Source organism: Medicago sativa, chromosome 3, assembly GCF_051527215.1.
Source record: "Medicago sativa cultivar Bolivia chromosome 3, Bolivia_mono, whole genome shotgun sequence".
NCBI classification, from domain to species: Eukaryota; Viridiplantae; Streptophyta; class Magnoliopsida; order Fabales; family Fabaceae; genus Medicago; species Medicago sativa.
Window position 1 is genome coordinate 10,353,043 of NC_140751.1, and position 144,179 is coordinate 10,497,221.

At 35.4% G+C, this 144,179-nt stretch overlaps 4 protein-coding genes, 6 long non-coding RNA genes and 1 other non-coding gene across 11 annotated transcripts; 4 read left to right on the forward strand and 7 right to left on the reverse strand.

Annotated features, from left to right (window-relative positions):
- Positions 1 to 8,618: 8,618 nt before the first annotated feature.
- LOC146935613 (uncharacterized) lies at positions 8,619 to 9,409 on the reverse strand. The gene is made up of 2 exons (XR_015030284.1): positions 9,281 to 9,409; positions 8,619 to 8,975 (listed from the first exon to the last, which is right to left on the reverse strand). It is a non-coding gene; the product is annotated as an uncharacterized LOC146935613 (long non-coding RNA).
- Positions 9,410 to 35,152: 25,743 nt separating this feature from the next.
- LOC146935614 (sequence-specific DNA binding transcription factor) lies at positions 35,153 to 37,678 on the forward strand. Its single transcript, XM_085750767.1, has 2 exons — positions 35,153 to 35,834; positions 37,183 to 37,678. Exons 1-2 carry the CDS (start codon positions 35,253 to 35,255, stop codon positions 37,588 to 37,590), a joined length of 990 nt encoding a protein of 329 aa, XP_085606893.1. The 5' UTR covers positions 35,153 to 35,252; the 3' UTR covers positions 37,591 to 37,678.
- A 2,838-nt stretch (positions 37,679 to 40,516) lies between these two features.
- TRNAN-GUU (transfer RNA asparagine (anticodon GUU)) lies at positions 40,517 to 40,590 on the reverse strand. The gene has a single exon. It is a non-coding gene; the product is annotated as a tRNA-Asn (tRNA).
- Positions 40,591 to 42,605: 2,015 nt separating this feature from the next.
- LOC146935616 (aspartyl protease AED3-like) lies at positions 42,606 to 46,430 on the reverse strand. Its single transcript, XM_085750768.1, has 3 exons — positions 45,951 to 46,430; positions 43,532 to 44,006; positions 42,606 to 43,325 (listed from the first exon to the last, which is right to left on the reverse strand). Exons 1-3 carry the CDS (start codon positions 46,404 to 46,406, stop codon positions 42,967 to 42,969), a joined length of 1,290 nt encoding a protein of 429 aa, XP_085606894.1. The 5' UTR covers positions 46,407 to 46,430; the 3' UTR covers positions 42,606 to 42,966.
- On the forward strand, positions 43,238 to 44,106 carry LOC146935617 (uncharacterized). Its single transcript, XR_015030286.1, has 2 exons — positions 43,238 to 43,371; positions 43,517 to 44,106. It is a non-coding gene; the product is annotated as an uncharacterized LOC146935617 (long non-coding RNA).
- Positions 46,431 to 59,587: 13,157 nt separating the features above from the next.
- On the reverse strand, positions 59,588 to 65,652 carry LOC146935618 (putative disease resistance RPP13-like protein 1). The gene is made up of 3 exons (XM_085750769.1): positions 61,390 to 65,652; positions 61,058 to 61,286; positions 59,588 to 60,194 (listed from the first exon to the last, which is right to left on the reverse strand). Exon 1 carries the CDS (start codon positions 65,438 to 65,440, stop codon positions 61,403 to 61,405), a length of 4,038 nt encoding a protein of 1,345 aa, XP_085606895.1. The 5' UTR covers positions 65,441 to 65,652; the 3' UTR covers positions 59,588 to 60,194; positions 61,058 to 61,286; positions 61,390 to 61,402.
- Positions 65,653 to 69,381: 3,729 nt separating this feature from the next.
- On the forward strand, positions 69,382 to 71,290 carry LOC146935619 (uncharacterized). The gene is made up of 2 exons (XR_015033090.1): positions 69,382 to 69,617; positions 71,039 to 71,290. It is a non-coding gene; the product is annotated as an uncharacterized LOC146935619 (long non-coding RNA).
- Positions 71,291 to 77,391: 6,101 nt separating this feature from the next.
- On the reverse strand, positions 77,392 to 91,901 carry LOC146935620 (uncharacterized). Its single transcript, XR_015030287.1, has 2 exons — positions 79,604 to 91,901; positions 77,392 to 77,701 (listed from the first exon to the last, which is right to left on the reverse strand). It is a non-coding gene; the product is annotated as an uncharacterized LOC146935620 (long non-coding RNA).
- Positions 91,902 to 98,043: 6,142 nt separating this feature from the next.
- Positions 98,044 to 98,729, reverse strand: LOC146935621 (uncharacterized). Its single transcript, XR_015030288.1, has 3 exons — positions 98,568 to 98,729; positions 98,200 to 98,257; positions 98,044 to 98,106 (listed from the first exon to the last, which is right to left on the reverse strand). It is a non-coding gene; the product is annotated as an uncharacterized LOC146935621 (long non-coding RNA).
- A 110-nt stretch (positions 98,730 to 98,839) lies between these two features.
- LOC146935622 (putative disease resistance RPP13-like protein 1) lies at positions 98,840 to 102,813 on the reverse strand. The gene has a single exon (XM_085750770.1). It carries the CDS (start codon positions 102,811 to 102,813, stop codon positions 98,851 to 98,853), a length of 3,963 nt encoding a protein of 1,320 aa, XP_085606896.1. The 3' UTR covers positions 98,840 to 98,850.
- Positions 102,814 to 112,071: 9,258 nt separating this feature from the next.
- Positions 112,072 to 115,603, forward strand: LOC146935623 (uncharacterized). Its single transcript, XR_015030289.1, has 2 exons — positions 112,072 to 112,424; positions 115,327 to 115,603. It is a non-coding gene; the product is annotated as an uncharacterized LOC146935623 (long non-coding RNA).
- The last annotated feature ends 28,576 nt before the right edge of the window (positions 115,604 to 144,179 follow it).

Genomic DNA, 144,179 nt, shown 5'->3' on the forward strand with positions numbered 1-144,179 from the left:
ACTTCAAGACACTAACAGTCAAAAGCAGGGAACAGCAGCAAGATACAACACTTAATAACATTTGAATGCGTTAACATCATCTAAGGTATGAATTACATCAACATAAATACCATAAAGCATCATTATAACATTCATGCAACCACACTTCTAATCTCAGTCACCTGAACAAACTGCAGGGTCTATAAAAACATCCTAAACAGCTCTCTTACTTAATTCTAAGGTCAACTCAAGACTACGCGTGCGAAGGGATCGCATCGGGACAATTTTGGGCAACTAACAGCCTAACTCGCAGTGGCGAGTAACTCTGCTCGCAATGGCGAGCAAAGCGTGCATTCTGGGTTCCTAAGTCCTTACTCGCAGTGGCGAGTTATTCTGCTCGCAGTTGCGAGCTTACGGGTCACTCGCAGTTGCGAGTTGCATTGCTCGCAGATGCGAGCTCTGGGTTCTAGCTCGCCGTTGCGAGTGTTCTTTCTCGCAGATGCGAGCGATGAATGTCAGTACGGCCAGAAACCTAAAAATCCCAACTTTTCACCTATATTCATGATTCCTTCATCCAAATAGCATCTAATTATCATCTTAAGTCATATATAAGGTCTGTATACTAATTTTGCATCAATCTAACATCTTTTCTTGATTCATTCATCAAAATTGATCCTAAACCTCATTCTCAATTCTCACCAAAACTTAACCCAATCATGCTAAATTCATCCTATAGAATTATACCCTTAATAATATTGAGAATTAGTCTCACCCTTACCTGATAATAGCAGAATCGCATCCCTCCTTTGGTTCTTCTCTCTTTCTGACTTTTCTCCCTTTTTCTCCAAAAACGTACGTACTACTTTTCCTAACTTATGTCTGTCTATTTATCTCTCCTTTTTACTCTTCTCACTACTAATTGCTCATCTCACCTCGCAGCCCAATCTTTAATATTTTTATTTTATTTCTCATATCTTATTTTATTTAATAATAAAATAAGTCACACCAACATAACAACTTCACAACATCAATATACTTCACGTCATTCTAGAAAATCACATAATTTATCTATAAATCATGCAAACTATTTAAATTCTTAAATCATATAAATATATATATAAATAAATATATAAATCCTCATTAAATTAAGTAAATAATTAAGACGGGCGTTACAACTCTCCCCAACTTATAGAATTTTCGTCCTCGAAAATTTACCTCAAGCAAATAACTCTGGATAAGACTCCAGCATCTTACTCTCTAGCTTCCACGTTAAGCTTTCGCCAGTCGCTCCATCCCAAACGACTTTCACAAGAGGTATCTCCTTGCCTCTCAACTTCTTTAAGTCATGATACATCTTTGTAGCTCCCGGATGAATACTTAAGCTACTCATATGACTCTCTTCAAGAATCATCTTCTTTATCTCATCATTGTCTGGAATACAAATCCTACCTCGAAACCTCAACACACCTTGATCATCGACCTTGAAGTCACCATCTTCCGTTTGATTACTAGCAACCAACAAGTCTACAAACTTGACATCAACCTTCTGCGCATCTTTAATACTTTTCAAGAAATCATTATCAATCTTCAGCATTCCTAGCTTAACACTCCGAGACGACATTTCACAAACTAAGCTCAAATCTCTAAATTGTTCAAGCAATTCAAACTCTTTAACCATCATAGCAGACATATGTAAAGTTTTCCTACTTAAGGCATCTGCCACAACATTAGCTTTACCCGGATGGTAATTCAAACCAAAATCATAATCGTTCAACAATTCGAGCCATCTTCGTTGTCTCATATTCAATTCCTTCTGATCAAACAAATACTCCAAGCTCTTGTGATCACTAAACACCTCAAATCTCGAACCATACAAGTAATGTCTCCAAATCTTAAGCACAAATACAACTGCAGCTAATTCAAGATCATGAGTAGGATAGTTTCGTTCATGAATTCTCAACTGTCTTGATGCATAAGCAACCACTTTACCATCTTGCATAAGTACACCGCCTAAGCCCAACTTGGACGCATCACAATACACCACAAAAGGTTCGTCAGGTTTCGACAAAATCAAAACTGGAGCCGTCGTCAAACGCTTCTTCAATTCATTAAAACTGTTCTCACAATGAACATCCCACACAAAGGTTTTACCTTTACACGTCAACTGCATTAACGGAAGTGCTAACTTAGAAAATCCTTCTATAAATCTTCGGTAATAACCTGCTAAACTCAAGAAGCTTCTAATCTCTGTAACTGACTTAGGAGTTTCCCATTGTGATACCGCTTCAACTTTAGACGGATCGACTGCAATACCACTACCAGAAATAACATGGCCAAGAAAACTTACTTCACTCAACCAGAATTCACACTTAGACAATTTAGCATACAACTTCTTTTCTTTCAGCACTTGTAAGACAATCTTCAAATGCTCAGCATGTTCTTCTTCTGTTTTAGAGTAAATCAAAATATCATCGATGAACACAACTACGAAGCGATCCAAAAATGCATAAAAATGTGATTCATATACTCCTTGAACACGCCAGGCGCATTACTAACACCAAAAGGCATCACCTTATATTCATAGTGTCCATATCGCGTCCTAAAAGTCGTCTTCTGCATATCTTCATCTTTTACTTTAATCTGGTGATAACCCGACCTCAAGTCAATCTTGCTGAACACACGTGCACCCACTAACTGATCCATTAAATCATCAATTGTTGGAAGTGGATACCTATTCTTTATGGTTACTTTATTCAGCTATGGATAATCAATGCACAACCTCATACTACCATCTTTCTTCTTAACCAACAATACCGGCGCTCCCCAAGGTGAAACACTCGGTCTAATGAACTTCTTATCTAGCAATTCCTCCAACTGTTTCTTCAACTCAGCCAACTCAGAAGCTGACATACGATAAGGTGTCATAGACACAGGCTTCGTTCCCGGAACAAGGTCAATAGAAAATTCAACTTCTCTCTCCGGTGGTACATCAGGGATTTCATCAGGGAAAACTTCAGGAAAATCACACACCACCTGCAACTTATCAATCACTGCTTGATTCTCCAAAGATAAGGATGCCATCAAGGAAAACATCAAGATCCCACCGCGTTCTAATTGCTTCAGCTGCTTAGTAGACAAAAATTCTGCTCCACTTTCCTCTTCAGCAGAAGAGAAACGCACCGACTTACTAAAACAATTAATGAGAACATGGTTGTACTCTAACCAGTTCATACCAAGAATTACATCCATTCCACTCAAAGGCAGACAAACTAAATCAATCTCAAAATCACGATCAAACATAGACAAAGGACATCGTAAACAAACAAGAGAAGTAGTCACCGAACCCTTAGCTGGAGTTTCGACGACCATTTCTCTACTCATATCAGACACAGCAAGACCCAACTTAGAAGCACAATCAAAGGCAACAAAACAATGTGTAGCACCAGTATCAATAATAGCAACTAAAGGAGTATTGTTAATATAACAAGTACCTCTGATCAAACGATCCTCATTTTCAGTCTGAGTACCAGTCAAAGCAAACACTTTCCCTCTAGTCCGAGTCTTCTTCGGATTCGTACACTGAGACCCAATATGACCCTCTTCTTTGCAGTTAAAACACACAATGTCCGCATGCTTACACTCTGCAAGTGTATGTCCTTTACTGCCACAACGAAAGCACCGTTTAATATCCTTAGTACAAGCATTACTCTTATGGCCTTTCTCGCCACAAGTGTAACAAACAACCTCAGCACCAGCATCCTTCTTATTTGACCTCCTCTCATCATTAGCTCTTCCTTTTCCTTTGTCAGCAGGAGCACTGTAAGGCTTTGGGCGACTTTGTTGGCCCTTACCCCTCTTCTCACTCATAATCTTATAATGAGCTTTGTTGTCATCTTCATAGATTCTGCATCTGCTCACCAAAGCAGAAAAGTCACGGATCTGTTGGTAACCAATGGCTCGCTTAATATCAGCACGCAAACCATTCTCGAACTTGATACACTTAGAGAACTCAGCATTGTCCCCAGTGTAGTGTGGATAGAACTGAGCCAGCTCCATAAACTTTGCTGCATACTCTGTCACCGACATGTTTCCTTGCTTCAGCTCAAGGAACTCGATCTCTTTTCTTCCGCGAACATCCTCAGGAAAATATCTGTTTAGGAACTCTCTCTTAAACACAGCCCAAGTAATAACTGCATCATCCTGCTCTAGGGTAGGTTGGAGGCTCACCCACCAGTCATCAGCTTCCTCAGCCAGCATATGCTTTCCAAAATGCACCTTCTGATCATCAGTACATTGCATAACTCTGAAAATTCTCTCAACCTCCTTGAGCCACGTCTGTGCTCCATCAGGGTCGTACCTTCCTTTGAAGGTAGGAGGATGATTTCTCAGAAAGGTCTCCAACATTCTCACATCAGCATTCGCACCAGCACCAGCATTTGGATGTTGTCCCACAGCTTGGGCTACAGCTTCCAAAGCAGCAGCAATCGCAGCATCATTTCTTCCAGCCATTCTAGTCCTCTTATAGCAAATAAGATTCGCAGCCTCCAGGTCTCTTCTCTGCACAACACACAACATTTAGAATATCATAATAGTGGTATTCCAACTCCTAAAGACACAACTCGACTCACTACTTGGCCGGACGGACCGACCTGCTCTGATACCAATTGTAACACCCCGTTTTCCCAACATAAAAATTTCATTTAAAATCAGAGTATTTTGATCACAACGGAATGTCACATACTTCATTTAAATCATAAAATGGATAATAATAATTATCCTTCAAATTCAACATCATGAAAAATCTTAAACTGTTGCAGCGGAAAATAGTTCAACATTTTAAAGTCTTGGCACGCAGGCCTTATTGGAAAATCTCATAAATTAGTTCATAAAAGAGACACGTAAGGAATAGAAGTAAAAGCAAGCCCCCATCCCGTTACGTATCAGAGCACCTAGACACCAAGTGAGGAGTCCACTCACGAACGCCTCTAATCTTTATTACCTGCACATTACCCACGGTCGAGGCAACATATACGCAGAAGGGGTGAGATTTCATAATCAATACATTAAGCATATAATCCAATAAAATGCATTTAACAACTTAAACATTAATAACATATCATCAATTAACAATTAGCATATTTTTCATTTCATAACAAACACAATCATCAAATACCGTTACTAATTTTCATCGCAAATCATAATCAACTTAACACTCAACTTGACGACATAACTCATCTTTGACCATGCAACTCTATCAACTCAACAACAACTGGACAACACAACTCATCTTTGACCATGCAACTCTATCAACACAACAACAACTTAACAACTTAGACAACATGAAACTTCTTGATATGCAAATGCATGTGGTACCATTCAACAACAAAATGAGCATAATAAGCTCTTCAACGTGTGAGCACAAAGGCTGCCGGGCCTAAAGCCCCCAACTTTAATGAGCACAAAGGCTGCCGGGCCTAAAGCCCCCAACTTTAATGAGCACAAAGGCTGCCGGGCCTAAAGCCCCCAACTTTAATGAGTATGCAATGAACTCAACTTCCAACAACTTAGACAACAACATAAACAACTCATACGACTCATGATCATGGACCACTCCTTGAATTCTACAACATAGACCGACTCATGCAACTTCAAGACACTAACAGTCAAAAGCAGGGAACAGCAGCAAGATACAACACTTAATAACATTTGAATGCGTTAACATCATCTAAGGTATGAATTACATCAACATAAATACCATAAAGCATCATTATAACATTCATGCAACCACACTTCTAATCTCAGTCACCTGAACAAACTGCAGGGTCTATAAAAACATCCTAAACAGCTCTCTTACTTAATTCTAAGGTCAACTCAAGACTACGCGTGCGAAGGGATCGCATCGGGACAATTTTGGGCAACTAACAGCCTAACTCGCAGTGGCGAGTAACTCTGCTCGCAATGGCGAGCAAAGCGTGCATTCTGGGTTCCTAAGTCCTTACTCGCAGTGGCGAGTTATTCTGCTCGCAGTTGCGAGCTTACGGGTCACTCGCAGTTGCGAGTTGCATTGCTCGCAGATGCGAGCTCTGGGTTCTAGCTCGCCGTTGCGAGTGTTCTTTCTCGCAGATGCGAGCGATGAATGTCAGTACAGCCAGAAACCTAAAAATCCCAACTTTTCACCTATATTCATGATTCCTTCATCCAAATAGCATCTAATTATCATCTTAAGTCATATCTAAGGTCTGTACACTATTTTTGCATCAATCTAACATCTGTTCTTGATTCATTCATCAAAATTGATCCTAAACCTAATTCTCAATTCTCACCAAAACTTAACCCAATCATGCTAAATTCATCCTATAGAATTATACCCTTAATAATATTGAAAATTAGTCTCACCCTTACCTGATAATAGCAGAATCGCAACCCTCCTTTGGTTCTTCTCTCTTTCTGACTTTTCTCCCTTTTTCTCCAAAAACGTACGTACTACTTTTCCTAACTTATGTCTGTCTATTTATCTCTCCTTTTTACTCTTCTCACTACTAATTGCTCATCTCACCACGCAGCCCAATCTTTAATATTTTTATTTTATTTCTCATATCTTATTTTATTTAATAATAAAATAAGTCACACCAACATAACAACTTCACAACATCAATATACTTCACGTCATTCTAGAAAATCACATAATTTATCTATAAATCATGCAAACTATTTAAATTCTTAAATCATATAAATATATATATAAATCCTCATTAAATTAAGTAAATAATTAAGACGGGCGTTACAGGTAGAACCCTGTTTCAATTTGATGCGAGGAGTTGTGAATTGGTGGATGCGAACAAGTCAAACTAGCTCATCTTTAGCTAGAAGGAGAATGAACTTTTGGGTACTATCGTTTTGTCAGGTAACTGTTATTTTACTGTCGTTTGTCACTGTTGCAAGCAAATTCCTTGAGGACAAGGAATGGTTTAAGTTTGGGGTTGTGATGACATCCTGTCATTACGTAATATTAGGGACTTATTGTGACATTTTGATAGAGTTCTCATGCAATTTATACTGTTCTGGAGTGCAAAAAGCTTAAATATTGAAGTCTGTTCGAAGGAAATCGCGCCACGCCAATTTCAAGCCGTGCTGCGATTTTTGAAGCAAAATTACACACTTCCTGTAAAGAGGAAATCGCGGCACGCCATTATACAAGGCGCGACGCGATTTTGATGGGTCAGGCCCATGACTTCTATAAATACTGCACTCAATCTGAAGAACAAGGGTTACGATTTTGGAGAGCAAAGTGCGATTTTGAGACATCGGAGACGGCTAGAAGGGCGATTTCTTCATCCTTTTACCAATTCATGTATGTTTTAATTATTTCATTGATTATGCTATTTGTAAACTCGATTATGAGTAGCTAAATCTCTTAGAGATTAGATCCGAGATGAATCTTTGTAACCCTAATTGACACATGTTGCTGTGAAACTCTATTTTGTTTATGAATTCAATTATAGTTTATTCAATTCAATTGTTCTTAATGCTTTTTATATATTGATCACATATAACTTGATTTCGTGAGAATGAATGACCACTGACCATGGCTTTCAACTTAGACCTAATTGAATTGTTCTAATAAACAGGGTTAGTCTAGGAATAGATAATCGTTTGTTAGTTATAATAGGTTAACGTTCGGTAAAACCTTCAAGAATTATTAGACCACCTAAGGAATTAGGGGCTGTAGTTTAAGAAGAGGGTCCTAACTCAAGGGATTGATTAGGGCTAATTTGTTAATCATCGTAAATTAGAAAAGGATTCATAACAAATAGGTGCAGTAGACCAATTAGGGGAACTTAGAGGATTCGACGGATCTGATCTCATCTTTCTCTCATATTTTCTTAATCAAATCTAATTTCTTTTATTTGATTTCATAAAATCAAACCAAATCTTCTGCCTAGTGGCAAACTAAAAATTAACTTTACACATCCTAATTATATAACGAAATTGAATTATTGAAGTTAAAAACAGTCCTCGTGGGATCGGTATTTTTACTACTTCGATAGTATTTGGTGCACTTGCCAAACGCCTATCAATATTATATATTTTTTGAGACAGATCAATATTGGATTATGATGTTGGATGAAATGGTTGATGTAGATAAAGAAAAGTTGATAGCCTTAGAAGTTCTTTTGAGACGGAAAGAACGTGTTGCGAAGGCCTACAATAAAAAGGTAAAGTCGAAACTTTTAACATTGGAGATTTTGTTTGGAAAGTACTTTTGCCCATGGATAAAAAAGATAGTGTCTTAGGCAAATGGTCACCAAATTGGGAGGGACCATTTAAAATTTTACAAGTATTTTCAAACGGTGCTTATGAGATTGAAGAATTAGCTTATGATAGCAGGATATTAAGAATAAATGACAAATATTTGAAAAAATATAAGCCTATCTTGCAGGAAGTTAAAATAGCAAAAGAGTAATTTCGACAGAAAACGAAAAAAGCATGGCATTTTTAATTAAACCAAAATTAATGCTAGGGGGCAATTGTCGAAGAAAAAGACATTGTCGAAATAATACTGTAAATGGATATTGTTATGTTACACCGTATCATGACAACACCAAAATGAAAAGAAAGTAGAAAATAATCAAGACTAATTTGCATAAGAAGTTGAAATGGCATTTGATTAAGTTAAAAAGCAAAAGCCAACTAATGGGCCAAGATACATTATAGTTCATTCGACATGCATATTACAAAAAACGGCTTCTTAGCTTTAAAATATAAATAAAACCTAAAAAAAATTAGTCTTCTAAGAAACAATAACTAAAAATGAACTAAGGACTCATTTTAAGAACTCATTCTTCCATGAACGGCGTAAGTTTACTCTCTTGGGATTCACACTCATTGAATCGGTTTCAACACTTTAGGATATCTACATTTGTTGTTGATACACTTATATGTGCGACCTCTGGTACCTTGTGGACAATCAGCAGCAGTTTGACAATCAGGTAATGCTATAATGGAAAAGGATAAAAGAATAGATTATCATCAATCTTCTTTGCAACAAGGAAAAGGGAAAGAAATAAAAACCATCGCATACAAAAACTTGAGAGTTTTAACCATTTTTTTTTCTCTCTATACATGTAACATATAAAATGATATGATCACTTTATAATGTATAAATCTCATTATGTGCTAAAATAAGTAGTTGTATGATACCCTAGAATAAAACAATGTTACTAAAATATGAAAAAAAAATAGTGTGTACGAACTACAAATTAAATAAGGAAGTTTGAAAAAGGATGAAAATATAGATTACCGTTTAAGTTCTTTGCAAAGAGGAAAAAGGAAAGAAATAAAATCATAGCATACACAAACTTGAGAGTTTTAGCCATTTTTTTCTCTCTATACATATATCAAAAAGAATATGATTTCATCACTTTATAATGTATAAAGCACATAATGTGCTAAAAGCAATTACCTCTTAAGGAGTTGTAAGAAAGCCTAAAATAAAATAAGAATGCCAATATGAAATAAAATATTGTGTATGAACTAAAAACTAAATAAGGAAATTTTAAAAAGGTTGAAAAATTAGATTCCCGTAAAAGTTCTTTGCATCAAAGAAAATGGAATTCAATAAAATCATATCATACACAAACGTGAGAGCTTTAGCTAAATTTTTCTTTCTATACATGTAACAAATATAATATGATTTGATCATTTTATAATGTATAAAGCGCATAATGCACATATTTACTAACTGATTCCGAGAGGCTAGAACATGATTACTTCCCGGCTATTGTGACACAGGATGTGGGTCCAGATGCAGATGGTAACATGGTTTTAGTTGTGCATGAGAACACACACATCAGTCTGAGAATACAACATGATATGGAGTTATGGCGTCGTATTTGTGAATATGATGAAAAAGCAGCCGAGATGTCGTTCACACTGGTTTTATCTAAGAAGCAGAAACAACAGATTAAGAAACAATTTTAGGTTGGGAAGCCGCCGTACCAAACCCGTTCTAGGGGGAATCCTTCTCCAACTGCTCAATGAATGTCTTCTATTGAAATGCCTGCGGTTTGCAGGTTGAGTTCTTTAAGGATCGTTGTAGTATGCCTGATTACAGGTTTCCTTAGGCGGCTGTTGTTGACTGTTTCTGTTTTTCGCTTTCTGTTTTGAGGGTTTTGTCCTAGTCCCCCCTCTTGTATATTTTTCACCCATTTTTTAATAAAGTTTTATTTGAGCTTGGCGGCAGAAGATGGGGGCTCTTCGAGGTGCCAACTTAGTTGGGATGTCGTTGCTTCCCCTTAATGCTTGTCCTTGCTCCTGACTTAGCAAAAAAAAGCGCATAATGCACTAAAAAAATTTACCTTTTAAGGAGTTGTAAGAAATCCTCCCTAGAAAACAGAATAAAAAAATGTTACTAAAATAAGATAAAATATTGTATAGAAACTACAAACTAAATAAGGAAAATTGAAAAAGGATGAATAAATATACCACCGTCAATGTTCTTTGCAGCAAGGAAAAGGGATAGAAATAAAACAATAACATACACAAACTTAAGAGTTTTAGCCATATTTTTTTTTTTTTTGGTACAAAGTTTTAGCCATATTTTTCTCTCTATACATGTAAAAAATTAAATATGACATGTCCACTTTATAATGTACAAAGGGAACGATGTGCTAAAAAATTACCTCTTAAGGAGTTTTAAAAAAACCCTACTTAGATTTGGAATCATTATTAAGTGTATTCTAAGTATATTGATGTGTTTCCTTTGTCCCTTTGACATACTTATTAAACAGGTAACAAAGAAAAAATTAATCATTAGAATTAATTTATGTTTAACTAATTTCTCAACCTTTGATAATAGTAATGATAAATTTTAGAATTTAATAATGCACAATAGATGTAGCAACATAGCTATGCACAATTTAAACATATTATATATTTTTTGAGTTTAATTGTGGTGGGTTGACGGTCCAAAACAGCTTTACTCACAAATCGCCACATCAATTAATGATTTTAATTTATGTGGTTCAAACATGACAATTCGGAATATTTTGATTGGTTGTGATGAGAGAGATGTTGTCGTTCATATCTAGCATTTACAACCTTAAGCTTTTTATGTTCATATATCATGTTCATGTTATTGTACTTTGGGCAACAATTGGGAGGACAATTAATGGTGATTTTTGTGCTTATCACAGAGGAGAACCTGCCAGAATTGTGTTTCAGCCGCCAATTTCTTTGATAAAAGAGAACGTGAAGAGACAGAGTTTGTGGGAGGTTGAGCACCAAATAAGGAAAGTTAAAATTTAATTTAACAAAAAAAAAAAAAGGGTTAAATATGTTTTTGATCCCTATAAATATGTCAACTTTTCATTTTAGTCCATAAAAAAATTTCCATCTACACTTTTTGTCCCTCTTTTAAAGTAAAGTCATATGTAGAATTCATATTTTTGAATAAAATTTTACATAAAAATTCATAATATTATAAGAATCTCTCCCAAAAAAAAATTATAATTTTTTAACAAAACATGAATTTTTATATTTTTAACGGTTAAAAATTCATATTTAATTTATGTTTTGTTAAAAAATTCTAATTTTTTTTTACAATATTCCACACATTTATACACAATTTCATTAAAATAATCCAAAAATTAACTTAAAAATAGGGACCAAAAGTAGTGATTGAAAATTTATAGGGACTAAAAGTTGAAGGAAAATTTTTATAGGGACTAAAATGAAAAGGTGATATATTTATAGGGACCAAAAACATATTTAACCCATAAAAAAATGATAATACTGCAAAGATGAAAAACGGCTGTAGGTAAAATGAATGAAAAAAATGGATGACATGACTTATTATTATTGAGTGTATTAAAAGAGTGTGTTAGTGGGTGTGACCCTAACATTTCTCTAAAAACATCTTCAAATAAAGATATATTAAGAGTAGTTTTTAAAAAATATATGTTCTTCTTTGAAAAAAAATGTTATGAGAGGGGTGAGAAAATAAGTATAAAAACATGAAGGTAATATACTAAGAATATATCTATTAACAATATATGAAAGTTGAAGTACATAAAAAATTTCATAATGGTCTCCTTAATTTTAATTGCATAATGGTCATTTTGCAAATTTCAATTTAATTGTTTTAAAAAAATTAAAAATTAATTATGGGATAATGATCATCACAACCGTAACAAATTTCCATGGATAACTATGAAATTAATTAATTTGTTAAAAAATTATGGATAATGGTCATCATAACTCTGTCAAATTTTCACGGATAGCTATGAAATCAATTTATTTGTTTTATAAAAAATGACTTAAAAACAAATATTATGGAAATGGAAAAATTTCTTGTTTGGAAGGTTTCACTGAGAAAAGCATCCAAACCAGGCTCTCTCTCTCTAAAGCGTCGCTCTACCTTCTCTCTTAACCAAACCACCGCTGACCTTCTTCCTTTGCCTCCCTTCATCCAAACCCTTCTTTAAAAATGTAGATCTGAACTCAAGTGGTGTGATCGACCACTCCAGTGTCGCGTCACCACCACCCTCGTACCCTAAAAGGGGCGGTTGCAGCAATCGTCAACGGTCCTTCAATGCCTCGACTTTCGGTTCTGTTGTCCTTAGAATCACAACTGTTCATGGTTGTGTTTTTTTGAAATATCCGTTCGGTTGTTGTTTTGCTTGTTTCCAGTGGTGGTTTCTTGGATTACGACTGTTCTTTGGCAGATCTCTGACGAACTAGGTGACACGGTCGTAGTCACGATGCATTCTATTTGTTTAGAAGTGTTGTTCTGGTTTAGTTTCTCTTCACCACTGTTATATCTATTGGTTAACTTTTGGGTGGTTCCTGTAACACCCTACTTCCCGACGATAAATATTAAATAATAAGAATTTATTTAATAATAAGGATGTTACATAACTCAACATTATATCACAAAATAATAATTAAAATATTTTCTTTTAAAATAAATTCATAGTAGAAGAAGAAAATCATTCATTGATCTCTTAATAAATTCATACTTGCATTCCAACAATCATAAATAGGTAATAATAAAGTTTCCAAGATTCAACTCAAAATCTAATTGAATTTAAATCGTCAATCTCAATCTTAGTGTTACAATATTAGAGCTCGTAGAGACTACATGCTTATTCAGCTACCAAATAACAGAACTAAACAGAGGGCATCCCCTCATCTCCACCTTCTAAAACGTTCCACAACTACTCCTCGTCAACCTGGGTATCTGTACTTAAAGTACAGTCGCCATACGGAAAACAACAAAACAAAATAAGGGGTGAGAAATTCTAATAATAAGGGAAAGCACACACATTAAATAAATATCAAGAATAGTATAATCTTCATTATCTCATCGTCTCAACAATCATTATGTATACTCTCTTCCTTTCACATGTCACAACAACACATCATTTTCACACATAAACAATTAGCATAAACATCAAGAATTACACATCATTCATGACGTCACCAAATTACTAAATATCACTGTGTATATGCGAAGATGCAACTCTTTCCTAACACCTATATGCATGCCGGTACCGGTCTCTACTCACCAAAATTGTATGTCAGAGTTTTATTACTGAACATACACGTCACCAGAATCGTCACCAAAATCCTAATCATGATATGATGCATGAAGAAATTTACCAAATACAACACCATAAAAATTATATATTTACTCACCAATAACGTCACCAAAATTTATATAGTTACTCACCAACAATGTCAACAGAATTTATACAATTACTCACCAACTGTCACTAGAATTTATATAATTACCCACCAATAACGTCACCAGAATTTATATAATTACTCACCAACAACGTCACCCGAATTTATATAATTACTCACCAATAACGTCACCATAACTTATATAATTACTCACCAATAGCATCACCAGAATTTATATGTTTACTCACCAATATCATCATCATTAATCATATAGTGTCTCCTCTCTATACAACTAGGTTCTTCCTCACCATCGTCACTAACTCTTTGCACTTATTCTTCCCATTAAAGCGACTTTATATCTTATTACCTCGTTCTCACATTCGTCGTCATTTATACATCGATCATTCTCTTAACCTTAACTTTGTTCTATTTTAAAGTTATTATCTCATCATATAGTTACATTCTCCTCACTAAGACTTCATTTTAATTTAAGGAGTTATTCTCTCGATACCGGTCGTTATTATTATCGTCAAACATTATAACTATTACCTCATTCACTCTTATCATCCCTCATTCATTCTACCTTGGGTCATTATCCCTTTAGTGATTCGTTATCTTGCATCATCGCTAATATTACCCCTACATGATTATTTAATTAACACACAACTTTCTATTTTCATTTTATTTCATCTTATCAATTCTCTCAATATCATCTATCCTCTTAAATCGACCACACTCATTTCATTTTATCCTAAGGTTGTTACTTCACCAATGTCATTCTTCCTAACATTATCTCCTATGTTAACTTACGCCCTTATTTTTCCAATTACCTTTGTCTTATCTCTTCACCTAACATCTTCATATATTGACTCATCTTCTTCACCGTCTATTGCCTTAGGCCACTAACATCATATGCTTGTTTTACTTAGTTTTGTACTCTTTAATTTTAACTTATATTATTAGAATTAACCTTTATTCCTAGATTCTTTTATTACCTCCGTCTCCTGTCTATGAACTATTCCTAATACAATCCGATTTTCTTCATTAATTCTCTAATTCGACCTTGCTATTTACACCGTTGATCTTATCAAATTATTCATGAGTAACTCGGTATTCATCCTTACCGCGACGGACATCTCTCACCATATCCTTTTATTCAACCTACTCCCCTCTATCATCGGTCACCTACACCTCATCGTATCTTTATCATTACCATTTTACCTTGACTCTTCTTCTCTTCAACCTAACAACTTTCTTACATTCTCACTCTTCATATATACTCGTCGCTACATTTATCCTTTACTATAATATACTATTATTTTCATCTTTATTAGTTCATGAATTAACCTCTTACAACTCTTTGTACTTTACATTCAAGTCTTTCATAAGCATCATTTATTACGTCGTTCATCATCGTCATATAAAATTTATACTATCATTATACCTCATTGTTTTATCTTGGTTTTCGGGTGTCAAACATTGATTACGTTTGAACCTTTTAAACCGGTGATATCTTATTTTTTCTTGGGAAGGGAAAAAGTAAGCAAAACCCTTGAGAATCGAGGTCCGGGAGTTGTTTTCGCTACGGGAAGGTGTTAGGCACCCATAACGACTATAGTATCCTATAGGAACCGTCTTTACTTTCTACGCGCGCGCTTTATTTTTAAATGCTATTTTGAAAGAAAATATGAGGCCTAAAAGTATTCTAAGTGAAGAATTGGAGGGATTTTTTATTTTAGTTGAATTGAAGGAATTTTGTTCCTTGCCTACGTACCCGTTTAAGGGATCAAATCCACCGTAGTTCTCTTCCAAAAAATGTTTTTTGTTTTTGTTGGTTGATTTTAAGTTTGAAAATTGGAATTTGAAGAATAAGAGAGAGGCCTCAAGGGCATAAGATTGGAAACATGTGAGGTGAGATTAGTTATTTAGCAAAATGTGGTCTAAGTATGGTTAAGGTTCATTAAAATTTGATTAAGAAAAGAAAAGGAAAATTCAATGGGATTTTGATCCCAAGGTTTCTTTGGAAAATTATTTGAATGATGTTGTTCATATTTTTTGGAAACTTAATTTTTCTAAGGGTAAATCCTAAGCATTCATCTAAACATACGATCCTAAACATACATCTAAACATGCATATTCTAGCTATATACCTAAAGTGATGTGTGTGCATGTGTCGGTGCTTGTGTCGGTGTACATCATTAGAGTCCATTGTCCTTATTACATCATGCCCTAGTTACATTCTATGGTCTTGCAAGAACTAAAATGACATGAAAGTAAAATATTACAAGAACTCCTAAATCCTTACATTCTAATTTTTGCATGAAATTGAAACTTGAAGTGCAAGAAATTAAAGTGGATGAAGAGATGAGATATGGAATGAAATGGGAATGCTTATGGAGAATATGAGACATGAAATGAAAATGGTTAGTAACACATGATAATATCACAAGAAATAAAGCAAGAAAGACACTATAGCACGAAGCATAGAAAATAACCCAAAATAAAGGCAAAATGAGTGCAAACATGACTAAAATTTGCTCATAAAGTGCAAGACTCATATGACTTATAATCCTCACATTCCAACACATTTTAAAGGTTTAGAATCTGATTTTGGAATGGGAATTAAGGCAACATGACTAACTTGACATTTTAGAAGCAAACTTAGGCACATTTACATTACTTATTTACACAAGTAACTTGTAAACTAAGTAACCTACCAAGATTCACAATTATGCAATAATATCAAGCACAAACAGTGGCTAAAACTCCATAAAAGCAAGTGGCATAGGTCACAAATGTTCATCAAGGAATTGGAATTGGAATCAAGCAAATTTCTATCAATTTTTAGCACAAAATATCACAAAATAGCGAGAAAATTAACACTTTATTTTTTAACTAATTTTTAATATGTAAAAATTATCACAACATGCTACAAAATTATCAAGAAGCCTATATGAATTTTTAGGTATTTTTTAAAGTTTTTTTTGGACTAAAAAGTACAAGAAAATTACTAGTTAACAAGAATGGTAAAAAAAGCTACACATATTTTTTATCAAGTTTTATTATGCAACAAGGTTATAAAACATCAAGAAAGTTATCAAGAATTGGTGAAAATTTATTTGGAATTTCTTAACAAGAATTTGACACGCAAGAGGTGCAAAGAGCATGCAACGTGGTGCAGACAGCAAGAAAATGAAGAAACAGACGAAATCCAGCAAAAGAGACCCAGGCCCAAGGCTAAGCATGGCTTCGGATCATCAGGACGTCTGAGGATCGTTGGATTGATCCACATGGATCAGATCCAAGATCCAGAGGCTACAGCATGCGACGGAACACCAGACCACCGTAGGCGAGCGCACATAGGATTAGGAGCAGGTATAAAAGCAAAATGTATGAAGGAACCAACACAAATCATGCTCGTTTCTCTCTCTAGGGTAAGTTAGAGAGAGAAGCTCTCTCCTCTTTCAACAAAACAACGGCCGGATTCTGGATTTGTTCGCCGGAAAGTTCAAATTCTCGCCGGAATCTTCATCTTCTCCGGCGAGAAGCGTAGATTCCGACGAGTTTTACAACCGTCCAATCTCAAAGATTTTTACATCTTTTTAAAGCTTTTATCGTTCTAAAGACGAATCCGGCCTCTGTTTTGTGAAAAAGAAAGGCATCGAAACCTAGATCTACATTCCTTTTGATTTCGAAACCAAAAACAAACGGAGAAAAAAGGAGAGGAAGGTGCGGTACCTCGGTGATGGACAGAGAAACGATGGACTGAGAGGAAAGAGCTTCACGCGTCTTCGAAATCGAACAAGAAGGCTGAGGGAATCCTTTGCTTTCACCTTCGTTTTCTTCTTGTGCTGCGATCTATCTTCCTTTTCACTCCTTCTGTAATTGTTGTCACGTTGCAGTTTGAACCGTTTTTGATTCGGAATCCGAGATGAATCGGTTTCACCTTCTTCTTCTCTTTCGTATCTTGCTCTTTGTGAATTTGCTGGATTCGTCACTTTTTAGCTTCGATCCTTGTTCTTCTCAGTCACAGCTTCGTGATCGTGTTGAGTTCGTCACGATTTGTGGCGGACCTGCGCTTGAATTGCGAAGTGGTGGATTCGATGATGAAGGTTCTATGACGAATCTCTGAGAATCGCCATGTATCAATTGGAACGGTTTGTATTGTGTTGTCGATTCTTCTGGAGAATTGTTTGGTTTATGGATGAAGATGAAGATGAATCTTCATCTTGTTCTTGAGAGTTTGTTACTGATTTTCGTTCTTTGATCTGGTGAATGGAGGAGAGAGAATGGGAAAGTTGTTTGTGATGAGTTGGAATGTAATGATTGCCTCTGCAGAATTTTGGTGAGTTGGCCTGCTTTATAGCTGACACTTGTATGGACTGGACCAATAGACTGTTGACATGTGGCATAACTAACTCTTGGACCAATTGGAACCTGACACGTGGCACTGGACTATGACTTGGACAAAAATGGACTAAAATGCAATTAACTAAACTAAAGGGATTAAACTGCAATTTTTAACAAAAATGACTTAAAATGAAAATTAAAAATAAAATGAATTAAAATTGGTAACCGGAAAATAACGTAAAGTGAAACGATTAAAATTGACAAAACGGACTAAAACGAACCAATGGCCTAAATGAGGTACTTTAAAGTAACCTCTCTCTGCCGAAATTTCGTGTGAAATGACCAAAATGCCCCTGGGGCTAAAACGACTGAAAATGACTCAGATGCAATTTCAAAAAAGGATTTTTAACAAGACATTAAAGCAAGAACTTATACACACAAAATTAACAGACTCAGAGACAATTTTAAGGGTTTAAACAGAGCTTTGACACTTAAAAAGACTAAAATGCCCCTAGGGGCAAAACTGACTCAAAATGACTTCAAATGCAATTTTTAAAATGGACTTTGACATAGAATTGAAATAAGGACTTATTCAAACCAATTGAAGAGACTCAAACAATTTTTCAAAGATTGAAAGAAATTTTAACATGGGAAATGACTAAAATGCCCCTAGGGGCAAAACTGACTCAGAATGACTTCAAATGCAAATTTTGAACTGGATTTTTGACATAGAATGGAACAGAGACTTATTCAAATTCCTTGAAAGGACTCAAACAAATTTTAAAAAAAAACTGAAGGGAATTTTGACATAGGAAATGACTAAAATACCCTTACATGTGAATTTTGCAAATAACATTGAAATAAAATGCAGAGAAAAATGCAATTGATCAGAGTCATATCAAATGGCTTGAAATGCAAGAAAAGAAGAATTGAGTTGGCATTTTTAGGTCCAAAATGAGGGTATAACACTCATCATATTACAACTTTAATATCTCATACATCGATTGTCATACCCCAATTTTTGACCTAAGGATCCTGCATTCATACACTGACACGTGCCCTTCGATCCTGACCAGTCTCTGACTTTTCAGTGAAAATTCGACAGAGAGGTATTTTAAAATACCTCATGTTTGAATTCGAGTCGGGCCCTCTTCGCTCTCTATTTTATTTATTCAATTCCATCTTTTATTTAAGTTTTTTTAATCAACTAACTTTAATTAAAAATATTTCTTTTAATTTAATTTTAGTCTCATCCTTTCTAGTCTTTATCCTTTTCATTTTATTATAGTTCTTATTTCATTTTATTATTATTTTCATAATTGTCCAATAATGTCCAAAAATAAGTCCAAATTCATAATATAGCCTGTCGCAGGTTCATCAGTTCCAATCCAGTTTTTCACACGCCTATCTCCAGCATTCTTCATGGAACAGAATTCACATTCAGCCCATTCCAATCCAAAGCTACAACTTTTTTCTGCTTCTTTGAAACAAACCCTAGCCTAAAACCCTCCACTATAAATTAAACATGCAGCTGCACAACCAAGGGAGCCAATTTTAAACGCACAATCAGAGGCCGATTTCACAACACAAATTCATCAACCAATTTCACAGAACCAACATTTACCATAAACCATTTTCACACAAACACAATCCCAAACCAATCAAAATCCCAATCGTACAAACCTAATAACTCAAAGCCCAATTCCATCGACACAACATCAAATCCTCAGCAGCCAATTTCAGATCGTCGACGACAACAACATCATTCCAACCGTCACTCACACAACTGAATACCAACCCCACACCCCCTCTCCAAGCCGATTCATCGGAGTCAAACAATCACGCACAAAACATACAGGCACAACGGAAGCAGACACGGTAACAACACCTAACACAGTAGCAGAACCGAATTCAACAACAACGAAGACGGCACAAAATCGGACGACACAACTGAACCGGCTCCCATCCAGGCAGAAGCTGATCGACAAGACACACCAATCCTAAGCCGAAATCAAAAAGGAGACTTTCAAAAGGTAGTATTTATTCTTTCTTTTAGATTTAGGGTTGTGATAGTTGACTTTAGAAATTTTAGGTGTGAAAATAGAGAGCAGGAGAAGAAACAGCGAAAAAAAAGGCTTGACAGTGACCGACGGCGGCGCCGCCACCCTTGGCCGGCCAACCGCCGCCGGAAAACTCATGGGGAGGGGAAGAACACTTAAGAGAGAAGACGGGAGAGTGATAAGAGAGGAGAGAGAAACAGACTTCAAAAATGAATGATATGGGTCTCACAACCCTTATATATCCTTTTGAACCGGTTCGACCGACACACCCACAAACCGACCTGCACCCATAAAGGTAACACCTTCCCTTTATGTAACTAACCCCCGAACCCTAAATCTTTTTCAAAATGTGGGGTGTTTGAACTTTTTTCCCCTTTTCTTAAAAATTAAATGTTCGGTCGTGAAATAAATTTAGTGACTCAAAAAGCTAATCGAATAGCCTTGATCTCCGAAAAATGACACGACAGAAATGGCGACTTCACTGGGGATGCCTAAGAGGGTTAAGCCTAACTTGGATTTGTTTAAAATTTTGTGCTATTACTTGCTAAAAAAATAAGAATAAAAGATGGAAATACGTGTATGTATATTCTCTCCTTCTTTCTTCTTTCTTTTAACGTGAGTGGTGAGATAAGTCCTACACTCGGACTTGAGGGAAATTAAGACAGGATCGGGTATAATCATAGTTTCCATGCCAAGAGTACTCTTCGGTATTGGTACATGTGATAACCCACTCAATGGAGGGATCTTGGAGGTATACTTTTGTCGACGTGAGTACTCGCGTATGGCATGTTACTTTCAAGTAACCGTCGAAGTTGAGAACCTTTAGTCACCTTTAACCCATCTTGGCCTTTTAGGACGTAGTGTGGTGGCTAGTCGAGAGTACTCTCGTATTGGTTGACACGCGATACTACACCCAAACGAGACTAACCTACAAATATTGTTGGAACGAGAGTACTCTCGTCACCTAACAAATATTCGGAAGTGGTTGAGAACTTTGGGAACTTGGTAGAACCCTTGTTACAAGTGCAAATGGAAACCTTAGTCCTTACCAAATGGCGTTGTTACCCTTGACTCCATTATCATGGACCTTAAACCGCACCATGTTTTCACCGTTTGTATTAGCATAATCATGCATACATGCATTCATAAACAAACTCTTTTTTCTCGTTAAAAAAAATACTGAAGGACCTAGATAAGCCCTTGTAAACATCAGAGGTGTAGACCTTATAAGGAAGGACACCAAGGGAACTGTTTGTCTTTGGCTTTGCTTTTGAGGGAACTGTTTTCAACATTTCAAATTATTAAATGAAACAATATTCCTTATGATGTTTACAATTACTTTGACAAGTCCTTCGAAAAAATGTGTCTATTTTTGCATAAGCATCTTGCATTCCATAGTCTCAATTCCGAGTCTCACAAATCTTCCTTCTCCATGAAGGGTCAACCTATCTCAAAAGTGTCATGGCGTCCTCGTCCGAAACCAACTCGCATGTACAACACTCGAGCAATCATAAAGAGAAGATGGATTTTCTCGAGCAAGAAAATCAATTGCTCCGGGAGGAAATGGCAGCCATGCAGACCAAGATGGACGAAATGACTGAATTAATGAAGCACTGACGGTTGCTCAAGCACGTCCTCCTCCTCCTCCTATCAGGACTCTAGCCGAAATTGTTTCTACTGGCCCCAAATGGACGTTTTGTGCCGATACTCCGGAGTACTCTACACCGCAACGTTCCGTACCTTGGTTCCCACCTCTTACTGCTGGCAAAATACTCCGTCCCATTGCTTGTGAGGCTCAGATGCCTACTTTTCAACGTGCAACTCATGTTCCTTAGCAAGTTACGACGATTCCTCCAGCTGTCGTGACCTACTCAGCACCCGCCGTTCATATTATCCCACAACAAGAGGAATCCATCTTCCATTCTGGGAGTGTGGGGGCCTATGACAGAGTTAATGACTTGCAGCAAAAATATGATGAAATTCAGCGAGATGTGAGAGCCCTCCATGGAAAGAAAGGGTTTGAGAAATCTGCTTACGATCTCTGTTTGGTGCCGAACGTACAGATACCACACAAGTTCAAGGTACCGGATTTCGAGAAGTATAAAGGGAACTCCTGTCCTGAAGAACATCTAACAATGTATGTGAGAAGAATGTCTGCCTATGCCAAGGATGATCCAATCCTTATCTATTACTTTCAAGAGAGTTTGGCCAGTCCTGCTTCAAAGTGGTACATGAATCTAGACAAAACAAGGATTCAAACTTTCCGTGATCTGTGTGATGCATTTGTAGAACAATACAGTTACAATTTGGATATGGCCCTAGACCGAAGCGATCTTCAGGCTATGACTCAGGGAGACAAAGAAACGTTCAAGGAATATGCTCAGCGGTGGAGAAATTTCACTGCCCAGGTCAGCCCGCGTATAGAAGAGAAGGAGATGACCAAACTTTTCTTGAAGACTCTCAATCAGTTCTACTACAAGAAGATGGTCGGAAGTGCGCCCAAAAACTTTGCAGAGATGGTCGGTATGGGTGTACAGCTGGAAGAAGGAGTCCGAGAAGGACGACTGGTCAATGAAAGTGTCCCTGCTGGCAGTTCAAAAGAGAAAGACCAGGGAGTGAATATGGTGAAAGGTCAGCAAGTCAATCCACATCACCAGGCTCAAAAAACACCGCAGCATGATCCGATTCCTATAAAATATACGGCTTTGCTTCCACAGTTGCTCGAAAGGAATCTAGTCCAGACCAAGGCGCCTCCTTCGGTACCAACAAGATTGCCAGCATGGTATAGACCTGACCTTTTCTGTACCTTCCATCAAGGGGCACCTGGCCATGATATTGAACATTGTAATGCAATGAAGAAGGCAGTTCAAAATTTGATCCGGACCAACCGCCTGACCTTCTAAGACTTAACACAGGGAATGGTTAGCTGTAATTGGGTCGCTGTTGACGTTACTTCCGCTGTTTTTGTTCAGATAATGTTTGTTTGTTGCTTTTCGCTTTTCAAAAAAATCCTTTCGTCCCGCCCGAGATGAAAGTGAACTTGTGTAGGGCTTTTTGCTTTAAGTATTTTCATCGTTAATAAAAAGGTCGTTTTGATCCCGACTTTGTTTTTTATTTTGTGCTTGTTTTGGAAAAATGGTAATACAAAAAAACAAAAAAAATAATCATTCTCAAATATCTGCATAATCATAATTTATACTTATTTGTCAAAATCAATAATCAAATCATGCATTAATAAACCCGTTGAACGCATTAACCATGTCCTCTCTTCCAACTTTGAGTTCCCTGTGTCTGAAGCTGAAGAAGGGAAGGAAGAGACTCCCGATGAAATCTCTCACATACTGGGGCATCTTAGCCCTCGAGGCTGCAAACAAATATTAAGAAGATTGTCCAGAAGATGACATTCACTCACAAAGACTGGCATGAGATGTTACCGTTGACTCGCATGGATATCGTACTTCAGTACACATTTCAACAAGGGCAACCCCCCTCCTTCCCCAATATGCAACTTGGAGGTCATGCTTCCTGTGGAGGTCGAAGTTCCGTCAATAGGAGTTCTGCTAAAATCCAAGCTTGATCGATTTGAAACGCATGACGACCTTGTACAAATATATCAAGAGAAGTTTGAAACAAGCTTCTAACAAAAAGGTTCGTCCCTATGAATTTCAAGAAGGGAACTTTGCACTGTTTTCTAACCAGACTCCAGGGGCAAGTGGATGCCTAACTATGAAGGCTCGTGTGCAATGACTTTTACTACTATGGATGATGACGAACTCACAAATCTTGTGAGTGTCGGTGCAGTCAAGAAATACTTTGTAAAAATAAAAGCTCGATAAGTCCAAACCTGAAAAGGCGGCTTAGGCAAAAATGAGCGTCTCGGTGGACTGAAAACCCGAAAGGGCGGTCCAGGCAAAAATTAGAGACATGAACAAAAATGATGATTATCCTGATAGATTGAAAACCCGAAAAGGGCGATCTATGCAAAAGTTAAGGATCATGACAAAGTAACTGCATCAGTCAGGCACAATCCACTGGGGGCATCCAGCTATCAGAAGACCTCTGATTTGAAGCATCTGCAGGTCAAACACTCGGAACTGGGGCATTCAAAGTTGTTAGGGAGTATAACGGTTATTGTGATCAATGTACCTTTCATTATATTTACCATTTTCCAATTTTTTTTAAAGATCCGTGGGGCCACGCCATTGGTAGGCCACCACTCAATTAATCAAATTTGAGCATGTGCCCATTTATTTGGAGCTCTTATTTATTCTATTTGCAAAGTTTCTTCTATTTTTGATGGCAATACTTGAAGCAAAAAAAAAATATTCAAAATACAAAACTTTTTTTTACATCTTTTGAAAAGTGTGAACAACAAACACACTCTCTTTGAACTCGTGAGTAGGTGAAGCGTACATCAACATCCGCCTCGAGAACGGTTACGTAGAGAAACATGGCTAAGCACTATATGGAGGACCTCTGCTTTGAGCAAGATGCTGTCACAGTCCAAAAATAAAAAAAAATACAAAAAAATAAAAGCTCGCTAAGTTGAAAACCCGAAAGGGCGGCTTAGGCAATAGAGAGCGTCCCGGTGGACTGAAAACCCGAAAGGGCGGTCCAGGCAAAAATTAGGGGCATAAAAAAGGAATATACTCCCGGTGGACTGAAAACCTGAAAGGGCGGTCCAGACAAAAGTTAGGGATTTTCAAAACAAAAAAGTATACAAAAACATGACTGTTGAAGCATGCCAAGGGAAAAGCACTCCGCGCTGATTTACAAATGGCGACTTCTTCCAGACTTTTGGTTAAACAACGGGCTTTCTCCCCAGTAGGAATCAGTTGCTACCTTGTGCCGGGTTTTACACCATCAACGGCTCGACTTGTTCACATAATATCATCCCCAATAAAGTTTGCCGAGTGTTTGTACTGCGATGTCAGTCTGTCTCCCATCTTACCTGTCTTGTTCGTTTCATCGAATCTCACTTGTCTTATTCACTTATACAGTTATACAAAGTTGTACATACAATCATACATTCATACATTAATACTTTCACACATGCATACATAACATATACACAATACCAATTCGTACATGGTTGCATCAGTCACCCAGAGTCATGTTCGATCGTGTCTTTTCAGTTTGGTCTCTACTTATCATTGTGTCAAGCCGCAAATTTCTACAAATGAACATCTTGCATTTATCTTCTTATCATCAAAAGTGTCATCCTCAGTGTGTCTGGTCCAGAGATGTCACTCATTACCAAGCCCGGTGGATTCCGGCAAACTTTTTATGAAGTCGAGTGGATTCTCGCAAACCTTATCAAAAGCCGAGTGGATTCTCGCAAAAGTCGAGTGGATTCTCGCAGACCCTCTATCAAAAGCCGAGTGGATTCTCGCAATCCATTTATCAAAAGCCGAGTGGATTCTCGCAAAAGCCGATTGGATTCTCGCATATATTTACCAAGCCGAGTGGATTCTCGCAAACCTTACCAAGCCGAGTGGATTCTCGCAAAAGCCGGGTGGATTCTCGCAAAAGCCGAGTGGATTCTCGTAAAAGCCGGGTGAATTCTCGCAAAGGCCGAGTGGATTCTCGCAAAAGCCGGGTGGATTCTCGCAAAGGCCGAGTGGATTCTTGCAAAAGCCGAGTGGATTCTCGCAAACGCCGAGTGGATTCTCGCAAAAGCCGAGTGGATTCTCGCAACCGTTTATCTTGTTTCAAGCTGCCAGTCCCAAACAACGGACCTCTTGAGTTTATCTTGTTTTAAGCTGCCAGTCCCAAACAACGGACCGTTTGAGTTTAGTTTTGTCTTATTTCAAGCTGCCAGTCCTAAACAATGGACCGTTTGTGTTTACCTTTCATCACATTTCAAACGATCAGTTCCAACCAATGAACAGTTTGAAATCACATTTAATCTTCTCGAAAGCGTCATCCCCAGTTTATCTGTTCCGGTGATGTCACTAATCAATTACCATTTCAATTTCAATTTCAATGGCGTCGTCCCCAGCTTAGCTGTTCAAGTGATGTCACTAACCAAATTTCAATGGTGTCGTCCCCAGCTTAGCTGTTCAAGTGATGTCACTAACCAATTTCAATTTCAATGGTGTCTTCCCCAACTTAGCTGTTCAAGTGATGTCACTAATCAAGTCAATTTCAATGGTGTCGTCCCCAGTTTATCTGTTCTAGAGACGTCGCCAATCAATTTTAAATTCAAAGAGTGTCATCCCCAGCGTCAGCTGTTCCAGAGATGTCGCTAAAAGTTTTGTCTTCATTATGCTATCGTCCCAAACCAATACGGTAGTAGACAATCATTTTCCCCAGTAAAACTACATTCCCCAGCGGAGTCGGATCCCTTTTTCTTCAACGAACTTAGGTATCCCGTTGTTGTTTGTCGTCCAGTCATATTTGTCGTCCTATATACAAGCATTTCACTGGCATTCATAGCATCTTAGGTCCAAAATTGGTGTACTTTGTATTTAAGTCTCTTCGGTCCGATCGAATCAAAGATTTCATCTTCAAATCTCCGGACGAAGAAACTTAAATAGGGGCATCTGTCATACCCCAATTTTTGACTTAAGGATCCTGCATTCATACACTGACACGTGCCCTTCGATCCTGACCAGTCTCTGACTTTTCAATGAAAATTCGACAGAGAGGTATTTTAAAATACCTCATGTTTGAATTCGAGTCAGGCCCTCTTCGCTCTCTATTTTATTTATTCAATTCCATCTTTTATTTAAGTTTTTTTAATCAACTAACTTTAATTAAAAATATTTCTTTTAATTTAATTTTAGTCTCATCCTTTCTAGTCTTTATCCTTTTCATTTTATTATAGTACTTATTTCATTTTATTATTATTTTCATAATTGTCCAATAATGTCCAAAAATAAGTCCAAATTCATAACACAGCCTGTCGCACGTTCATCAGTTCCAATCCAGTTTTTCACACGCCTATCTCCAGCATTCTTCATGGAACAGAATTCACATTCAGCCCATTCCAATCCAAAGCTACAACTTTTTTCTGCTTCTTTGAAATAAACCCTAGCCTAAAACCCCCCACTATAAATTAAACATGCAGCTGCACAACCAGGGGAGCCAATTTTAAACGCACAATCAGAGGCCGATTTTCACAACACAAATTCATCAACCAATTTCACAGAACCAACATTTACCATAAACCATTTTCACACAAACACAATCCCAAACCAATCAAAATCCCAATCGTACAAACCTAATAACTCAAAACCCAATTCCATCGACACAACATCAAATCCTCAGCAGCCAATTTCAGATCGTCGACGACAACAACATCATTCCAACCGTCACTCACACAACCGAGTACCAAACCCACACCCTCTCTCCAAGCCGATTCATCAGAGTCAAACAATCACGCACAAAACAGACAGGCACAACGGAAGCAGACACGGTAACAACACCCAACACAGTAGCAGAACCGAATTCAACAACAACGAAGACGACACCAAATCGGACGACACAACTGAACCGGCTCCCATCCAGGCAGAAGCTGATCGACAAGACACACCAATCCTAAGCCAAAATCAAAAAGGAGACTTTCAAAAGGTAGTATTTATTCTTTCTTTTAGATTTAGGGTTGTGATAGTTGACTTTAGAAATTTTAGGTGTGAAAATAGAGAGCAGGAGAAGAAACAGCGAAAAAAAGGCTTGACAGTGACCGGCGGCGGCGCCGCCACCCTTGGCCGGCCAACCGCCGTCGGAAAACTCATGGGGAGGGGAAGAACACTTAAGAGAGAAGACGGGAGAGTGATAAGAGAGGAGAGAGAAACAGAATTCAAAAATGAATGATATGGGTCTCACAACCCTTATATATCCCTTTGAACCGGTTCGACCCACACACCCACAAACTAACCCGGTTCGGCTCCTTTTGCACTAGGCCCAGCTTCAATTTCATTTTACTCACTGCATACCCCTGCTTGCTGCTGCACCCTCCTGCTGTAATTTTATTTCTTTCGCTTTTTCTTTTTATTTCTTTCGTTAGCATTGATTTTCTTTATTATTCTCATGCATTTTCATTCGTTTAGGTTTATCATTATGCTATTATCATTCATTGCATATTTATTTCTTTATTTTAGTCATTTAGAAAGTGTAAATAGGCTTTAATGTAAATAATTATGTTTTTTTTCTTGTCATTTATTTTTCCGCAGACTTTAGAATGTAAATTAGGTTAAAATGTAATTTATTTATTTATTTTCTTGCAGACCATAGCATGTATAATAGGTTTTATGTAATAGTTTTAGGTGCATGAGTGCGTGCGTGTGTGTATGCCTTTATCCTGCTTGGTAGTTTAGGTAAAAGGTCCTTGTGGTGGTCCAACGCCACCATAAGGTTCCTATGCTTTTATTTTTTATGCTCCGTTAGTTTATTACTCAAAAACAACAAAAACAACACAAATATATATATATATATATATATATATATATATATATATATATATATATATTTTAAATAAACCTTGATCTTAAATCAAGTGACGTCTTTTTTTTGTTTTTATTTTCTTAAATCAAACATTAATCAACTTAATTTCATTTTGAGTCTCTTTTCTTTAATATAAAAAATATAAACAAACTTATTTTGCCACTTGGCTTTTCACTTTAAAACCTTTTCAAAATATTATAAAACACTCAACCAATCAAACGTCAATTTTTACCACGAACTACGTGATTTTGATCCCTCACGGGTACGCAGGCAAAGGACTTGTCCTTCCAAATCAATAAAATGTAGATAAACTAGGTCTCCTTTCTTTTATCATCTCAAACTCCAACAAGCAAGTTATAGCACATTAATTAAATAAGACCAAGAGGTTCCCTTAGAGTACTACGGACATAAAGGGTGCTAACACCTTCCCTTTATGTAACTAACCCCCGAACCCTAAATCTTTTTCAAAATGTGGGGTGTTTGAACTTTTTTCCCCTTTTCTTAAAAATTAAATGTTCGGTCGTGAAATAAATTTAGTGAGTCAAAAAGCTAATCGAATAGCCTTGATCTTCGAAAAAGGACGCGACATCGATTAACATCATACTCTGACAGTTAGCTTCTGATGGTCTTCAAAATCTGATGTCTTCAGACTCTGACTTGCAACTAAGCTTCTCTTGTAAATTCTTTTACTTTAATTTGTTCTTCTTGAACCAATACTATGTTTTAAGACTTATAAATTTTAGTCTATGGTCCTGTACGTTTGAACAAATATTAGCATATCCAATTGAACTTTTAATACCTTGTTATCATCAAAACTCAAAGAGGCATTGTCAAACACATTTTGTTCCAACAAACACTAATAAGAAGAGTGATTGGGCAGAAAGAATTCATCAGAGTCTCCATGCACTAAGACAGTCTGATAAAACTATTGATATGAAAGATGATCAAAGAGTACTGCACAAGTTGATTATGCAGTGCTTCATGCCTAGGGAAGGAGACACTGACTATAGGTTATGGGATCACAACCATTTCCTTCACTTCCTGATCAACAAGTTCAGAATCAACCTCCCTGCATACATCTTCAATTATCTCTGCATATCAATCAAGGAGGGTATCAAGGAAAAGAGGCAAGTACCTTATACCAGACTCATATATGAGATTTTCCATCAAGGGAAACTCCTTCAGAAGCTGCAAAAATTTGATTTGGCTTCTGATGAAGAATTGGGAACATGCACAAGAAGAGTGATCTCTGGAGCTATTCTAGGCAATATAAAGATTATTGAAAAGAAGAAAGTAATCACATCAGAACAAGATCTTCAGACCTCATCCAGACTCTCAGCCTTGATGGAAGACTTCCCTCCAATCTCTAAAGAAGATTCTCTTGATGTGCTTGCCTACTTCATTACTCAATATTATGAAGAAACATGTATTGCTATCACTTGGGACATGATTCCGGATGGTTCTGAGTAAACCTACAAGGCACCGAAAAAGAGGATGATTGAAGCATCTGACAAGCCTAAACCTACTCAGAAGTCTGCTAAGAAGCATCAAGTATCCAAGGTTGCATCTTTTGAAGTTCAGAAGGAGGTTGCAGAGCTTGCACCTGCTGAGATCCTACCAACCATAACAAGAAGTGGAGCTTCTGAGAAAGCATCATCTGCACAAGCTAGAAAGAAGGTGCAGAATCAGAAAAAATCTGCCATCAGGAAGTTGGTGCTTTACCAGATCCTGAAGTAGAGGAAGAAGGGTTAAGCTTGGTAACTAGGGAAGTGAAAGCAAAGAAAGCCAAGGCTGCAGAGCATGTGCTTAATATGACTAAGGAGCTGAAAGATTCAACAGTTTAACAAGCTAAGGAGGTTTTGCAGAGTCACATGCTAGTAAAATCTAAACCTGGAGCTTATGATATTTCAAGACCAGAAGCTGGGAATTCAGGTAATCTTTCACACTCCTCCCCTTCCAAAGTCATAGATTTAGTATCATCAAAACACAGACCTTCACCTTTTAATGAACTAATCCTTAGTCAAACATATACAAATTTACAAAAGGCTAAGACCCCCTCACCATCTACCCTACATCAACCTGACCTTGTATCAAAACCTAAGAAAACATGGATTGGGCCTCTAAATGAGATTCCTCTTCAAACCTGTTTTCCAGGTGAAGAGCCTCAAATCTCTTCTGAGATACCCAATCCAACCTTAGAAGTTGAATTAGAGCAACTAGAAAGGCGCATAACTAAATAAATTTATGAAACTCATGTTCTATCCCAAGCATATGCTGTTAAGATAGCTTCTTATACATCATCCTCAACCCTACCTAAAAACATTTCTTCATCCGCAATAGATGTACTCTCTCAGCATCTGGGTGGTGAACTACCCAAACAATTGTCAACCTAACTTTACAAACAACCTCTGAAACAACAACTGGTCCAATTGTTTCAGAAATTCAACAACCTTTATATCCACATAAAGCCACTGATACAACATCTGATCAAGTTGTGTCAGAACCCCACACAACAACAACAACAACTACCACAAAATCTAAACCACCCTCAAACACCTCAACCCATACTATCTCTGATACATCATCTGTATCAGAAGACAAGCCCATACTTATTTTACCCATACATTTTGCTAAACCAGAAAACAACCCTACATATTATGATGTTCTCATGCTTGAGGCATTAGAAAATATAATCCAACCCGAAATCCAACCTATTAACTCCACTAAAATAGTCTTGACCTTTTATGATAACACTATAGTTATGGATCTATCATCTTCCGATATTCCAGAAGCTGCTATCACAAAAATCCAAACCACATAATCTAGCATTCATCCAACCATTAACCCGCCCACAACCTTAACCTCTAACCTGGTGCTTCAGGGGGTGTGCAAATAGTCTTCAGGAGCTAGTGGAAGCAAGACATCGGGCTATTCACTTGGTGAATTATGAGCCCGATCATATTGTGATCAAGAGTCAAGAGCCTGTATTGGTCCAATTCCAATATAAGATGGAGGCTGACATGCAAGAACAGAAGATGACAACAGAAGCAAGGAAAGCTCAGCTTATGGAAGTGATGCTTGAACAGAGGCGCCAAAGTGAGATTTAAGCTGAGTTAATCAGGAAGCAAGAAGAGCTAGACAGGAAAATGCAGAAGCATCATGAGGAATCCTTGAGAAAGCAAGCAGAATTGTCCAAAGAGCAAGCAATGATGGCAAAGAAGCAAGATCAAGCAAATGCTGGAATTGCTGTCCTCTTAGATATGATGAAGAAGCAACATTAGTCTTAGAAACCTTAGAACATTTAGTTACACACATGTTTATTGTTTCTGTTAAGTATTGCTTTTGATAATTTACTGCCCTTAACACTTTATCTGCTTCTGATATATTTTATGCATCTGAAAGTTTTTGCTTCTGATATATTATGCTATGATTATTTTCATGTTTTATCCACTATTTCTTTACTCTTTTCAATTATTTTTGGTGATGACAAAAGGGGGAGTAAGACATAATAGTGTTTAAGCTATGAGTCCACTAGGTAAATTTTAAAAATTAACTTAAGAACCATCTTCTTATCTCTTAACCTCTGGATTTAATGTGAATTATTTCTGAGTGATGCGTTATTCTATATTTTGGACTTTAAAAGGAATCTAATTAACCTGGATAGAACTTAGGGGGAATTTACAAAACTCACCTTCTGGACTATTAGACTTAGGGGGAGCTTACAAACCTCAAATCCAAAAATCAACTAATTAATTAGATTAACAACAATTGATTCTAAACACTTGTGTTTGTCATGATCAAAAATGGGGAGATTGTTGGAACAAAATGAGTTTAAACAATGCCTCTTGAGGTTTGATGATAACAATGTATTAAAAGTTCAATTGGATATGCTAATATTTGTTCAAGTGTCCAGGACCAAAGACAAAAATTTATTATGTCTTAATAAAAAAATGGCTATGGAAAGGATTCAAATTCATTCCTTCATAGGACATTAACTAAATCAAGCAACAAATCAATGTTGAATGATCAAGCTTCTCAAATGAATCTTTGATGCGCTGACACTCCTCAACGTCTCTTTTCTACCTCTATATAAAGGATTGAAGACTTGAAGATATAACAAGACTCTGCAATATTTTACAAGTGCTAAAACTTTGTGAAAATTCATTAAGCATCAAACACATAGAATTTCTTATTAACTTTCATATCTTAAAAATTCTTAAGTCTAGAGTCTGAACTGTTTTGTATTTGTGAACACCTATGATTGTATATCAAGTGTTCAACCAAACAATTATTTCTTTGTAATCTTTGTTTGTTAGAAGTTTCTTGCTTGTGTGCTTGAGCATAGGAAGTCTCTTGTTTGTGTGCTTGAGCAATTGTATTCTTGTGTGATTATAGTGAAAATCTCTTTAAGTGACAAGATGACTGTACTACTTCCGGATTGTAGAAGAAACCGGGATAATTACCTCTCTCTCTCTCTCTCTCTCTCTCTCTCTCTCTCTCTCTCTCTCTCTCTCTCTCATCTGCTACACTTAACTCTGAACATTGCTTCAGGTTCTGAACTTTATCAGAAGCTGAACTTTGGACTTAGTTAAAAAGAAGAAAAAGCTAAACACAATTCACCCCCTTCTTGTGTTTTTCTCACCTTCAACCCCTGTATTTTTTTTTTAGATTCCATATTTGTAGTTTGACGATTCTTTGATTTTGAACCTTTATAAATTTTGATTGTACAAAATCGATAATATGACAGGGGTAAACTGAAATTTGCTTAAATTACAGGGAGCGAATATACCATAAATTTTGTAATTTGATGTCAAATCCAAAACCGAAGAATCTTCAAATTACAAGGATGAAATTTAAAAAAAAAAAGTTTTTATATAAGATAATCCGTAAATGACCTATATTACAGGAAGGTAAAACACTGTTAACCTTTTGCTTAATTAAAAAAGTCAATCTATTCCATTGACGTTACAAAGAACGTTGTTTTATTTATTAATGTAATATTGCAAAAGACCAATATCTTAGCTAAAGGGGAAAAATAAGAAAAAGACATAAAGAACCAATAAATTAAAACGGCCTATAAAGCTAGGCATATCTTTTAGAATGGAATGACTCAGTAAACCCACAACATAATTTGTTTTCATTGACGTGGCTTATTTTGATTCCTCACTACAATGACCAACCATAGTCTTCATTAGAAAGCCATTTGGAGGTAGCTTTGATTTTAGTGGTTGTGCATCACCTAAAGACCTTTCAAAAGGCACATGAATATAGCTCAAGAAAGTGCACTTTGAGAGAGACAAGGAGAGAAAAAGTGGACTAATAAAGAAGAGATGGAAAGGGAGATAGCATTAGCTATATTAGTTTTAGTGACGGTAGCACATTGGCTGGTTGTGAAGGGAATTGAAATTAGAGGGCATCTTGAATGATGGTGTTGTTGGTGGTGAATACTTCTGAAATCTGCGATGAGAATTCAATGGAAGAATAAGTATTTCTCTTTACAATGTACTCCCTCCGGTCCTATTTATAAGAGAAAGTTAGGTCAACAAAAGTGAATGTATTTGGACTGAGTTTTTAACTAGATACATCAACTTTTGTTGACCCAAATTTCTCTTATAAATAGGACCGGAGGGAGTATTAATTATTATATACAATTTATCAAAAATTTAAAATAATAGAAAAAATTCAAGATTTTTTTCTTTATTAATTTTTAAATTTTATTTAATATCCATATTATAAACATTCAAATCGAATAGATAGAATTAAGTTCAAAAGGTAGTTTTGTGAAGTTATTGGTAATTATTAACTTTTATTTAATATCCTTATTATAAACATTAAATATCCTTATTATAAACTTTTGTAAATATAGTATCAAATGAAAAAAGAAGCATATTTTTATTCGGAAGCACACATTAACACGAAAAAACTTATATATTTTTCAAATGTGTACATTCAAAATGACTTAATGTTTGAGGTGGGAAAATTTTTACTCTATCAAAATTGAGGTATGTTACTTGAACATTTTTAAAACAATTTAGTGGACAACGAAAAATATACAAAAATAATATATAAGTATTTGTACGAAAATCAAAACAATAAAAAAAAGAACACTATAAATATAAAAAAGAGAGTTATCCCAAATATTATCATAAAATAATTATATAAACATCATTTCTCATCAAAATTAATTTCAAAAGAAATGGGTGACAAAACCATGTGATAGACCCACCACTACCATCACCCTTGTGCTAGGTCGAGTGGATGTCTTGGTTGGCTTCATAACAACGCTAACATCCAAATAAACTCAAACATAAAAACCATCGTACATTATATATTGCTCACAATCATATTACACCATCATACACAACCGCTCTTCCACACAACAAAAAGCAAGAAAAATAAAGTAGAAAAGTTAAGGCAATATTGACATCATTAACTTATTTGACAAAAAAGTGAACCATTTTTTTCATAGCCATTCTTTTCTTTTCCCTTTTTCTTTTTTATATAAAAATAAAATTCCATAATGCTAGTGGCTCTCTCTCTCTCTCTCTCTCTCTCTCTCTCTCTCTCTCTCTCTCTCTCTCTCTCTCTCTCTCTCTCTCATTATTACCCTTTCATATTCTTAGCCTCATGTGAGCTACAAAACTTTGTAACAAGATGTTAGCATATACACACACAACAAAGTGTTAAAAAGTTTATAGTAGATGGAGGATATTATTATGGTCAAAAGAAATGAATGAAAAAATAGAAAACAAAGAACAAATTCAACAAAACCCTCCAACATCGCAACAAGAATCACCAAGAAAACAAAACAATATTATTGGTAGTGGAAGTGGAAATGAGAGACTAAAAAGAGATGAATGGAGTGAAGGAGCAGTTACAACACTTCTTGAAGCATATGAATCAAAATGGGTACTTAGAAATAGAGCAAAACTCAAAGGACAAGACTGGGAAGATGTTGCAAAACATGTTTCATCAAGATCAAACTCAACTAAGTCACCAAAGACACAAACACAGTGTAAGAATAAGATTGAGTCCATGAAGAAAAGGTATAGATCAGAATCAGCTAGTTCAGATGTTTCATCTTGGCCTTTGTATTCTAGACTTGATCTTCTTCTACGTGGGACAGGACAATTATCTACAACAACACTAAACAATAATCAAGGTAATTTGGTTTTGTTGGAACCACCACTTTCTATGTCACATGCACAAGAAGAAGCTCATCAGCCACTAGCTCCTAGTACGGTTGTTCCTCCACCAATTACAACTGCTCAAAACTCACATGGATCAAATGGTGTTGATAAATTAGTCAAGGTAGATATTAACTAAATGACATAATTTCTTGAGTTAATTATGTTTTTACTCTTTATAATCTATATCGAATTTTATTTTAATCATTATAATCATTTTTCAAACCTTCCAAATTACAAAATTGCTTGTTCAAGAACTAAAAGTATGTAATTTTTTATTTTATTTTTAGGACTAAAAAGTAGGTACATAGACTTAAAAAAAATTATGGAAACTGAAAATATATTTAATCTTAATTTCTTTTTGTTCATTCTATGTTCATGAATTATTTTCATATTTTGTAAAACTCACGACTAAAAATAAGGTCAATTAGCAACAAAAAAATTAGTGACAAAAGTTAAAATTTGTCTCTAATTCTCTTGTTAAATATTAAAGTCAAAGGTGAAGACCAATTTATTTTTTTATTTTTTTGCATCTCTAATTTCAATTTGTAATTTAACTTTGTTCTTGTAAATTTCAGTTCAGTTTTTTTTTCCTACTTAATTATGTGAGTGAAACAATTCATGCATAAGACCTATATGAAGATCATTGTTTTTTTTGAAGGGAAATATCATTGCTTGTTCTTCATTGAACTTTATAATCTAAAGAAAATGTGAGGTTTTATTTATTTATTTTAAAGAGTTTGATGGCAAAACTCACACACTCTATATGCAAAGAAATGTAATGTATTTATTTATGATTTTGAACAATTATGTTTATCCTTCAAATGATTTTCTTATTGCTTTTCCTTGCTTAGACAAGTGAGACAATAACTTGCAGGAAGAAAATGAAATAATTTGTATATTTGAAGTGAACATAATAAGCAAATTGTTAAGTGGATGATTCAAGTCTTCCATTATACTATATATGCATTAAAACATTGCTACATTATTTAGCTATACATCCATTTATTTTAACCATATACTCTTTTGCATGTGAAGTTGACATTAAACCAAATTAGCACTCTCATCCTATATATATGTTTTAAAAAAAAAATAGTGCATATGTTGGAAAGTACCTTAGTGCTTTACTTAGGATGCTTTTACATAGAATGCTGCTGAATAATTGGTCATCAACAAAGACTCTGTCCATCAAAAGAAAAGAAAAAAAAAAGACCAAGACTTTAAATATTGATAGTATAAAGGTACAAAAGGTTTCTCATGGTAAAGTCATATAAACCTTTACCATGAAGACCAAGACTTTAAATATCTCCCAAAGATATATTTGAGTTTACTATGCATTGTATCAACAAATTTTACACATATCTCCAATTATATATTTCACTGTCTTTGTACATCACAATATTACTTCTGAAAATTTAATTACAATGTGGTGAAAATGTGAAATATAAATATTTATGATTTCATATTGACAGGAAGATGAACTGGAAACCAAGTCATCTGACCATATAGCTAACAAGAATCCATTGGAAACCGATAGCAGCACGCCGGCGCTTTACAGCGAAAAAGACGAGCAAAGAAGCAAAAAGAGGAGAATGAGAGCAGAGAACAATAACAACAAGAGGCAAAAGAAAGAAACAATGGGAATAGCAGAAAGCATAAGGTGGCTAGCAGAGGTGGTAGTAAGGTCAGAACAAACAAGAATGGACACATTGAAAGAGATAGAGAAGATGAGAGTTGAAGCTGAGGCAAAGAGAGGAGAAATGGAAATCAAGAGAACTGAAATTATTGCTAATACACAACTTGAGATTGCTAGGATCTTTGCAAATGTTAATAATAAAGATAAAGATGTTGATTCATCATTGAGAATTGGAAGAAGCTAATGATATGTGGTGAATGTGTATAGAGATTCATGTGTATCACAACTTTGTAATTCACCTAACTAGTGAAGAGATGACCATATGACAATAATTATAATCTCTCCTAATTGATTTTAATTGTAGATGGTTGATTTTAACCTTCTCTTCAATTAATTAACAAATGAAGGGATATGCCTGTTTTTTGTTTCTTGGAATTATCTCATAGTTCTATAAATATGTTAATCATAGATATATAAGATTATTTATAGTAACATATTTGTTGGGGAGTCCATGGAACCTTGGATAAAAACGTCATCTCTTTTATATGTTATTCATTTAACTCATTTATAGTCAAACCATCCACATTTGAACTTCTACGGTATTTCTCACAAGTGTGGGCCTTTCACATCACTATATTTCCACCACAGTTATCAATCAATGGAACATATCATCTCCCACATCATTATAGGTTCATTCTCGCTCCCCCCATCAAGCCGAACCAAGACTTTGATACATTTCTTAGGGTGATTGGGGTAGCATCAAGGGCAGCAATGAACTAAAAATAAGGACCACCAAGAGACCTTGATATATCACATCTCTACTCAAAATTATAAGGGATTGTCTGAGAAGGGGTTTTAAAGGAGTTTTTAGGGCAAAGTTTACATTTTAAATTTTTTGTTTTGTTTTGAAAAATATGATAAATAACCATATAATACTACGATTACACTTAATTGATTTTAATAAATTATTTTATAATGTCCGTAACTTTTAAGAGAAAAACTCGTCCCATTATCTCCAAAACACTCCATTCAAACACACCCTAAGGCATTTACCATGTTAGTCTTTTACCTAATATAATTCATTTAACTCATTAATAGTCGATGCTAAACTACCCACTCGCACTTGAACTCCAAGAATATTAAACACAATGTGTTAAGTAGATAGATAGACCATGGTCGTGTACTTGGCGTGATCTCTGCTCAATTGTAGGGTTATGAGAAAAAAGTGTATATGCGTGAGATATTGTCAATGACTATGATTTATTTTAGGTTAGTGTGTTATATTTATGAAGTTTCCGCATTCATTTAGTGGTGATTAATCGCTGTTAGGGAATTTGTTGGGCATACAAAGTGGGTTCTCCTCTCAAAATTGAATTATTTTTCATACACCAAGAGTTGGGAATCGAGTTCTTGACTACTTTCTTATGGGCTCAATGTAAAAATATTTAGTCATAGGAAATGAGGTTTCGAATTTCAACTTTTTAAACTTTTGTGTTGTTCTCAAATTAAGAATCAGATTGGTTAATTTGATGTATGCGTGTATGTCATATGCTTATAATCTATCAAAATAAAGGTATAAGGATAGAGAAGATGAAACAAAGATTTATCTTGTTTCACCCAATACGGGCTAGCCCAATCTTCATGGTATGTAAGATTATCGAATATGGTGCTTGAGATACCCTCTTAATAATATCTGCACCTTTTCAATCTTCTAGTCTCTCGACCTTTACAAGTTTTCCACAATCTCTTCATACTACACACCCACAATCCTTCTTTACAATTCTAAAAAAGATTAGCGGTGTTCATACATACAACAGAATATGTGTTTGTGAATATGATCTCACAATGATTAATCCGATCTCATTTGGAAAGTAATATACTCTAAAAATACACTTAAAGGATTTATACAAAGATATAATGATATGATTTGTTCTAATATGTAGTTTCTTTTTTGAATGATGCTCTTTATATAGAAAAGGTGGGACTTTTCTTGTCTTGGTAAACAAGAAAGAAAACTAGTAGTTACAAATTAGCCATTTTTTTAGTCCTTTGTGTGATGTGGACTTTACCTTGGTGACCAAGCTTCTTTGAATGGTGATAGTTTAACTTTGATTTTAGTTTGATCTTCTGATGCTCAATCTAATGTTCTAACTCACAATGGAAGTTGGTTCCTTTCATTATTACTATGGTTTTTATTTTTCTTTCTATTTCTCTCAATCTGAAGTCTAATATGATTTTTAGAACTTCAATTTGATATGCTTCTGAGCTGTAATTTTGATCTAGTTGATCTGCATTCTATAGTACATTCCGATCTTCATTATCATCTAATTTTTATTCTTGATTTTAAATTTTTTAGTCATTCTTGATGTGCTTCTGAACTCTTGGTTTTAAAGTCAATCTGATCTTGAAGAGTTTTTGATATCAATCTCATGTACTTTTGATCAATTTGAAGTCCTTCTTAAAATATTCTGAAGTTTATATTCATATTTCTTTAGATAGAATTTGATTTGTGCATTTGTAATATCATGTTCTAAACAAAACCAAAGAAACTTGTAAGGAAACAAAAAACAACGGAATCACAATTGATCTTTGTTCCAGTAAGTTTGTTATCATTAAAATATCTTCAAAAAATGAATTTTATAATTTTCCTATCTTCCTCTTTTTAATAATGACAAACTTATTGAAACAAGGATCATGTTTTTTATTCTGATTAAAATCAATGCATCAAAATGGAATCAATAACTCCTCCTCAATTTATTCCGTAATGATATTTGAGAACTTTTATAAACAAAATCTCCCCTCCATTAAGCATGTAATATCCAATTGTGATAAAAATATGCAACAGTTAACTTTGAACCAAGGCTATAATCTTTCATTCATTATCAAATTATTAGAGATAGCATTCATGATGCAAATACATGGTTCAAACAATGATTAATCCTAAGAACAATGATCACAACTAGCATTATTTGTTGCTTGCCAAAATAAGAGTCAGGATCAGGAGTGATTTGAAGTCCAAATTTACCATGACATTGTTCCTCCAAATGATCAACCTTATGATCTTGTTTTCCTTCTTTTTCTTTTCATTCCCTCTTGAAAAAAAATCTGATAATTAATGTCAAATTTCACACTATTCTTTAAATTAAAAAAAAATAAAAATATTGCAAAAACGCTAGAAGGAGGGGTTGAACCTCCGACCTTGTGGTTAACAGCCACACGCTCTAACCAACTGAGCTATTCCAGCTTCTTGTACTTTCGTTGCTTTACATTATACATAAATTTATGATTATTCTCACGCTCCAAGCAGCTGATAATGGAATTCATTGACGTTAATTTATTTTGTTGATAAAGAATGACTTTACTGGTTAGATTCTGATTATAACCATAAATATAATTTAACGAATTAAAGGAGCTATTGAAAAGGAGCTAAAGATAAAGAATGATTGGAAATTCTATGATCGTTCTCAGCAATGGGGCAATTTGACAATACCATTACCAGGCTTAAAAAACTATTGAAAATTAAATTTATAATGATTAAAGGCAGTATAATTTACTGTTTGATCTTGTAAGACATCGATGAAAAGTATGGTGGTACTTTATTAAAAGATACTCCAACCATCGATGAAAATAGATTGCGGTTGGAGTATCTTTTAATAAAGTACCACCATACTTTTCATCGATGTCTTCTATTTTCATCGATGAAAGCCTAATCTATTTTATGCTTCTTTTTTTCTAATTGGATATCTTCCAACCGCAATATATGACAAAATGATCCATGTTGTTTTAACCAAGTGATTAAACTCAACTATTTAATAAACTTTAAAGTCTAAATAAAGAAAAATCATTTGAGAAAATTCGAGTGCGAGTTCTAACTAGAATATTTTTTTTTATCATATTTATTGCCTAAAATGCATTTGTGATTAGGAATGTCAATGTGTATCCGTATTACACCTTAACTACATCTCAAAACACTCTAAGACAAAAGTATAAGAAAAAAATAGTCAAATATTAACTTAAAATGTTTTTGACCAGTATATCTTGTAACAAAGAAATAAAACATGTATATAGGCATCACTCTACTTGTCTTGCACTAGAAAAAAAAAAAAAAAAACACCTTGTGGCCTACAAGATTTGACAAGAAAGAAAGTAAACAACCGTAGGAAGCACCTAATTTCTTGTCTTGCACTTCAAAAAACAACCTTGCTGATTCTGCATTACTTCTTCATTAACTATTATAAACAACTTGGCATGTCTTTAACATGTATATCTTCAACCAAAACCAACAGTCTCCACCTTGATTGAAAATAATATATCATCTCCGATTGTCGTCAATGACAATCATAGTTCAAAAGAACTATCATACTCCACCATAAAGAGTATAATCATATGAAGTTAAGCCATTAATGAATTTTTACACTATCTTCGTTGACAATCATAGTTCAAAAGAACTTTCATGCTCCATCATAAGAAGTATACTTCATTCGAAGCTAAATTGCTCAAGAATTTCCACATGTCGAAAAAACTTGCTGAAAACTTATGGTGCAACTTCTATGTTGATAGAAAGTTCTTCGAGCACCTACATAATTTCACACCTTGCATCAATGTCAGTCAATGCTCGTATACTGATAAACACCTTGCATAATCCAGATTATATAAACATATCATTGACTACAAAAATTCTTAAGCCTAAATTGTTTCTTCCGTCAATTTTCTCTAGCCCAAACCACCTTGTTTGTCTTGCACTTCAAGAAAAAACTTTGTTTGTTTTGCACTTCAAGAAACAACTTTGTTTGTCCTGTACTATCTTTTTCTTTACAATTCTAAGTAATATGGAACTTCTTCAATATGTATATTTTCAACCAACGCCAACAATCATTAGGAAAGTTGTTTTAATCTCTCTTAAATGTTTGTAAAGAGGACCCTTTTTAAATTAATGACAAAAAAATATATATTTAAAACTTTATAAAGTTTTTTTTTTAAACTTTATAAAGTTTTAGATTAGAAAGTAAATATACATTTGACAATGATTATTTTTTATTTTCCATAAAAAAGTGATTATTTTTTATTTGCTGTATGTGTTTTTATTTTATATGTGTGATAAATTAAGATATAATTATTTATTGAATGTAATCCTTGATACGTCACTGGCCATCGCCATTTTTAAAGTGACAAAGTTAAACAGTAATGCCAGCAGAGATGCATATTCGTACAACATCTTAGAAAGAAAGACATTTTGACTAAAAAACAAAGAATAGAAAATTTAATCCATAACCCGTGAACTTGCACGATTAATTAAACATTGAAGTCTCATCAATTCAACTAACTTGAATAAAAAGACACAAATCAAGCTAGGTAGCTAGCTAGAGGTACATATACCCGTGACACACACTCACCATTACAAAAGCTACAAATATAACTTAACTTTAGAAATTAACATGAATTTAATCCACACACAAATATGGAGTTCTTAGCTCAAAATCTTACACCATGTGGTTAGAATCAAACCTTACCATATGTTAAATATTAAACCCATGAATATAAATGGAGTACCATATTACCATTACCCAAACAACTTTTCTAATGCCACATTGACAAAAGATTATGTGTATTGACCATTTTATTAAGTACATAGCTCACGAGCAACACCAACCCTAGAGTTAGGGACATCAATGAGCACACGGTGGTTTTGTTGCTGCATGTTGGCTATCACGTTCAACACCGAGTTCACGTTATCGGGCGCGGCTGCCATGGCCAAACACGTGGTGCTTCCGGCGGTGCTATGTATGAGGATGTTGTCCTGTGGCAATGTCACGTTCATGCCGGAGAACATGAATGTTATTGTGGGTACAACTATTGGGACATTGTAGCATGTGTCAAACCCTCCTAGGGATGTCACTGTGAGCTTTGGCCCAACTCTTCGCCGGAACTCATCTCGGACTGCCACATAGGCCGGAGCAACTAGCCGAGTAAACACGGTACCTGGTAATGATTAACAATAAATGCAAAGAATCATGATATGACTATGGTAACTAAAATTTCTATATGTTGTTCTAAAACATAATAATGCATTTAAGTAAATATTAGAACTTTCAATTGATTCTCTTTTCTTCAATTTTTTTTGAATATTTTATGTGTTAGACAACTAGTAGTATATTTTTATGTGGGAGTAGGTAAAAGGGTGTTACCTGAATCAAAGATGGTACCGGCTCCAGTGGTCGGATTAAACGCCAATGCGGCTGGAGGAATATCGACGACTTTCCGGCCAACCCTAATTGCTTCCAAGTTAACATAATATAGTGACGATCTTCTAGGGTTCTTGAGAAGAGGGGTATACTTAATCCTCTTGGGCTGAGCAACAGGCCCAAGTCTCAAAGACCCAGAGAAGTTAAGAGACTTGAAACTTGGCAAACAGTAAGAGAATGTGGACTGATAGAGGTTTTGGGTTTGAGACAAAAGTGACAACGGGCCTCGGCCCAAGCCCAATAGACCTTGTGGTGGGGCAGAGGTGCCTGTGGTTTTTGAAACACAACCGAATGTGTAGCTAGGAACTGGGTCAGTGGCTAAGGTAACTGTGTCTTGTACCAAGTTAGCTGCAATAGAGGAACTGCCATAGGTTAGGTTGAAATTGCATGAGCTCACACCACAACTAGGGTTAGGTACCTGAAAAATGAAACAAAATAAAATGTTCACATTAATACCAATGTTTAAATGAAACAAAATAAAATGTTCACATTAATACAAATGTTTTAAAATTGAGATAGGAGAATGAATTGATGAGACTTATCATGATTCAATTGGTTCAATCGATTCAACCGTTATTAAACCAAAATAAACCAACCAATGTATTGGTCAATTTTTGAATATTTTCCTTATCTGCAATTCAACCTATTCGACTCAGTTCAATCTAGTTCAACTAGAATTTAAAACCATCGAGAATAAACCAACTTATTAATCGGTCTTTTTACCGATTAATCCGACCACTTCGATCCAATTTTTAAACCATGATTACATCATTGGAAAAAGTGCATTTAGATTTTAGAAGACTCCAAGTCTCGTGAACCTTTGCCTGCCATAGAGAGCACATAGCTTTCAATATTTTGGATTCATAGATTGGGCTATAATATGTAAGTCAACCCCACCTATAATAATAATGGGACAAAAGTTGCACGTTTCAATGTGATCAATAATCTCTCCTTGTACTAGTCCCTTTCATTTTGAAATTAGTAATTACCCTTCCACGGCAAGTAAAGGTAAAAGATTCGTGCCAAGCTGTATGTCATGTGAACTTTTGTCTAAGTAAAGATAATTTAAGTAGTTGTCTAAGATAATTTAAGCTCTATGACTAACCTATTTTTTGGTACAGCATCTCTCCGATTACATTTATAAACAACTTTTGTTTTTATAGATTTATTAAATAACTGATGTATATGAACAGTACATTGTAATCTAGACACATTAGTTATTTAATGAACCCAAACAATATAAAGATTGCTTATAAATGTAATCAGAAAAAAATATTCGATCAATTTAGTTTTACAATTGTCATGTAACAAAGTGACCAAGTATTTTAGTAATTTTTAGGGATCAATAAAAAATTCCATTAATTTGAAGAATTTAATTGGCTCACTTCTACAATTTCATGTAGTGATTCAATAATTTTATTGGCATCCCCAAAACAAATCTTTCACCATTGTATATCAGTTCAAACAAATTTTTATGTACTTCACTAGAGTACAAAAACATTCACAGTTGTGATTTGTACATTGTGACATTTGAGGTCACATGATTCTTTTAAATTTTAAAATAGAAATATGATAATCGACAAAATAACGAGTATCTTTGGATACTGAATGCAGAATAAAAAAATATAGTATCTTATGTTAGATGCTGATTACGAAATAAAAAACTGTAAAGTATTGAAATCACAATTGTTTTCATATATTAAAGAGATTACATTTTTCAACAAATATTCCACAATTGTTGTGATTTAATAATGCAAAATCCACTAGCTAGTTAACTTTGCGATCAACTCAAACAAAACAATTTTTTTTTTTGAGGGAAACTCAAACAAAACATGAAAACCAGGAATAGATATTGCATATAACTAGCAAATTATTAGAATAAATACCTTGGAGTAAAAATAACTCATTGCACCGAAAAAAATGTTTATGAAGAAAAAGGCAGAGAATCAAAAATAAATAAAAAATAGATGTAAGAGCTTGGAAATTGAAATCAACTCAGATTTTTTAAATTAGGGTTTGCAAACAATTGCAGCAACAATATAAAAGTTTTAGATGTCTTAGCAACATCGCAACCATAATTGCATTTGCATCGTGTAGCCATATCAAAGTCTGCAGCGTAATTGTAATCACGACCACAACCACAATTTAGAACCATTCTTTTCTTCCTAGTACTTGTTTAGATTTGCGGTATGAGATTAACAGAATCACAATAAACCTTCGTAATTTTTTAACAAAAACTACATTTTAGAGTTTCATGAAATCATAGTACTATCATAAATTTGTCAAAGTTACCGCCAATATAAAAATACGAAAACAAGAAAATGTGACTTTGTTAGTGAAGTGAAGTTGATTAATTTTTTACCTGTTTGCATTCAGGAGCAGCACAACTAACATTCTTAAATGTAGTTGATTTTTCAGGAGCAAACAAAGTTGAAGCACAACCATCACAAGCAGTGCAAGGAATCCAAGCAGCATCATTACTAGTATCCATAGCCAAAAGCAAAGTTTGAGGTGGAGTACCAATTTTAGCCCTAACAATGTAAGTTGGACTCTGTATGATTTGTCTACCAGAAGCAATAGGTACAACTGATTTTCTAGCTACCAAACTATCAAGGAATTGAAGTCTAGTTGTGTCTTTGGCTTGCATCTGGAGGACACTTTCTTCCCATGAAAGTGGCTTTGATGGCCTAAATGGGGAACATGGGCTAAACACATGGATTACTTGGAGTGTTGAGCCATTGTCTTGGACATCACATTTGGGGTTTAGTCCTTGGACTAGGGAGAGGAATAGGAACAAGAGGGAAAGTGTGAGTTTCATGGTTGTTATGGTGAGATTTTGGTTCATTAACTTGACTTAGTTAGTGCTATATATAGAAAAAAGAAAGGGCAAAGACCCAAATTGGTCTTTTGAAATAAAGTGAAGTGATATTCCCCTTCTTCACAAAAATTAGGTGTTTGTCTTTGACACTTGGATGAGTTTGTCAAAATCACGACGAACCACTGTGATTTTACAAAAGTTTTAGAGTGACGTTTAAAATTAATGTATCTTTGACCAAATCACGGTGACATAATGTAATGTAGCTTTTACTTAAGTAACAGTGGTCTGTCGTAATTCCACCATACTCACATACAATCTAAATTTACATAGAGTGTAGTTTTTGTAAAATCAAGTGGCTCATCATAACTTCAAAAAACATATCGTGATATCAATCATATGCACACTACATAATTTGGTTTAGTCACCGATGAAAACCACAATTTTTGGTCTATGACAAAAATAAATTAGGATATGTAAGTCACATTATCAAGTGTTCAAAAACAACTATTTTGTGTGTGATTTTTTAACAATGCTAATGTGCCATTTCAAATGTCATATTGACCGATGTTACATTGAAGACAAAAGGGACAAATTGATCCATTTGATAACAATATAAGGGAACAATCTAGCCCCAAGCTACATCACATTTTAAATCTAATTTTTAAGAGAATTAATTTTGTCATTCAAAAAAAGTTTATTGTGCCGCTTGTTGTTTGTTTCTCTTTCGTTCATGCGTAAATTTCTATATACATGTAAATATAAACATTTGATCCTTAAAAAAATATATCGGTGTATATTTCATTTTCTTCCTACTTGTTCCTTTCCACCCTCCATTGAAAGAACAACCATGATGTGACTTTTATTTTATGAATCAAGCAAGCATGATGTGAGTTGGAGTGAGAGTGATGACAAATTGTAGTTATTGATTAAAAATATCCGATAAAATCATATATGTATGTTGAAAATACACACGAGTTATAATAGACAATTCCTTGGGTACTGTTCTTATTTTATGGTAATCTTATTTAGTTGATTGTGATTTTCAAAGGGTTGCTATTTATAGCATTGAAGTTCAACTAAAATAGTTTTTAAAAATATGCATTTTACTACTCACTCACGGTGAATACGAAAATGAATTTTTTATAACTTTTTGAGAGACTAATTTGGTTCTTGCACATGTGGACGTTGCACACATCTGATTTCGTCATGATGACCACCACTCGTCAATGGAACTTTTCTATTGTGAATGCACAAACGAAGAATGTTAGGAATTCTATAGTTAAGATACAAGAATTAGGATAGGAAGATGATGGCACTTTGAATAAAGAAGAGAGATTTTAGCAAAAAATAAAAAGAGAGATGTTAAATTTTGTTCTCTCCTATTTTTTTTGTTTTGAAGGATCTCCTACTTTTTTTTTATTGGGTCACTGCGGCTACAACTTCAGCTCTTGTGAATGGTAATCTGACTGAAGAGTTTAAGTTAGAAAGAGGTCTCTGGTAAGGTGATCCTCTTTCACCTTTCTTTTTTCTAACAACGATTGAGAGATTGAATGTGGTCGATTGTATAAGGTGACCCTCTTTCACCTTACCCTAAACACATTTGTTTGACTTTTAAAATTATTTGGCCATCAATTGTGTGGGTCATCTGGGGAGGGAGGGAGGGAGGGAGGGAGGGAGGGAGGGAGGGAGGGAGAGAGAGAGAGAGAGAGAGAGAGAGAGAGAGAGAGAGATAGAGAGAGAGAGAGAGAGAGAGAGAAAGAGTTGCATTTTTCGAAGAAGGAGGATCACTTGCAATCTTTATGGGGAAAAGTTTAGTTTCAGTCTTTTTGGTGGCTGAAATCGAGTTATATTACCAATCGTGGAGGCTTAACCCTCTTCCTTGTCTAATTGATTTTTTTTCCCAGTCTGACTGACGTAAATTAGTTTCTTTTTCTCTTTTTTGGATGTTCTCGATAATGTAATGGGGTGCTTTACTCTTTTTTTCCTGAAACATCTTGTGTTGAAAAGACATGCTTGTGTTGGTAATATATTTTATTTTATCCTCTTAAAAAATATACCTCGCCCCTTCACTATTTGATATGCTAATGTTTCATAGATCAGCTTGAAGAGGTGATTATGTGTTTTTTCCCAACATCCATAGATCAGCTTGGAGAGGCAGTGGTAATTACAAACAAAGGTCAGTCAGGAGAGGCAGTGGTAAGAACGCTAATGATTAACCTTGGAGGTGGAGGTTACAAGATGAAAGACAGAGTGGATGAACACATTTGGAAGTTGAGGTGGAGAAAACTCAGCTTGAGGTGGAGCCTTACACTAATGGGTCTGAAAGAATACAGCCAACAGTGGCTTCTAGCTACTTGGTAAAAATATAGGGAAATAAAGGATATTATTGCTCCAAAGTAGTACTACTGTGGAGACCGTAGATGTCATGCTCTAGTTAAGAGCGAGAGAATTCTATAAGAGTAAGGAAGGCATTTCTAGGGTTGAAGAATGTATGCCATGACTTGTGGGATGACTTCAAAAGACCAAGGGTAATTGGATGCTAGTGGAACTTCAAGAGGATGGAATTCATCACTCTGGGGGCTGAAGTGGTTATGACGAAAACTTGTAGAACTACCTAAAATGCCTAGTGTAGTTGGGTGCAAGGATCTTCAAGAGGGCGAAAGACATTATGAGGGTTAAAGAGGTAAATGTGTAAAGTTGTGGGGTAACATAGTGTAGTTGGATGCAAGGATAAGGATCAGACTTAGAAGCTTGTGGGACTGACAAGGGTCGTTGGATGCAAGGTCGATGTCTAGGCAAGGATAAGAAAGAAGGTGATTGATGGTTATATTGACATCACCATTGATTTAAAGGCAAGGTGGAGAATTACTGGATGTATCTTGAAATCTCATGTGAATATGAAAGTGTTCAAATTTTGCCTATCTCGTGACACATAAATAAAGACTCGCGACACAGAGGCACGATTTTTTCTCTTTTCTTGGTCACCAAGTTTTAAGTGCTGGACAAACTTTTTAAATACAAGGCTCAGGTTTTGGGTTTTGGGTTTTAGTAAGTGTGTGGAAAGATATGAAACTTGAGGAACCAAAAGAGGAATCATTGAGAGATGACATTGAGGCAAGCTAAGGTTTACAAAAAAAGGAGATCCTTAGAAAATCAAAGGCTAATGATCAATTTATTTTAAGGATAGAAATTATAGTTGGGAAACAATTGTAAACACATTGGGTAGAGAAATCATTGAGTCTCTTGGCCACATGAAGGAATTCGAGAAAATGGTAGAAATTAAGGTTTATTTTTAGAGAACTTGTTGAAATCTAATTTCTTCTAACCCTTGTTTCTCTTTGTAAAGAATTTTTTGATAATGAATTTGAGAGATCTCTCTCCCCCATATCATGTCAGTATCAGACTGAACTAGGTAGCAATATTGTGTATTGTTCATCTTCTATACTACTTTTTTTTATCATGTCGTCCTTCAATTCAATTGTGGTTTTGCTTTACATTGTTGTTGGATATGTTGTTATCGCTTGTGATTGTTTTGGTTATTAATTACTGTTAACCCTTCTTCACACATCAAAATATTGGTGTGAATTTTTTTATCTTAATTCACAGCAAAATTACTAAGAGAAGATTAACTCATGGACATTGTTGAGTTTTGACACATTCAAAGCCTATTTAGAGGTAGCACTTGGGTGACATTGTGGTTGGTGATATTGGTGACATTGACCAACCACAATGTCACATGTGGCTTTCTTCTCTCTCTTTCACAAGGTTTTTTTTGTACACTTGTGACATTATGGTTGACTAGTGTTATCAATGTCACCAACCACAATATCACCCAAGTGCTACCCCAATTTAGGGACCATAGTGACACTTTGCTCACACAATATGAGGACAAAATATGCATATTTACTCCTTTCAAATATTTTGGGCTAAGATATTTTGGGGCATGTGGGTGAGGAAGGTATGGGTAGTGGGGTGTGACAAATGGACTTCAATGGAGAATAGTGGAAGATAACAGACTGTACTCCATTCGGTTTTGTAGGCAACTATCTGCTTGGCCAAAATCAAGTTTCATAAATTCAGCGTGTAAATAGCACCTTCCATTATATACTATGATTTTAGACATGTATGTTTGGAGGAATTGATTGAATACTTTAAAATATTGCTCTAAAGAAAGCTAGTTTGTGGGCTAGATAATGGAAGAAGATTCAATACATACTTTTGGGCTCTTAGTATGATTTCCAAGAGTAGTGCAGAATCCTTTACTCACATGGGATATCTAATTGTCAACTAATAAACTAGTTATAATAAACCAATAAAATTTTATCAGTGTGTATTTGAATATACACTAGTGTTGATGATGCAGATTGCTAGTAGGTGATGTCGATAATGAAAGAATACAATTTATAAGTAATAACTAGCTAGAATCTTTGCTAAAAAAAAAAAAAACTAGTTAGAATAAATTTAAGGGAAAAATGTCACAAGTCATAACTTTACCGTTAAAAATGTCGAAACAGCTAGGTTCAAACCCCATTTTTTAACGTGAGTGAGTTTTCAATGACTATTGTCATTTCGTCTATTTAAAAAAAATTATGGCAATTTTTTTTACACATATTTTTTGAAAGAACATACTACACATATATTCTTTTCCGTTGAGTTAATCATTTTTTCGTGTCAAGTTAGTCATTTATGTTTAAAACATCAAGGTTCAAATTTTATTTTTTTTATATATGCATATCACCAAAAATCATACTCAACCATTTAAAAATATAAACTATATTTTCAATTAATCGAGATAACATTTAAATTACAACAAAACAACCATAATTTCCTAAAAAAAACAAAACAACCATAATTACAAGGTGTTCTTCTCTTGTTGTCGTATCTCACAAGCCAGAAAAAATGGCCCAGATGTGGGGGTTGTGCAAGTACCATAATGCACCATAGGGTTCAATAAATCCATTATTAGTTTTTCCTCAAATTTTAACTGTTAAGAAACGTTTTAAAATTTTGAAGCGTTAGCAATTGCGATCACAATGTGATTCTTGAAATTACGAAAAAATGACGGTCTCGAGTAGGTAGGTAATACGGTTGGTGAGTTAAGGAATATCGAATAAATTCTAAGCAATAGTAAATTCGAGATTCAATATTTAAAAAACTAACAAAACCACTTCCATTTGTTTGTAAAAAAAAAAAATTCAGATTTTAATACATAACACATTAATTGTGGTTGCAGAATTTATTTAAAAGACTTGGTGTATATTTTTTTTTAAGAAGGTAAACTAACCTATCCAGGGAATAGAATCAGAGACCTTGGAAACCAGAGACCGTAATTTCAGTTGAGTTGCTCTTGTCCCCTTTCATTCTATTCTTGGATTTACCTTCTCACGGGTGGGGTTGCTTCATCAGTTCAATCAATGTCACAAATCATAAAACAAACTCAGACTAACATAGACATTCAATGTTACCCTTCAATAATGTTACCCATTTATTCATTTTAAAAGATGATTTTTTTTCTTTTCTTTTCAAGTAGTCTAATGACTGGAATTCACCTTTTTTGAAATGAATAAATGAGATGTCTGAGGTTCGAAACTCGGACCCTGCATATAACAATGCATGTCCCTGCCAACTAAACTATACTCACGAGGACAAAAAAAATGAATTTCTAACCATACCAAATGATAAAAATAAAAAATATAATTTTAATTATTACAAAGGTTTTTTTTAGTGTACAAATATTTTCGGACCGACATGACACATGCTCTGGAAGGGTGGGAATATACTCATAATTAAGGTCATGACTGAGTCTCCCTCAAAAAAAAAAAAAGGTCATGACTGAGTCTGATGGGATCTTTATACTAATCTTTATTATAAGATAAAGATAAGATACGATTTTTTAATTTACAAAATAAAGCTTAGCATCATGTCCCCCAAATTGCAAATTGAACCCATTATAAAGTACATTTAATTTAAGTGTATTTGCGAGAAGGAAATTGATATGAAATTTTTTATGTTCAAAAAGCATTCCTAAATCTTAAGTATTAGTGCAGAAATGATTAGACCAGAGAAAAATTTGTTCAAGTGTAAATATTTCTCATGTATCATTACTTTGGTTTAATTAAAAATCAGTACTTATACATACACAATAGCGTATTGTTTCTATTGTAGGACCTCATAAATGGGACCTAACTCATATAATTGTGATGAGTTTATTCCAAAAACTAATTGTGTCGGCATCATGAAAAATTCAAGAATCCGAGACAACCACACATAGATCCCCACTAAGTAGACAAGTGGTAAACTTGTTTTGTAGGCTATGAATTTTAGTTGTAGGCTATGAATTTTAGTAACAGAACTAGGTACAAACCCGTGCTTCGCACGGGTTCAATAACGTATTCGATAAAAAAAATTCGAAAGAAGAGATGTTAAAACGATGGAACATTGTGATTCATCATAAAATATGTATGGGCTGATTAAGAGAGCATATAATCAGTTTATGAGATTAGAAATTGACATAATATTTATGATGAAAACAATTGGAACCAATGATGTGTGAATTTACATATTATCCAAAATTATAAAAAAGAGTGTTGTTATTATAGAGTTACCAAAAAATGATTGATACCCATATTTACATCAAATGAAATCAAGCAAAGAAGTAACATCAGTGAGTGAAGATAATCTAGTCTAGGATTAGAGTTAAGGTGATTTGTTGAAAGTGCGGATCATGAACACCAAATCTTTATTTGGAAACGACTTGAACGTGCATATTTTTAGATGGCTTCTCTAGATCAAAAATTAACTTATCACATACCTCTAACATATGTTCTCGGCAAAATTTGAACCATTGGCCGCCTAAGTATTTTTTGTAACTTGCTCTCTTTGCTGTTATCAAGCGACACTTATACCTTTTTTGAGCTTGTTTGTCGATGAGTGTGATTGTTTTCCATGTTCCTTTTAGAAATGTCATGGATATCTCATTTGAGAAGTGCTAGGTATAAAACAAATTGCAATGTTAAATAGAAGTTACATATATGTACATTTCTAAAACATTTACCAAAGCATTATAAAGATTTACTGTAGGAAAAGAGCATGTTTTATTTTGTTCAAGAGATTAGGAAAACAACATTACAATTAACATAATACTAATTGGAACCAATGAAGGAACCAACAATGTGCAGATTAACGTTACATAATAGTTAGGTTTATAAAAGAGATTGCAAGTTTCATAGACTAACCAAAAAGGGATTTTTGCCAATATTTACACCAAACAAAATGAAAAGAACAAATGACATCTCAAAGTCAAAATAGTTTACGACTACAGTCCAAAGCGATACGTCAAAATAGTAGAAGTTCAAATAGTTCAACAACAAAGATCTACTTTGGAGCAACTCGAATTTGCTAGTTCTTCTGTGACTTTTCGAGATCAAAGATGAGCTTACCACCTTCTTCCATCACTCGTTTTCTGCAGAAATTGAACCACTGGCCACCCAAGTAATTTTCATAGCTTGCTCTATCGGCAGTAATGAGGTGACAGTTATAGTGTCTCTGTGTCTGGTCATCAAAGAGAGTTATTGTTTTACGCTTTCCTTTTAGAATTGTTCTTGACACCTCGTTTGAGAAATGCTAAACAGAAAAATAACTGCAATATTAGTCTAATGCATATTTACATGGATAAGATGTATGCGAATATAGTTACATATAATTTATAAAATAAAGGTAGCATAACTGATTTTAAGCTAAAGAAAATGTAGCATGACTTCTAATTTATCTTCCTATTATCTTCCTATAAAGTCTAGATAAATGCATGCATGTACATTATATGTACCCCACTGACCAATTAACATTGTTGAAACAAATGGAAATTAAGCATCACTTACTCATGTGCATATATAGCTAGCACCATTTGACATTGATGTCTTCGAACATTTGGTGCAACTCTCATAATACAATCCAAACTGGTTAGGATTGAATTTAGTTGTTTTCCAAATAGTGATGCAGTGTGTTTCCTAACACAAATTATGCACATGAAATAAAGAATAATGCAATATGTATTTTTAATTTGTGCGTAAAAAAACTCAAAGCATGTTTGTGCATAAAGAAAAGCAGACATTGACTAAGTTTATAAATTCAGCAATTGGCCTAACCTGGGACAGTTTGGAAAAATCGTTGTACGAAGTACGTTGAGAAGAAATCGAACTCTGACTTAAGTTCTAACTGAAGCTTTGACTCTGAGCTTGAGAAGTGTTAAGGTCACGACAACAATTCAAGAAACATGGTGAAAAAACAATCAAATCGGATTGTGAAATAATAAGTTACTCTAACACTGTATTGTGAAATCATAATGCAAACTTACTAAGTCTTAAACTTCTCAACAACCGGATGATGTAGGTTGATGAGCAGCCTCGAACCTGACCAATTGTTACATATATTTGGGTTGCCATTGACTACAAAATGGAAGCAAAGAACTCAAGGTAAATAGATGGTAAATGATAAAGCTACGGAGTATTTTTCCCATAGTGTTACATCAAGTATATTCTCACTACATAAGGAAAGACATCTTTCGGGTCATTATCAAACTTATACAAAATCCTAACATCTGATGCTGACAAAATAGAAAATAATACCTTTTCTATTTAGCAATGTTTGGTTTTTTTGAATAAGAAAAAGATATGCATAGTTTGTTACGATATAAATGTGCAATATATATATATATATATATATATATATATATATATATATATATATATATATATATATATATATAAGACAAGCATAATTTTTTTAGGTATCAATACCTTTTTTGAAGAAAAGACATCTACAATTTTACTTTTAATTAAAATTAAAATTTTATAAAAATTATACGCATTAGCGTAACTAAAAAACAGACACACATAAAGTATTACTCGAAACGCTAATATGTGTGTCTGTATATTTGCGAGGTTGAAGAAAGAAAATAAAAATATTTTGTATCATTAAATGATAGCGTGAATAAAAATATTTGTGAGGTTGTTATGATTAAACGATATTTAAATTAAATATATAAGTGATAAAAAGATAATAAAATTTCTTTTAAAAAAAGGTAATAAAATTAAATGGAACGTCCTTAAAAAAATTAAATGGAACAACTAAAAAAAATTAAATGGAAGAAAAAAACATATTGTAATATAATATTAGAAAATAAAAGAAAAGGTTCCCAACGTGAATTGAAGAGAGATGCTTGTGAAATAAATTGTGGAGAAGTAGTTTTTTGAAGTAGCATTCAACAAGTTTTGGACAAAGCTCATTCCATTCAATTTTATGCATTAAAAAAGTACCATTTTTAGTAAGTACTTAATTGATATTGTACTTGGCCTAACTTCTCCTTAAAAATGTAGAGAAGTTGAAAAAAAAAACCGGGTCAAACGGTATCTTAATCTCCCACAATGGCAGTGTAGAAGCAACTGAATTTAGGAGAAAAAAAATTAGAAAATAGTTAAAAATAAAAAAATTGGAAAATAGTCAAAAGTTTTTAAAAATATGAAAATTGGAAAATATTTAAAAAAAATCGGTGAGGTAGCACTCAACCAAGCAATAATAAAAAAATTATATGCATTAACGTAACAAAAAACAGACAGACGGACATAAAATATTACTTTAAACGTTAATGTGCGTGTGTATATATTCGCGAGGTTGAAGAAAAGAAATAAAAATATTTGGTATCATTAAATGACAGTGTGAATAAAAATATTTTTGAGGTTGTGATGATTAAGCAATATTGAAATTAAATATATAAGTGATAAAAAGACAATAAAATTCTTTTGAGAAAAAGATAATAAAATTAAATGGAACGGTTCAAAAAAATAAAATAAAATAAAGTTAAATGAAAAGAAAAAATATTGAAATATAATATTAAAAAATAAAAGAAAAAGGTTCCCAGCGTGAGTTGAAAAGAGGTGTTTGTAAAATATATTGTCGAGAAGTAGTTTTTTAAAGTATCATTCAACAACTTTTGGCCAAAGCTCATTCCATTCAATTTTATGCATTAAAAAAAGTTTCCTTTCTAGTAAGTGCTTAATTGATATTGTGTTTGACCTAACTTCTCCTTAAAAATGTAGAGAAGTAAAAAAAAAATCGGGTCAAACGGTATCTTAATCTCCCACAACGGCAGTGTAGAAGCAACTGAATTTGGGAGAAAAAATTGGAAAATAGTTAAAAATAAAAAACTTGGAAAATAGTTAAAAGTTTTTAAAAATATAAAAATTGGAAAATAGTTAAAAAAAATCGCTGAGGTAGCACTCAACCAAGAAACACTAAAAAAAATTATATGCATCAGTGTAACAAAACACACAGACAGACGGACATAAAATATTACTCTAAACGTTAATGTGTGTGTGTAAATATTTGCGAGGTTGAAGAAAGGAAATAAAAGTATTTGGTATCATTAAATGACAGTGTGAATAAAAATATTTGTGAGGTTGTGATGTTTAAACAATATTGAAATTAAATGACAGTGTGAATAAAAATATTTGTGAGGTTGTGATGATTAAACAATATTGAAATTAAAATAATTGATAGTGTGTTTGACCGAACTTCTTCTTAAAAATGTAGAGAAGTTGGAAAAAAAAACCGGGTCAAACGATACCTTAATCTCCCACAACGGCAATGTAGAAGCAACTGAATTTGGGTGAAAAAATTGAAAAATAGTTAAAAAAATAAAAATTGGAAAATAGTTAAAAGTTATTAAAAATATAAAAATTATAAAATAATTAAAAAAATGGTGAGGGGCAAAATGGGAAATGCACCCTAAAAATGATGAGGTGGCACTAACCACACCCCATCAATAGGAAATTACTAAAATGCCCCTCATTGGGGCAAAATGGTAAAATCATAGGGATTTATCTTTTTAATATAGTAAGTAGATTCAAATCTTATAATTAGTGAAGTTTAATAACAAATCTGATTATTTTTAAGGGTTGTTTTGTTCATTTCACTTTCAAATATTTTTTCCATGAATGATAGATTTTTAGAATTTGGGTTGTGGCCAACTGAATCCTACAATATTGATTTGTAAGATTGAATTGTCGCTATTTATAAAGTTATATCTAGATCGAATCTTTTTTAATATGTGACTCTTAATACATCCATCATCCACGGCCTCCAACATGATCTGAGTGCTCAGATAGTAGTGATGAACTAAAATACGCTATGATACTATATTAGAAATCTCATGAATTTCAAGCAGAGACGGATGTACTCCTTGTGGATTGGGGGCAACTGCCTAAATCTTTTTTTAACTAATTAGGCTTAATCTTATATTATGCAAACATTTCTTTCTTGTGGGATATTATAAGTTTAAAGAAGACACACAATATGACAATATGACCCTTGATGAATTAAGAGGACTAAGAGTGTACCAATGACAAAGTAATTATATTCTAGGGGAAGCAAAAAGAATGCTATCAGTTAGAAGAAATTTCTCGTGAAAAGGTTCAACTTCAAGTGGGTAACCCCTTGCTTTTAAAGATTAGTGTTAACAAGAGAACTGCATTAGTAAACACATGATTGCCATTTCTTCATCCATGTTTTCAGAAATTTAATTAGCAATCATTTTGTTGTGATATATTGTATTGTTGCTACTTGTTGAACTCGTGACATCTTTACAGGTCAAGAAAAGGAATCAAACTTCAATGTATTTGAAATTGTTAGACTAGTAACTCCGGTTCGAAAGAAAACAGATACAGGTCAAGAAAAAGAATCAAACTTCAGTGGATTGTGCATACCTCTCCGACTGTAGAGCGACTACAGTACCTTTGTATTTATAAAACTTAGGGTTTGCAGAGTACAATTTATCAGAGCGGCTCAACTCGAGTGACTTGCCCACTTATCAATAAACTATGAGTCATACTCAACAAAAATCTACAAAAGATGGCGCTGTAGTGTCTCCAACAGAACTAGGCAGACTTTTGCTATGCTCAACTAAATTCTCGAGTGTTGCCATTATGGCCCTTCTGTGTTCCTTTCTGAATGTGTCAAATATAGGATGAATTTGTCTTGGTTTCTGTGAAGGATCTCTCTACAGAGGCATGGACATTCTCCGAACATCATTTGGATTTGCAGGGAAAATCATTGGATGAATCAACCTCTAGATGAGCAAACACAAACCTAGCATAAATATAAATGGAGATACCGTGTCAAGTTTATTTATAATTGAAGAAAGAAGTAACTAGAAGCAACAAAATTATATTAAATCATCAAATTGACATGCATTTCAATTTTCTTTCATAAATTTCTTACAAATAGAACCAAGTTCTTCGGCCTTTGAATTGATGGAGCACAAAAGCTAAAAGTCTCAAACTACTATTTATGAAACAATTTTATTATCGGTCAGTCACTTTATGAACCACATCTATTACTTTCTCTAGAGGCTACATAGTCGCATTTAAGGAGAAAAAGGAACTGATCAGTAGAAGGATTATAAGAAAAAGGAAATTATCAGAACCAGGAAGTTGAAACTTGAAAGAATTGATGATGCATTTTCCGGCAACATGTTACAATTTTCAAAGCAACTAAACTTGATAGGACAAACTGAGTACAAAAAGTACCTGTGTCTTATATTCCATCGCAGAAGCATCTGTGCAAGCAAGGCATCTGTTCTGTTAATACAATTTCTCCTACTTTAAGAAGAAATTGTAAGATACAAAGCATATAGAATTTGTAGGAAATTAGTTGCATTTTATGATCTGTCACATATTACACATTGTCTCATACTTGAAAAACTTTGCAAAGCACCATACTTTCTTGGTTGATCAAAATCAACTGCCAAAACAAACCATAGCATAATTCCAAAAGGGAAATATATAACTGAATTTTTTCTGTATACAGTCATGAGTCAAACCCAGGAGATTAACATTTCTCTAATGCTTAAGATTATTGCTTCACGAAAATTTAATTAATTAATAATGAAAGATACAAACATACAATAAAAAGCAAAACATACAATGAAAGATTAACATAAATGAAAGATTGCAAGAAGTATTTTGCAGTTTAAGTCTTCAAGTAAGCAAAACAAAGCATCAAAGTACCACAATAAATAGTGTTGTATTTGTAAGACAAATCACGGCAATAAACTTAGATGTGTGGAGCAAGTATCAATGACAACCAACAAGTAATAATAAACAACAAAGTGTAAAGAAAAACCACAGTCAAAGCAAGAGCAGAGATGAAGAGAATGGAGAAACAAATACACCAAGATTTGGTTACCCAGTTCGGCCCAACAATGACCTACATCTGGGGGAGAGAGATCTCTCCAATCCACTATCAATGAGTTTCTTACAAAGAGATACAAAAGAGGTTATAAGAAATTAACTTTTACAAGTTCTCCAAGAACAACCTAATTTCTACCCATTTCCCAATCTCTTCCCATGAACAAGAGAACTTCAGGTGTTTACAATGTTTCCCAGCCCATAATCTCATCCAAAGACACTCAAATCTTAGCCTCTAAGTTTCCTAAAGTTTCCCCCTTTGGTTTCATAAGATCTTCCAAAAATGAGTGAAAAATGTTGTTTGTAACAGAACCTGTCTTGTAGAATGCCAAGGCGCCCCTGCCTGTCTGCCTTGCATGTGTATTGTGTGCTGTAGCATGCCTTGCGTGTGCGGGAATGCGCAAGTTGTATGATGCAGTACTGGAATCAACGAAAATGCTTCAAAAAAAAATGCCAATTTGATCCATCTTCAACAAGCTTCTTGCCAACACAAATCGCACGAAAATCAAAACATATTTTCAGAAAATTTGTAACTCCTTTTCTGTATCTGCAATAAACAAGAAGGTACACCAGCGTAAATAACAGTAACATATAAACTAAAGCAGAGACAATTCATGAAAAAGCTTGCAACTAAGATAACCAAACTATCTCATAAACTATCCACAATAGCAATTGAAATTCAACGCATAACACTATCTCATAAACTTTAAAGTTACATCAATGAAAAAGTTGCTTAATGGATTTAATGCAGCATAAATAGTAACTTCCAGAAAATAAATGATATTGAAATGGAAAAAACAGGAATGTCGAGAATTAATATAAAATCACCTATAACATATTTCTAATTAATCATTTTAAGAAAAAATCATTGGACTTCTAGAGCTCAAAAGGTACAAGTGTCAAACTACTATTTATGTTTCCTTGCCAGCCACATAAACTGAAAAGCAAACAATACAGCAACAATACTATAATACTATTTTTCATGCAAGACCTAGAAACCATGATATTTACATTGGTTGGTGGAAGAACCATGCACAGTAGGGGAGAGTGATCTGGTCTGGTTTCCAATTCTGATGGATTGATTTCCATGTTTATATCCCTTCCCGAGTCTCAACCAGAGGAAATGAAAAAGTAATTCACCAAAAACAGAATCATGCAATGAAACACTTAAACGCAGACAGAGATGCAAAACTTATAGTATTGGTTCCATATGAGTTCAGGATAGTAGACCAAACATAAAAAATTAGCTAACTAGATTTGGTTCATTTATTTAGTTCTCTCTTCGTGATTCTATTAACAAAGAAGAGATATCTTCTTTTTTTACGCATGCCTCACTGTATATATTAACACAGGGAAACAAAAGTTAAAAACCAGCATCACATTGGCAAAGGGTGTGCCATAAAAACTCACATGCAAGTGCAACCGAATAAGAATAGGATGATAGAAACACCAGCATCACAGAGAAAGTAATGATCATTAGACTTGTTGAGCAACCCACTTCTGATCCCTTTGAGAATGTGACATGTCTGCTAGTTGAATTTTCAATCCTTTTCAGTGACCATGGTCAGCAGCAAGAAGAAGAATGAAGAAAAAAAGGGGAAGCATTTTATTTCAGTTTCAACACCAGATGGGCCATAATCTGGAAATGGAAGCAAATGTTATCCATCAAGGTAAGAAATTAAAAATATTTATTGATGGCATATTTATAACAAGAAACATGAAAGTACTATTTGGTGACTCACCAGGATGTGATACTCATGTTATGATTTTGAAGCCGACAAATATGAAGGGAATGTGAGAAATCTTACGCCACTCTTTCCCACGCTTCCTTCGGCAAATTTCTTCCAACAATGGGCAGTTATTGATACGCAGTACTTTAAGAGAGGAAGGCAACTTCCCCTGTTCGGGCAATGACTTGAGCTTGGGAGAATCAGCAATCTCAAGTTTTTGGAGAGAGGTGAGATGTTGAAGCCACTTCCCATCCAAGCATTCTATATCTTCAAGAGAGATCATTAAGGAAACGAGAGAAGTGGGTAGCAATGGAACTTCCATTTTCATCATCGCCTTCACAAGATCATCACCCGTAATACTCAACACTGAAAGAGAAGTGAGACGTTCCCAAGTTGCATTCCACAAAATCCCTCCAACTTTGTATACACTGAGTTCTCGTAAACTGATAGGCAAATCATCTATGGGAAAGTATTGCAGATTTGGAAGGTCATGAATTTCCACATTTTGAAGGATGCCTAGAGTGTTTGTTGGTTCTGGCAGCGAACAAAGCTTCTTACACTCAGACACAGTTAAATGAATGAGGCTAGGAATGGGAAATCCACCCAGGGAAACTGACTCCAGTTCATCACATTTCCTTACTTTTACAGTTCTAAGAAACAAGAGATTATGTTGCGATGTGTCCTCTGCAATTAATATCGATTTTAGGCTTTTACAGTTACAAATATGTAGAGTTTGGAGGAAAGGGAGAAAGCCCAAGGTAAATGATGTCATTGAATTACAACTATAGGATATTTCCAAATTCTCAAGTGATTTGTAACTGTGAGAGAATTCATAAGGAATGAACTCCAAATTACCACAATTCCATATTATGAGAGATTGCAAGGTTTTTGGCAGACTGTCTCTTGGGAAGGATGTTAGAGATGGAATGTCTTTTAAGGTAATCTTTCGAAGAGAATTGAGACCAAGCATCAATTCGCTGAATACATCTGATGATGGGATTGTAATTGTAATGTTGCTTTTATCATCTGAATGCATTGACTCCATTAATAGAGGACACTCTCTTAACTCAAGTTCTCTTAGGGAAGGCAGGTTCTTGGGTGTCATCCCTTTGAGTTTGAGACAATGTTGAAGTGATAGACTTGTAAGACTAGGATGGTTGCCCGGTATGTTTCCTTTGAGTTTCGGACAATTATATAGTGACAAACGTGCAAGGCTAGGAAACTTTGTAGATGTACCTCCAATTAGCTTCCATTCCTCCCACCCTTGCATATCCCGACACTGTAAAGTCTCCAAGGAGAGAAATGGTTGAAACAAAGGAGAATTACTACTTCCATAGAACTCTCTACCAAGTGTCTTTACTGAGTGCATGCCTTCAATATGGAGTTCTTTTAGATTACTTAATTGTCCAAGGGGTACGTTTCCTTTGAGTTTCGGACACTTTCGAAGTGACAGACGTGTTAGACGAGGAAACTCTGTAGATGTACCTCCTGTCAACTTCCATTCTTTCCACTCCAGCATTGTATGAAATTCAAGAGTCTCCAATAAAGGAAATGGTTGAAACAAAGGAGAACCACTTCCATAGAACTCAATACCAATACTCTTGACTGATTTCATCTCGACAATAAAGAGCTTCTTAAGATTACCTAATTGCCCCAAGGGTGGCAACCTTGGACAATTATCACAGTGTGAAATCTTCAAACACACCATGTTGCCAAATAATGGACCACCCAACCAACTCGGAAAGTTGTTTCCACCATAGCCATAGATGGTGAGATTCTTCAAATTTGTCGATGGACATAACTGTTCAAATACAACACACTGTATTTGTGAATTTAAAGGAGTAGTGTTATTCCAATTTAGTTCCAACTTTTCAATTTCATTTTTCGACATCAATTTTGCTTGAAAAGCATGGGATGGGTTAGTTACATTTTGAAGTTCTGAGATGAAAAGGCTTCCCCGTAGATGGGAATATTTTCCTATATCTGCAATCTTCAACCCAACATCCTCAGAGCTGACAACAAAGTCCGACAAGGTTTGTAGATTTTCTAGTTTGGATATTTGTTCAGGAATTTCCTTCAATCGAGTGCCTCTGATGTCAAGATGGCGTAGATTCACTAATTTCCCCATGTCTTTCGGTAATTCAGTGAGCCTATAACAATATGACAACAATAAGGTTTGTAGATTGTAAAGCTTGCATGTTTCAGAGGGCAACCTTTGGATCTTGGTGCAAGAGAGATTTAAGTATCGCAGGTATATCAAATTTCCAATAGAGTTGGGCAACTCAGTGATATTCTGGTAGTTTGACAGAGACAACACATGTAACTGTTTCATTTGTGGCAGCAACTCATAAACTAACTTCCTCGACACAAAATTGTTAGACAAGGACCTTACTAGTGGCAATGGCAATGGTAGGATTGTTCGTAGACTTTTTAACCCTTGCAAATGGTCAAATTTATCGTATGAGTCATATTCTCCTATATTGTATGACAAATGGCGTACTCTTTCATGTGGCTTCTGTTCGTCCAACCTAATACAATACGAAGATGAAACTATCATAGCCAAATCATTGACGAGATCATGCATTTCAAAGCTTACTTCCAGATCATCAACGGACCTTTGATGTATCAGACACCTTGACACTAGTTCATCAAAGTATTCTTCGGCTACCTTTTCCCAACTTTTCTCATTTTTGGGCTGAGGTACTAAACCTTCTGCAATCCACAACTGAACTACCATATTTTTCTCTAAGATTGAGTTCTTCGGAAAAATTGAACAGTAAGCAAAGCATCCTTTTAAAGGAGCAGGAAGATAACGATAGCTCAATAGCAGAGATGGTTGCACCTCATCATTTGTCAATTCCCAAATATTACTTTTTAATACATCGTTCCAGTAATCTTGTGATAATTTGGTGCGAAGAAGACCCCCTATTGCTATTGCAGCTAATGGCAAGCCATCGCATTTTTTGGCAATTTCTCTGCCAATATTTTTTAGATCGGATCGTTGTTGGTAGTTACTTGTTGGAAATGCATATTTGGCAAGCAAAGACCAGCAATCATCTCTTTGCAGAGGTTCCAGTTTGTAGATCGGAAGAAAGGTTTGCATGGTTGCTGCAACTCTTTCATTTCTTGTTGTGACGATGACCTTACTCCCTCTTAACCCAACATTAAATATGTCAATCAAACTATTCCAGCAGTCAACATATTTTCCATACCATATGTCATCGAGTACAAGCAAAAACTTTTTACTGCTTAAACTTTCTTGCAATTGCACTTGTAGAATATTCAAGTCATCAGTGTCATTTCTTTTTGAAGTGACGGATTCAAGAATGGTTTTAGTGACAGTGACAACATCAAAATCCTTTGAGATATGTGCCCACCCTCTTACCTCAAATTTCTGCTTCACATCATGGTCATTGTAAAGGAGTTTAGCTAGTGTTGTTTTTCCTAGCCCTCCCATCCCCACAATGGAAATCACTCCTATTTTACTTCGACCATCACTGTCATCATGTGTTAGCAGAAACTCTTTCAGTTTCTTTTTGTCATCCTCTCTACCATAAATAGCAGATTCATCCCCCACAACAGAACTTGTAGGAGTTCCATGCCAGACACTGCTAGAAACACCTTTTAAACCAAGATTCTGGTTGCTCAAATGTTCTAATCTATCAACTAGCTTTTGCAGTTTAGAGTTGATCTTTCTATTAAACATTTTGAAACGATAAGAGAGTTTTTTGAGCACCTTAGTAGAAGCAGTTTGGGTTTCATCCTCACCTTCCACTTTGCGCCGCAAAGCCTCAGTGTTGATTTCGTCAAACAAATCATCAGCTTCAAAGACAGCATCTCGCAGCATATCCAGCCATTGCTTGACAGCAGGGTTGGTGATCTGCTTCTCCTCAGCATCATGAAGTACAGCTTGCAGGCTCAGCAGTGTTACGTTCAGCTTTTCCAACAGTGCAACATCAAGTTTGGTACTCCGAATGAAATCCACGAACTCTTCAGCAACAATTTTTTTCAACAACAGCTCCAAAGAAGCTGCAAGTAGTGCTTCTACCACAATAGTCGCCATAACTTAGTCCACCAAAGCAAGAATAGCTACAGAAATCAGTTTGAAAATAAATGCAGCGTAGAAGAAAATGCAACACGAATAGACTATCTAGATGTACTAAATTCTATAATTGCCACAAAAGTAGATTGAGTGGTGGATTGTTTGTGTCCACTAATTTCCATTTCCTAGTATCTGTCAATAATAATCAGCAAACAAATATCAACCTATCTTTAAGGTGTCAATTGGCAAAGTCGTCACTATCTTGCTTGTCTCTACTTTCTATCCAAAACAAATTTTTTAAGGAATCCAACAGAAAAATTATACTGTCCACATTTTGAAAGGATATAAATTGAAAAATAACTTTCGTTAAATGATTAAACTGACTTAAATATTTGAGTCATTTTAGTTTTAATTCTTATTTTTTTTTTCATTTATTTCTTGTAATTTGAAAATAAAAAAAAAATAAAAACAATATAAAAATGCTATATTGTTTTTTTTTACGCTAAATGCTATATTGTTGGTGTTGTTGAAAAATATAATTTTTATTTTATTTTATTATTGTTTAGGACTGACATGAGGTCCAACAGGAATGGTCCAACACAGTAAATCACACGTCACTCAAATCTGAATCCAGGGAAGGTGCACCAGAAGCTCTGTGCAACTTACCGCGCAGAAGCATGCCCTGGATCAATCTTCACGGTTGTTGCAGCCATAACTAACAGTTTCCGAAGATGACGCCACATATCACGGAGGCATTTATCAAAATCTTCGCCTAAATAAGCGTGACCTTGCATCAAAACCAAGGTACTGTTCATTCATCCATTTTTCGCACACAATCCACCTCTTTCACATATTGAGCACGGGACGGGAGTGCTAATGTGATTCTCCTCCACCGTAGAAGCTTGCATTCCTCCACGCCGGAAAATCCATTTCCACCGCATCGGTAGCCCTTTCTATCGGAGCACCACCACTACATTTCTCTGTTCTACATTGGACATGACATTTGGCACTAGAAGGAGGGGAACACTCACTGATTCCCATCGATTCAAAGGATTACTCCGCCATAACTATTTTTCAGATACGCATTCCTCCGCCCTAACTGTTTTGGTTAAGTGTTCCTCCACCATAACTGTTTCACAGCTACAACTCCAGATACGAAATCATGACCAGAACTCGAGCAAGCGACAACAGCAAATCATCCGCCGCTGTAGAAGTTCAATCCGCGATTCCGACTTTTCAGAATTGTTCGCAATCGATTCTTGCACAGGTGGTTCAAGATGCGAACAATGCCGTAACTTTGCAAAGCACAATACTTTCTTGGTAAATCAAAATCAACTACCAAAACAAAACATAGCATAATCCAAAAGGGATATAAAGAACTGAATACGATCATGAGCTAAACTTGAGAGATTAACATCAAGGTTCTAAAAAACGGTCGCGATCGCGGTCGCGTTAAGGTTGTCGCGATTTCAGACGCTGCGATACAAATAACGGTCTTCGCGGTGTGAATTAATCAAAACGTTTCACAAAACGTATTAAAACTATTTATATTATCATATAATGTATAATAACTTAGATTAATACATTTTTCCATAATTATAACATGTTTAAAGTAAATATAATAATAAAAATAGACTACATTTAGTAAAGATAGAATGTTTGACAGATTGAAAAGAAATTAACTAATAAATAACTACTCAGAGCATATCTTTAAACAAAGTTCATGATCAATTAACTACATTTAGTTCACATCATAAATTTTTATGAATAAAAAAGAGGCATTAAAGTGCCAAAAATGGTGTAAAAAATAATAAAAATGGTGAAGAAATAAATAAAAACAAAATCGGCTCAGCTGGATTAAATCTGGACCACTTGATGCATCAAGGGGTCCAAACTTAATCACTAAAGGGCTCATCACAGCCACAAGATCTAAATCAAAGAGTTAAAAAAACAAGGGTGCAGAATTAAAACAAAGGGGGTGTAATAACAAGCTGCATATGGAACAAAAGAAGGTGAGGGGCCCGCAGTCAACAAGGAAGGAAGGAGGTCAACTCCTTCTTCTTCCTCTAGTTCACGTAAAACACCAACAACAACATCATTATCACTTCAAAAATTAAAATCTCAATTCTTCACCAAATCTCACAAACTAAAATACCATTTTGCTTGGATTTTCACGCTGATCATGAATCTAAGCTTATATTTCACAGTGAATGTTTGTATAGAGAGAAAAGTGAGAAAAAAGTTTTGACTGAATTTTCAAGTCTGAACGGAGTCCATAACGGCGTTTCGCGGCCGTAACGGCGTTCGGTAACGCCGTAACGGCGATTTTGCTGTGATTTTTGTTCTCAACGTGAAAAGGTCCAAAAACGGTCACGGTGGCTGCCGATACCGATTTGTAACGGCCGCAATCCAGGTACAGGTCCGTTTTTTGAAACCTTGATTAACATTTCTCTACAGCTTAAGATTATGGCTGCATAAACTGAAAATTTAATTATTAATATCATGCATATAACTTTATGAATGATCCATAAAACTGCAAAAGTCACACAACTATACAATGAAAGATTGACATAAATGAAAGATTACAAGAAATATTTTGCAGTTAAAGTCTTCAATTAAGAAAAAAAAAACAGCAAAGCACTACAATAAAAAGTGTAGTGAACTCCTAAAACAATCATACCAATAAACTTAAATGCGTGGAGCAAGTATCGGTGACAGCCAACAACCAAACAATCCAAGCAACAAAATGTAAAGCAAAACCACAATTAAAGCAAGAATAAAGATAAAGAGAGTAGAGAAACAAACACACCAAGATTTGATTATCCAGTTCGGCCCAACAATGACCTACGTCTGGGGGAGAGAGATCTCCAATAGACTATCAATGAGTTTCTTATGAAAAGATACAAAAGAGCTTGCAATAAATTAGCCTTAACAAGATCTCCGAGAACAACCTAATTTCTACCTATATTTCAATCTCTTCCATAAACAAAAGACTAAAAGATTTTTCCTCTCCCAAGGTGATTACAATGTTTCCTAACCCATAAATCTCACCCAAAGACATTCAACTCTTAACCTGTAGTTTCCTAAAAGTTTTCTCCTTTGGTTCCACAAGATTTTCCAAAAAAACAGTGAAAAAAGCTGTTTTTATAGATCCTGTCTTGTAGCATGTGCATGGCGCTCCTGTCCATGGGCGTTTTTACCACCCGGCTAGCCCGGGCACACGCCCGGGCTCAACCCATACCTTCTTTGTATCGCTAAAAGAAATTTACAAGAAATTTGACTTATAGTGACAGCCAAAATCCGTCACTATAGGGAAAATTTCCGTAGCTAGATTTATCTGTCAGTGCCAAATGGTTGTCATTGCATGTTTTCCACTTTTACCTACGGACAAAACGTAGTTAATTCTAAGGAGACCATTTTAAAAACATTTTGGACTTCTACCTATGGTTTCGGCTGTCACTAAAATTTATCATTGTTTTGTTTATTTTTATTATATTTTCTATTCTACTATAAATTCTAAAAATGAATAATTCATAAAATTACCACCAAAATTAGTTTAATCAATATAATAAAATATTATAATCAATATCATTGGAATTTGAAATTGATTACTATAATCAATTTTTAGTATAAATTATTGAAGTGACTTAACTAAAATAATTCTCATTAACTATGAACTATTATACCATTCACCCAAGCCAATACTCGATACTCACAAAAATTCTTAATACTCACATAAATTAAAATCTATATATAGTCCATTTGTAACACCCCATTTTTATTTAATTATTTTTAGTAGATGTGTGAGTATTTTTATATGAATTTATTTGTTAACTAGATGATTTTATGTGATATATGGTGTGATGCTATTTTATTATATGATTTATAGAGTTGTGTTTTATTTGAATGAATATTGTCTTATTATTTGTGGAAATAATAGGAGAAATAGAAATAGGTAGAAATAGTATTTATTTTAGTTAATGAGAATTAAGTAAATAATTATGAGAGTTTAGTGGGAGTTAAGTGAGAAAAGGAAAGAGTTATATTTTTGAGAGTAAAAGAAAGAAAAGTGAGAACAGAAACATTTTCACGTACAATTGAGAAACAACTGGTTTTGGAGAGGAAGAGGAGAAGAACCAAGAGAGAGCTAGGAAGGAATCGATTGTTGTAGCTATTCGTTCATTTTTGCTGAATTAAGGTAAGGGTGGGATTCCTTTCAATAATCGTGATATATAATTTGAAAATTGATGAATTTGTTGTTCTTGGTTTCTAGGGTTTGAGAAGTTATGATAGATGATGAATTATGATGAAACTTGTTGTTGAATTGCATAATTATATGTTGTTTTGTTCCCTATGTTGTATACTAAACCTGTAAACATGTTTCTAAGACAATTTGGGTGATTAAGGGATCAAAGATGGGATTTTTGGGTGAAACTATGTTGAAATCGCACTTTTGAAAAGCTGTTTTTTTTGACCTGGTACTGTCAAAAACGTGGCACGTTTTGGGCATCGTGGCACGATTTTAAAATGTCGAAATTTGGGTTTTTCTGGTCGTAAAAACGTGGCACGTTTTCCAAAATCGTGACACGTTTTCTGCAAACTTTTTCCTCGATTGTTCACTGATTTTCACCCGTTTCTGTGTTGAATTAGCTTTCGGTGTAAACATGAAAGTTGTAGATAATTAAGTTAGCTTTATAATGGCCTTGGTTTGGAGTGGAAAAGATTTGTAGATTTTGAGTTATGATAAAAATAGTTCAGGTGGGTCTTCAGAAAATTTTAAGAAAACTTAGCATAACTAATCTCTAGTTAGTCCAAAAACTTATGGTTGGTTTTCCAACTTCAAACTTAAGTGTTAGGGATTTAGTTGAGGTGTTTTATGGATATTTGACTTATGTTCTATTGATCAAAACTTAATTGCTTTTGGGGGATGTTTTAGACTTTGAGATGAATGTAATTGATTTATATATATGCTATGTTGTTGATTTCCGTTGTTGACGTTGTTGTATCATCTAATGTCAAAGTTGGGGAGTGTGTCATAATTGTTTTAGGCACATATGTTGTTGTTGTAGTCACTGTTGAAGTTGTATGTTGATATACACAAGTTGAGTCCATTTGCATACTCACATCTGTTGGGGGTTTATGCCCTGGAATGTTCATCATTCAACCCGTTGGGGGCTTATGCCCTGGAATGTTTATCATTCACCTGTTGGGGGCTTATGCCCTGGGATGCTTTAACCATCCAAATCGTTGGGGGCTTATGCCCTGGAATGCTTAGCATTCAACGCGCGTAGATTGGTACCACCTGCATGATGCATTAGTTGTTGTTGTCGTAGCATTGTTGGGTTGTTGTTGTCGTTGTAGCATTGTCGAGTTGTTGTCGTTGTCGCATTGTCGAGTTGTCGGTGTCATTGTGGATAATGTTGTTGTTGTCGTTGTTGCTGTACCTTGTTGCTGAAAATAATTATGTCGTTGTTTATGTGTTTATTTAAATACATTATTAATGATGCCTGTTGTGATATGCTTTGTTGTTTTCATTAATTTGATGAATTATATATTATTATTGGATAAGTTTCTCACCCCTTCTGCGTATATGTTGCCTCAACCGTGGCTAATGTGCAGGTACTGATGACTTGTAGGTTTGGTCGGCTCAAGTGTCTAGGGCTCTGATACATACTAGGATGGGGAAATCGTTGCGAATGTCTTCTCATTCTTTTATGTATCACATATTTTGGAAAAGACTTGCTATTAGAGTTTATCGTTGTTGAAAATAAAGTTGAATTATGTTGGGGCCTTTGTGCCAAGATTTTCATTAATGTTGAATTTTGGTTGAAATTATATTTTAAAGAATTATTCCGCTGCAGTTTATTAAGATTCTTTATGTTGGCCTTAAATAAATAGATATTTTCTATTTATGAATTTTTGAAAAGTAGTGTGACACTCCGTTGTGTGATTACTCTGATTATAATAATTAATATTACGTTGTTGGGAGAACGGGGTGTTACAATTGGTATCAGAGCAGGTCGGTCCGTCCGGCCAATTAGTAGAGTCGTGTCGAGCCTAGTAGTGTTGTGTGACAATTTCGTATTGTCCTTGTTGTCTTGATTGTTGTTGTTGTGCAATCCCTAGTATGAACTGCTTGGAGTACAACCATGTTCATATTAATTGTTTTAGTAAGTCGGTGTGTTTTTCTTCTGCCGAAGAAGAGAGTGGAGTTGAATTGTTATCTACCAAGCAGCTGAAGCAGTTAGAACATGATGGAGACTTGATGTTTTCTTTGATGGCGTATTTGTCTGTAGAGAATCAGTCGATAATTGATAGATTGCCCGTGGTGAATGAATTTCCTGAAGTTTTTCCTGATGAGATTCCAGATGTGCCACCAGAGAGGGAGGTTGAATTTTCGATTGATCTTGTACCGGGTACGAAGCCTGTGTCGATGGCTCCTTACCGTATGTCAGCCTCCGAGTTGGCAGAATTGAAGAAGCAGTTGGAAGAATTGTTTGATAAGAAGTTTATAAGACCGAGTGTCTCACCTTGCGGAGCGCCGGTATTGTTGGTGAAGAAGAAGGATGGTAGCATGAGATTGTGCATAGATTACCGTCAGCTTAATAAAGTGACGATAAAGAATAGGTATCCACTTCCGAGAATTGACGACTTGATGGATCAATTAGTGGGTGCTCGCGTGTTTAGCAAGATGGACTTAAGGTCAGGTTACCATCAGATTAAGGTGAAGGATGAAGATATGCAGAAGACGGCCTTTAGGACACGGTATGGCCATTATGAGTATAAAGTGATGCCCTTCGGTGTCACTACTGCGCCAGGTGTGTTCATGGAGTATATGAACAGAATATTTCATGCTTTTCTGGATAAGTTTGTTGTTGTATTTATTGATGATATCTTGATTTATTCTAAGACTGAAGAAGAGCATGCAGAACATCTGAAGATTGTGTTGTAGGTGCTGAAAGAAAAGAAGTTGTATGCAAAATTGTCAAAGTGCGAGTTCTGGTTAAGTGAAGTAAGTTTCCTTGGCCATATTATTTCTGGTAGTGGTATTGCAGTGGACCCATCGAAGGTTGAAGCGGTATCACAGTGGGAGACTTGTAACACCCCGTTTTCCCAACATAAAAATTTCATTTAAAATCAGAGTATTTTGATCACAACGGAATGTCACATACTTCATTTAAATCATAAAATGGATAATAATAATAATTATCCTTCAAATTCAACATCATAAAAAAAATCTTAAACTATTGCAGCGGAAAATAGTTCAACATTTTAAAGTCTTGGCACGCAGGCCTTATTGGAAAATCTCATAAATTAGTTCATAAAAGAGACACGTAAGGAATAGAAGTAAAAGCAAGCCCCCATCCCGTTACGTATCAGAGCACCTAGACACCAACTGAGGAGTCCACTCACGAACGCCTCTAATCTTTATTACCTGCACATTACCCACGGTCGAGGCAACATATACGCAGAAGGGGTGAGATTTCATAATCAATACATTAAGCATATAATCCAATAAAATGCATTTAACAACTTAAACATTAATAACATATCAACAATTAACAATTGGCATATTTTTCATTACATAACAAATACGATCATCAAATACCATTACTAATTTTCATCACAAATCATAATCAACTTAACACTCAACTTGACGACACAACTCATCCTTGACCATGCAACTCTATCAACTCAACAACAACCTAACAACACGACTCATCCTTGACCATGCAACTCTATCAACTCGACAACAACTCGACAACTTAGACATCATGAACTTCTTGATATGCAAATGCATGTGGTACCAATCAGCAACAAAATGAGCATAATAGGCTCTTCAACGTGTGAGCACAAAGGCTGCCGGGCCTAAAGCCCCCAACTTTAATGAGCACAAAGGCTGCCGGGCCTAAAGCCCCCAACTTTAATGAGCACAAAGGCTGCCGGGCCTAAAGCCCCCAACTTTAATGAGTATGCAATGAACTCAACTTCCAACAACTTAGACAACGACATGTACAACTCATACGACTCATAATCATGGACGACTTCTTAAATTCCAACAACATAGACCGACTCATGCAACCTCAAGACACTAACAGTCGACAACAGAAAACAGCAGCAACATGCAACAATTAACAACGCTTGGATGTGTTAACATTCACACAAAGAATTAATTACATCAATATAAATATCATAAAACATCATTATAGCATTCATGCAGCAACACTTCTAGTTTCAGTCACCATAACAGACTTCTGGAGCTTATGAAAGCATCCTAAACAGCTCTCTAACTTACTTCTAAGGTCATCTCAAGACTACACGTGCGAAAGGATCGCATCGGGACAATTTTGGGCAACTAACAGCCTAACTCGCAGTGGCGAGTAACTTCACTCGCAATGGCGAGCAAAGTGTGCATTCTGGGTTCCTACGTATTTACTCGCAGTGGCGAGTTATTCTGCTCGCAGTTGCGAGCTCACAGGTCACTCGCAGTTGCGAGTTGTGTTGCTCGCAGTTGCGAGTTCTGGGTTCTAGCTCGCAGATGCGAGTGTTCTTGCTCGCAGGTGCGAGCGATGAATGTCAGTACGGCCAGAAACCTAAAAATCACAACTTTTCACCTATATTCACGATTCCTTCATCCAAATAGCATCTAATTATCATCTTAAGTCATATCTAAGGTCTGTACACTAATTTTGCATCAATCTAACATCTGTTCTTGATTCATTCATCAAAATTGATCCTAAACCTAATTCCCAATTCTCACCAAAACTTAACCTAATCATGCTAAATTCATCCTATAGAATTATACCCTTAATAATATTGAAAATTAGTCTCACCCTTACCTGGTTATGATGAAATCGCAGCTCTCCCTCTAGTTCTCCTCTTTTCTGACTTTTCTCCCTTTTCTCCAAAAGTGTTTCACGTAAAAACGTTTCTAACTTCTGTTTGCCCTATTTATCTTTTCGTATTACTCTTCTCACCTCTAAACTTACTCTTTACACATCACAGCCCAACTTCTAATATTTTTATTTTATTTCTCATATCTTATTTTATTTAATAATAAAATAAGTCACACCAACATAACAACTTCACAACATCAATATACTTCACGTCATTCTAGAAAATCACATAATTTATCTATAAATCATGCAAACTATTTAAATTCTTAAATCATATAAATATATATATATAAATAAATATATAAATCCTCATTAAATTAAGTAAATAATTAAGACGGGCGTTACAACTCTCCCCAACTTATAGAATTTTCGTCCTCGAAAATTTACCTCAAGCAAACAACTCTGGGTAAGACTCCATCATCTTACTCTCCAGCTCCCACGTCAAGCTTTCACCAGTCGTTCCACTCCAAACAACTCTCACTAGAGGAATCGCCTTGCCTCTCAACGTCTTCATCTTGCGATCATCAATCCTCAAGGGTAAGGTCTCTACCGTAAGGTTGTCTCTAACTTGCACATCATCACTCTGAATCACATGGGACGGGTCTGGAACATACTTCCTCAATTGCGACACATGGAATACATCATGCAAATTTGATAAATGCGGTGGTAAGCCAACTCTGTAAGCCACCGTGCCAATTCTCTCTGATATCTGATAAGGACCAATAAACTTTGGAGTCAACTTCTTTGACTTCAATGCACGGCCAACCCCGGTCGTTGGAGTAACCCTCAAGAACACATGGTCTCCCTCTTGAAACTCAAGGTCTTTCTTACGCTTATCATGGTAGCTCTTCTGTCGACTCTGCGACGCTTTCATCTTCTCTTGAATCATTTTCACCTTCTCGGTAGTCTATTGAGCAATTTCTGGTCCTAGAACCACACTTTCACCTGTCTCAAACCAACACAACGGAGTCCTACACCTCCGACCATACAAAGCCTCGAAAGGTGCCATCCCAATACTTGAATGATAGCTGTTATTATAAGTGAACTCTATCAACGGAAGATGACTATCCCAAGTTCCACCTTGCTCAAGCACACATACTCTCAACAAATCCTCAAGTGACCGAATCGTTCTTTTCGACTGACCATCTGTCTGAGGATGATAAGCCGAACTCAATCTCAACTTAGAACCTAAAGCCTCTTGCAAACTCTTCCAAAATCTAGAAGTAAATCGTGGATCTCTATCTGACACGATGCTTGAAGGAACACCATGCAATTTCACTATGTCTCGAATATAAATCTCTGCCAACTGAGCCACAGGAAAACTAATATTAATCGGAAGGAAATGTGCCGACTTCGTCAATCTGTCAACAATCACCCAAATAGCGTCATTTCCCTTAGGAGTATTCGGCAAACTTGTCACAAAATCCATGGATATACTATCCCATTTCCATTCTGGTACATCTAACGGTGTCATCAACCCAGCAGGTTTCTGATGCTCTACCTTCGACTTCTGACAAATCAAACAAGAGTACACAAATTGTGCCACATCACGTTTCAATCCTGACCACCAAAACAGCTTCTTTAAATCATGATACATCTTTGTAGCTCCCGGATGAATGCTCAAGCTACTCCTATGACTCTCTTCCAGAATCATCCTTTTTATCTCATCATTGTCTGGAATACAAATCCTACCTCGGAACCTCAACACACCTTGATCATCAACTTTAAAGTCACCATCTTCAGTTTGATTACTAGCAACCAACAAGTCCACAAACTTAACATCAACCTTCTGTGCATCTCTAATACTTTTCAAGAAATCGTTATCAATTTTCAGCATTCCTAACTTAACGCTCCGAGACGACATTTCACAAACTAAGCTCATATCTCTAAACTGTTCAAGTAATTCAAATTCCTTCACCATCATAGCAGACATATGTAAACTCTTCCTACTTAAGGCATCCGCAACAACATTAGCTTTACCCGGATGGTAATTCAAACTAAAGTCATAATCCTTCAACAGTTCGAGCCACCGTCGCTGTCGCATATTCAATTCTTTCTGATCAAACAAATACTTCAAGCTCTTGTGATCACTAAACACCTCAAATCTCGAACCATACAAGTAATGTCTCCAAATCTTAAGGACAAATACGACTGCAGCTAACTCAAGGTCATGAGTAGGATAGTTTCGTTCATGAGTTCTCAACTGTCTTGATGCATAAGCAACAACTTTACCATCTTGCATAAGCACACCGCCTAAGCCCAATTTGGACGCATCACAATACACCGCAAAAGGTTCATCAGGTTTTGGCAAAATCAAAACTGGAGCCGTCGTCAAACGCTTCTTCAATTCATTAAAACTGTTCTCACAATGAACATCCCACACAAAGGTTTTACCTTTACACGTCAACTGAGTTAACGGAAGTGCCAACTTAGAAAATCCTTCTATAAATCTTCGATAGTATCCTGCCAAACCCAAAAAGCTTCTAATCTCTGTAACTGACTTAGGAGTCTCCCATTGTGATACTGCTTCAACTTTAAATGGATCGACTGCAATACCACTACCGGAAATAACATGGCCCAGAAAACTTACCTCGTTCAACCAGAATTCACACTTAGACAATTTAGCATACAACTTCTTCTCTTTCCGGTGGTAGACACTTCCTGATGTGCTGGTAAGATCACACCACAATCTCTTCAGGAAAACTTCAGGAAATCTTCACACAATTTGCAACTTATCCCTCACTGCTTGATTCTCATTAGACAGTGACGCCATCAACGAAAACATCAAAATTCCATCACGTGCTAACTGCTTCAGCTGCTTAGTAGACAAAACTCTGCTCCACTTTCTTCTTCGGTGGAGGAAAAGTACACCGACTTACTAAACAATTAATACGAACATGGTTGTACTCTAACCAGTTCATACCAGGTATTGGTTCTCTACATAACAATCAACAATAAGTACAACTTAAATACAGTACAAAACTGTAAAACGACACAACGCGACTCAACTACTTGGCCGGACGGACCGACCTGCGCTGATACCAATTGTAACACCCCGTTTTCCCAACATAAAAATTTCATTTAAAATCAGAGTATTTTGATCACAACGGAATGTCACATACTTCATTTAAATCATAAAATGGATAATAATAATAATTATCCTTCAAATTCAACATCATAAAAAAAATCTTAAACTATTGCAGCGGAAAATAGTTCAACATTTTAAAGTCTTGGCACGCAGGCCTTATTGGAAAATCTCATAAATTAGTTCATAAAAGAGACACGTAAGGAATAGAAGTAAAAGCAAGCCCCCATCCCGTTACGTATCAGAGCACCTAGACACCAACTGAGGAGTCCACTCACGAACGCCTCTAATCTTTATTACCTGCACATTACCCACGGTCGAGGCAACATATACGCAGAAGGGGTGAGATTTCATAATCAATACATTAAGCATATAATCCAATAAAATGCATTTAACAACTTAAACATTAATAACATATCAACAATTAACAATTGACATATTTTTCATTACATAACAAATACGATCATCAAATACCATTACTAATTTTCATCACAAATCATAATCAACTTAACACTCAACTTGACGACACAACTCATCCTTGACCATGCAACTCTATCAACTCAACAACAACCTAACAACACGACTCATCCTTGACCATGCAACTCTATCAACTCGACAACAACTCGACAACTTAGACATCATGAACTTCTTGATATGCAAATGCATGTGGTACCAATCAGCAACAAAATGAGCATAATAGGCTCTTCAACGTGTGAGCACAAAGGCTGCCGGGCCTAAAGCCCCCAACTTTAATGAGCACAAAGGCTGCCGGGCCTAAAGCCCCCAACTTTAATGAGCACAAAGGCTGCCGGGCCTAAAGCCCCCAACTTTAATGAGCACAAAGGCTGCCGGGCCTAAAGCCCCCAACTTTAATGAGTATGCAATGAACTCAACTTCCAACAACTTAGACAACGACATGTACAACTCATACGACTCATAATCATGGACGACTTCTTAAATTCCAACAACATAGACCGACTCATGCAACCTCAAGACACTAACAGTCGACAACAGAAAACAGCAGCAACATGCAACAATTAACAACGCTTGGATGTGTTAACATTCACACAAAGAATTAATTACATCAATATAAATATCATAAAACATCATTATAGCATTCATGCAGCAACACTTCTAGTTTCAGTCACCATAACAGACTTCTGGAGCTTATGAAAGCATCCTAAACAGCTCTCTAACTTACTTCTAAGGTCATCTCAAGACTACACGTGCGAAAGGATCGCATCGGGACAATTTTGGGCAACTAACAGCCTAACTCGCAGTGGCGAGTAACTTCACTCGCAATGGCGAGCAAAGTGTGCATTCTGGGTTCCTACGTATTTACTCGCAGTGGCGAGTTATTCTGCTCGCAGTTGCGAGCTCACAGGTCACTCGCAGTTGCGAGTTGTGTTGCTCGCAGTTGCGAGTTCTGGGTTCTAGCTCGCAGATGCGAGTGTTCTTGCTCGCAGGTGCGAGCGATGAATGTCAGTACGGCCAGAAACCTAAAAATCACAACTTTTCACCTATATTCACGATTCCTTCATCCAAATAGCATCTAATTATCATCTTAAGTCATATCTAAGGTCTGTACACTAATTTTGCATCAATCTAACATCTGTTCTTGATTCATTCATCAAAATTGATCCTAAACCTAATTCCCAATTCTCACCAAAACTTAACCTAATCATGCTAAATTCATCCTATAGAATTATACCCTTAATAATATTGAAAATTAGTCTCACCCTTACCTGGTTATGATGAAATCGCAGCTCTCCCTCTAGTTCTCCTCTTTTCTGACTTTTCTCCCTTTTCTCCAAAAGTGTTTCACGTAAAAACGTTTCTAACTTCTGTTTGCCCTATTTATCTTTTCGTATTACTCTTCTCACCTCTAAACTTACTCTTTACACATCACAGCCCAACTTCTAATATTTTTATTTTATTTCTCATATCTTATTTTATTTAATAATAAAATAAGTCACACCAACATAACAACTTCACAACATCAATATACTTCACGTCATTCTAGAAAATCACATAATTTATCTATAAATCATGCAAACTATTTAAATTCTTAAATCATATAAATATATATATAAATAAATATATAAATCCTCATTAAATTAAGTAAATAATTAAGACGGGCGTTACAAGACTCCTAAGTCAGTTACGGAGATTAGAAGTTTTCTTGGTTTGGCTGGTTATTACCGTAGATTTATTGAAGGATTTTCGAGGTTGACACTTCCATTGACTCAGTTGACCTGTAAAGGTAAAGCTTTTGTGTGGGATGCTCAGTGTGAGAGTAATTTCAATGAGTTGAAGCGAAGATTGACGACGGCTCCAATTTTGATTTTGCCAGAGCCAGATAAACCTTTTGTTGTTTATTGTGATGCGTCCAAGTGAAGGTAGTATTTTTACAACGATCAAAAGTAAGTATTTTCGTTTATATCGTCTCCACAGGGATGGTGTATATCTTTAAATATTTCCACAATATTTGTCACGTTAAGGATCTGAATATATTTGGTTTATTTGTACAAAACTATTTTAACTACTTGACATAAAAATAAAATGAGAAGAGATTAGAGCAATTCCGCTTGAGGTCAGAGACATCAACCAAGTGTAACAACTGCAATTCTCTCGATCAATTAACAGGTTCTAGCATATTCAACAATATTATCACAATCATTTCTACAACATCCTTCGTGTCCAAAGTGATATTGTTATTTCCAAGTTGTCGTTTAAACATTCGTGCCCAAAACATTTAAAAGATAACATAATCGATCGTGTCATAAAACGATATAGTTATTTCTAACGTATCTTTTAAACATTCGTGACCAAATCATTTAAAAGATAACAAAGTCGATCGGATAACTTAACCTACGATTTCCCAACCGATTAAATGTCCGAAAGCATTAAGTTCTTGATTAAAAGTGATTATCAAAAATTAGTCAAACGCGTCAAGAGTGATAATTTAAGATAGATTGTTATTCCAGTTCTAAATTCAAGAGTTCGTGTCCAAATCATCTTGAATCTCGATGAAAATATTAAAGACGAGAATAACAACAATATTGAATAAATAAGCTAGAACCATAAATTAAAAGATCAAGAAATTACATAATAGCTAGGTTGAATACCTCAAAACCACAAGTTAGATGCAGCTACATATGTCTATGATAGCTTTGCAAAGGATAAAAGAAAGATGAAGATTCCATGAAAAGATCCACGATGTCTCAATGAATCCATTATTGAATCTACTCCTAACTACCTTGCTTTGTGTTTCTCTCTATGGAAAGATCTAACCTTCTCCCTAAAACTAGAAAACATAAAGAAAATATTTATGTTACATTGCAATGGTCTGTGTTGTGTGTCGTGAGTGAAGTGTATTTATAAGCTTTCTCCTTGCCTCCCCATTGAGTGTGTGTACCGCCTATTCAGCACTTGAATCCTTCAAGTTGCAATTCTCCACTTGTGTTTGTTATTGCCGCCTCTCTTTCCAATTGTTTGCCAACATGATTTTCCACTAGATTCAATAATATATCTAATGATAATCCCTTTGTGCCTACTTGCCTTCCATTTGTTTGCAACGTGACTATCCACTATGACTTAACAATACTAGTAATAATCCACTTTGTAACAAACATCACGTGGCCATCAATCTACATTCAATTTGCCATTCACGTGAATAAATAATTCACAAGTGCTATACAAGTGCTCTTCATGTCGGCATTGCATTCCTTCCACACGTTCACTTAGATATTTGCTCTTTTATTCCTTATGCACCACATTGCTTATGCCACACTTGTTCTTTCTTTGTCCTTGCTTGTCTTTTTCTGCATAAATTGGTTTGATAATGGCATATAAAGCATAAATGGTGAAATTACATCAAATAATTGCTTTTCCTTAGATAACTTGCAGAACAAGTAACTAAAAATGCCTATTTTATCATATGATTTGTAACACTTTTGTGCATTTATCAAATACTCCCCAACCTAGCTTTTTGTTTGTCCTCAAACAAAATAAAACAAAGGAAACTTACAAGGCTTTGGACAAAAATTCTTTCACAAGTTTCAGATAGTTCAAAAATTTATCAAGTGGTGATTCATCTGTGATTGTGCAGGCAAGCATGAAGTTCTCTATTTAATCCAAGCATAAACATTGAATGTAAAACAAGTCCTAAACACAAAATCTTCTAATAAAGTTCAAGTCACAAACATAATTATCTATGAACCACACCTAACACACTTTAAAAGTAAAAATAAATAATGAAAAAGGGTTAGTGTACACACATCCAATAATCAAGCTAACATCCTGATTAAGTTATATGTCTATCCAAATATCATCTCAAAAAATACAAAGCATGGATCAAAAGGTCTTTATAAGGTTATAACTTGGCTGGGCTACAAAAGAAATGTCATATGTGGGAAAATTGAAATCAAAAAGTTCGACACATTCTTTGTAATAAAATCAATTGAAACCGATAATCTTCCTTACCAATTATTCAACCTTTGGTGATTATAATCAAAACTATAACCTTGACAACTTATTCTATTTTTTATTTTTCTTTTTCTTCTTTTTTCTTTTCTTTTTCAAATAAATGTTGCTACTACTAATATATATGCACTTCAATGTTGTCAAATTAATTCTAACACATCACCATGATACTTGCCAAAAATTACCTCCCTTTCTCCCCAACATAAACCAATATCACCCTGATTGAAAGTTTCCCTATCCTTAAATAAGGGATATAAGACAAGAAGGTTTTAGGGTTCAAAAATGTAAAACATCAAAGTCCTTTAAGTGAATCAAACATGAACTGAATTTTTTCAAAGTTTTTAGACAATAAGCATTGTGCTTATGAGTATTGCTAGTTCATGTTTGAGGACTTGATTAATTTGGCTCAGATTGGGGTGTCAGATACTCACTCGTCTCGCGGGTAGGCTTTTTGTGGTCAAGTGTTTCAACTCAAGTTTGAAAAAAATGCCTTGATCCTTTCCATGCTTTCATACAATTTTAAAATAATTATTAGATTTAACATAACAAAAACAAGTTAGTCAATGAATATTGGTCTCCAGCATATAGTATATAGATTGAAGCTACCTCACATTTAAGTTAAGTTCTAAGTGGTTCAAGAATAAATATGTTTACGAGAAGAACTAAAAGAGAAAAATTTGTGCAAAATACTTGTTCTGAAAAATTTTACATGCCTTGGAAAAATAGGAACTAATACCTTGGCTTTGCTCTTTCTCAAACTTATCACTACCTGTAATTGTTGCTCATTTCTTTGGCTCTTTTGAGCACTTGATCAAAAACATTTATGAGCCATTTTCCTCTTTGAAACACAAGCAAGATTTTTATTCACAACAAGCTAATTTATTTAAACAAAAATAAATATTAGCAAAAGTAATTAACGTACTAAGAAATTAAATTAACAAACTAAGAAATCAAAACCATACTACTAAAATACTAAAAAAAACAATAAAATTTAACCAAATCCAAAATAATAAAAAAAACTAATAATCATAAAATGCATAAAGTCATAAAATACATAAAGTAAAATGAAAATAAAAGCAAAAAATGTAGCATAAAAAATAGAATGAGCCAAGTCAATGAAATTTTTTTTTTTTTTTTCACCAGCATTTCGCTAATAGCTCAGATTTCGCTATTAGCGAAATTTTCTGAACAAAATTTTTCATTTTGATGTTTTTATGCTTATGACTTGGTCCTACATGAAATTAACAGAAAATAATTGACTTACAAAACTGGGTTGCCTCCCAGCAAGCGTTTGTTTCACGTCATAAACTCGACGCCTTTTTCTTGAAGAAATCATGGATCACTTAATGAAATTGTCGTGCTTGTTGATCAACTTCATCATCAAAGTAAGGTTCAAAAGGTTCTTCTTTAATCATAGACAGACTGGTCCACTTCAATTTGAGTTTCCCGGGATTAAACTCAAAATTGTTTCACAATCTTACCATAACGTTTAACCTTCTCTTTTCAAGTCATGAATCTTTGAGATCAAATTCTTGCAACAAAAAGATCCGCCTCAACAGCCGAGGCTTTGAATTTCCTTTAGTCAAGACATATTTCATATTTGATAATCTGTAGAAACAATGACTTTGGAACCTTATTAGATAAGAACAAAACTTTTCTAATGCAAAATTTTGCATTGGAAAAATTTGTTTTTGTGTTGGCTTAGGATTGCACAAACAGCATAATCACTTGCATCTCATATAAGTACAAAAGATGGATTTTAATTAGGTACAAGGATTATTTGTGCAGTTACCAACTTTAATCAAAGAAAAAGTATTTAAATATTCTGAATTAAAATTAAACTTTTCTTTGATCAAGATGTTATAAAGGAAAATTTCTCTATAACATCTATCTTAGCTTGGTTTACCTTGATACCCTTGAAGAAGTTTTATGACCAAAGACAAAATCTTTGGTAACCTTGAAGTGATATTTCTTACCATTGAGCACCAAGTTAATATCTTTTCATCGCATCAGTACGATGTCCAAGCTTTATAACAACAAGTTAAACAAAAATATATACAAGAAAGAATTTTGTGCAAAATTGCTTAAAATGACAAAATTGTTTCAATACTTAAGATAATTACGCCATCCCCGGCAACGGCGCCATTTTGAAGGTAGTATTTTTACAACGATCAAAAGTAAGTATTTTCGTTTATATCGTCTCCACAGGGATGGTGTATATCTTTAAATATTTCCACAATATTTGTCACGTTAAGGATCTGAATATATTTGGTTTATTTGTACAAAACTATTTTAACTACTTGACATAAAAATAAAATGAGAAGAGATTAGAGCAATTCCGCTTGAGGTCAGAGACATCAACCAAGTGTAACAACTGCAATTCTCTCGATCAATTAACAGGTTCTAGCATATTCAACAATATTATCACAATCATTTCTACAACATCCTTCGTGTCCAAAGTGATATTGTTATTTCCAAGTTGTCGTTTAAACATTCGTGCCCAAAACATTTAAAAGATAACATAATCGATCGTGTCATAAAACGATATAGTTATTTCTAACGTATCTTTTAAACATTCGTGACCAAATCATTTAAAAGATAACAAAGTCGATCGGATAACTTAACCTACGATTTCCCAACCGATTAAATGTCCGAAAGCATTAAGTTCTTGATTAAAAGTGATTATCAAAAATTAGTCAAACGCGTCAAGAGTGATAATTTAAGATAGATTGTTATTCCAGTTCTAAATTCAAGAGTTCGTGTCCAAATCATCTTGAATCTCGATGAAAATATTAAAGACGAGAATAACAACAATATTGAATAAATAAGCTAGAACCATAAATTAAAAGATCAAGAAATTACATAATAGCTAGGTTGAATACCTCAAAACCACAAGTTAGATGCAGCTACATATGTCTATGATAGCTTTGCAAAGGATAAAAGAAAGATGAAGATTCCATGAAAAGATCCACGATGTCTCAATGAATCCATTATTGAATCTACTCCTAACTACCTTGCTTTGTGTTTCTCTCTATGGAAAGATCTAACCTTCTCCCTAAAACTAGAAAACATAAAGAAAATATTTATGTTACATTGCAATGGTCTGTGTTGTGTGTCGTGAGTGAAGTGTATTTATAAGCTTTCTCCTTGCCTCCCCATTGAGTGTGTGTACCGCCTATTCAGCACTTGAATCCTTCAAGTTGCAATTCTCCACTTGTGTTTGTTATTGCCGCCTCTCTTTCCAATTGTTTGCCAACATGATTTTCCACTAGATTCAATAATATATCTAATGATAATCCCTTTGTGCCTACTTGCCTTCCATTTGTTTGCAACGTGACTATCCACTATGACTTAACAATACTAGTAATAATCCACTTTGTAACAAACATCACGTGGCCATCAATCTACATTCAATTTGCCATTCACGTGAATAAATAATTCACAAGTGCTATACAAGTGCTCTTCATGTCGGCATTGCATTCCTTCCACACGTTCACTTAGATATTTGCTCTTTTATTCCTTATGCACCACATTGCTTATGCCACACTTGTTCTTTCTTTGTCCTTGCTTGTCTTTTTCTGCATAAATTGGTTTGATAATGGCATATAAAGCATAAATGGTGAAATTACATCAAATAATTGCTTTTCCTTAGATAACTTGCAGAACAAGTAACTAAAAATGCCTATTTTATCATATGATTTGTAACACTTTTGTGCATTTATCAAATACTCCCCAACCTAGCTTTTTGTTTGTCCTCAAACAAAATAAAACAAAGGAAACTTACAAGGCTTTGGACAAAAATTCTTTCACAAGTTTCAGATAGTTCAAAAATTTATCAAGTGGTGATTCATCTGTGATTGTGCAGGCAAGCATGAAGTTCTCTATTTAATCCAAGCATAAACATTGAATGTAAAACAAGTCCTAAACACAAAATCTTCTAATAAAGTTCAAGTCACAAACATAATTATCTATGAACCACACCTAACACACTTTAAAAGTAAAAATAAATAATGAAAAAGGGTTAGTGTACACACATCCAATAATCAAGCTAACATCCTGATTAAGTTATATGTCTATCCAAATATCATCTCAAAAAATACAAAGCATGGATCAAAAGGTCTTTATAAGGTTATAACTTGGCTGGGCTACAAAAGAAATGTCATATGTGGGAAAATTGAAATCAAAAAGTTCGACACATTCTTTGTAATAAAATCAATTGAAACCGATAATCTTCCTTACCAATTATTCAACCTTTGGTGATTATAATCAAAACTATAACCTTGACAACTTATTCTATTTTTTATTTTTCTTTTTCTTCTTTTTTCTTTTCTTTTTCAAATAAATGTTGCTACTACTAATATATATGCACTTCAATGTTGTCAAATTAATTCTAACACATCACCATGATACTTGCCAAAAATTACCTCCCTTTCTCCCCAACATAAACCAATATCACCCTGATTGAAAGTTTCCCTATCCTTAAATAAGGGATATAAGACAAGAAGGTTTTAGGGTTCAAAAATGTAAAACATCAAAGTCCTTTAAGTGAATCAAACATGAACTGAATTTTTTCAAAGTTTTTAGACAATAAGCATTGTGCTTATGAGTATTGCTAGTTCATGTTTGAGGACTTGATTAATTTGGCTCAGATTGGGGTGTCAGATACTCACTCGTCTCGCGGGTAGGCTTTTTGTGGTCAAGTGTTTCAACTCAAGTTTGAAAAAAATGCCTTGATCCTTTCCATGCTTTCATACAATTTTAAAATAATTATTAGATTTAACATAACAAAAACAAGTTAGTCAATGAATATTGGTCTCCAGCATATAGTATATAGATTGAAGCTACCTCACATTTAAGTTAAGTTCTAAGTGGTTCAAGAATAAATATGTTTACGAGAAGAACTAAAAGAGAAAAATTTGTGCAAAATACTTGTTCTGAAAAATTTTACATGCCTTGGAAAAATAGGAACTAATACCTTGGCTTTGCTCTTTCTCAAACTTATCACTACCTGTAATTGTTGCTCATTTCTTTGGCTCTTTTGAGCACTTGATCAAAAACATTTATGAGCCATTTTCCTCTTTGAAACACAAGCAAGATTTTTATTCACAACAAGCTAATTTATTTAAACAAAAATAAATATTAGCAAAAGTAATTAACGTACTAAGAAATTAAATTAACAAACTAAGAAATCAAAACCATACTACTAAAATACTAAAAAAAACAATAAAATTTAACCAAATCCAAAATAATAAAAAAAACTAATAATCATAAAATGCATAAAGTCATAAAATACATAAAGTAAAATGAAAATAAAAGCAAAAAATGTAGCATAAAAAATAGAATGAGCCAAGTCAATGAAATTTTTTTTTTTTTTTTCACCAGCATTTCGCTAATAGCTCAGATTTCGCTATTAGCGAAATTTTCTGAACAAAATTTTTCATTTTGATGTTTTTATGCTTATGACTTGGTCCTACATGAAATTAACAGAAAATAATTGACTTACAAAACTGGGTTGCCTCCCAGCAAGCGTTTGTTTCACGTCATAAACTCGACGCCTTTTTCTTGAAGAAATCATGGATCACTTAATGAAATTGTCGTGCTTGTTGATCAACTTCATCATCAAAGTAAGGTTCAAAAGGTTCTTCTTTAATCATAGACAGACTGGTCCACTTCAATTTGAGTTTCCCGGGATTAAACTCAAAATTGTTTCACAATCTTACCATAACGTTTAACCTTCTCTTTTCAAGTCATGAATCTTTGAGATCAAATTCTTGCAACAAAAAGATCCGCCTCAACAGCCGAGGCTTTGAATTTCCTTTAGTCAAGACATATTTCATATTTGATAATCTGTAGAAACAATGACTTTGGAACCTTATTAGATAAGAACAAAACTTTTCTAATGCAAAATTTTGCATTGGAAAAATTTGTTTTTGTGTTGGCTTAGGATTGCACAAACAGCATAATCACTTGCATCTCATATAAGTACAAAAGATGGATTTTAATTAGGTACAAGGATTATTTGTGCAGTTACCAACTTTAATCAAAGAAAAAGTATTTAAATATTCTGAATTAAAATTAAACTTTTCTTTGATCAAGATGTTATAAAGGAAAATTTCTCTATAACATCTATCTTAGCTTGGTTTACCTTGATACCCTTGAAGAAGTTTTATGACCAAAGACAAAATCTTTGGTAACCTTGAAGTGATATTTCTTACCATTGAGCACCAAGTTAATATCTTTTCATCGCATCAGTACGATGTCCAAGCTTTATAACAACAAGTTAAACAAAAATATATACAAGAAAGAATTTTGTGCAAAATTGCTTAAAATGACAAAATTGTTTCAATACTTAAGATAATTACGCCATCCCCGGCAACGGCGCCATTTTGAAGGTAGTATTTTTACAACGATCAAAAGTAAGTATTTTCGTTTATATCGTCTCCACAGGGATGGTGTATATCTTTAAATATTTCCACAATATTTGTCACGTTAAGGATCTGAATATATTTGGTTTATTTGTACAAAACTATTTTAACTACTTGACATAAAAATAAAATGAGAAGAGATTAGAGCAATTCCGCTTGAGGTCAGAGACATCAACCAAGTGTAACAACTGCAATTCTCTCGATCAATTAACAGGTTCTAGCATATTCAACAATATTATCACAATCATTTCTACAACATCCTTCGTGTCCAAAGTGATATTGTTATTTCCAAGTTGTCGTTTAAACATTCGTGCCCAAAACATTTAAAAGATAACATAATCGATCGTGTCATAAAACGATATAGTTATTTCTAACGTATCTTTTAAACATTCGTGACCAAATCATTTAAAATATAACAAAGTCGATCGGATAACTTAACCGACGATTTCCCAACCGATTAAATGTCCGAAAGCATTAAGTTCTTGATTAAAAGTGATTATCAAAAATTAGTCAAACGCGTCAAGAGTGATAATTTAAGATAGATTGTTATTCCAGTTCTAAATTCAAGAGTTCGTGTCCAAATCATCTTGAATCTCGATGAAAATATTAAAGACGAGAATAACAACAATATTGAATAAATAAGCTAGAACCATAAATTAAAAGATCAAGAAATTACATAATAGCTAGGTTGAATACCTCAAAACCACAAGTTAGATGCAGCTACATATGTCTATGATAGCTTTGCAAAGGATAAAAGAAAGATGAAGATTCCATGAAAAGATCCACGATGTCTCAATGAATCCATTATTGAATCTACTCCTAACTACCTTGCTTTGTGTTTCTCTCTATGGAAAGATCTAACCTTCTCCCTAAAACTAGAAAACATAAAGAAAATATTTATGTTACATTGCAATGGTCTGTGTTGTGTGTCGTGAGTGAAGTGTATTTATAAGCTTTCTCCTTGCCTCCCCATTGAGTGTGTGGCCATTTTGAAGGTAGTATTTTTACAACGATCAAAAGTAAGTATTTTCGTTTATATCGTCTCCACAGGGATGGTGTATATCTTTAAATATTTCCACAATATTTGTCACGTTAAGGATCTGAATATATTTGGTTTATTTGTACAAAACTATTTTAACTACTTGACATAAAAATAAAATGAGAAGAGATTAGAGCAATTCCGCTTGAGGTCAGAGACATCAACCAAGTGTAACAACTGCAATTCTCTCGATCAATTAACATGTTCTAGCATATTCAACAATATTATCACAATCATTTCTACAACATCCTTCGTGTCCAAAGTGATATTGTTATTTCCAAGTTGTCGTTTAAACATTCGTGCCCAAAACATTTAAAAGATAACATAATCGATCGTGTCATAAAACGATATAGTTATTTCTAACGTATCTTTTAAACATTCGTGACCAAATCATTTAAAATATAACAAAGTCGATCGGATAACTTAACCGACGATTTCCCAACCGATTAAATGTCCGAAAGCATTAAGTTCTTGATTAAAAGTGATTATCAAAAATTAGTCAAACGCGTCAAGAGTGATAATTTAAGATAGATTGTTATTCCAGTTCTAAATTCAAGAGTTCGTGTCCAAATCATCTTGAATCTCGATGAAAATATTAAAGACGAGAATAACAACAATATTGAATAAATAAGCTAGAACCATAAATTAAAAGATCAAGAAATTACATAATAGCTAGGTTGAATACCTCAAAACCACAAGTTAGATGCAGCTACATATGTCTATGATAGCTTTGCAAAGGATAAAAGAAAGATGAAGATTCCATGAAAAGATCCACGATGTCTCAATGAATCCATTATTGAATCTACTCCTAACTACCTTGCTTTGTGTTTCTCTCTATGGAAAGATCTAACCTTCTCCCTAAAACTAGAAAACATAAAGAAAATATTTATGTTACATTGCAATGGTCTGTGTTGTGTGTCGTGAGTGAAGTGTATTTATAAGCTTTCTCCTTGCCTCCCCATTGAGTGTGTGGCCATTTTGAAGGTAGTATTTTTACAACGATCAAAAGTAAGTATTTTCGTTTATATCGTCTCCACAGGGATGGTGTATATCTTTAAATATTTCCACAATATTTGTCACGTTAAGGATCTGAATATATTTGGTTTATTTGTACAAAACTATTTTAACTACTTGACATAAAAATAAAATGAGAAGAGATTAGAGCAATTCCGCTTGAGGTCAGAGACATCAACCAAGTGTAACAACTGCAATTCTCTCGATCAATTAACATGTTCTAGCATATTCAACAATATTATCACAATCATTTCTACAACATCCTTCGTGTCCAAAGTGATATTGTTATTTCCAAGTTGTCGTTTAAACATTCGTGCCCAAAACATTTAAAAGATAACATAATCGATCGTGTCATAAAACGATATAGTTATTTCTAACGTATCTTTTAAACATTCGTGACCAAATCATTTAAAATATAACAAAGTCGATCGGATAACTTAACCGACGATTTCCCAACCGATTAAATGTCCGAAAGCATTAAGTTCTTGATTAAAAGTGATTATCAAAAATTAGTCAAACGCGTCAAGAGTGATAATTTAAGATAGATTGTTATTCCAGTTCTAAATTCAAGAGTTCGTGTCCAAATCATCTTGAATCTCGATGAAAATATTAAAGACGAGAATAACAACAATATTGAATAAATAAGCTAGAACCATAAATTAAAAGATCAAGAAATTACATAATAGCTAGGTTGAATACCTCAAAACCACAAGTTAGATGCAGCTACATATGTCTATGATAGCTTTGCAAAGGATAAAAGAAAGATGAAGATTCCATGAAAAGATCCACGATGTCTCAATGAATCCATTATTGAATCTACTCCTAACTACCTTGCTTTGTGTTTCTCTCTATGGAAAGATCTAACCTTCTCCCTAAAACTAGAAAACATAAAGAAAATATTTATGTTACATTGCAATGGTCTGTGTTGTGTGTCGTGAGTGAAGTGTATTTATAAGCTTTCTCCTTGCCTCCCCATTGAGTGTGTGTACCGCCTATTCAGCACTTGAATCCTTCAAGTTGCAATTCTCCACTTGTGTTTGTTATTGCCGCCTCTCTTTCCAATTGTTTGCCAACATGATTTTCCACTAGATTCAATAATATATCTAATGATAATCCCTTTGTGCCTACTTGCCTTCCATTTGTTTGCAACGTGACTATCCACTATGACTTAACAATACTAGTAATAATCCACTTTGTAACAAACATCACGTGGCCATCAATCTACATTCAATTTGCCATTCACGTGAATAAATAATTCACAAGTGCTATACAAGTGCTCTTCATGTCGGCATTGCATTCCTTCCACACGTTCACTTAGATATTTGCTCTTTTATTCCTTATGCACCACATTGCTTATGCCACACTTGTTCTTTCTTTGTCCTTGCTTGTCTTTTTCTGCATAAATTGGTTTGATAATGGCATATAAAGCATAAATGGTGAAATTACATCAAATAATTGCTTTTCCTTAGATAACTTGCAGAACAAGTAACTAAAAATGCCTATTTTATCATATGATTTGTAACACTTTTGTGCATTTATCACCAAGTTGGGCTTGGGTGGTGTGCTGATGCAAGATGGTAAGGTAGTGGCTTATGCTTCTAGACAGTTGAGAATTCATGAGAAGAATTATCCTACACATGATTTAGAGTTGGCTGCTGTGGTTTTTGTGTTGAAAATTTGGAGACATTATTTATATGGTTCCAGATTTGAAGTGTTTAGTGATCATAAAAGTTTGAAATATTTATTTGATCAAAAGGAGTTGAATATGAGGCAGAGAAGGTGGCTAGAGTTGTTGAAAGATTATGATTTTGGTTTGAATTATCATCCGGGTAAAGCTAATGTGGTTGCAGATGCCTTGAGTCGGAAGACGTTGCACATGTCGGCTATGATGGTGAAAGAATTTGAATTGCTGGAACAGTTTAGAGACTTAAGTCTTGTTTGTGAATTGGCACCTCAGAGTGTGCAGTTGGGTATGCTGAAAATTAATAATGATTTATTGAAGAGTATCAAAGAAGCCCAGGAGGTTGATGTGAAATTTGTAGACTTGATGGGTGCTAGTAATCAGAATGCAGATGGTGATTTTCAGGTTGATAATCAAGGAGTGTTGAGATTCCGAGGTAGGATTTGTATTCCTGATAATAATGAATTGAAAAAGTTGATTTTAGAAGAAAGTCACAGAAGCAACTGGAGTATCCATCCGGGAGCTACAAAGATGTACCACGACTTGAAGAAACTGTTTTGGTGGTCTGGGTTGAAGCGAGATGTCGCACAATTTGTATATGCTTGTTTGACTTGTCAGAAATCGAAAGTTGAACATCAGAAGCCTGCTGGTTTGTTGACGCCTTTAGATGTGCCTGAATGGAAATGGGATAGCATCTCCATGGATTTTGTGACTAGTTTACCAAACACTCAAAGAGGGCATGATGCCATTTGGGTTGTTGTCGATAGATTGACGAAGTCGGCACATTTTATTCCAATTAATATCACTCATTCAGTAGCTCAGTTGGCGGAGATTTATATTCATAATATTGTGAAGTTGCATGGTGTCCCGTCGAGTATTGTGTCGGATAGAGATCCGAGGTTCGCTTCGAGATTTTGGAAGAGCTTGCAAGAAGCTTTGGGCTCTCAGCTGAAGTTGAGTTCAGCGTATCATCCGCAAACAGATGGTCAGTCAGAAAGAACGATTCAATCATTAGAAGATTTGTTGAGGGTGTGTGTACTTGAGCAAGGTGGAGCTTGGGACAGTCACCTACCATTGATAGAGTTCACGTACAACAATAGTTACCATTCGAGTATTGGTATGGCACCTTTCAAAGCTTTATATGGTCGAAGGTGTAGGACTCCTTTATGTTGGTTTGAGTCGGGTGAAAGTATTGTGTTGGGACCTGAAATAGTTCAGCAGACTACAGAGAAGGTCAAGATGATAAGAGAGCATATGAAAGAGTCGCAGAGTCGACAGAAGAGTTATCATGACAAGCGTAGGAAAGACCTTGAGTTTCAAGAGGGTGATCATGTGTTCTTGAGAGTCACTCCTATGACCGGTGTGGGTCGTGCATTGAAGTCCAAGAAGTTAACTCCAAAATTTATTGGTCCTTATCAAATATCTGAGAGAATTGGCACGGTGGCTTATAGAGTCGGGTTGCCACCACATCTTTCGAACTTTCATGATGTGTTTCATGTGTCGCAACTTCGGAAGTATGTAGCGGATCCTTCACATGTTATTCCTAGAGATGATGTGCAAGTTAGAGACAACCTTACGGTGGAGACTTTACCTTTGAGGATTGATGATCGCAAGGTGAAGACGTTGAGAGGCAAAGATATACCTCTAGTGAGAGTTGTTTGGGGAGGAGCAACTGGTGAAAGTCTTACTTGGGAGTTGGAGAGTAAGATGCAGGAGTCATATCCTGAGTTGTTTGCTTGAGGTAATATTTCGAGGACGAAATTCTATAAGTTGGGGAGAGTTGTAACACCCCATTTTTATTTAATTATTTTTAGTAGATGTGTGAGTATTTTTATATGAATTTATTTGTTAACTAGATGATTTTATGTGATATATGGTGTGATGCTATTTTATTATATGATTTATAGAGTTGTGTTTTATTTGAATGAATATTGTCTTATTATTTGTGGAAATAATAGGAGAAATAGAAATAGGTAGAAATAATATTTATTTTAGTTAATGAGAATTAAGTAAATAATTATGAGAGTTTAGTGGGAGTTAAGTGAGAAAAGGAAAGAGTTATATTTTTGAGAGTAAAAGAAAGAAAAGTGAGAACAGAAACATTTTCACGTACAATTGAGAAACAACTGGTTTTGGAGAGGAAGAGGAGAAGAACCAAGAGAGAGCTAGGAAGGAATCGATTGTTGTAGCTATTCGTTCATTTTTGCTGAATTAAGGTAAGGGTGGGATTCCTTTCAATAATCGTGATATATAATTTGAAAATTGATGAATTTGTTGTTCTTGGTTTCTAGGGTTTGAGAAGTTATGATAGATGATGAATTATGATGAAACTTGTTGTTGAATTGCATAATTATATGTTGTTTTGTTCCCTATGTTGTATACTAAACCTGTAAACATGTTTCTAAGACAATTTGGGTGATTAAGGGATCAAAGATGGGATTTTTGGGTGAAACTATGTTGAAATCGCACTTTTGAAAAGCTGTTTTTTTTGACCTGGTACTGTCAAAAACGTGGCACGTTTTGGGCATCGTGGCACGATTTTAAAATGTCGAAATTTGGGTTTTTCTGGTCGTAAAAACGTGGCACGTTTTCCAAAATCGTGACACGTTTTCTGCAAACTTTTTCCTCGATTGTTCACTGATTTTCACCCGTTTCTGTGTTGAATTAGCTTTCGGTGTAAACATGAAAGTTGTAGATAATTAAGTTAGCTTTATAATGGCCTTGGTTTGGAGTGGAAAAGATTTGTAGATTTTGAGTTATGATAAAAATAGTTCAGGTGGGTCTTCAGAAAATTTTAAGAAAACTTAGCATAACTAATCTCTAGTTAGTCCAAAAACTTATGGTTGGTTTTCCAACTTCAAACTTAAGTGTTAGGGATTTAGTTGAGGTGTTTTATGGATATTTGACTTATGTTCTATTGATCAAAACTTAATTGCTTTTGGGGGATGTTTTAGACTTTGAGATGAATGTAATTGATTTATATATATGCTATGTTGTTGATTTCCGTTGTTGACGTTGTTGTATCATCTAATGTCAAAGTTGGGGAGTGTGTCATAATTGTTTTAGGCACATATGTTGTTGTTGTAGTCGCTGTTGAAGTTGTATGTTGATATACACAAGTTGAGTCCATTTGCATACTCACATCTGTTGGGGGTTTATGCCCTGGAATGTTCATCATTCAACCCGTTGGGGGCTTATGCCCTGGAATGTTTATCATTCACCTGTTGGGGGCTTATGCCCTGGGATGCTTTAACCATCCAAATCGTTGGGGGCTTATGCCCTGGAATGCTTAGCATTCAACGCGCGTAGATTGGTACCACCTGCATGATGCATTAGTTGTTGTTGTCGTAGCATTGTTGGGTTGTTGTTGTCGTTGTAGCATTGTCGAGTTGTTGTCGTTGTCGCATTGTCGAGTTGTCGGTGTCATTGTGGATAATGTTGTTGTTGTCGTTGTTGCTGTACCTTGTTGCTGAAAATAATTATGTCGTTGTTTATGTGTTTATTTAAATACATTATTAATGATGCCTGTTGTGATATGCTTTGTTGTTTTCATTAATTTGATGAATTATATATTATTATTATTGGATAAGTTTCTCACCCCTTCTGCGTATATGTTGCCTCGACCGTGGGTAATGTGCAGATACTGATGACTTGTAGGTTTGGTCGGCTCAAGTGTCTAGGGCTCTGATACATACTAGGATGGGGAAATCGTTGCGAATGTCTTCTCATTCTTTTATGTATCACATATTTTGGAAAAGACTTGCTATTAGAGTTTATCGTTGTTGAAAATAAAGTTGAATTATGTTGGGGCCTTTGTGCCAAGATTTTCATTAATGTTGAATTTTGGTTGAATTTATATTTTAAAGAATTATTCCGCTGCAGTTTATTAAGATTCTTTATGTTGGCCTTAAATAAATAGATATTTTCTATTTATGAATTTTTGAAAAGTAGTGTGACACTCCGTTGTGTGATTACTCTGATTATAATAATTAATATTACGTTGTTGGGAGAACGGGGTGTTACACCATTGCTCATTTAATTTATGGTAACAAAATTTATAGGAAAAGTTGGAAGTCCACCAGTTATCAAGCCATGTCAATGAGCTAGTAAAATAATCTTATAAGCCCGTGAGAAATAATTGTTTTCAACAAGATCAACAATGTGTGGTTCAATGACTTGATGATATGTTACACCGAACGGGAGATATTCAAGTCACATGTTGATATTCTTCGAACATTCACCGCAAAGAGGTTTCAGAAAGGACATTTACCTCCTAATTTTATTTAGCACACTATTGATAGGTTATGTTTCGTCTCTCTTGTTTCAAACTGTACTTTTATCGACAAAATGACGAGCCTATTTTATTTCGATTTATGACTATTTATATATTATGTCACATGTGAATTTGCGGTCAAAATTTTGCCCAGGCTCGATAAAATTTCTGGCTTCGCCACTGCTCCTGTCTGTATGCCTTACATTGGTGCTGTGTATTGTAACACACCTTGTGTGTGTGGGCATAGCCAAGGCGTATGAGGCAGTGCTGGAATCTTTGAAAATGCTTCAAAATATGCCAATATGATCTACTTTCACATGCATTTCTAGTGCATTGGACCACAAGAAAACATTTTTCCACAATCATAATGAGATTTTAAGGCATAAACAAAAATTCTCCACCTCCTCTTCAAATCGATGATAATGCCAATTTACCCATCAACCATGTTGCAACTTGCCCTTGCCTCCAACTACACTTGTAGTCTCACAAGATTTCACCTTTATCTCTTCAATCCTCGGAATGCCTTCGGCGCTCTTGAAGAAATTGCTTCCAACTACTTTAGAATTTTTAGGTAGTTTTACAAGTTTCACCATAAACTCTTCAACCCTCACAATGCGCTTCTCCGTCCTCTTGAAGATCTCCTTGCTCTCAACTAGAGCATAACAAAGAAGGTCTCTATAGCCATGCGGCTTAGGTGCCACCGTTGGTGGTGTTCTTCTAGTCCCACCATTGGAAGACTCCACCTCAAGAGTTTTCTCCATCCCTACCTTCAAACACATACATCCACTATGTTTTTCACCATGTAACCTCTGCCTCTCAGTATGATCATGAGTGTTCTTAACTCCTCCTCTCAGACTAACCTTGATTATTCTTGCATCCGCCTCTCCAGACGACCACCCTCCTATATGAGGGTCAACGTGCATTTGTTGCCGTTTCCAAGCTAAGCTACTCCACCTTCAAGATCCCAACAAAAAGGAAGTACTTGACAACACGCAGTTTCTGTTATTACAACTTTGGTCAGTACTTGACAAATAACACTTCACGGTATAAAACAACTGGGGAGAATTTCTTTTTACCTCTTCTGGACCAACATGAGAGATGCACATGTTCTGGAAAACTGCAATCTGAAGCCATGCACAGCAATGTTGGACTCCCTTCTGGACCGATCATGGTGTTTTTAAAAACCTGTTACAAGAATGTAATTTATCTTTTAACCATATTCATAGCACTATGGATTAGCTGAGGGTGGAATAGGGACACTCACACCTATGATGTGCTAAGACTGTCCATCTTTGAGAGTAGGGATTCCAATTCATCTACACATCTGCATCAAAAGCATGATAAATAATTTACTAGGACAATAATACCTCTTTCTAATTTTCCAAAGTAATTAGTATATTTCAAAATTATAATAAACATGTTGGTCAAGGATGATATGGTGCAATTCAGAAAACAAATCTTTTATACTAAGAAACTATACTTATATTTGCATATAGAAAGACCAAGATAAATATATTCATCAGATTTCCTCTCAGGTAGGACTTAACAGCTATACTTAAAATGGAAATTAATATCTTATTAACAAATACTCACAATCATGTAGCCTTTGAGAGTGCATCATTTGGTTAAATGCTTCATGGGTGATATCACTATGTCAGACCTATAACTAAACCATTACCAGACCTACAAAGAATTTTTGGTGACCCACTAGGTTTGTAATGGAAAGTACTCTAGATTGCACTTCATTTAGCCTCTTCTCTAAATTTTGCAATTCCTTCAAGCCAAATTCTGCCAGGTCCAGGAAAGTATTTGTAAGTGGTTCTTCAAGAGACAACAGAAAAAGAGAAGAGACAATGCAAAACAGATTAAGAAAACACGTACAATTGTTTTGCCTCTAGCTTTCCAATTTGCTCTCTTAAAATCTCCACCATTTTACAATCTACCTTCTAAACAAAAATATATCATTAAATATAACAATACCATATATCGTGCAACTAAGATAATCAAACTATCTGATAGATCTACAGCGGCAATTGAAATTTAACACGTAAAACCATTTTTTTACTTCTCTTCATTTGATAAAATTACACTTGAGGCTTCAAACATGTTCTTTTAAATTGAGTTGAGGTTCAAGAAGGTAGATCAAAACACGAAAAATAAAAACTAAAAGGGAATGAGTTCATTAAATTGAGTGTAACTTCTGAAATTAATAACATACATCATCGGATAAGGGTAAAATAAAAACTCACATGCAAGTGGAACAATATCAGACAGAATAGCATCACAGTGAAAGGAAAGATCGTTAGCCTTCTTGAGCAACCCATTTCTAATCTCCTCTGAGAATGTGATTTGTCTTCTGTCGAAATTCTTATAATGGAGCATTTTATTTCAAATTCAACCACAGATGGCAGCAGAACCTGTGAAGGGGAGTAAACGTTATCCATCAACTTGTGAATTAAAATTAAGAATATTTATTGATGACATTAATAACAAGAAAGAAGTATTTTAGTGACTCACTTCTGAATGTAATGCTCATGTGATCGTTTCGTAGTCGATTTCAATGAAGGGGATGTGAGCAATCTTACGCCACTCTTTCCCTCGCTTCCTCTGCCAACTCGCTTTCAATAAGGGGCAGTTTGCGTTACTGAGTACTTTAAGAGAGGAAGGCAATCCCTCTTTTGGCAACAATTTGAGCTTGGGAGCTGAATAAATCCCAAGCCTTTGAAGAGAGGTGAGATGTTGAAGCCACTTTCCATCCAAGCATTCTATATCTTTAACATCATATATATTTAAGAATTTGAGAGAAGCGGGTAGAGAAGGAATTTCCATTTTCATCAACGCCATCAAAATATCATCACCTATAATTCCAAACCTAGAAAGAGAAGTGTGACGTTCCCAAGTTCTATTCCACAAAATCCCTCCAACAGTGCCAAGATTCAGTGTCTGTAAACTGATAGGAAAATCATCCATGGAAAAGGATTGCAGATTTGGAAGATCAAAAATAACCATTACTTGAAGGTTGGATAGAGTTTTTATTGATTCAGGCAGTGAACGAAGCTTCTTACACTTAACCACAAATAATTCAGTGAGGTTAGGAATGGACAATACACCTAGAGAAACTGAATCCAGTTCATCACAATTTGATATATAGATGCTACTCAGAAACAAGAGATTATGTTGTGACGTGTCTTTTGCAATTATTATTGATTTTAGATTCTTACAACAGGCAATAAATAGCTTTTTGAGAACTGGGAGGGAGCCCAAGGTAAACGATGTCATATCACTACCGAGTATATCCAACTCCTCAAGTAATTTGTAATTATGAAAGGATTCAGAAGGAAGGAACTCCAGTTTCTCACAATTTATGATGTTGAGAGATTGTAAGGTTTTGGGAAGACCTTCTCTTGGGAAGGACTTTAAAGATGGTATGTTTTCTATGGTCAAACATTGAAGAGAATTGAGAGGGATCATCAATTGTCTGAATACATGATCTAATGTTGGCAATCCACGTAACTTAAGTTTAGTCAAAGAAGGAAGTTTATCGGGCATGTTTCCTTCTAGTTTCGGACAATATTCCACTATTAGAGATGTGAGATTAGGAAGGCTACCTGGAATGTTTCCTTTGAGTTTCAGACAATTATATAGTGACAGGAATCTTAGACTAGGAAACTCTGTGGATGTACCTCCAATCAGCTTCCATTCCTCCCACTCTTGCATATCCCTAAACTGTAGAGTCTCCAAGGAGAGAAATGGTTGAAACAATGGAGAATTACTACTTCCATAGAACTCACTACCAAGTGTTTTTACCGAGTTCATCCCTTCAATATGGAGTTCTTTTAGATGACTTAATTGTCCAAGGGGTATGTTTCCTTTGAGTTTCGGACAATTTCGCAGTGACAAACGTGTTAGACGAGGAAACTCTGTAGATGTACCTCCTGTCAACTTCCATTCTTCCCACTTCAGCATCGTATCAAATTCAAGAGTCTCCAATAAAGGAAATGGTCGAAACAAAGGAGAACCACATCCATAGAACTCAGTACCAATACTTTTGACTGATCTCATCTCGTCAATAAAGAGCTTTTTAAGATTACCTAAATGTCCGAGGGGTGGCAGCACTGAACAATTTTCACAACGTGAGATCCTCAAACACACCATGTTGCAAAATAAAGAACCACCCAACCAACTTGGAAAGTTGTTTCCACCATAGCCCCTGATGGTGAGACTCTTCAAATTTGTCGAAGGACGCAACTGTTCAAGCACAACACTTTGAATTTGTGAATTTGAAGGAGTAATGTCAGACCATTGTAGTACCAACTCGTTAATTTGTTTTTTCATCTCTAAATTTGATTGAAAGCCATGGGATGGGTTAGTTACATTTTGAAGCTGTGAGATGGAAAGGTTTCCCCATAGATGGGGATATTTTCCCAGATCTGTAATCTTCAACCCAGCATCTTGTATGCTGACAACAAAATCCGACAAGGTTTGGAGATTCTCTAGTCTGGATAGTTGTACAGGCATCTCCTTCAATTGTGTGTGTCTAACATCAAGGTGGCGTAGATTCACTAATTTTCCCATGTCCTTCGGCAATTCAGAGAGCCTTTCGCAGTGTGACAACAACAAGGTCTGCAAATTGTAAAGCTTGCACGTTTCAGAAGGCAACCTCTCAATCTGAGTCCAAGAGAGATCTAAGTATCGCAGGTATATCAAGTTTCCAATAGATTTGGGCAACACAGTTATATTCTCATATTTTGAGAGAGACAACACATGTAATTGTTTTATTGTTGGCAGCAAATCACAAACTAACTTCCTTGACACGTTAGCGAAGAGAGATCCCTGCAAGGGTAGAAAGGTTCGTAAACATTTTAATCCATGCAATTTATCAAATTTATCATATGAGTCATATTCCCCTCTTTTGCATGACAAATGACACACCCTTTCATGTGGCTTTTGTTCATCCAACCTAATACAATATGGAGATGAAACCATCATAGCCAAATCATTGATGAGATCATGCATTTCAAAGGTGGCTTCCTCATCATCAACGGATTGTTGATGTATCAGAGACCTAGACACTAGTTCAGCAAAGTATTCTTCTGCCAAAGCTTCCCAAATTTTTTCACCTTTGGGCTTGGGTACTAAGCCTTCTGCAATCCAGAGTTGAACTATCATATCTTTCTCTAAGATGAAGTTCTTTGGAAAAATTGAGCAATAAGCAAAGCATCCTTTTAAAGGAGCAGGAAGATGATGATAGCTCAATAATAGAGCTGGTTGCACCTCATCATCGGTCAATTCCCAAATACTACTTTTTAATACATCATTCCAATAATCTTGTGACAATTTGGTGCGAAGAAGACCCCCAAGTGCTACTGCAGCTAATGGTAACCCATCACACTTTTTGGCAATTTCTCTGCCAATTTTTTCTAGATCAGGTCGCTGTTGGTAGTTTCCTTCTACAAATGCATGGCTTGCAAGTATATTCCAACAATCTTCAGTTTCCAAAGATCTTACATGGTGAACAAAAAGAAAGGTTTGCGTCGGTAGTGCAACTCTTTCATCTCGTGTTGTGATGATGATCTTACTCCCTATTGCCCCAACATTAAAGATGTCATTCAAACTATTCCAACCAACATATCTTCCATACCATATATCATCCAAGACTAGCAAATATTTTTTGTTCCTTAAACTTTCCTGCAATTGTACTTGGAGACTATTCAAGTCATTTGTTGTAATTGCTTGTGAAGTGACAGATTCAAGAAGGGTTTTAGTTACAGTGACAACATTAAGATCTTTTGAGACATGTGCCCACCCTCTCGTCTCAAATTTCTGCTTCACATCGGAATCATTGTAAAGGATTTTAGCTAGTGTTGTTTTTCCTAGCCCTCCCATACCCACAATGGAAATCACTCCTATTTTGCTTCCGGTATGACTACCGTCCTCTGAAAGTAGAAACTCTTTAAGTTTCTCTTTGTCATCATCTCTACCACAAATAGAAGATTCATCACCCACAACAGAACTTGTAGGAGTTATATGCCAAATCCTACCGGAAACGCCTTCTATCAATCCAAGATTCTGGCTTCTCAAATGTTCTAATCTTTCAAATAATATTTGCAGCGTAGAATTGATCTTTTTATTAAACCTTTTAAAATGAGAAGAAAGTTTTTTCAGCACCTGAGTAGTAGCACCTCGGGTTTCATACTCAGCTTCCACTTTGCACCTCAAAGCCTCCGTGTTGATTTCATCAAACAAATCATCAGCTTCAAAGACAGCATCGCGCAGCAGATGCAGCCATTTCTTGACAGCAGGGTTGGTGATCTGCTTCTGCTCAGCATCATTCAGTACAGCTTGAAGACTCATCAGGGTTATGTTCAGCTTTTCCAAGAGTGGAACGTCAAGCTTCGTACTCCGAAATAATTCCACGAACTCACCGGAAACTATCTTTTGCAACAACACTTCCAAAGATGCCGCAAGAAATGCTTCTCCCACAATAGTGGCCATAATCGGTCTCCTTAAACAATTATTATAAAAAATGATTGTTTTAAGGGAAAGGTAACTAGTGGATCATTAATTAATGTATTAGATTGGTATATTATTTAGGAGTAGGTGGAGTTTCCACTTTGGATTTTTATCAATATATTGATTCATTGTTAGCACATGGGCTATTTGTTCCAAATTGATTCAAATCAAAAAGGCAAAACTGATTAAAAAAATTGAAAACCACACAGATCAAATCCAATTTTGGATTCATTTTTCAAAACCTAATCGAATCAAACTAAACCGTATGTATAAATTTTAATACCTATTTTTTTTTTTACTAGGATGTCTGTCCTTTTCTATGTATAGCAAAAATGCATATTCTTGTAAAAAAAAAAAAAAGTGCATCTTCAAGTAACTGATCAAGTTATGCAAAAATAAAAGACAATTAAATGAGAAAATTGTAGACCTAACATAATTTTACTGCACCATATTCACAACAACTCATCCAAAAACCTCCTGCACAAAAACTGATAACAAAAAAACAGGCCTATATGACTGTGCACCATTTATGCATTCTTCTTCACAAATATTGTAGCTTCCTGTTTATGATTGCATCACAGTAAATCCAATGAAGGAATGTGGTGACAAAGAAGGTCGATAGTTCGATCCCTTCCTCCAACAAAAACCTAACAATACTAATATTTGTCGCTAAAATCAACCCTAAACCAGAATTCTTATCTTCTCCAAAATTCACCGTTCCGTAATTTCCTAATAGACCATACACAAGCAAATCATACCACAACAAATCTCTACACCTCAAAATCCCTCTTCCCTTCACCAGTCCACTAAACTGTTTATGCAATTTCTGCTGCTGTGATTCTTTTTCCTTTGTCAAGAATTTTGAATCTGCATGTTTTCCTTATTACTACGTCCAATCTTGTTGGTTGTTATGTCAATGATGTTTTTGTTAATTGGCTAGTTAAAGCCATCAATATATGTTAAACCGTTTCATATTTTCCACAATATATGTACTTACATGATCATAACTGTTTTGAACTTGCAACCAAATCTAACACTAATAAACGTATATGCATGGAGCAAAAGAGAAAGTTGTAACCAATAATCAAAGCAGTGGCGGATCTTGACTAAAAATGTGGGGGGAGCCAAATAATTGTAACTTATATATACAAGTTGTTTCATAAAATAAACAGAAATTGGTATGTGTTGCAGTTGTTCTCAAGGCATAAAACCACCTCAAGATCATTGGTTCGAGTCCTGCCAAGTAATTTTTTGTGATTGTGAATAAAATAAAAATGCATTGTAAATATGGAAGAAAAAGAAAAAGGAGACAAATGGGGAATCGAACGAATTGAACCCATGATCTCTCAACCAATTCTCCTTCAGTTTCCACTGCAACACTTGTGAAATACCATATAATTTGTGACTAATATAGTATATATATACAAAACCTGGGGGGAGCCATGGCTCCCATGGGCTCTTGAGAAGATCCGCCACTGAATCAAAGTAACCTCAAGAAACAACGACAACAGACCTAACTTTAATCTAGTAACCAAATGTAAAACACAAATCAGAAGTGAAATCAAAGTATTAAGATAAAGAGAGAAGAGAAATAAACACACCCATATTTGTTCACCCAATTCGGTCCAATAATGACCTACTCTCGAGTAGAGATCTATCTATTTCACTATTAATGCATGTATGGCTCCACTTGTGGGACTAGGACCGAGACTTTTTGATTGTGGGTTTACTATGGGATAGACAGACAGCCATCAAACGCTTCAAACAAAGTGGTCAAACACGAGAAAACGTGTTGACACTTTTGGCCAAATATGAGAATGTTTTTATGATATTTGATTTTGACACTATTGGCTTACTAGCTTGAGCGGTTGTTGACCTTTTAGAAAGAGTTCACTAAATGCCTTAATTTATTTTGATTTTTCGTCTAAAATGTGCAAAATCGCAATATGTTTTTAGTAAGTATATATTCACGGGTCAAATTTTGTTCCCCAATTTTTTAGTCATGTTTAAACCATCGTAAGAATCTCCATCATAAAATTTTAGAATTTTTAATTGAGGGAATAATTAATTATGAATTTTTTAAGAAATTCATAACTATGAGGAACAAAAATTTGTAATTAATTTGTCCCTCGCTTAAATAATCCAAAATTGTGTTTATGTTACGAATATGCGTGCGAAATTAAGGAATGAAATTCGACCCGTGAGTATATGCTTACTCGGACAAAAAATTACGATCTTGCACATTTTGGTCGAAAAATCAAAATAAATAGAGGCGTCTTTGAAATGTTACAAGAGTTTGCAGATCTTTTCTATGTACTTTTATAGGGGCCTTGTAAAAAAAAATCAACTCAAAATTCGATTTCTATGTTGTTTTCGTTTTTGAGTATTTGACTCTTTAAAAATTCACAGGGGGCGTTTGTTTGACGGTTGAAAATTTTACTCCTTTGCGTAACCTTTTATGGGAATAATAATGAGCATCTTATTCCTATGTATTTTTTAAAAATTGTGTTTGGTAATTAATGGTCAGATTTATGGGAATTATTTGTGATAATGGGTATATAGGTAGTTATATCAATTTTATTACTATTTACATGATAATCTTTTACTCTCGCCCACTTCCTTGGGAATAAAATCATGACCGTAAGTGGAAGTTATTATTTTCCAAGAAATTCTTTATTCCCGGGAGTTCATTTTTTAACTTTGTAACAAACATTTTTTATTTGCAAAAAAAAAAAAAAAACAATATTCATTCATTCAAATTGATAGAGTATATCAGATACAAACATCACTAAAAACGTAAGGGATGAATATGCGAACAAACTCACAGCACCCAAGTTAATAGCATACAACGGCAAAAAGCCTACAAATAATATGATAAAATAAGTCACCGAAATACTTATGCTCCCGGATCTGCAACGTTGACGCCCAAATCATTGATTGAATTTGTAATTGAATGATGTTGATCTTTCAATAAGAACTAAACGAACATCGTGATAAAACACAAAAATCAAACGCCGCACAAGACGGTGAACAACACAACGTCGCACTTTGACGACGAAATCACAAAAAACACAAAAGGCAAAACTTGATATATGTGAAAACAACTTATTTAGATTGAAAGAAAGGGAAAAAGATGTAGAGGGGTGATTCTAGGTCAAGAAATGACCTTTAACCACCCCTCCTCGTTAAATAAAGGAGAAAGAAAGTTTAGGAAGAAGTTGAAGTTTCTATCAATAGAAAACTCGGGCCGAAAACGTTGTAACAAACATAGGAATATATAATTGCAACCTCCACATTCTTGGGAATAATTTTTTAAACCAGGAAACAAACACTCCCATAATTAATTGGTTCTTAGTTGGAAAATTCTAATTTGATGAGGGAGATCTGATTTTAAGGTTCTAAACAATCCTGGACAAAATTATAAAAAAAAAAATATTCTACCTCTAAGCCATTTTCTGAAGTTTATGATCCATTTTTTTATTTTAGTCCCTCGACAAAAAAAAATTGTTATAAGAGAAAAATAATTGTTTTAATGTAAAAATGCCACTCAATTGAAATCAAATACAAAATTCATACCACACAAAAAAAAAATATAATTATTCTTCAAAAAACAAATATAATTATCACCACTCAATTTTTTTTTTCATAAATCACAACTATTTTTTATTCATTTAAAAAAGAAAGTTTTGCCATCATACATCAGATTTGTCAACTACTCTCATGTGATATGTCATAACATTTAACCACACATTAATGACAAATCAACTATTTATTTATATTTTTTCACCCAAACAAATTCATCTCCCTCATCTCTTTTTATGCTTTCTTCTTTTTCTCCACCATGAACCACCAACACTGGCCACCTTCCGGACACACCCCAACCTCCTTCATGCAACCTTTTTTAAAAAAATAACCACATATTATTCATCACATCATTACTAAAATCAATTTTTCAAAAAAAGTTATTCATCACAACATTTAATATATAATTCTGACTAAATATAGTGTTCGTCATCTACCAAAACAAATGTTTTTTTTTATGAAGTGTTCTAAAAAACGAATAGTCTTTTTTGTACACTAAATACAATTAGTAGATAATTATATTTACATACACGCCATTTCTGTATACACATCACAACTAAACTTTTTTCTTACGTATTTATCTTCTTCATTTCTTCAAAACAATATATAATCACACAAAAGAATATACTAATCAAACTCTTCCCGATTTTCCTTTATCTTGTATTTAAACATCTCCTTCTTTGTAGTTTGTTGAAGTGATAAGAACATCATTCAACTTTCCTGCAAAATATAATATTTTTCAATTTTATTAGCAACATACAAAACACCGATTCATCATTTCCAGCAAGAAATTTATACTTAAGTTGGTCATTTATTTTGTTGAGGATTTATGTACTAAACTAATTAATTTGTTTTTCTCTTCATTTACTTACCGGTGTCACCTTTCTTTGTGTGTAGTTTGCTGAAGAGACAAGAACTTTATTCAACTTTTCTACAAAAACATTTTTAGATCAAATTATTGTAGTTGAAGATAAACAGAAATAATGAAGATCAGAAGAACAAAGAAGAGGTACATTTTTTTTTTTTAACAGAGGTACATGTTAGACTATGAAAGAGTAAATTACTTACCGGTGTCTTTTTTACAGGATTTCAACTACATGTTTAGTTGAAAAATGAACAGCTTTCAAGTTTCCTGCAAAATAAAATTAAAGAGAAGACGGAGATTAGAAAGTTTGAAAAGAAGAAAAAAGTATAGAAATTTGTCATCTTCTTTTTCTTCTACCCTGATTTGTTGACATCTTCACATCTCTTGTAATGACATTATTTTTCAAAATTTATCTTGGCAAGATTGTGGTTTGGGAGAAAGAAAAGTGAGAATGACAAATATGAGTGAAAGTGAGTTTGAATATATGGTTTCAAAATATTGGTGTTTTAAAATTTAGGGGGGGGGGGGGGGGGAACTTTGAAATATGTGATATGACATGATGTAAGTGATGAATGACTTTGACAAACTAACCTTGAAAAATGAGTTATGTGTAAAAGTAATGGAACCATAAGAATATCAGTTAGATTTTGTCAACTCATTAGAGGAAAAGGTGTAAAAATTTGTAACCATGTAGTAATCATCGGCCATGAGTGGGTGGTCTTCAGTTCCGTCAGTTGTCAGGTGCTGAAGCGGGGTCTTTAACAAAACTGTTTTCGCCGGTGGAGGTGAAGCAAGCTATTTGGGACTGTGACAGTTTTAAAAGTCCGGGTCCGGATGGCGTCAGTTTTGGTTTTATAAAAGAATTTTGGGAGTTAATTAAGGATGATTTTATGAGATTTCTTACGGAATTCCATCGTAATGGGAAGCTGACAAAGGGTGTTAACTCTACATTTATTTATTTAATTCCTAAGGTGAGCAGTCCGCAGAGGCTTAATGATTTTTGACCTATTTCTTTGGTGGGATGTATGTATAAGGTGCTTGCGAAGGTTCTTGCTAATAGGTTGCGTAAAGTTGTCAGCAGTGTTGTTTCTGACTCTCAGTCCGCGTTTGTTAAAGGGAAACAAATTTCAGATGGTATTCTAATTGCAAATGAAGCAGTAGATGAGGCGAGACGTATGAATAAAGAGTTGCTTTTGTTCAAGGTTGATTTTGAAAAGGCATACGACTCGGTGGATTTAAATTACCTCGACTCTGTGATGGCCAAAATGAATTTTCCAACTTTGTGGCGGAAGTGGATATTTGAGTGTGTGGGAACGGCAATGGCTTCGGTCTTAGTAAATGGGTGTCCAACAGATGAGTTCCCCATTGAGAGGGGTGTTCGGCAAGGTGATCCACTTTCTCCGTTTTTATTCTTGTTAGCCGCAAAAGGATTTAATGTTCTAATGTCAGCAGTAGTGGGGGCGCAACTTTTCAGTGGCTATGGGATAGGTCCGGCAGGTGATGTTAAATTGACTCATCTCCAATTTGCGGATGACACTTTGATTATTGGTGACAAGTGCTGCTTGAATGTGCGTACTATGCGTGCGGTGTTGCTTTTGTTTGAGGATATTTCGTGGCTGAAGGTGAATTTTCACAAAAGCATGTTGACAGGTGTGAATATCTCGGATTCTTGATTGTTGGAGGCTGCTTCGGTGATGAATTGTCGTCAGGGGACCATTCCTTTTATTTATTTGGGACTCCCAATTGGTGGTGATTCAAGGAAGTTGCATTTTGGAAACCGGTTGTCGATCGCATTGTTACTCGCCTGTCGTCGTGGAATAATAAATTCCTTTCCTTTGGTGGCCGTCTGGTATTTCTGAAGTTTGTCATGTCCTCTCTTCCGGTTTACTTTCTTTCCTTTTTTTGAGCCCCTGTAGGTATAATTTCTTCTATTTAATCTATTTTTAATTTTTTTTGGGGGGGGGGGGGGGGGGGGGGGTGAGGATAGAAGGAAAATAACTTTGATTAATTGGGAGTCTATTTGTAATCCTAAGGAGGATGGTGGTTTGGGGGTTAGGAGGGTGGGAGATTTTAATATTTCTTTGTTGGAAAAGTGGTGTTGGAGGATGTTGATCGACAAGGGTGGGTTGTGGTATCGTGTATGTGTCTTGAATGTCGAAGCTTCACACTAAAAATAATTTGTTTGTGTGACTTCACACTGATTTAAGCAACAGACACGGCTTGCACAGCAGCTTGCTGCACAATGGAAACAGCTTCACACTTGTTCTTGGGTTGTGACAGTTACATCTCTCTTTGGCTAGGTATTTCATCAGTTCTTCATGGAGAGCTTCGACATCATTTCTTGCAGTTTACACATATGGCTGGTTTACCGAGGTTCTCTCATCTTTATTTACGGATAATTTGGTTTGCATTTGTTTGGATGATTTGGAAGGAAAGGAACAACCACGTCTTCAACAATGCGGCTTTGAATCCTTCCATGCTCCTAGAAAAAGTTAAACTTAATTCTTTTTTTGTGGTTAAAATCAAAACAGGCTGCTTTCTCTTACAATTATCATGACTGGTGGAAACATCTATTACCGTGTATGGGTGTCCATTAGTTTAGTTTGTTTTGATAGTGCTCTCTTTAATTGTGGCACTCTGATGTTGTAAATATTTTTGCTTGTTTCATCCTTTGCACACCTTGTGCAGGGTGATACTGTTTATATATATATATATATATATATGGGGTTTGCTAGAACACACCCACTAGTTTTTATGTGGGAGTGTTTTAGCAAAGCTACACCTTAAGGTGTATTTAACCACTTTTTAGTTATTTACTTGCTAAAATACTCATTCTAAAAAATAAGTGGGTGTATCCTAGCAAATGCCTATAGGATTTGCTAGAACACACCCACTTGTTTTTGTTAGAAGGTGTGTTATAGCACAATACACCTTAAGGTGTATTTATTAACTTTTTAGTTGTAACTTGCTAAAACACTCCCACATAAAAACTAGTGGGTGTGTTCTAGCAAACCCCTATATATATATATCATCATTTTAGCTTGTTAAAAAAAAATAATAGTTAGATGACATCATTAGTTAGAAAAAGTAAATTTTAGACACAATTTACCCTTAATTCAACGACGTGGCAGCAAAGCATTGATGGGTAAAAATTGGTTTTCCACAACATCTTTTTATATTAAGAAGGATTTTTGATATCAGAAAAGCAATCTTCTTTTTCTTTTGAACCGTGGGCCTTTCTCAAAATTTTACATTTCTTATAGTTTTTTGAACTGTAGGCTTTTTTTGATATGTCATACTTTTCTCACAATTTTAAAATAATTTGACCAAAATAATAATAATAATAATAAAATAACAAAATTAAAATCTAGCAAAAGAATAACAATTAAATAACAGTAAAAATATTTTATTATTTGAATAATTATATGTTTTAATACATGTATTTTAAGGTATTTTAGTAAATATAATAAATTACTTTGAGTAGTTATTAAGGTATTTTAATTTTTTTATAGTAGTATTTTAGTGTTTTTTTTGAAAAATATGTTATTTTAGTTTTAAATTTATTAGTGTACGCGCCGCCAAAACAGAGTGCGCTCCAGCACAACGCCATTTTTTGGGTTGATAGCACCGCAATCCTGCAATATTTTCATGCTATTGTTTTTTAGGTTGGCCGCACCACAATCCCACAATTTTTTTATACAATTATTTTAGCCACACGTAAAAATAAATCCTGGATCCACCTTTGAGTTGAATTGCTTTAGTTTATGTTTGATTCTACAATGATAAAAATTGATTTTCAACGAATAATTTTGTAAAAACGATTTTACTTAAAAGATAGGTAAATGTAAAATGTTTTTTTCCTCATACATTTATGTAAAAGTGTGTTGTACAAAATATTTAAGTGTAAAACAAATAACATTTAGACTCAAAAGCAACAAATTTTAACTTCAAATTAATATCAATTTAAGAGGTAAAATCAATTCTACTTAAAAGCAATTAAACATATCAAAATAAATATTTACACTCTCAAAATCAATTTTGACTGCTCCAAAGTTTAGAATCCAAACATTTAAATAAGATTAAATATATTTTTAGTCATTGTAAAGAAGTTAATAAAATAAGTTATAATCCTTTGTCAAAAAAAAAGGTTAAATATGTTTTTGGTCCCTATAAATTTGGGAACTTCTAAGTTTAGTCCTTACTTAATTTTTAATAGGTTTTTAAGTCCTTAAAAAAATTACTTCTAATTTTAGTCCATGTTACAACAAAGTTTGTTTAATTATCCTTAAACTCTTAAATTTTTGAACGATTTTTTTTTTAAGACAAGTTTAGATCACTATGAAAGGTTCATTTACCAAAATTTAGATTTTTTTTTTAACATGAAACAAATTAAATATGAATTTTTTAAAACGGAAAAAGTTAAAGATAAAATTAACAAAATCTGGACGTAGAAATTAAATTTTTCGACAATTTTTTGCAGATGAACTTTTAGTAATGTTCTTAACACGTCTTCAATTTTTTTTTTAAAAAACTCAAGAGTTTAAGCATAAATTAAACAAATTTAAATTGAGGAGGGACTAATATCTTTTTGGTCCCTATAAAATTGGTAGTTGGAATATCGATGTTGCCTCTTGATGCATGTCCTCTCTCCTTGCTTATATAAAAAAAAGTTAATAAAATAGTAAATTATAATCCTTTGTCAAAAAAAAAAAAGTTATAATCGTGGAAATATTAATTACTTTTTGTCTTACCAAAGCATAGGTTGAACCGGTTTGTGAGTAAGAAAAAGAAAATGAAAAAGATTAAACCGGATTAGGACAATACTAACCCTTCCTTCGTTGTACTGTCCCATTCTCACTCAGATAGATGGATAGGGTTTCAACTTTCAATATCTTCACCAAAACGATTGCTGATCTCCGAACGCACTTCTCAATTCTTCACCAAATCGATAAGCGATGCCATGAAATCTGCTTGGAGGTAGTGTTTAGGGTTAGATGTACCTGTTGTGGAATGTACCGTTAAGTACCTTGAAGCAGGTACATCTAACCCTATACACTACCTCCAATTTGACACAATATGGAACCGTAGGGAGGGTTATTTCTTCATTCTGATGCTGCTGCTACTGCTCAAAATCAATCCCACAAAGGTTATTTCTGTTTGTTCTTGTTTATTACCACTTTATATCTGATACACTAGTTACTTACTTTTCTTTGTATACTATGAAAGGGAGGGTAGTTAGCTTTGAAGCACCGACACATACACCGGACACGACATTGACATGTCGAAACTGGTAATAGTTTGCGAAAATGAATTGTTTGAATGTAATCACACGCGTCAGTGTCGTGTGTCGTGTATCAGACACCGGACACACCTTTGATCAGAGGTGTCAGTGTCGTATCAGACATCTTACACGCCTTTGATCAGAGGTGTCGGTGCTACAGAGCTTTTGATCCGACACCGACACAATATTGAGACATGTAATTACAATCAATTATGTCATTTTCTCAAATTATTATCCGTGTCGTGTTCTGTTTGTATACATGCTTGTGCTTCATATGCAGTTAATTGCCTTTTTTTAAGAGAAAATAATTGCAATTAAGTGAGTAAGAGCTTTATATACTCTGCGAGAGAATTTCATTGCAAAATGCATAGGTTCCAAATCATTGGGAGCCTTATATATTCATGTTGACTGGATTAGAATATGACTTTAATGATTTTTTTGTTAAGAATACCTCTTCAAGTTGATTCAATCAATGTTTTCTATATTGTTTTTAGATGTGTTATAGGGTCTGTTTAGTTGGGGTTTAGATGGAGCCGAGGCGATGTGAGGGAATATTTTAAATCATATTTGTTTGATTAAATTTTTATGGAGGGAAGAAAAATTCCACCATAAAACAATTATTTCCTGTTGGACTTTAAAACTAGTGAATTATTTACTGTTCGTCAATTTATATCTTTTCTGTATCTTCTTTCTATACTCCTTGTTTTACTTTGTTTCAATTGTTTATATCTTTGTTCTTTGTTTTTTTTTATCGACTTTTTTATAAAAAAAATTGATTAATGATGGTTTGATTCTGAATCATTTGGTGATTTAGATTGTAGAGTGAATTCTGTAGCTGGTAACAGTGCTTAATGGTTTTGCAATTACTGTGGTTTAAAAGTGTACATCTGGCTTTTTCTTTGGAAGAGTTATTTTCTGCTTGTCATTGTAATTTCTATTATGAACACATGAAGCACTGGCTCAAACACTGACCATACATACACACCGATAATAATTTGAGAAGATAAAAACAATTCAATAAAACCTCACGTGTCAGTACCTGACACACTGACACATGTTTGACACTGGTTACGTAAGTATTAGTATTACATTTTATATGAATGAATTGTTGGCTGGTGGTGTGTTGAAGTACATGCAATTTTGCAGGAATATTGATTTCTAGTTGTAAACAATAGCCCTTATTTGACATTTCTGGCAAATTTGATGTTTAAATGCTATTGCACACACATAACTCATCTGAACATCTATCTAGTATGTACATTTTAATCTCTTCAGTTTGAGTAAGGATCCCTTAACCATTATTGACTGTGATACTGGAAACTTCATATACTTTCTCTATCCCTTTCTTACATTTCCCATGAATAACCTTAATTATGCTCTTTTAATGGATAACCTTAATTGGGTGCCAGCACATTTTTCCTTAGAATACCTTGATTTGAGTTGGATAGACCTTCAATTGAGGGGCTTCAAGTGCCGAGTACACTTCCTTGTCTTCAAGAAACAACTTAAGGCTACTATTAGAATGCTTCAGTAGAAGAATTGTTGAGGCAATTAGAGAAACAGAATGAAAGAATCATGAACTCTGATTTCATTGATTATGGATTCGGATATAGTATTAGCTATATATATATATATATATATATATATAGCGAAACTATAACAAACTTAATTGAATTAGTAATGAAATGAGTGGGATTGCAAATTGAAATTCTGTTTTTGGATTCACAGTGCATTGATTCAACCACATATCATATATGAGTCATTATTGTCTTCAACCATCCAAACAATAAAACCATTTTTAAAACAATTTTCATTATAATTGTCTGAAATATGAACGTTCATGTCGAAGGACTATATTGGTGTACTGTAACAGTAACAATCTTATATAAATATATTCCCTTCCCATCAACCTATCCAGCACTAATTCAACTTCAAAAGTAGTCTGATATTTACCTGTACTGAAAATCAATAAACTCTACGACAACAAATTAGAACCTAGAAGAAAAACTAATATCCAATTCAATTAAACACAAAATCAGCCAACAGAACAGAGTTGATAAAATAACCGACAAATATAGAAAAACTTAAGACTGCCTTAGAAATTTACAAGTCTGAACGTAATTATTTTCTGCATTATAAATTCGTTTATAATATGCATTGCTGAAAAGTAAAACTCACATGTATGGAAGCATGTTATGTGAACCAGCAAATATTTGAGTAATCTGAGTGGTTTTGTTTGAACTTGAATGTATGAATGTTGTGTGTAATGTGTATAGCACTCATATGGTTTTGTTTGAACTTGAATGCATGAATGTTGTGTTTACTGTGTATAGCACTAATATGGAACCATACACTCATTTGTTGGACTGTCGAAATTAGTGGATTATACGAATAAATTCTTATTCACATGTTAGAAATATGGATTGTCGGATTTTGTGTATCGTGTAATATCACTATCCTCCATAGCTGCCAACATTCAAACACCTTTGTCTAATATGGGTTGTTTCTATGCTTGAACATGTTTAAGGTGAAGAGTTATGAGTTGAAGGGTAGGGTTAGTTATGCTGCTGTTTTATGGGATTGTTATTGGTGGGTTCTTGGTTGGTGTGTTTGCCATTGTGAATATTGTTGGCTTGTTGGTGCAGAGTGAGTTTTACTATGTTTGCAAGAGTTATCATCGTCAAGGGATTGATAGAAGTGTTTTGCATGATCATTTTGTTGGCAGAAAACTAAAATTTGTCTTGTTTTTATGTTATGTTTATCACAGGCTGAAGATTTGGGTAGAGAACCCACATTAGATGAGGTCTTCGTAAAAACCCACTCCAAGAACAAGAACCCACGTTACTGTTTCAACAACTGTAATTTCCTTGATTAATCATATTTTATAAAGGGAATGATTACACATCTAGATGGCTCTTTCATGTCGTCCAACTCATTCAAGTTAACTGTAATTTCCTTTGATCTTATTTTTGTAAGCACCGATTCTTTACATATGTATAAAAAAGGGTTTGTTCAAGAATAATAGATAAAACATAGAATTCTATTAATAACTGTATTCTTATTTTATTCAAAAGGTGTAAATAGCTTGTATTCAACTAGTAATGAAATGGTGTGTATTCAAATGGTATAACCCCTAGGCACAATTTGACCATGTACGAATTAAAGACGACTAGGGGTTGTACCAATGATAGAGAAATGATACTCTGGGGAAGCCTAATGTATGTTAACAACTAGAAGAATTTTCTGATGATAAGCTTCAACTTCATGTAGGTACTGCCTTGCTTCTCAGGATCAATGTTCACACAACAATTACATTAATAAACACATCATGGCCATTTCTTCGTTTTCGGTCACTTAACAATCATTTTATTGTGATATATTTTTGCTAAAATCACGGCATCTTTTCAGGTCAAGAAAGAAGTTCAAACATCAATGTATAGAAAAGCAACCCAGATTTAAATAAAACAATTACGAAAAAAAAAGAAGGATATTTGATCATTAAATTTGGCCAATTGTGCCTACGTTTTCGACTGCCGAGCAGCTGCAGTACCTTTGTATTAATCACTTAGGGTTTACATAGTACAATTTATCAAAGTGACTCAACTCGAGCGACTTGCCCGTACTTATCAGAAAACTGAGTCAAACCTAAGGAAAAATCAATAAAATTCAATAGTGCCTACGTTTCCAACTGCTGAGTGGATGTAGTACCTTTGTATTAGTCACTTAGTGTTAACAAAGTACAATTTATCAGAGCGGCTCAACTCGAGTGACTTGCTTATCCTTATCAGTCAACTGATCAAACCTAAAAAAAAAAAAATATAAAAATGGTGTTGTAGTGTCTCTAACAGAGCTAGGTAGTCTGTTGCTATGCTCAACTAAACTCTTGAGTCTTGCCGGTATGGCTCTCTTCTGTTCCTTGAATGGTTGGGATGCTCATCTCCTGAATGTGTCATGACTATTATGGAGGACCTTTCTCTACAGAGGCATGTATATTCTCCGGATATTATTCGGCTTTGTGGCAAAAACCATTGGACGAATCTACCTCCAGTTGGGATAACACAAACCTATCAAAAATAAATGGCGATATTGTGTCAAGCTTGATAGTGATAATTTATAGTAGAACAACCCAGTAACCAGAAGCAAATAAAGCTAAGAATGGATGAATGAGATCTTGATATTGTGGCCAATGTTTTCTACGTAGGGATGTCAATGGGTACCCATGGGTACGGATAGTATGATACCCGTCCCCGCCCCGTTGGATAAATATGATACCCGTACCCGCCCCATACCCTCGTGGGTACCCACTATGCGGGTACCCGCGGGTATTGAGGTATCCATGGGTATTCATGGGTACCCATGGATTTTTGAATTTATTTATTTTTTTGGTACAAATAATAACTTTTATTAATTACCTACCAAAAACTTCAACTTTTAAACATCCATACATAATCCATTCAAAATTTCATAAATCATACATAATCCATAGAAAATTTATGATTCTTATATAATCGATATAATATGTTTTATGATGTGAATGAAGTGAAAATGGTGAACTTAATAAGATGAATTAAAAAAATTAAAAATAAAAATAGGTTATTAATGAGAAATCTTAGGTGGGCGGTAAAATTTCCTTCAATAAGGTAACAACTTTAAGTAATAACAAAAGATATATAAAGATAATTTAGTAATTTACTTAACTCATTATCGGGTATGGGTACCCGTGGGTATGGATACAATCAAATCCATGTCCATATCCATATAATAATGGGTAGTCAAATACCCGTTCTTATACCCGTGGATACCCGTTTAGCTACCCGCCCCATGCCCGTGACGGATTTTACCCACGGGTACCCGTGGGCATGGGTATTTTTGCCACCCCTATTTCTACGTGACTAAAATGGTTTTCTAATTAATCAAAGATAGGGCTATCCAGACTCTCAAGGTACCTTCAAATTTATTTGAGATTCATGTGACAAAAGGGACAAAAAATCTTTAACAGAATCTTTAACAAGCTCCTACCCAACTGTTATGAATAAGGACAAAGAGGTCATTACAATAGCTGAGGAGAGTGGACACTTGGCTCAGAATCCTGAATTACAGGAGCAGGGACGTGGCAAAAGATCCAAAATTCCTAACAGAAAATACGTGGAGAACTAGGTTAAATAGGGGAGGTATCACCAATCATTGGGTGTGGAATTAATTGGTGGAAACCCTGACTCCCTTCTTTTCCTGAAGCTGCGGCTTTTCTAGATCCTTCTTTAATTCCATATTTTCATTTATGTTTTTGGCTGAGCCATTATCGTTGTAATTGAGAGTGAATTGTACTGTTTCATTGCTGAAGTATTAATATTCATCTCTTCTCTTATAATTTCTGCTTTTCCTTACTGTTATCCTTACATTTGGTGCTTTCATTGAGTTAACCATGGCTGACAATACACGTATGAAAAGCATGGAGAACTCACTTGCAGAGCTGAAGCAACTTTTCCAAAAGTTTGTGGAAGATGAAGATCGTCGTCGCGACGAGCACGCCCACCAACGTCACTTGGATCAGGCGAGATTTGACCGTGTTGAATCCCAACTCGGTGCGATTCATTCCGCGCAAGCTGCCAGCAACAAAGATGCATCATCCTCATTCCAGGTGCGAAATATCAAGCTCGAATTCCCTCGCTTTGACGGTTCTGATGTGCTCAACTGGATTTTCAAGGCAGAGCAGTTCTTTGATTATTACGGTACACCAGATAATCAACGACTTATCATTGCTGCGGTGCACATGGAGAAAGATGTAGTACCTTGGTTCCAGATGGTGTCTAAAAGCCAACCCTTTCAGACTTGGGCTCTGTTCACTCGGGCCTTGGAATTGGAATTCGGCCCCTCTCCTTATGAGTCTCCCAGGCCCAACTTATTCAAACTCACCCAAACCTCCTCTGTCGTTGATTATTACACCTCCTTCACTGCTTTAGCCAACAGATCTGAAGGATTAAGTCCTGAAGCTACCCTTGATTGTTTTATCAGTGGCCTTCAGAAAGATATCAAACGCGATGTAATTTGTCAAACCCCTGCTTCCTTGTCTCGAGCTTATGCGTTGGCTCGCCTCTTTGAGGATAAGTATTCACCACTGTCATACCCCAAATTTTGACCACTTTGCTCTGTTTTTACCTATTTTTGTCCGTATTTTAAAACGGCTCAATTTCTCTTCCTTTCGCTTTAACGAGTTAAAACATTTCTCAGTCGTTGTTTAATCATTCAAAGACTATGATCTTGCAAGTAAAATTTTGTCCAGTTGAAATTGCTTTATTTGTCTTTTCAGGCATTTTAAATTTTTACGCGTGCTTTTAAAATATTTAAAGTCTTTTATTCATTTCTTTTTATAAATAAACATTTTTAGGTAATTTCCTTTTTGTCCGCATGATTAAACCGTTTAATAAGCTTTGTTCGTGTTTTAAAACACCGTAAGTTTTAGTCGTCTCAGTCGAGATTTCGATAGCTTTAAATTTTATTACTTTTTTTTATTATTACTTTTATCTTATTTTACAACTCTATTTTCTTTTATTTCATTTTATGTCATTTTTATTTTTTTTATCAACAATTTGTCTTGTCTTAAGTCCACTTGTTACATTGTTATTGGTCCAAAGAGCATCCAAAGCATTTTCTTTCTCTCCAAGTTTCATTAAGGGTAGTTTAGTCTTTAGTCTATTCATCCTTTTTTTAACCTAGTTTTGGCTATAAATAGTCTCCCAATCATTGATGAAGGGGGCTGGACTGAATTTTGAGACTAACACAGAAAATTTGCGGCAGCCTCAAAATATGGATCAAAAACACTATTTCTTCCAAAAACCTCAAGAACATGAACCTTCAAATCTCATAAACATATAATCCAGCAACTAGCAAGCTCATACCATCAACACACAAAATTATTCTCGGTTCCTCAGTCTTCATCATTCACGAGCTCAACCACCAGCTTTAAACCAAACCATTCATCAAGTATGTTCAAGTCCATCATCACCAACACCACCTAATTTCATCTTTTCCAAACCTATACCCTTCTTTCTTCCAAATCGGTTCACATCAATTATCAACATGAACCTGCCGAGAGGAACAAACAACAACGTTCAAATTTCTGAGCTCAAGTCTCATCATCAATAACAATCCGAAACTGTCACAGAATACAACACTGCACGCAAACAATATTCCATCAAGCACAAACTCATTCAAGCCATCCTCAAGCAAACTGAATCAGAAGCAGGGAACACAAATTCGAATCCGTCACTTACCAGCTCAACAAGTTGAGGATGAACAACAATCACAACAACACGTTTTGAACAAAGAGGAACTCAAAGGAACAGAACCAGAACCGAGCTTTAGAGAAGGTGAGCATCAGCGCGAATCCAAACAAGCAGATAGCGACGAATTGAGCGGAAACAGTAGCAGATCCGAGAAGAGGAAACCGCAACCGTTTTCAAGCGAATCGGAGCTCAACAACGCCGTCGTGAATCAATCCGAACAGAGGTAACTCCCTGTTTCTTTGGTTATTTTTGTTTGCTAGATCTAGAAATTTCTTTGGCTTGCTTTTAAAAATCAATTTTAGAATCAAGATTAAGAGAAGAAGGGAAGAGGAATGGATTGAAAAAATTTAATTAAAAAAAAAACTCCGACGCGGCGGCTTTCCGGCCGACCACCGCGTCGGAGCGGATCCAACCACCTTCTTCATCTTCTTTAGCGTGTCTGTGTTGAAGAGAGAAAGAGAGAATTGTTTGTTGTGGGTAAGTTTTTTGGTCACATTGAAATGTTTTTTTTAGGCAATCTGTTTATATTAACCCAGCTGGACCGGGTTTTCTGTAACCCATGGACCTTGCTCCATACCTGACCCGCTCCATTAACTCATGGATCCAAACCGATCCATCTCTTTCAACCCAGCCCATTTTCAAATCTGTTAAGCCCAGTGTGTGGTTTCTGTTTCACTTGCATTACACTCCTGTTGCTACTACACCCCTCTGCATCCCATTTCTTTCTAAATATCTTGCGTGTTTTTTTTTTCTCTAGTTCCGTTTTTTGACTTCATAAGTTTTTTTAGCATTTTAATTGTGCCTAAAAACCCTGCATTATGTTTAGTTTACTTAGTTGCTTCAAAATTCATTTCATGCATTTTCTTCTAAAACTTCATACATTGAGTGCCTTAATCTTTGTGATATGCACCTTTTAGGTTCAATATCTTAAAACTTCATTTCATGCAATTTTTTAATACTTCATCATCATGCATTTTGTTAAGTCTACTTAGTGCTTTAAATTTGTTTATCTACATCTTACAAGTTTTGTTTAGCTTGCATTGCTTATCGATTAATTAATAGTTTGCTTATTTTTAAACTCATGCATTTTGAAACTCATTTGGTGGCTTTCTTCCAAGCATTCTAAAATACTTTAATTCCAATGTTTTGCTTTAACGCTTTAAAAAGGCTTTGTTTCATGTGTTTTAAATGTTTTTCACTCCATAATATCCCTTGTTTATTTTTGCTTTAAAATTTCAAGTTCTACTTCATGCATTGCCTTAATATTTTGACATTATGCTTTCTTTATGATAACCCATGCAATGCTTTCAAATTCCTTATCATCTTATTATGCTTGCTTTACTTCTAGTATCATCTCATGCATTTTTATTCTTGCAATTTGTGTTAAAATCCCATGATATTTTAGTATGTATAACTAGCAAATGGATGTATATTCTTATCATTGGTTTGTAGCTTGGCAAAGAGGCCATAGAATGTACCTAGGAATTTTTGTAATAATGTAGGTAACACAAACACCGACACTTGCACCGACACCATCACTTTATTTATCGCTTTACGCTCGCTTTATTTTTTCACGTTATTGCGCTAGCTTTCCGTTAGCTAGAAAAACCTTTTATCTCAAAAAATCAAATAAGCAAAAGTCAAATTATTTTTTCTTAATAAACCTTGGATCCAAATCCAAGAGATTTTTCCCTCATTTTCTTAATCAAATTCCTCAATGAATCTTAATTAAACTTAGACTAAATTTCTCAAATAAAATGAAACAACCTCACTTCTATTTTATTCTTCTATACCTTGAGGTCTCGCAACCCTTCTCAAAATCATTTTCAAAATCAAATTAAAATCAACCTAACCCACAAAAATATTTTTATAAGAGTGAACTACGGTGGTTTTGATCCCTTTTAAGGGTACGTAGGCAGAGGCTTTATTCCTTTCAAATCAATCAAATAAAAATAACCAAAACTCCTACTTCTTCTCCCTCCATTCTTTCACTCATACTTTAATCAATAATTTTTTCAAATAAAATAAAGTTAGAAAGAGGTTCTCACGGAGTACCGTGAACGACGCGGGTGCCTAACACCTTCCCGAATCGTAACCAACCCCCGGATCCAAAAAGGGTTTTTCAATCTCTTTTTCCCTTCCCAAGAATAAAATCGAGCAAGTCCGGTAGATTGAAGGTTCAAGTCCAATTAATTTTTGTAGACCAAGATTTTCGGGTGTCAAGCCATTAATTGGACTTGAACCTTCAATCTACCGGACTTGCTCGATTTTATTCTTGGGAAGGGAAAAAGAGATTGAAAAACCCTTTTTGGATCCGGGGGTTGGTTACGATTCGGGAAGGTGTTAGGCACCCGCGTCGTTCACGGTACTCCGTGAGAACCTCTTTCTAACTTTATTTTATTTGAAAAAATTATTGATTAAAGTATGAGTGAAAGAATGGAGGGAGAAGAAGTAGGAGTTTTGGTTATTTTTATTTGATTGATTTGAAAGGAATAAAGCCTCTGCCTACGTACCCTTAAAAGGGATCAAAACCACCGTAGTTCACTCTTATAAAAATATTTTTGTGGGTTAGGTTGATTTTAATTTGATTTTGAAAATGATTTTGAGAAGGGTTGCGAGACCTCAAGGTATAGAAGAATAAAATAGAAGTGAGGTTGTTTCATTTTATTTGAGAAATTTAGTCTAAGTTTAATTAAGATTCATTGAGGAATTTGATTAAGAAAATGAGGGAAAAATCTCTTGGATTTGGATCCAAGGTTTATTAAGAAAAAATAATTTGACTTTTGCTTATTTGATTTTTTGAGATAAAAGGTTTTTCTAGCTAACGGAAAGCTAGCGCAATAACGTGAAAAAATAAAGCGAGCGTAAAGCGATAAATAAAGTGATGGTGTCGGTGCAAGTGTCGGTGTTTGTGTTACCTACATTATTACAAAAATTCCTAGGTACATTCTATGGCCTCTTTGCCAAGCTACAAACCAATGATAAGAATATACATCCATTTGCTAGTTATACATACTAAAATATCATGGGATTTTAACACAAATTGCAAGAATAAAAATGCATGAGATGATACTAGAAGTAAAGCAAGCATAATAAGATGATAAGGAATTTGAAAGCATTGCATGGGTTATCATAAAGAAAGCATAATGTCAAAATATTAAGGCAATGCATGAAGTAGAACTTGAAATTTTAAAGCAAAAATAAACAAGGGATATTATGGAGTGAAAAACATTTAAAACACATGAAACAAAGCCTTTTTAAAGCGTTAAAGCAAAACATTGGAATTAAAGTATTTTAGAATGCTTGGAAGAAAGCCACCAAATGAGTTTCAAAATGCATGAGTTTAAAAATAAGCAAACTATTAATTAATCGATAAGCAATGCAAGCTAAACAAAACTTGTAAGATGTAGATAAACAAATTTAAAGCACTAAGTAGACTTAACAAAATGCATGATGATGAAGTATTAAAAAATTGCATGAAATGAAGTTTTAAGATATTGAACCTAAAAGGTGCATATCACAAAGATTAAGGCACTCAATGTATGAAGTTTTAGAAGAAAATGCATGAAATGAATTTTGAAGCAACTAAGTAAACTAAACATAATGCAGGGTTTTTAGGCACAATTAAAATGCTAAAAAAACTTATGAAGTCAAAAAACGGAACTAGAGAAAAAAAAAACACGCAAGATATTTAGAAAGAAATGGGATGCAGAGGGGTGTAGTAGCAACAGGAGTGTAATGCAAGTGAAACAGAAACCACACACTGGGCTTAACAGATTTGAAAATGGGCTGGGTTGAAAGAGATGGATCGGTTTGGATCCATGAGTTAATGGAGCGGGTCAGGTATGGAGCAAGGTCCATGGGTTACAGGAAACCCGGTCCAGCTGGGTTAATATAAACAGATTGCCTAAAAAAAACATTTCAATGTGACCAAAAAACTTACCCACAACAAACAATTCTCTCTTTCTCTCTTCAACACAGACACGCTAAAGAAGATGAAGAAGGTGGTTGGATCCGCTCCGACGCGGTGGTCGGCCGGAAAGCCGCCGCGTCGGAGTTTTTTTTTTAATTAAATTTTTTCAATCCATTCCTCTTCCCTTCTTCTCTTAATCTTGATTCTAAAATTGATTTTTAAAAGCAAGCCAAAGAAATTTCTAGATCTAGCAAACAAAAATAACCAAAGAAACAGGGAGTTACCTCTGTTCGGATTGATTCACGACGGCGTTGTTGAGCTCCGATTCGCTTGAAAACGGTTGCGGTTTCCTCTTCTCGGATCTGCTACTGTTTCCGCTCAATTCGTCGCTATCTGCTTGTTTGGATTCGCGCTGATGCTCACCTTCTCTAAAGCTCGGTTCTGGTTCTGTTCCTTTGAGTTCCTCTTTGTTCAAAACGTGTTGTTGTTGTGATTGTTGTTCATCCTCAACTTGTTGAGCTGGTAAGTGACGGATTCGAATTTGTGTTCCCTGCTTCTGATTCAGTTTGCTTGAGGATGGCTTGAATGAGTTTGTGCTTGATGGAATATTGTTTGCGTGCAGTGTTGTATTCTGTGACAGTTTCGGATTGTTATTGATGATGAGACTTGAGCTCAGAAATTTGAACGTTGTTGTTTGTTCCTCTCGGCAGGTTCATGTTGATAATTGATGTGAACCGATTTGGAAGAAAGAAGGGTATAGGTTTGGAAAAGATGAAATTAGGTGGTGTTGGTGATGATGGACTTGAACATACTTGATGAATGGTTTGGTTTAAAGCTGGTGGTTGAGCTCGTGAATGATGAAGACTGAGGAACCGAGAATAATTTTGTGTGTTGATGGTATGAGCTTGCTAGTTGCTGGATTATATGTTTATGAGATTTGAAGGTTCATGTTCTTGAGGTTTTTGGAAGAAATAGTGTTTTTGATCCATATTTTGAGGCTGCCGCAAATTTTCTGTGTTAGTCTCAAAATTCAGTCCAGCCCCCTTCATCAATGATTGGGAGACTATTTATAGCCAAAACTAGGTTAAAAAAAGGATGAATAGACTAAAGACTAAACTACCCTTAATGAAACTTGGAGAGAAAGAAAATGCTTTGGATGCTCTTTGGACCAATAACAATGTAACAAGTGGACTTAAGACAAGACAAATTGTTGATAAAAAAAATAAAAATGACATAAAATGAAATAAAAGAAAATAGAGTTGTAAAATAAGATAAAAGTAATAATAAAAAAAAGTAATAAAATTTAAAGCTATCGAAATCTCGACTGAGACGACTAAAACTTACGGTGTTTTAAAACACGAACAAAGCTTATTAAACGGTTTAATCATGCGGACAAAAAGGAAATTACCTAAAAATGTTTATTTATAAAAAGAAATGAATAAAAGACTTTAAATATTTTAAAAGCACGCGTAAAAATTTAAAATGCCTGAAAAGACAAATAAAGCAATTTCAACTGGACAAAATTTTACTTGCAAGATCATAGTCTTTGAATGATTAAACAACGACTGAGAAATGTTTTAACTCGTTAAAGCGAAAGGAAGAGAAATTGAGCCGTTTTAAAATACGGACAAAAATAGGTAAAAACAGAGCAAAGTGGTCAAAATTTGGGGTATGACAGATGCCCCTATTTAAGTTTCTTCGTCACGAAGATTTGAAAGAAGACTTTTAAATCGATGGGTCGAAGAGACTTAAATACTAAGTACACCGAATTTTGACCAATTGAAAAGCTGAGAATGCGATGAATACAATAATATGAATGCATGCGATGCGAGTATGAATGCAAAGACGACGGAAATAAACTGACTGGGGAACAAACTGATAGGTATCACTGGGGAGATAAAGCCTGCCTATTTACCAACTGCCGTGATAAAGACGAACATACGGAAGATAAAGCTTGAATTTTACCAACTGTTGTGGTAAAGACGAAAAGACAGAAGATAAAGCTTGGAACGGGCAATAAAGCTTAAGACGGAAAATAAAGCTTCAGACAGAAGATAAAGCTTGTCTATTACCAACTGACGCGGTAAAGACGGAAATACAGATGATAAAGCTTGTCTATTACCAACTGACGCGGTAAAGACGAATATACAGATGATAAAGCTTGTCGGAATATAAAGCTTGAACAGACGGTAAAGCTTGGAAGATAAAGCTCAGACAGCAAATAAAGCTTAAGACGGGAAGTAAAGCTTGAGACGGAAAATAAAGCTTAAGACGGAAAATAAAGCTTATGACGGAGAGTAAAGCTTGAGATGGAAAGTAAAGCTTATCAATTACCAACAGCCCGTGGTAAACGATGACAATGCGGAAGATAAAGCTTGGACTGAAGATAAAGCTCAGACGGGAGATAAAGCTTGAGGCTGAACATAAAGCTTGAGACAAAAGTAAAGCTTGAGGTGGAAAGTAAAGCTTATCAATTACCAACAGCCCGTGGTAAATGATGAAAATGCGGAAGATAAAGCTTGTCTACTACCAACTGTCGTGGTAAAGACGAAAATACTGATTAAAGTTTGTCTATTACCAACTGCCCATGGTAACGACGAAAATGTAGAAGATAAAGCTTGTCTATTACCAACTGCCCGTGGTAACGACGAAAATACAGAAGATAAAGCTTGTCTATTACCAACTGCTCGTGGTAACGACGATTAAATAGAAGATAAAGCTTGTCTATTACCAACTGCCCGTGGTAAAGACGAAAGTACCGAAGATAAAGCTTGTCTATTACCAACTGTCGTGGTAAAGACGAATATACTGATTGGTATCGGTAAAGTGATTACTTGATGGGACCTGCCACTTGAACACATACTGATTGGTGACATTTATGGATTAGACACTTTGAGATTGACATCTTGTGTATTGGCGTAAGACGCAGGAAAATAATGCAACTAGGCATGAATGATATTTGTATGCGTGCTATGTATGCATGGATGAATGAATGCATATGAGACTTATTTGACAGTATAATGGTGAGACTGTTGAGACCAGATTGGGCAGGTCCGAAGAAAGTGGCCCGGCATCATGTTGCAAGCATCTGACACCCTTCGTTGGGGATAATATCTCTGGGGATGAACCAAACACTGACGGGGTAAAGCCCTTCGAACCACTGACGGGGTAAAGCCCTTCAAACCACTGATGGGGTAAAGCCCGCATTCAAACCAAAATGATGAGATAAGGCCCGCATTCGAACCAACTGATGGGGTAAAAACCCATAATCAACTACTGAAAGAGGGAAGAGCCCAATAACCAATTACTGAAAAGAGAATGTCCCATAACCAAACCGCTTGAAGGGATAACAACCCATTGATCATACTGCTGAGGGGAGAATGCCCCATGATCAAATCACTTGAAGAGAGAATGACACATTGATTGTACCGCTGCACGGGTAACAACCCATTAATCAGGCCAGTGAAGAGGTACCAAATACCCACCCATTAATTGAAACACTGAAGAGGTAACAAACTCTTTAAACAGGCCACTGAAGATGTAACATACCGTCAATCCGACCACTGGAGAGGTAACAACCCATTAATCATACCGCGAAAGGGTAATGACACATTAATTATACCGCTGATGGGATACAACCCAACAAACAAAACTGCTGACGGGAATATGACCCAATATGACGTCTCAGTTGATGGTGAAGTAATCATTCCTTGGGGTAAAGCCCGCCAATCAGAAACCTGACAGAAGTCGCCATTTCTTGAGATAAAAACCCATCAATCAAACCACAGGCAAAAGATGTCATTGATCGAACCACAGGCAGCAGTCACTATCAATCAAAGCACTGGTAGATGACGCCCTTTCTCAAACCACAGACAGAAGTTGTCATTTCTCGAGATAAAAACTCATCAATCAAAGTCTGGCAGAAGTCGCCATTTGTAAGCTAGCACAAAGTGCATTCTTCCATTTAACCCCCTTGAAATTGTGATGCCTCTGTCTTTGTGTTTTTTTTTTGTTCATTTTTTGTATTGTTTTTTTTTGAATCCCTAATTTTTGCCTGAACCGCCCTTTCGGGTTTTCAATCCACCGGGAATATACTTCTTTTTTGTTTGCCCCTAATTTTTGCCTGGACTGCCCTTTCGGGTTTTCAATCCACCGGGACGCTCATTTTTGCCTAAGCCGCCCTTTCGGGTTTTCAACTTAGCGAGCTCTTTTTTTTTTTGTATTCTTCTTTTTTTCTCTTTTCTTTTTTTTTGACAGAGGTCATCTCACAGCTTTTGGTCATGTTTACCTTGCAGAGTTTAACTGTCCTTGAGACGAATGTTGATGTATGTTTCTACTACTCATAAGTTCAAAGAAGATGTACCTGTTGTTTATGCTTTTCAAAAGACGATTAAAAAAAGTTTTAAATTTTTGCTTTGAGTATTCACATCAAAAATAGAAGAAAATTATGCAAACAGAATAACTGAGAATTTCAAATAAATGGGCACAGGCTCAAATTAGATGTAAATGGAGTGGTGGCATGCCAAAGGCGTGGCTCCACAAATTTTAAAAGTTTTGGAAAATGGTAATTATATGGAAAAGGTACGTTGAACACAATAACCATTGTGCTCCCTAACAACTTTGAATTCCACTGTTCCGAGTCTTTGACCTGCAGATGCTTTATATCGGGAGTCCTTTGACAGTTAGGATGCCCCAGATGAATCATACTTGATTTGATGAAGATGCCTTGCCATAAGTCGGAAGTCTTTTGACGACTGGAATGCCCCAAGTGAGTCATGTCCGACCAGATGCAGTTACTTTGTCATAATCCTTAACTTTTGCATAGGTCGCCCTTGCGGGTTTCAACCTATCAGGATAAACACATTTTTCTTTTTTTTGCCTCTAACTTTTGCATGGACCGCCCTTTCGGGTTTTCAATCCATCGAGACGCTCTTTTTTGCCTAAGCCGCTTTTTCAAGTTTGCGACTTATCGAGCTGATTTTAACAAAGTATTTCTTGACTGCATTGGCATTCACAGGACATACAAGTTTGTCACCATTCTTCGTAATTAGGCACTCCTTTGCCCCTGGAATCAGGTAACATATTTTTGAGCACAAAGCCACTTTCTTGACATTCACGGGGACGAGCCTTCTTTGTGGAATACTTGCTTTATCCTTTCGATATAACTGTCCATGGCACACGGCAGTAACACTTTTAAATTCAATCAAGCTTGGCTTTCATTGGAACTTCCGTTGCCGGGACTTTGCCCTCCATGTGAAGCATTGCCTTTATATTGTATACTGAGGGATGGTGGGGGGGGGGGGGGGGGGGGTTTCCCCTGTTGAAGTGTACACTTGAAGTATAACATCCCTGCAAGGCAGATGGTAGCATCTCGTGCCAGTCTTTGTACATGAAAGTCCTCTTCTGGCGAGAAATCACATTGGAAACTTCTTCTTCATACTCCTCTTCAGTCTCGGATACAAGGAACTCAAAGTTGAGAGAGAGTACAGGGTTTAAGTGTTCAACGGGTTTATTAATGCATGATTTGATTATTGATATAAACATTATGATTATGCAAATATGTGGCAATGATTTAAAGAAAAGAATTTTTGGTTTTTTGTATTACCATCTTTCCAGAAAAAGCACAAAATAAAAACAAAGTCGGGATCAAAGCGACCTTTTAATTAATGATGAAAATATATAAAGCAAAAAGCCCTAAATAAGTTCACTTCCGTCTCGGGTGGGACGAAAGGATTTTTTTTTTTTTTTGAAAAACATAAAGCAACAAACAAACATATTAATTAAACAGATGAGTAGTAGAAATAAACATCAACAAAGACCCAAATGCAGCTAAACATTCCATGTACCAACATCAGGTTCCACGATCCGATAACAGATTAACTTGCACCTTCAAATTCAAAACTCTTCAAAAGGTATGAGATTTTTTTTGGATCAACTTCTGAACTATCTTCTGCAATGCACAACAGTGCTCAATATCATGACCTGGTGCCCCCTGATGGAAAGCACAAAAGAGGTCGGGCCTGTACCGGGCTGACAATTTTGTTGGCATTGGCAGAGGTGCCTTGGTATAGACCAAATTCCTTTCAACCAACTTTGGAAGCAAATCTGCATACTTCATGGGAATGGGATCGATCTGTTTCCTTGAAGTCTGTTGTTGATATTGCTGAAACTGAGGATGATAAACCGGATTTTGAACAGTATTGGTGATAGGCTTAATAGCAGCAACAGAGTGAGAAATCGAATACTGTTGTTGACTTTGTGGAAACTGAGGCTGATAACCCGGATTTTGAACAACATTGGTGATGGGCTTAATAGCAGCAATAGAGTGTGGTGCCAGATGTTGTTGCTGAAGTAGCACTTTTATGTCCGGGTCTTCGAAGAAACCGGTGTTATTTTCAATCAACTTCTGAACTTCTTGCTTCAAAGCGTAACACTGCTCGGCGTGATGGCCTGGTGCCCCCTGATGGAAATCACATTTGAGGTCAGGGCGATACCAAGATGGCAGCGGATTCGGCACCCGAGGAGGTGGTCTGGTTTGAACAAGTCTCTTCTTAAGCAAGATAGGAAGCAGAGTTGCGTATTTGATAGGAATTGGGTCAAACTGCGATGCTTTCCGAGCCTGATTTTGAAGAATAAGCTGTTGAGGAGCCTGACTTTGAGGGATAAGCTGCTGAGGAGCCTGATTCTGGGAAGTAAATGGCTGGGGAGCCTGATTCTGAGTAGTAAACGACTGAGGCTGTTGAAGAACCTGTTGTCGAGGTCGTTTCATGCACATTGGCTGACATAATGGCTGAGACCTTTGCTGAACAAGCGGTGAATCCTTTGCAGTCATCAATGAAGATACTAGGCTAGTTAACTTCTCTACCTCAAACCGAAGTGTTGTTACCTCTCCACGAAGCTCATGGACCTCTTGCTCAAGCTGATCAATCTTTTGTGTTTGCATGAGTGTTTGCATGTGCGAGCCGAACTTGGATGAAGACATCAGACCACTTTACTGATGGATTGACCTTTTGTAGAGAAAGACACATGATAAGACACAGACTAGAATCTATGAATGCAAAAATGATGCATGATATGTTCATGCAAAAATGTACAATATTTTTGTTATCGAAGGATTTATCAAGGTAAATTGTAAACATGGCATATGAACATGGTTGCATTTGAAGATTTGTAAAGCTTGGCTAAATCCTTCAATATTTTTTTTGGATGAAAAAAAAGTTTATGGATGAATACATGTATGCATGATTATGCATGGAAAGTATACAATGTTGGAGCTGAAGGTAACGCCATTTGGTAAGGACTATGGTTTCAAGTTGCACTTGTAACAAGGGTTCTACCAAGTTCCCAACTTACAACTACCCTCATGAATATCTCGGTGCGTAGGATTAACTCCTAGACCAATAATTCGTAAGGAAGTCTAGTTTGAGTGTAGTATCGCGTGACGACCAAAGTCAGGACTACTCCTGGTTTAGTCTCCGCACTACGTCCTAATAAAAGGCCAAGATGGGTTAAGGGTGATCTAAAGGTCCTCAACGCTTGATGGATTTCAAAAATAATAACGCCAATCACGACTACTCATGGTGACGTATATGTACTCTTGAACCCACGTTGAGTGGAGTTACATCACATGCACTCATATCGCAGGACTACTCCTGGTATGGCACTATGATCGTACCCCGTCCTATCTTATGTTTCACTCAAGTCCGGGAGTAGGACTTTTATTTTTCTCACCCCTCACGTAACAAAGTAAAAATATTTATAAAATAGTAAAGCAAAAATAAAGGAAGAAAGGTGGGTTTAACCCGCGTGGGACCCCCAGCGGAGTCGCCATTTTTGTAGACCAAGATTTTCGGGTGTCAAGCCATTAATTGGACTTGAACCTTCAATCTACCGGACTTGCTCGATTTTATTCTTGGGAAGGGAAAAAGAGATTGAAAAACCCTTTTTGGATCCGGGGGTTGGTTACGATTCGGGAAGGTGTTAGGCACCCGCGTCGTTCACGGTACTCCGTGAGAACCTCTTTCTAACTTTATTTTATTTGAAAAAATTATTGATTAAAGTATGAGTGAAAGAATGGAGGGAGAAGAAGTAGGAGTTTTGGTTATTTTTATTTGATTGATTTGAAAGGAATAAAGCCTCTGCCTACGTACCCTTAAAAGGGATCAAAACCACCGTAGTTCACTCTTATAAAAATATTTTTATGGGTTAGGTTGATTTTAATTTGATTTTGAAAATGATTTTGAGAAGGGTTGCGAGACCTCAAGGTATAGAAGAATAAAATAGAAGTGAGGTTGTTTCATTTTATTTGAGAAATTTAGTCTAAGTTTAATTAAGATTCATTGAGGAATTTGATTAAGAAAATGAGGGAAAAATCTCTTGGATTTGGATCCAAGGTTTATTAAGAAAAAATAATTTGACTTTTGCTTATTTGATTTTTTGAGATAAAAGGTTTTTCTAGCTAACGGAAAGCTAGCGCAATAACGTGAAAAAATAAAGCGAGCGTAAAGCGATAAATAAAGTGATGGTGTCGGTGCAAGTGTCGGTGTTTGTGTTACCTACATTATTACAAAAATTCCTAGGTACATTCTATGGCCTCTTTGCCAAGCTACAAACCAATGATAAGAATATACATCCATTTGCTAGTTATACATACTAAAATATCATGGGATTTTAACACAAATTGCAAGAATAAAAATGCATGAGATGATACTAGAAGTAAAGCAAGCATAATAAGATGATAAGGAATTTGAAAGCATTGCATGGGTTATCATAAAGAAAGCATAATGTCAAAATATTAAGGCAATGCATGAAGTAGAACTTGAAATTTTAAAGCAAAAATAAACAAGGGATATTATGGAGTGAAAAACATTTAAAACACATGAAACAAAGCCTTTTTAAAGCGTTAAAGCAAAACATTGGAATTAAAGTATTTTAGAATGCTTGGAAGAAAGCCACCAAATGAGTTTCAAAATGCATGAGTTTAAAAATAAGCAAACTATTAATTAATCGATAAGCAATGCAAGCTAAACAAAACTTGTAAGATGTAGATAAACAAATTTAAAGCACTAAGTAGACTTAACAAAATGCATGATGATGAAGTATTAAAAAATTGCATGAAATGAAGTTTTAAGATATTGAACCTAAAAGGTGCATATCACAAAGATTAAGGCACTCAATGTATGAAGTTTTAGAAGAAAATGCATGAAATGAATTTTGAAGCAACTAAGTAAACTAAACATAATGCAGGGTTTTTAGGCACAATTAAAATGCTAAAAAAACTTATGAAGTCAAAAAACGGAACTAGAGAAAAAAAAAACACGCAAGATATTTAGAAAGAAATGGGATGCAGAGGGGTGTAGTAGCAACAGGAGTGTAATGCAAGTGAAACAGAAACCACACACTGGGCTTAACAGATTTGAAAATGGGCTGGGTTGAAAGAGATGGATCGGTTTGGATCCATGAGTTAATGGAGCGGGTCAGGTATGGAGCAAGGTCCATGGGTTACAGAAAACCCGGTCCAGCTGGGTTAATATAAACAGATTGCCTAAAAAAAACATTTCAATGTGACCAAAAAACTTACCCACAACAAACAATTCTCTCTTTCTCTCTTCAACACAGACACGCTAAAGAAGATGAAGAAGGTGGTTGGATCCGCTCCGACGCGGTGGTCGGCCGGAAAGCCGCCGCGTCGGAGTTTTTTTTTTAATTAAATTTTTTCAATCCATTCCTCTTCCCTTCTTCTCTTAATCTTGATTCTAAAATTGATTTTTAAAAGCAAGCCAAAGAAATTTCTAGATCTAGCAAACAAAAATAACCAAAGAAACAGGGAGTTACCTCTGTTCGGATTGATTCACGACGGCGTTGTTGAGCTCCGATTCGCTTGAAAACGGTTGCGGTTTCCTCTTCTCGGATCTGCTACTGTTTCCGCTCAATTCGTCGCTATCTGCTTGTTTGGATTCGCGCTGATGCTCACCTTCTCTAAAGCTCGGTTCTGGTTCTGTTCCTTTGAGTTCCTCTTTGTTCAAAACGTGTTGTTGTTGTGATTGTTGTTCATCCTCAACTTGTTGAGCTGGTAAGTGACGGATTCGAATTTGTGTTCCCTGCTTCTGATTCAGTTTGCTTGAGGATGGCTTGAATGAGTTTGTGCTTGATGGAATATTGTTTGCGTGCAGTGTTGTATTCTGTGACAGTTTCGGATTGTTATTGATGATGAGACTTGAGCTCAGAAATTTGAACGTTGTTGTTTGTTCCTCTCGGCAGGTTCATGTTGATAATTGATGTGAACCGATTTGGAAGAAAGAAGGGTATAGGTTTGGAAAAGATGAAATTAGGTGGTGTTGGTGATGATGGACTTGAACATACTTGATGAATGGTTTGGTTTAAAGCTGGTGGTTGAGCTCGTGAATGATGAAGACTGAGGAACCGAGAATAATTTTGTGTGTTGATGGTATGAGCTTGCTAGTTGCTGGATTATATGTTTATGAGATTTGAAGGTTCATGTTCTTGAGGTTTTTGGAAGAAATAGTGTTTTTGATCCATATTTTGAGGCTGCCGCAAATTTTCTGTGTTAGTCTCAAAATTCAGTCCAGCCCCCTTCATCAATGATTGGGAGACTATTTATAGCCAAAACTAGGTTAAAAAAAGGATGAATAGACTAAAGACTAAACTACCCTTAATGAAACTTGGAGAGAAAGAAAATGCTTTGGATGCTCTTTGGACCAATAACAATGTAACAAGTGGACTTAAGACAAGACAAATTGTTGATAAAAAAAATAAAAATGACATAAAATGAAATAAAAGAAAATAGAGTTGTAAAATAAGATAAAAGTAATAATAAAAAAAAGTAATAAAATTTAAAGCTATCGAAATCTCGACTGAGACGACTAAAACTTACGGTGTTTTAAAACACGAACAAAGCTTATTAAACGGTTTAATCATGCGGACAAAAAGGAAATTACCTAAAAATGTTTATTTATAAAAAGAAATGAATAAAAGACTTTAAATATTTTAAAAGCACGCGTAAAAATTTAAAATGCCTGAAAAGACAAATAAAGCAATTTCAACTGGACAAAATTTTACTTGCAAGATCATAGTCTTTGAATGATTAAACAACGACTGAGAAATGTTTTAACTCGTTAAAGCGAAAGGAAGAGAAATTGAGCCGTTTTAAAATACGGACAAAAATAGGTAAAAACAGAGCAAAGTGGTCAAAATTTGGTGTATGACAACCACCCACAACCACAAAAATCCCCAATTCATCTTCGTCCAAACCCTATCATTTTCCGACCACAAAATCCAACACCACACCTCCAATTCTACCAACCCCAAACCGCACAACCCAACACCAAAACCTAATCCAGTCAGAAACATAACCAGGGCCGAAATGCAGATTCGTCGTGAAAAAGGGCTTTGTTACTACTGCGATGACAAGTTCTCTATTACACACAAATGTCCAAATCGCCATGTCTTTCTATTGCAAATGGATGAGGATGACAGTGAACCACCACCAGAGCCACCGGAGCAACCTACACCTGACTCTGTCTCTCTCGCCGATTCAGAGCATCATCTATCATTGAACGCCTTAAGTGGGTCACATCGGAGGGGTACAATGCGTTTTCAGGGTCAGATTCAGGGCATGGCGGTGACTGTTCTGCTTGATAGTGGGAGTTCTGATAATTTTTTACAACCCAGGATTGCACAATCCTTGCAATTACCGGTTCAAGCAAGCGCTCCTTTTCATGTTTTGGTGGGTAATGGTAATTCCTTGACTACTACGGGATACATCTCTGATATACCAGTAACCATTCAGGGTAACACACTACACCTTCCTGTCTATTTGTTACCTATATCTGGTGCAGATTTAGTTTTGGGGGTACCATGGTTACAAACATTAGGACCCCATATTGCTGATTACAATGCCTTATCATTGAAGTTTTATCTCCAAGATACTTTTATCACACTTTATGGTGACAAACCTAGTGGTCCACAACAAGCCCAGTTTCATCACATCAAACGACTCAATCACACTGATTCGATAGATGTAGCTTTTACCTTGCAGTTTGATAAAGTTGTACCAACGGATAATACTTCAACCCAGAATTTGCACCCTGACATTGCAGCGCTCTTACTACCCTATGATGATGTGTTTGCTGAACCTAAGTCCTTACCACCAGCTAGATTCCAAGATCATTCTATTACCCTTGTGGAAGGAAGTAATCCAGTCAAAGTGAGGCCATATAGGTACCCTCATAGCCAAAAAGCACAAATAGAGAAAATGGTTAATGACATGCTTGCTCAAGGTATTATCCAGCCTAGCAATAGCCCCTTTTCATCCCCTGTTTTGCTAGTGAAAAAGAAAGATGGTTCCTGGAGGTTTTGTACGGATTATAGAGCCCTAAACTCTATCACTGTCAAAGATAGCTTTCCCATTCCCACAGTGGATGAATTGTTGGATGAACTCCATGGTGCACATTATTTTTCTAAGCTAGATCTGCGATCAGGATACCATCAGATACTAGTTAAACCTGAAGATAGACCAAAAACAGCCTTTAGAACACATCAAGGCTTGTATGAATGGTTAGTCATGCCCTTTGGACTCTCCAATGCACCAGCTTCATTTCAAGGTCTCATGAACCGTGTATTCCAAGCTCAACTCAGAAAAACAGTCTTAGTTTTTTTTGATGACATTTTGGTATACAACCCTTCATGGTCTTCACATTTGGATCATTTATCTGAAGTCTTACAACTGATGCGCCAACATACATTGTTTGCTAAAAGGTCCAAATGTTGCTTTGGATTTACTGAGATTGATTACTTGGGGCATACTATATCTCATCAAGGTGTGCATATGGAAAAAGATAAGGTAAAAGCTGTTCTTGATTGGCCTATCCCCATTAATCTGAAACAATTGCGTGGGTTCTTGGGATTGTCGGGTTATTATAGGCGGTTTATCAGGAATTATGCCACCATTGCTGCACCCCTGACTGCCTTGCTCAAGAAAGATGCTTTTGAGTGGACTCCTAAGGCCACTGCTGCCTTCATTGCCTTGCAGCAAGCCATCACTGCTGCACCTGTCTTAGCACTACCGGATTTTTCCAAGCCTTTCATTTTGGAAACTGATGCTTCAGGAACAGGGATTGGTGCTATTCTCAGCCAAGATAAGCATCCTATAGCTTATTTTTCTAAAAAGCTCAATCCTTCTATGCAGACCAAATCAGCCTATGTTAGAGAACTCTATGCTGTGACTGAAGCTATGGCAAAATTTAGGCATTATATCTTGGGAAATAAGTTCATCATTCGCACTGACCAACAGAGTTTGAAGGCCCTCACTGATCAGACCATTCAAACTCCTGAGCAACAGAAATGGCTACATAAATTTCTGGGTTTTGATTTTACTATTGAGTACAAACCGGGCAAGGAGAATATAGCTGCAGATGCTCTATCTAGGTCCTTTTTCATGGCTTTTTCGGGACCAGTCAACCCACTTTTGACCAATATTAATAGTGCTGTCAATGCTGACCCCTCATTATCTACTATCAAAACTCAATGTCTACAAGGTACTAATGCTGACCCCTTATACCATGTGAGACAGGACATTTTATATTGGAAAAATAAGATTGTGGTGCCTCCCAATGATACACTTGTTCAATCCATATTACATGAATTCCACTCTTCCATGTTGGGGGGTCATTCTGGCATTGCTCGTACAAAGGCTCGTATTGCTTCTCAATTCACGTGGCCTTCCTTATCTCGTGATGTACGCCTGTTTGTTTCCAAGTGCTTAGTATGTCAGCAGGCTAAATCTTCCACCACTGCTCCTGGTGGGCTCTTGCAACGTCTACCGATACCAGCTCAAGTATGGGAAGATGTATCCATGGATTTTATTACCGGACTTCCTTCTTCAAATGGTTTCACTGTGGTAATGGTAGTGGTAGACAGACTTTCGAAGTACTCTCACTTCACTCCACTCAAAGCTGATTTCACTAGCATTAAGGTTGCTGATGCTTTCTTACACAATGTAGTCAGATTACATGGCTTTCCCAAAAGTCTAGTATCTGATAGAGATAAGGTTTTTACTAGTAATTTTTGGAAACATCTGTTCAAATCTAGTGGGACTACCTTGGCAATGAGTTCAGCTTATCACCCACAATCTGATGGCCAAACTGAAGCAGTCAACAAGTGTGTGGAGATGTATCTCAGATGTTTTGCTGGCCAAACTCCTCAGAAATGGTCTAAACTATTGGATTGGGCAGAATTTTGGTACAACTCCTCTTATCAATGTAGTATTGGCATGACCCCATTCAAGGTGGTGTATGGCAGAGACCCTCCTATACTACTAAAATACGACACTGCCACCAATGACCCACCCTCACTACAGGCCCTGTTGACTGAAAGGGATGCTACCATCCAACTTCTCAAAACAAACCTCCATAGAGCTCAACAAATTATGAAAAAATATGCTGATGCCAAAAGAAAATTTGCTGAGTTACAGATTGGAGATATGGTCTTGGTTAAACTTCAGCCATACAGACAACACTCTGTTACTTTGCACCAAAATCAGAAATTGGGTTTAAGGTACTTTGGACCATTTCCTGTCATCCAAAAAATTGGGTCTGTGGCTTACAAACTACTGTTGCCCCCATCTGCTAGAATTCACCCAGTATTCCACATTGTGAACTTGAAGTTATGCAAAGGTGATCACAATGTGCAATACATGCCTCTACCCCTCATGACCACAGATGTTGGTCCAATACTACAACCTGAAACGGTGCTGGACACTAGAGTTCTATTGCAAAATGGCAAGGAGATATCTCAGGCACTGATTAAATGGTACAATCTGCCAATAGCTGAAGCCACTTGGGAGGACATCAGTAAGTTTACCATGAGCTATCCTAATTTTAACCTTGGGGTCAAGGTTCCTTTTAATGGGGGGGGGGGGGGGTAATGTTATGAATAAGGACAAAGAGGTCATTACAATAGCTGAGGAGAGTGGACACTTGGCTCAGAATCCTGAATTACAGGAGCAGGGACGTGGCAAAAGATCCAAAATTCCTAACAGAAAATACGTGGAGAACTAGGTTAAATAGGGGAGGTATCACCAATCATTGGGTGTGGAATTAATTGGTGGAAACCCTGACTCCCTTCTTTTCCTGAAGCTGCGCCTTTTCTAGATCCTTCTTTAATTCCATCTTTTCATTTATGTTTTTGGCTGAGCCATTATCGTTGTAATTGAGAGTGAATTGTACTGTTTCATTGCTGAAGTATTAATATTCATCTCTTCTCTTATAATTTCTGCTTTTCCTTACTGTTATCCTTACACCAACACAAGTCATTTCAAAATCAAAACATATTTTCAGAAAATTTGTAATTCCTTTCCTGCAATAAATCAGAAGAAAGATTTGAGTAAATGACGGTAACATATAAACTTACAGCAGATATAACTAATGATAATTATTGTATTGGTAAAATTCAGAATAGTCACTTCATTCATGAACCACATGTATTTCTTCCTCTAGAGACTATAGTCTTCCTTTTGGCTTTAATATGGAAATGAACCACTAACTTATCTAAGAGGAAATCTATATCTGAGATGCCACATAAATGATGAATTCTACGGATCACTTATTATCATCTTTTATGTATTTTTTTATATATAGTTATAGGCCTAGTGACCAACACATACTAAAATGAAAACAAGGAGGAGAAATGTGGTGACCCCGGGTCGAAGCAGGGATTCCACATAAAATGTCCTCACATCCAAACCACTAGGCTGTAACATTTTATGTATGATATTGACTTGGGAAAACAACAAAGAATGTTCAGAATTTTTGTAAAATCACCATTAACATGTTGGTATATTAGTCATTTGAAGAAAACAAAAATCATTAGATTTCTAGAACCGAAAAGTGTCAATTCTTTATGGTTATCTCTGCATCTAATGAGTTGATCCATGAGTAATTTTTCCTGACTTTTAAACAGAAACCATTAGTTATATTATATCGATGGCCTGCTGTCAAAAGAAAAAAATTGTAGAAACGGGATAAAGGTGAGATAAAATGTGAGAAAAGAATATTAGTTTGTGTGTTTTAATCCATAATCATGATTAGCAAACACTTAAGAGTTTAGTTTGTTACAAAGAGATCAGTTTTGTTACAGAGATTGTTTAGTTTGTTACAAAGTTTTAACTGCTAGTTACAAAGATTTAATAGTTAGTTACAAGAGACTTAATCTCTAAGTCATTGTATATATATAAATGCTTGTAACTCTTCCATAATAATGTGAATACAATTTTTCTTCAATATTCTCTCTCTCTCAAAATCATAACAAACTCATCATCACCTTAACCAACTTCATCTTCTCCATTGAAACCCAAAATTTCAGTTTGCTTTCACACCAAGAAACCAATTGCTGCGCTAATAATTGGCATCTAGAGCTCTGGTTTTTCATTCTGGGAAACACGAGAGACATTGTGAGGGGTGAATTTTCTGGGAAACACGAGTGAAGTGTGAAGATTCAAAGATTTTGTGCGAAGCAATCATGGCCAACAATGGAGGTTTTGGTACAAATATACTGGTTCTTGATGGGAAGAATTGGGAAAGGTGGAGTGCATTGATGAGGTCGCTATTTGGCGCGCAAGATGTTCTTGAATTGGTTGAGAATGGATATGAAGATCTTGCTGCAAACGGAACTGATGTTCAAAGAGCTGCGTTTAGGGAACAGAAGAAGAAAGATTGCAAAGCGTTGTTCTACATCCAACAGAATGTGGATTCTAATCACTTTGAGAAGATCTCAAAGATAACAAGATCCAAAGAGGCTTGGGATATTCTGGCAAAATACTATGAAGGAAGTGACAATGTGAAGCAAGTGAAGCTTCAGTCATTGAGAAGAAAGTATGAGTTAATGCTGATGGAAGAAGATCAAAGGATCAGTGATTACATCTCCAAATTGCAATCTGTAGTGAACCAGATGAAGGCATGTGGAGAAGAAGTTTCAGATCAGCAAGTTGTGGGTAAGATAATGAGATCTCTCACATCTAAATTTGATTTCATAGTAGTTGCCATACAAGAATCCAAAGATGTGAAAACTCTGAAGATTGAGGAACTTCAATCATCACTTGAAGCTCATGAGATGTTAGTGATTGAAAGAAGTTCAGAAAGAAGTGCCCAACAAGCTCTGCAAGCACAAACTATCAACAAGGATGGAAATGAAAAGAATTCAAAGCAAAGAGGGAGAGGAAGATCCAAGAAGGGAAATTGGGGTAAGCCTGATGAAAAGGGTGAAAATTCAAAGTCTGGTGCAGCTTCTGGTCAAAATCAGAACAAAAGGAAAGATTTTGATAAGAGAAAGATTCAGTGTTACAACTATGATAAGTTTGGACACTATGCTGATGAATGTTGGCACAAGAAAGATGGAAAGAGAAATCAGAAAGGTGAAGAAAAGGCAAACATGGCACAAGATGGTTCAGATTCTGAAGTAGTTTTGCTGATGGCTACTACATGTGAAGGAAATCCACTTTGTGAAGATTGGTACCTTGACTCAGGGTGCTCCAATCATATGACTGGACATAGAGAATGGCTGATTAACTTTGATTCCTCAAGGAAAACAAATGTTAGACTTGCAGACAACAGAAATCTTGAGTCAGAAGGTATTGGTGACATTGCTATAAAGATGAAGGATGGAAGAAATGCATTGATAGAGAAGGTGTTACTGGTTCCAGGAATGAAATGCAACCTATTGAGTATTGGGCAACTGATTGAAAAGGGATTTTCAGTCACTATGCATGGCAACACCTTGAATCTATATGATAAGCAAGAAAATCTGATACTGAAGTCAAAGTTAACAAAGAATAGAACCTTTCTGTGCAGCATTCAAAATGCCAAAGATGTGTGTATGTCAGCTGCTTCTGATGAAAGTGTAAACTGGTTATGGCACATGAGGTATGGTCATCTAAATTTTAGAAGCTTATCATACTTAAGCACTAATAATTTAGTATCTGGTTTACCAGTTTTGGATGCAAATAAGAAAAACTGTGAAACATGCTTGAAGGGCAAGCAAAGTAGGCTCCCATTTGTGTCTGAGAAGCCTAAGAGGTCCAAAACTGCTCTAGAGGTTGTTCACTCTGATATTTGTGGCCCATTTGAGGTACCTACAATAGGTGGAAGCAAGTACTTTATCACCTTTGTAGATGAGCATACCAGGATGCTTTGGTTATACACTATAAAGTTAAAGAGTGAAGCTTTAGAAGTGTTCAAGAAATTTAAAGTCTTAACTGAGAAGGAAAGTGGAAAATCAATTAAGATTTTAAGAACAGATGGTGGTGGAGAGTATACCTCTAAGAGTTTTGAAGAATTTTGCAGCAATGAGGGTATATCTCATGAAGTGACATCTCCTTATACTCCTCAACATAATGGCTTGGCAGAGAGAAGAAATAGAACAATCCTTGACATGGCCAGAAGTATGTTGAAACAGAAGAATATGCCTCATATGTTTTGGGGAGAAGCAGTCAGTACAGCTACTTACATTTTGAACAAATGTCCAACTAAGAAGTTGAAGAACAAAGTGCCAGAACAAGCTTGGAGTGGAAGAAAACCAAGTGTCAAACACTTGAAAGTGTTTGGATCTATCTGCTATAAGCACATTCCAGATGCAAAGAGAAGCAAGTTGGATGATAAAAGTGAGAAAATGATCTTGCTTGGTTATCATTCAACTGGAGCATACAAGTTGTATGATCCAATAAGTAAGAAAGTTCACATTAGCAGGGATGTAATAGTAGATGAGAATGAAGCCTGGAAATGGGAGACTAATACTGAGATAAAGAATGTGAACTCACATATCTTCACTGAGTCAGATCAGAGTGAAGCATCTGATGAAGACATGGAGGTAGCTCAAGATGATATAGAGATTGCAGCTGATTCTGAAGTTGATTCTAATGATGATCAAGCCACACCACCAGTTGTGAGGCCAAAAAGAAACAGGCATGCTCCCAGAAGACTAGAAGATTGTGAGATATTGCCTGATAGTGCAGTGAATAATGAAGGTGAACTCATTCACTTTGCATTATTGGCTGATGCAGAACCTCTAAACTACAAAGAAGCAATTCAAACTGAAGTTTGGAAGAAAGCTATGATTGAAGAAATCAAAGCTATTGAGAAGAATAACACCTGGAAACTTGTTGAGTTACCTGAGAAGAAGAAAATCATAGATGTCAAATGGATTTTCAAGGTAAAACTGAATCCTGATGGGTCAGTTTCTAAATACAAAGCCAGATTGGTTGCTAGAGGTTTCTTACAGAGATATGGTGTTGACTATAATGAAGTATTTGCTCCTGTTGCTAGATTAGAAACAATAAGATTGGTAGTGGCACTTGCAAGCAGCAAAAACTGGTCACTATCACACTTGGATGTAAAATCTGCATTTTTGAATGGACCTTTGGATGAAGATGTGTATGTTACACAACCACCAGGATTTGAAGTAAAAGGGAAGGAGCACATGGTGTACAAATTACATAAAGCACTCTATTGCTTGAAGCAAGCACCTAGGGCATGGAACAAGAGGATTGATCAGTTCCTACTTCAAACTGGCTTCAGGAAATGCAAAGCAGAATATGGTATGTATGTTCAGAAACTAGCTCATGAGAACATAACTATAATCTGCCTATATGTAGATGATTTACTAGTGACTGGAAGTAATCAAAGTGAGATTGAGAAGTTCAAACACACTATGAAGAGTGAGTTTGAAATGACAGATTTGGGAAAGCTATCATATTTCCTTGGATTTGAATTCACAACTAGCAAAGCAGGCATAGTGATGCATCAGCAGAAGTACATTGGAGAACTGCTTGAAAGGTTTCAAATGATTGATTGCAATATTGCATCAAATCCATCTGAAACAAATGCTAAACTGGATGAATGCAGTAGTGAAGAAAGGGTAGAGTCCACTGAATTCAAACAGATAGTTGGATCATTGAGATACTTATGCAATAGCAGGCCAGATATATGCTTTGCAGTAAGTATCATCAGTAGATTCATGAATGATCCAAGAAAGTCTCATCTCACTGCAGCAAAGAGGATATTGAGATATGTGAAAGGTACACTGAAGTATGGCCTGTTATTTCCAACTGTTAACAAAGAAGGAGAAGCTGAACTAGAGGGATACTCTGATTCAGATTGGTGTGGTGATAGATTGGATAGGAAGAGCACTTCTGGCTACCTATTCAAGTTCAATGGTGCTGCAATCTCATGGTGCACTAAGAAGCAACCAGTCACTGCTCTTTCTTCATGTGAAGCTGAGTACATTGCTGGTACATTTCCAGCATGTCAAGCAATATGGCTTGACAATGTGATGAAGGAACTTAACTGTGAAGTTAAGAAACCACTGAAACTGAAGATTGACAACAGGTCAGCCATGTTTTATCTTGGTTTTCGG

Bases quoted from the DNA above. Each gene is read 5' to 3' on its own strand.
- LOC146935614 (XM_085750767.1), top strand. From the start codon at position 35,253: ATGAATGAAAAAATAGAAAACAAAGAACAAATTCAACAAAACCCTCCA. The intron at 35,835-37,182 runs GTAGATATTAAC...TCATATTGACAG, and splicing joins GTGTTGATAAATTAGTCAAG to GAAGATGAACTGGAAACCAA.
- LOC146935616 (XM_085750768.1), bottom strand. From the start codon at position 46,406: ATGAAACTCACACTTTCCCTCTTGTTCCTATTCCTCTCCCTAGTCCAA. The intron at 44,007-45,950 runs GTAAAAAATTAA...TTCATTTTTCAG, and splicing joins CTGCTCCTGAATGCAAACAG to GTACCTAACCCTAGTTGTGG. The intron at 43,326-43,531 runs GTAACACCCTTT...AATCATTACCAG, and splicing joins CGGTACCATCTTTGATTCAG to GTACCGTGTTTACTCGGCTA.
- LOC146935618 (XM_085750769.1), bottom strand. From the start codon at position 65,440: ATGGCGACTATTGTGGTAGAAGCACTACTTGCAGCTTCTTTGGAGCTG.
- LOC146935622 (XM_085750770.1), bottom strand. From the start codon at position 102,813: ATGGCCACTATTGTGGGAGAAGCATTTCTTGCGGCATCTTTGGAAGTG.